The sequence below is a fragment of the Heptranchias perlo genome, chromosome 35 (genome assembly GCF_035084215.1).
Source record: "Heptranchias perlo isolate sHepPer1 chromosome 35, sHepPer1.hap1, whole genome shotgun sequence".
NCBI lineage: Eukaryota > Metazoa > Chordata > Chondrichthyes > Hexanchiformes > Hexanchidae > Heptranchias > Heptranchias perlo.
This window is the reverse complement of record NC_090359.1, coordinates 13578180-13722358: the sequence shown is the minus strand read 5'-3', so window position 1 is coordinate 13722358 and position 144179 is coordinate 13578180. Positions and strand designations below refer to the sequence as shown.

Sequence of the window (144179 nt, the reverse complement as noted above, 5' to 3'; positions counted from 1 at the left end):
CCAGCAGGTATTGCTCATCCCTAATTGCCCTTGAGAAGGTGATGGTGAGCCTCCTTCTTGAACCACTGCATTCTGTGTGGTGAAAGTTCACCCACAGTGCTGGTAGATGGGGAGTTCCAGGATTTTGACCCAGCGACGATGAAGGAACAGCGATGTACTTCCAAGTCAGGATGGTGGATGAATTGAAGGGGAATGTGCAGGTGATGTTGTTCCCATGCACCTGCTGCCCTTTTCCTTCTGGTGGTAGAGGTCGTGGTTTTGGGCGGTCCTTTCGAAGAAGCTTTGGCGAGTTGCTGCAGTGCATCCTGTAGATGGTACACACTGCAGCCACGGTACGCCGGTGGTGAAGAGAGTTAATGTTTAAAGTGGATGAGGTGCCAATCAAGCGGGCTGTTTTGTCCTGGATGGTGTCGAGCTTCTTGAGTGTTGTTGGAGCTACACTCATCCAGGCAAGTGGCGAGTATTCCATCACACTCCTGACATGTGCGTTGTAGATGGTGGAAAGGCTTTGGGGAGTCAGGAGGTGAGTCACTCGCCGCAGAATACCCTACTTCTGACCTGCTCCTATAGCCACAGTATTAATGTGGCTTGACCATTTAAGTGTCTGGTGAATGGTGACACCCAGGATGTTGATGGTGGGCGATTCGGCAACCGTAATGCCATTAAATGTCAAGGGGAGGTGGTTGGACTCTCTCTACTTGGAGATGATCATTGCCTGGCACTTGTCTGGCGCGAATGTTTGTTGGATGTTGTCCAGGTCTTGCTGCATGCGGGCACGGACTACTTCATTATTTGAGGGGTTGTGAATGAAACTGAACACTGTGCAATCAATAGTGAAAATCCCCACTTCTGACCTTATGATGGAGTGAAGGTCATTGATGAAGCAGCTGAAGATGGTTGGGCCTCGGACACTGCCCTGAGGAACTCCTGCAGCGATGTCCCGGGGCTGAGATGATTAGCCTCCAACAACTACTATCATCTTCCTCTGTGCTAGCTATGACGCCAGCCACTGGAGAGTTTTGTCTCTGATTCACATTTACTTCAATTTTATTCGGGCTCCTTGATGCCACACTCGGTCAAATGCTGCCTTGATGTCAAGGGCAATCACTCTCACCTCAACTCTGGCACTCAGATCTTTTGTCCATGTTTGGACCAAGTCTATAATGAAGTCTGGAACCGAGTGGTCCTGGAGGAACCAAAAGTGAGCATCGGTGAGAAGGTTATTGGTGAGTAAATGCCGCTTGATAACAATGTCGACGACACCTTCCATCACTTTGCTGATGATTGAGAGTAGACTGATGTGGCGGTTATTGGATGAATTGGATTTGTCCTGCTTTTTGTGAACAGGACATACCTGGGCAATTTTCCACTTTGTTGGGTAGATCTCACTGTTGTAGCTTGGCTACAGGCGCGGCTAGTTCTGGAACACAAGTCTTCAGCACTACAGCCAGGATTTTTTCGGGGCCCTTTGCCTTTGCTGTATCCAATGCACTCAGCCTTTCCTTGATATCAAGTGGAGTGAATCGAATTGGCTGAAGACTGGCTTCTGTGATGGTGGGGATCTCAGGCGGAGGCCGAGAAGGATCATCCACTTGGCACTTCCAGCTGAAGATGGTTGCAAACACTTCATCCTTGTCTTTTGTACTTACGTGCTGGGCTCTGCCATCATTGAGGATGGTTGTCCATCACCAATCAGGACTGGATGTGGCAGGACTGCAGAGCTTTGATTTGATCCGTTGTTCGTGGGATTGCTTAGCTCTGCTCTATAGCATGCCACTTCCGCTGTTTGGCTTGTATGTAGTCCTGTGTTGTATCTTCATCAGGTTGGCACCTCATTTTAGGTACGCCTGGTGCTGCTCCTGAAACGCTATTCTACACCCCTCATTGAACCAGGGTTGATCCATTGGCTTGTTGGTAATGGTAGAGTGAGGGATATTTCGGGCCATGAGGTTACAGATTGTGGAGGAATACAATTCAACTGCTGCTGATGGCCCACAGCACCTTATGGATGCCCAGTTTGGAGCTGCATAGATCTGTTCTGAATCTATCCCATTGAGCACGGCCACCACACAATATGTTGGACAGTGTGAAAACGGGACTTTGTCTCCACAAGGACTAAGTGGTGGTCACTCCTACCAATGCTGTCATGGACAGATGCATCTGCGACAGGTAGATTGATGTGGACGAAGTCAAATAGGTTTATCCCTCGTGTTGGTTCTCTCACCACCTGCCACAAGCCCAGTATGGTAGTTATGTCCTTCAGGACTGGGCCAGCAGTGGTGCTACCGAGCCACTCTTGGTGATGGACAGTGAAGTTCCCCACCCAGAGTACATTCTGTGCCCTTGCTACCCTCACTGCTTCCTCCAAGTGGTGCTCAACAGGGAGGAGTAACAATTCATCAGCTGAGGGAGGTCGGTAAGTGGGAATCAGCTGGAGGTTTCCTTCCCTTTTTTGACCTGATACCATGAGATTTCATGGGGCCCGGAGTCAATGTTGTGGACTCTCACTGTCACTCCCTCCTGACTGTATACCACTGTGCCGCCACCTCTGGTGGGTCTGTCCTGCAAGTGGGACAGGACATACCCAGGGATAATGATCGAGGAGTCTCGGACTTTGGCTGAAAGGTATGATTCTGTGAGTGTGGCTATGTCAGGCTGTTGCTTGATCAGTCTGTGGGACAGCTCTCCCAATTTTGGCACAAGATCCCCGGTTGTTCGTGAGGTGAACTTCGCAGGGTCGACTGTGCTCATTTTTCCTGACCCTTGTCCAGTGCCGGGTGGCCCGTACTGTTTTGTTCTTATTACGACTTTTACGTAGTGGGATTGTGCAACTGAATGGCTTGTTAGGCCATTTCCGAGAACCGTTAAGAATCAATCACATTGCTATTGGTCTGAGGACGGCATGTTTCCTTCTCTCAGGGGGGCATTAGTGAACCAGAGGGATTTTTATGACAATCCAGTACGTTCACGGTTACCATTTCTGATAGTGGCTTTTTAGTCCCGATTTTATTTAATTAACTAATTTTAAATTCCCCAGCTGCTGTAGCGGAGATTTTAACTCATGACTCCCGATTATTAGTCCAGGCCTACTGGATTACTAGTCCAGTAAAATAATTACTATGCTGCCGTACCCTGTCCCTTGGACTTCAGGGAGAGGAGATGAGAGCTGTACCAGGGTGGTCGAACAGTGTGAGAGAGAGCAATGGTTTTAATGGGGACAACTGCATCAAAACTGGAGGTGAGTGTGTGATTGAGCAGATCGGTAGCTGCAGAAATGTCGTGGTGAATGGAGGGCCAAAGGCTGGACAGTTGGGACTTTGAAATTGTGATTGTAAGTGACTTGGAGGGAGGGTTTTTTTGATGGGTGAACACAGAAGGAAGTGGGTTTTGGAGGGGGAAGGGGGATGTGGGTACAGAGGGATACAAGGAAGTGATCAGGGATGGCCTTATCCGTGAGTATAGTGATGAGTATCTTCGCCTGTCACGTGGAAAGACAGGAATTCAATTCCTCCGACGGGGCGATTAAACTTTCTGCCTTCAAAAGCTTCACTTTCATTTATCTGCAATATTGGATGCAGGAAATACAGAGCAAAACTGACTCGGAGTTTCTCACTTGCCACAATTTAATTTCACTGATATTCCAACGGTTTTAAAATCTGCTCTCTGTCACTCTTCACCTCGATGTCAGAACCACAATGAAATGAAGAAATGAAACGAACAATCTCACCGTGAATAACATCAACAACTTGCATTTATATCGAGCCTTTAAGGTAGTGAAACGTCCCAAGGCGCTTCAAAGGACCGATTTTCAAACAAAATTTGACACCGAGCGGTGTCAGGAGATATTAGGACAGGTGACCAAAAGCTCGGTCAAACAGGCAGGTTCTACGGAGTGTCTTAAAGGAGGATGTGAAAGGTGCTATATGAATGCAAGTTCTTTGTTTCTCACAGGGGGCCGTGTCTTGTTCCTCATCTCATTGAGATCTCAGTTAATTGGTCTGTTCTCTCCACAGATGGGGCCCGACTCGCTGAGTGTTTCTAGAATGTTGTGTGTGACTCGGGTTTGAGAGTAAATGATAAAAGGACTGTCGTCAAACACCAGGCCATGAGCTGCTGCCCAGCTGCTGAGTGACCTGTCGGGACATTGTTGCTTGCTTCCCTTCAGCTTGTGGTTCTGGATTTTTGGTGCACTGTCCCTTTAAGAGCTGTGGTCTGCCTGCAGCGGTCAGACAAGCAGCAAAGGCTCCCAGAACTATGCTTGGCTCTGTCTTTCACCGAGGTGCAGAGATCAGCCAGACTTTAATGTAAATTCCACCAGCTGGCAGAAAAGAGTGAGTAACAACTCGTTTGAACCCAGAGTGTGAGCTGCGGCCAATAATAAAGAAGTGAAAAATTATCTTATAAGAACAGAAGTGGGTCATTCAGCCCCTCGATCCTGTGCCGCCATTCAGTCAGATCATGGCTGATCTGTACCTCAACTCCAATTACCCGCCTTTGATCCATATCCCTTGATATCTTCATCAAACAAAAATCTATCAATCTCAGTCTCAAAAATTATTTTGAGTTAACTAACGTCAGCCAGAAAGAGAGGAAATCAGGTAGAAAATGGAGTTCCAGAGAAAGAGGGAATAAAAGAGGTAGATTAACAGACAGAGAAATTTGGGAGTCAAGTAAAAGGAGTGTGTGTGAGGGAGAGAGGCCTGGGCATTGAGAGAGACAGAAAGAGGGGGAATGAGTGAAACAAGGTGACACGGACTGTGCTAAGTTACATACTAGGGCGACAGGGAATAGCAGGACCGGTCTGGGAATGGGAGTACAGAAGATTCAAGTAAAAATGACACATTGGTGAACTGGGTTTCGATATTTCTTACACTGTGTTCTTGTGGTTTCAATCTTCAAGTAATTTATTAAACTTAGAAATTGTGACTCTGTCATTGTACAATTCATTGTTCCAAAATTTTACTCAGCTGGTCGATGTGTAATGTTCTGTCACCTTAATGAGTGTGATAGTCAAAGGTCAGATGGGACCAAAACTTATTTGTTCAGGAGTCTGTAAGTAATATGTGATGTCAGTCGGGATGCGATTTAATTGTCCCATTCGGGGTTTATTTACACTATAAGTACCTCGCTGTTTTAACTTCGTTAGCTGACTATCGCAGTTCACATACCTCTTTACAGCACCGAAAGAAATCTTCTTCGCAGAGAAATGCGTCTGCCGCTATTTACGGAGATAGAATTCATTTATTATCCTGTTCTGGCAGCAATTGGAGTACCTGGTAAGTCATTATCAGCACGTCCGGTGCAAGTAACAGAATGTTTAACTATATTGCTGTTTGTGCTCTGAGCCTGGTCAATGTCGAATGTTATTCTTCACCGTTTTGTGATACAGTTAAAACTTCCATCCTTGTCCCATTGGTCAATGCACCGAGTAACTCACCCTCGCTCTGTGCTGAACTGTCGAGTCTGGGGTCTAAATGTGTCCTTGGTGCTCCCTGGCCAGGCAGGGGTAAAACAGGCAGGGCGCACAGTCCTGAGTGTAATCCACTGCCTCCTGGTGGAAAGCGCGCCTGTTGTGGAGATCGGGTGAGGAAGGACCGGGTGAGATTGTCGTGTTTCCCGAGGACCGATCGCCTGGGGTTCCGGAGAGCAGATTGCGGCTGTGTATCCCGGCATGAGTCAGTGTCTTCAGGATAGAAGGACAGGGAACAAACGGAATACGCATCAGATAAATAAAACATGTGACAGAAACTGTCCTCCTCACTCGAAGGTACAATCTTGTGTTCCCGTCAAATGTTCCTCTCAGATCATAATTATATTTCAGCAAAATGGCTTCACAGGACTTTTGATGTATTTGATGTTTTAAGTATTGTTTGGACGAGTTGAATGACGATGACTGTATACTTCAGTCCATGTGTGTTATTGTGGAGAGTGGGGAAACCAGTCTTGACACTGGTTCGGGAGGGGGATTAGCTGGAGACCATGAGTGAGAGTTGGCGGTGATTTGTTCTTTTCCCGCGCGGCTCCTGGGATCGATCTCTTATTCCGAGGATCCGACTGTCCTTTGTTTTTCTCACGCCTTGTGCTGAGATATAAAGACTGGACCTGGTTATAACTGGAGCACGTTACAGAATTAAATTCCTTGACATATTGTGTCATGATCCATTCACAATACTCCACTGGAAACCTCATCTAATTAATTACTGAAAGATGACGGGCAGCAACTCAATACCAGGCTCGTGTTTTCAATGTATTTTCTAAAATCAAAGTCTCTGGTATTGTGTGGGTCAAGGCATTAGGTTTTCCCCCCGTATTACGATTTAAACCAAATTTAGAGTCACCTTGTCTGTATTTCCTGATTTAACTCGTCTTGTCGCCTTTCACTTTCATAGTTGGTGACGTCCTGCCCCGCGGACCTCCCAGTGTCGGAATCGACAAAATAAACTTAATCTCAAGGATCACAAGTGAGGACTCAGCTGTCGGGTGAGGGATCCCGGGGCCACCGTCACCCGAAAGGAACCTCCCAGAATGAGCTGCTCCTTCGGAACAGGAGACAGAAGCCAAGGGGAAAAACCAATAAATAAACACAATCATAGCCCATGTCCATCGGTTAAACTGAGAGCTCATTGATCAGCCCGGTTAGTGATTTCACTGTTTCTGTCTCTCTCTTTCTCTCAGTGAACTTGCTGGCGATTGTGATCCTGTCCCGTGGAAAGTGCGGTCTCTCCAAATGTATCACTCGCTACCTGGTGGCCATGGCGACGGCGGATCTCCTGGTGATTGTCTGTAATGTGATCTTATATCGGATTGCTCATCTTTATTGGGGGGACACTTTCCTGCTCTACACTCCTGTTTGCAGATTTATTCTCTTCCTGGCTCCTACTGCCACAGACAGTTCTGTTTGGTTAACGGTCGCTTTTACCTTTGATCGTTTTGTAGCCATTAGTTGTCAGAAGCTGAAAACAAAATATTGCACCGAGAAAACTTCACTTGTGATGATAGTGACTTTGAGCGCGCTGTTCGGTTTAAAGAACATTCCCCGGCCCTTTGTGTATATTCATTACCATACTGTTAACAATATACCGTGGGGTTGCCTTGTATCATCACACTTTTATATTCGACCCACATGGATCGCATTTTCTTGGATTGAACAGCTGTTAACCCCGTTGCTTCCATTCTGTTTGATTTTATTGTTTAATGCTCTCACCGTCAGACGCATTTTAGTGGCCAGTCGGGCCCGAAGGAGCCTCCGGGACCTCAGCAATGGTGAGAATGACAAGGACCCTGAGATGAAGAACCGCAGAAGGTCCATCGTTTTACTTTTTGCCATATCCGGCAGTTTTATCCTGCTCTGGATGACAACGGTCGTATATTTTTTATCTTATCGAATTTCAGGCGCCTTTAACCACAGATCTTTCTATAACCCTTTTGCAACTTTCGAACAAGCGGGAATTCTGCTTCAGCTTCTGAGTTCCTGCACGAACACGGCCATTTACACAGTGACCCAGAGTAAGTTCAGAGAGGAGCTGCTCAATGCGATTAAATATCCGTTTACTCTAATTGGTAAACAGGTCAAATGAGGAAAACGATTGAAGTGAAGCGGGAACTGACTTCCCAACATCACAACTCAATTCCAGATCACAATTATCACCTCAATTTACCAAAGGGACTCAGCATCAGGGCCATCGATATCTCCTTTAAACACATTTCTAATCAAAAGTTAGATCAAAGTTAAATTTAACAGCAGCCGACATAAAATGAACAAAGCTTTTCTCAAAACATGTTCCTGTATTCAGATCATTTTTTAAACACGTCCTCAGGGAGTCTGACCTGAAATGTAATTGTCCGGAGGAAGGGCTGTGAATTAGCGACTGGATATTAGTTTCCACCGGACCGGACTAATAATCGAGCCCCGCCTACAGCATCTGTGGGGTTAATTCCCTTTCATTTCCGTGCCCCCTGAAAGCATTCCTGTAACTCCGATTGTCTGTGATATTTGAACAGCTGTTAATCCTCAATAGTCTGGGAATTACTGGTGTTGATCACACTAAAGGAATGTTTGGCTTTCAAATAAAACTCCGGCGCTGTTTTACAACAGCCGTTAAGTCTTTTTAACAAAATAACCGGGTTAATGAGCAGTCAAAATATCGGATAGAGGAATTTCACAGGATTAGATTGAGTTTCCATCCGCCATTTCTTTAAATGGGAGGAGTGAGGCCGCCAGGTGGAAGGGTTTAACAGTCAGGATTGAAGAATCATAGAATGATACAGCACAGAAAGTGGCCATTCGACCCATCGTGGCTTGTACTGACTCTTTGGAAGAGCTTTCCAATTAGTCCCACTCCCGCGATCTTTCCCCATATCGCTGCATTTTTTCTTTTCAAGTATACATCCGATTCCCTTTTGAAAGTTACTATTGAATGTGTTTCCACCGCCCTTTCAGGCAGTGCATTCCAGATCACAACAACTCACTCTGTAAAAAATGTTTTCCTCATGTCGCCCCTGGTTCTTTTGCCAATTACCTTAAACCTGCGTCCTCTGGTTACCGACCCTTCTGCCACTGGAAACAGTTTCTCCTTCTTTATTCTATCAAAACCCTTCATAATTTAGAACACCTCAATCAAATCTCCCCTTAACCTTCTCTGCGACAAGGAGAACAACCCCAGTTTCTCTAGTCTCTCCGTGTAATTGAAGAGAGTAAGGCTGGGTTAGCTGGAGGCACTGCCCCAGAAGGGAGAACCAATGAATGAGGGAGTGCATAGAACGTCAGTGTTGGAGGATCAAAGGGTGCAGGACATGGAGATGTCGGGTTTGGCAAAGCTCGGAGAGGGCAAACCGTGGAGGGACTGACAGGGAATGTATTGAGGGACAGGAAAACAATGGCGGTCAATGAGAACCGAGAAGTGGAGGAGTGGGAGGGTGGAGGAATGGAGACCGGCAGGGAGATGATTGAAGAGATGGAGGAGTGGGAGGGTGGAGGAATGGAGACCGGCAGGGAGGTGATTGAAGAGATGGAGGAGTGGGAGGGTGGAGGAATGGAGACCGGCAGGGAGGTGATTGAAGAGATGGAGGAGTGGGAGGGTGGAGGAATGGAGACCGGCAGGGAGGTGATTGAAGAGATGGAGGAGTGGGAGGGTGGAGGAATGGAGACAGGCAGGGAGGTGATTGAAGGGGTGGAGGAGTGGGAGGGTGGAGGTATGGAGACCGGCAGTGCGGTGATTGAAGAGATGGAGGAGTGGGAGGGTGGAGGTATGGAGACCGGCAGGGAGGTGATTGAAGAGATGGAGGAGTGGGAGGGTGGAGGTATGGAGACCGGCAGGGAGGTGATTGAAGAGATGGAGGAGTGGGAGGGTGGAGGAATGGAGACCGACAGGGAGGTGATTGAAGAGGTGGAGGAGTGGGAGGGTGGAGGTATGGAGACCGGCAGGGAGGTGATTGAAGAGATGGAGGAGTGGGAGGGTGGAGGAATGGAGACCGACAGGGAGGTGATTGAAGAGGTGGAGGAGTGGGAGGGTGGAGGTATGGAGACCGGCAGGGAGGTGATTGAAGAGGTGGAGGAGTGGGAGGGTGGAGGAATGGAGACCGACAGGGAGGTGATTGAAGAGGTGGAGGAGTGGGAGGGTGGAGGTATGGAGACCGGCAGGGAGGTGATTGAAGAGATGGAGGAGTGGGAGGGTGGAGGAATGGAGACCGGCAGGGAGGTGATTGAAGAGATGGAGGAGTGGGAGGGTGGAGGAATGGAGACCGACAGGGAGGTGATTGAAGAGATGGAGGAGTGGGAGGGTGGAGGAATGGAGACCGGCAGGGAGGTGATTGAAGAGATGGAGGAGTGGGAGGGTGGAGGTATGGAGACCGGCAGGGAGGTGATTGAAGGGGTGGAGGAGTGGGAGGGTGGAGGTATGGAGACCGGCAGGGAGGTGATTGAAGAGGTGGAGGAGTGGGAGGGTGGAGGTATGGAGACCGGCAGGGAGGTGATTGAAGAGATGGAGGAGTGGGAGGGTGGAGGTATGGAGACCGGCAGGGAGGTGATTGAAGAGGTGGAGGAGTGGGAGGGTGGAGGTATGGAGACCGGCAGGGAGGTGATTGAAGAGGTGGAGGAGTGGGAGGGTGGAGGTATGGAGACCGGCAGGGAGGTGATTGAAGAGATGGAGGAGTGGGAGGGTGGAGGAATGGAGACCGACAGGGAGGTGATTGAAGAGGTGGAGGAGTGGGAGGGTGGAGGTATGGAGACCGGCAGGGAGGTGATTGAAGAGATGGAGGAGTGGGAGGGTGGAGGAATGGAGACCGGCAGGGAGGTGATTGAAGAGATGGAGGAGTGGGAGGGTGGAGGAATGGAGACCGACAGGGAGGTGATTGAAGAGATGGAGGAGTGGGAGGGTGGAGGAATGGAGACCGGCAGGGAGGTGATTGAAGAGATGGAGGAGTGGGAGGGTGGAGGTATGGAGACCGGCAGGGAGGTGATTGAAGAGGTGGAGGAGTGGGAGGGTGGAGGTATGGAGACCGGCAGGGAGGTGATTGAAGAGATGGAGGAGTGGGAGGGTGGAGGAATGGAGACCGGCAGGGAGGTGATTGAAGAGATGGAGGAGTGGGAGGGTGGAGGTATGGAGACCGGCAGGGAGGTGATTGAAGAGGTGGAGGAGTGGGAGGGTGGAGGTATGGAGACCGGCAGGGAGGTGATTGAAGAGATGGAGGAGTGGGAGGGTGGAGGAATGGAGACCGGCAGGGAGGTGATTGAAGAGATGGAGGAGTGGGAGGGTGGAGGAATGGAGACCGACAGGGAGGTGATTGAAGAGATGGAGGAGTGGGAGGGTGGAGGAATGGAGACCGGCAGGGAGGTGATTGAAGAGATGGAGGAGTGGGAGGGTGGAGGAATGGAGACCGACAGGGAGGTGATTGAAGAGATGGAGGAGTGGGAGGGTGGAGGAATGGAGACCGGCAGGGAGGTGATTGAAGAGGTGGAGGAGTGGGAGGGTGGAGGAATGGAGACCGGCAGGGAGGTGATTGAAGAGGTGGAGGAGTGGGAGGGTGGAGGTATGGAGACCGGCAGGGAGGTGATTGAAGAGATGGAGGAGTGGGAGGGTGGAGGTATGGAGACCGGCAGGGAGGTGATTGAAGAGATGGAGGAGTGGGAGGGTGGAGGAATGGAGACCGTCAGGGAGGTGATTGAAGAGATGGAGGAGTGGGAGGGTGGAGGTATGGAGACCGGCAGGGAGGTGATTGAAGAGGTGGAGGAGTGGGAGGCTGGAGGTATGGAGACCGGCAGGGAGGTGATTGAAGAGATGGAGGAGTGGGAGGGTGGAGGAATGGAGACCGGCAGGGAGGTGATTGAAGAGGTGGAGGAGTGGGAGGGTGGAGGTATGGAGACCGGCAGGGAGGTGATTGAAGAGATGGAGGAGTGGGAGGGTGGAGGTATGGAGACCGGTCGGGAGGTGATTGAAGGGATGGAGGAGTGGGAGGGTGGAGGTATGGAGACCGGCAGGGAGGTGATTGAAGAGGTGGAGGAGTGGGAGGGTGGAGGTATGGAGACCGGCAGGGAGGTGATTGAAGAGGTGGAGGAGTGGGAGGGTGGAGGTATGGAGACCGGCAGGGAGGTGATTGAAGAGGTGGAGGAGTGGGAGGGTGGAGGTATGGAGACCGGCAGGGAGGTGATTGAAGAGATGGAGGAGTGGGAGGGTGGAGGTATGGAGACCGGCAGGGAGGTGATTGAAGAGGTGGAGGAGTGGGAGGGTGGAGGTATGGAGACCGGCAGGGAGGTGATTGAAGAGGTGGAGGAGTGGGAGGGTGGAGGTATGGAGACCGGCAGGGAGGTGATTGAAGAGGTGGAGGAGTGGGAGGGTGGAGGTACGGAGACCGACAGGGAGGTGATTGAAGAGGTGGAGGAGTGGGAGGGTGGAGGTATGGAGACCGGCAGGGAGGTGATTGAAGAGGTGGAGGAGTGGGAGTGTGGAGGTATGGAGACCGGCAGGGAGGTGATTGAAGAGGTGGAGGAGTGGGAGGGTGGAGGTATGGAGACCGGCAGGGAGGTGATTGAAGAGGTGGAGGAGTGGGAGGGTGGAGGTATGGAGACCGCGGTGCAGGGAGGTGATTGAAGAGGTGGAGTCCAGAGGTAATGAACAAATGGGGAATAAAAACTTTGGAGGGACTGCACCTCAGAGAGTCGGAGACAGGGATTTTTATGGAAGCGGAAGGAACTGGCACTGGTGAAGAATAAAATTGCGGAGAGCAAGCGCAGCTCTCAATCGAATAGGTTGTTCACACCTGGTTCCGTGGGAGCCAGTTTACTAATAACCTGATACTACATCTGACCAACTGGAGCCACTACACTATTTACACAATTCCACATCCGACACATTGTAGCTGATACGCTGTAAATATACTTGTTTTGTGCAGAAATACCACAGACACATTGCACAGAAACCCCAGTGTTTGCCACAGAAACAGACATGGTGCTCCAGGTCCATTTCACTGATAGGCTAGATGGCCAATCTATTAACAATGATAAGGCAATCCGTTCTTTCTGTGGTTCACACATGTTTATTCTCAGGTAGATGTCTGACTCATAAAAATCCATCAAGGTTCTTAAGAATGAGGACAGGATGCGACTGGGAAATCCATATTAGTCCTTCCCGATGGTCTGATTTGTGAGCTCAATCTTTCCTTTCATGAGAACCATCCCACGTTCCGTAAGTCCAGGGGCCTTGTCACCTCACAACGGAACCGCTCACTTTTTAACATGAACTTTCTGAGTCGACTTCACCAATTGTTTCCATGGTTTGGGTGGTTAGCGTTGTTCACAAATAGATTTTTTCAGTGTGAAAGTGGTCTGATTGTTACCCTATTATTTTGTCAACATATCACCTTTCACCTTTGTTCGCTGTCTCTCTTCACCAATTCAATAAAACAAGGCAAAATATTTCTGTATTCGCAACTGCAAGATTGAAAATTCTCACGGAGCTCGGGAAGAACGATCTGTCGGAAAGATTCCATCTGAGCGCTAGAGTTAACCAAGTCCTGTCACTAAAATTTATGTAAAAGGCCTTTGTGATTTTGTTGCAATTAACGGAAAATGAAATATTTCCCCATAGAACTGAGAAACTTGCTCAATTTGGAATTGTTTAAAATTGATTGTCTGTCTGTTTGGTTTCACTTCAAAGACTGAATTATGCTGAAATAAAGTACAAAAGTTGCATTTGGGTGTTCATTTGTATTTCTGTCTGCCAAGGGAGGAAGATTAACTCTGGCCACAATTCTTGGAAACGAAACAGATAATCTGTTTTAGTGATGATGCTTGAGGGATAAATTAGGCCAGGACATCGAGGAGAACTCCCATTCTCTTCTTCCAATAATCTCATGGATCTTTTACGCCCATCAGAGAGGGCAGCACTCCCTCAGTACTGCATTGAAGTGTCAGCCCAGATTATGTGTTCAAGACCCTGGAGTGGGACTTGAACCCACAGCCATCTGACTCAGAGGCGAGAGTGCGACCATGGAGTAAAGGCTGACACTTGAGAAGGTGATGGTGGATCTTCTTCTTGATCCGCTGCAGTCTGTATATTTTGTAGCAGTTTCGTACAACTGAGTGCTTACTAGGCCACTTCTAGGACAGTGAGACAGCCATCCACATTGGTTTGGGACTGGGGTCATACATAAGGACATCAGCTTTGCTTTTCTAAAGGGCATTACTGAACCAGTTGGGTGCTTTCGACAATCCAACAGCTCCATGGTCAGTTTTACTGATACCAATTTTTTATAGAGTCTTACAGCACAGAAGGAGGCCATTCGACCCATTGTGCCTGTGCCAGCTCTTTGAAAGAACTATCCAATTAGTCCCACATCCCCAATCTTTCCCATTTACCTGCAGTTTTTTTCATTTTCAAGTGCATATCCCATTCCCTTTTGAAAGTCACTATTGAATCTGCTTCTCCCTCCCTTTTCAGGCAGTACATTCCAGATCATAACAACTCACTGCGTTAAAAAATTCTTCTCATTTCCCCCCTGGCTTTTTTGCCAATTATCTTAAATCTGTGTCCTCTGGTACCCAACACTCCTGCCAATGGAAACAGTTTCTCCCACCTGCTCTATCAAAAGGCCTCATAATTTTCAACACCTCTATACACTTCTCTACATTAAATTTCATCTGCCACGTGTCTGCACATTTCCCCAGTCTGTCTATGTCCTCCTGAAGTCTTCTCATGTCCTCCACAATGTTTAATACATTTCCAAGCTTTATGTCAGCAGCAAACTTTGAAATTATGCCCCCGATACACAAGTCCAGGTCATTAATATATATCAAAAATAGCAGTGGTCCTAATACTGAGGGTCACCATTGTATATTTACCTCGGTCTGATGAACAACCATTCACCACTACAATATACTTTCTGCCTCTTAGACAATTCCGTGTGCACGCTGCCACCGTCCCTTTAATTCCATGAGCTTCATGTTTTCTAACCAGTCTATTATTGTCACTTGATCAAACACCTTTTCAAATTCCATATACACAATATCAACTGATCTACTTTCACCAACCATCTCCGTCGTTTCATCGAAGAACTCAATCAAGTTTGTCAGACACGACTTGCATTTATAAAATCCCTGTTGCCTGTCATTTATTAACCCATGTTTTTATGGATTATTGTCTGTCGAATTTTCCCCACCACCATCGTTAGGCTGACCGGCCTGTAGTTATTGGGTTTACCCCATCCCATTTGTTGACCTGGCGTGTAACATTTCCAACCCTCCGGTCCTCTGGCTCCACTCCCACATCCAAGGACGATTGAAATATTTTGGCCAGAGCCTCCACTATTTCCATCCTTCCTACGCACATCAACCTGGGATGCATCCCATCTGGACCAGGTGACTTTTCTACTTTGAACGCTGCCAACCTGTTAAGCACCCAATCTTTATTTAATTTTTTACCCTATTCAATTTCTCTGTTCCTTTTTCTTTACTGAGATTAGCAGCATCCTCTCAATGTGGCCGAAACAATGTTTAGCTGAAACCAGAAAGAATAAGAAGTTTCCTGGTGCAGAGGTTGAGAGAGGAAAGGTGAGAGGGTGCAACTGGATAATGTGTTCAAAGGAAGAGAAGGTGACAGAGCAGGAAGGGGTGAGGCCAATGTCTGTTTGGAAGAGATCCACGACAACACCACAGAGGTTGGGGGAGAAGGTGAATTGTACCAACAGGCAGTGAGGATTCAGAAAGCCTCTTGTACCTTGTTTGATCGGCCAAGTTGCAGTCAGAGAGAAAAAGACAGGGAGAGGGGAAAACAGCATATATAGATTCAGACATACAGGGATACAGGGTCAGACACACAGAGATACGGGGACAGACACACAGGGATTCAGGGTCAGACACACAGGGATTCACAGAGTCAGACACACAGGGATTCACAGGGTCAGACACACAGGGATACAGGGTCAGTCACACAGGGATACAGGGTCAGACACACAGGGATACAGGGTCAGTCACACAGGGATACAGAGTCAGACACACAGGGATACAGGGTCAGACACACAGGGATTCAGGGTCAGACACACAGGGATACAGGGTCAGACACACAGGGATACAGGGTCAGACACACAGGGATACAGGGTCAGACAGACAGGGATTCATGGTCAGACAGACAGGGATTCACAGGGTCAGACACACAGGGATTCACAGGGTCAGACACACAGGGATACAGAGTCAGACACACAGGGATACAGAGTCAGACACACAGGGATACAGAGTCAGACACACAGAGATACAGGGTCAGACAGACAGGGATTCATGGTCAGACAGACAGGGATTCACAGGGTCAGACACACAGGGATTCACAGGGTCAGACACACAGGGATACAGAGTCAGACACACAGGGATACAGGGTCAGTCACACAGGGATTCACAGGGTCAGACACACAGGGATACAGAGTCAGACACACAGGGATTCAGTGTCAGACACACAGGGATACAGGGTCAGACACACAGGGATACAGGGTCAGACACACAGGGATACAGGGTCAGACACACAGGGATTCAGGGTCAGACACACAGGGATTCAGGGTCAGTCACATTGGGATAAAGGGTCAGACACACAGGGATACGGGATCAGACACACAGGGATACAGGGTCAGGCACAAAGGGATACAAAGTCAGACACACAGGGATACAGGGTCAGACACACAGGGATACAGGGTCAGTCACACAGGGATACAGAGTCAGACACACAGAGATACAGGGTCAGACACACAGGGATTCATGGTCAGACAGACAGGGATACAGGGTCAGACACACAGGGATTCACAGGGTCAGACACACAGGGATACAGAGTCAGACACACAGAGATACAGGGTCAGACACACAGGGATTCATGGTCAGACAGACAGGGATTCACTGGGTCAGACACACAGGGATTCACAGGGTCAGACACACAGGGATACAGGGTCAGTCACACAGGGATTCACAGGGTCAGACACACAGGGATACAGAGTCAGACACACAGGGATTCAGGGTCAGACACACAGGGATACAGGGTCAGACACACAGGGATACAGGGTCAGACACACAGGGATACAGAGTCAGACACACAGAGATACAGGGTCAGACACACAGGGATACAGAGTCAGACACACAGGGATTCACAGGGTCAGACACACAGGGATACAGGGTCAGTCACACAGGGATACAGGGTCAGACACACAGGGATACAGGGTCAGTCACACAGGGATACAGAGTCAGACACACAGGGATACAGGGTCAGACACACAGGGATTCAGGGTCAGACACACAGGGATACAGGGTCAGACACACAGGGATACAGGGTCAGACACACAGGGATACAGGGTCAGACAGACAGGGATTCATGGTCAGACAGACAGGGATTCACAGGGTCAGACAGACAGGGATTCACAGGGTCAGACACACAGGGATACAGAGTCAGACACACAGGGATACAGAGTCAGACACACAGAGATACAGGGTCAGACAGACAAGGATTCATGGTCAGACAGACAGGGATTCACAGGGTCAGACACACAGGGATTCACAGGGTCAGACACACAGGGATACAGAGTCAGACACACAGGGATACAGGGTCAGTCACACAGGGATTCACAGGGTCAGACACACAGGGATACAGGGTCAGACACACAGGGATAGAGGGTCAGACACACAGGGTTACAGGGTCAGACACACAGGGATTCAGGGTCAGACACACAGGGATTCAGGGTCAGTCACATTGGGATAAACGGTCAGACACACAGGGATACGGGATCAGACACACAGGGATACAGGGTCAGGCACAAAGGGATACAGAGTCAGACACACAGGGATACAGGGTCAGACACACAGGGATACAGGGTCAGTCACACAGGGATACAGAGTCAGACACACAGAGATACAGGGTCAGACACACAGGGATTCATGGTCAGACAGACAGGGATTTACTGGGTCAGACACACAGGGATTCACAGGGTCAGACACACAGGGATACAGGGTCAGTCACACAGGGATTCATGGTCAGACAGACAGGGATTCACTGGGTCAGACACACAGGGATTCACAGGGTCAGACACACAGGGATACAGGGTCAGTCACACAGGGATAAACGGTCAGACACACAGGGATACGGGATCAGACACACAGGGATACAGGGTCAGGCACAAAGGGATACAGAGTCAGACACACAGGGATACAGGGTCAGACACACAGGGATACAGGGTCAGTCACACATGGATACATGGTCAGACACACAGGGATACGGGGTCAGACACACAGGGATACAGAGTCAGACACACAGAGATACAGGGTCAGACACACAGGGATACAGAGTCAGACACACAGAGATACAGGGTCAGACAGACAGGGATACAGGGTCAGACACACAGGGATACAGGGTCAGACACACAGGGATACAGGGTCAGACACACAGGGATTCAGGGTCAGACACACAGGGATTCAGGGTCAGACAGACAGGGATTTACTGGGTCAGACACACAGGGATTCACAGGGTCAGACACACAGGGATACAGGGTCAGTCACACAGGGATACAGGGTCAGACACACAGGGTTTCATGGTCAGACAGACAGGGATTTACTGGGTCAGACACACAAGGATTCACAGGGTCAGACACACAGGGATAAAGGGTCAGACACACAGGGATACGGGATCAGACACACAGGGATACAGGGTCAGGCACAAAGGGATACAAAGTCAGACACACAGGGATACAGGGTCAGACACACAGGGATACAGGGTCAGTCACACAGGGATACAGAGTCAGACACACAGAGATACAGGGTCAGACACACAGGGATTCATGGTCAGACAGACAGGGATACAGGGTCAGACACACAGGGATTCACAGGGTCAGACACACAGGGATACAGAGTCAGACACACAGAGATACAGGGTCAGACACACAGGGATTCATGGTCAGACAGACAGGGATTCACTGGGTCAGACACACAGGGATTCACAGGGTCAGACACACAGGGATACAGGGTCAGTCACACAGGGATTCACAGGGTCAGACACACAGGGATACAGAGTCAGACACACAGGGATTCAGGGTCAGACACACAGGGATACAGGGTCAGACACACAGGGATACAGGGTCAGACACACAGGGATACAGAGTCAGACACACAGAGATACAGGGTCAGACACACAGGGATACAGAGTCAGACACACAGGGATTCACAGGGTCAGACACACAGGGATACAGGGTCAGTCACACAGGGATACAGGGTCAGACACACAGGGATACAGGGTCAGTCACACAGGGATACAGAGTCAGACACACAGGGATACAGGGTCAGACACAGAGGGATTCAGGGTCAGACACACAGGGATACAGGGTCAGACACACAGGGATACAGGGTCAGACACACAGGGATACAGGGTCAGACACACAGAGATACAGGGTCAGACAGACAGGGATTCATGGTCAGACAGACAGGGATTCACAGGGTCAGACACACAGGGATTCACAGGGTCAGACACACAGGGATACAGAGTCAGACACACAGGGATACAGAGTCAGACACACAGAGATACAGGGTCAGACAGACAAGGATTCATGGTCAGACAGACAGGGATTCACAGGGTCAGACACACAGGGATTCACAGGGTCAGACACACAGGGATACAGAGTCAGACACACAGGGATACAGGGTCAGTCACACAGGGATTCACAGGGTCAGACACACAGGGATACAGAGTCAGACACACAGGGATTCAGGGTCAGACACACAGGGATACAGGGTCAGACACACAGGGATAGAGGGTCAGACACACAGGGTTACAGGGTCAGACACACAGGGATTCAGGGTCAGACACACAGGGATTCAGGGTCAGTCACATTGGGATAAAGGGTCAGACACACAGGGATACGGGATCAGACACACAGGGATACAGGGTCAGGCACAAAGGGATACAGAGTCAGACACACAGGGATACAGGGTCAGACACACAGGGATACAGGGTCAGACAGACAAGGATTCATGGTCAGACAGACAGGGATTCACAGGGTCAGACACACAGGGATTCACAGGGTCAGACACACAGGGATACAGAGTCAGACACACAGGGATACAGGGTCAGTCACACAGGGATTCACAGGGTCAGACACACAGGGATACAGAGTCAGACACACAGGGATTCAGGGACCGACACACAGGGATACAGGGTCAGACACACAGGGATAGAGGGTCAGACACACAGGGTTACAGGGTCAGACACATAGGGATTCAGGGTCAGACATACAGGGATTCAGGGTCAGTCACATTGGGATAAACGGTCAGACACACAGGGATACGGGATCAGACACACAGGGATACAGGGTCAGGCACAAAGGGATACAGAGTCAGACACACAGGGATACAGGGTCAGACACACAGGGATACAGGGTCAGTCACACAGGGATACAGAGTCAGACACACAGAGATACAGGGTCAGACACACAGGGATTCATGGTCAGACAGACAGGGATTTACTGGGTCAGACACACAGGGATTCACAGGGTCAGACACACAGGGATACAGGGTCAGTCACACAGGGATTCATGGTCAGACAGACAGGGATTCACTGGGTCAGACACACAGGGATTCACAGGGTCAGACACACAGGGATACAGGGTCAGTCACACAGGGATTCACAGGGTCAGACACACAGGGATACAGAGTCAGACACACAGGGATTCAGGGTCAGACACACAGGGATACAGGGTCAGACACACAGGGATACGGGGTCAGACACACAGGGATACAGAGTCAGACACACAGAGATACAGGGTCAGACACACAGGGATACAGAGTCAGACACACAGAGATACAGGGTCAGACAGACAGGGATACAGGGTCAGACACACAGGGATACAGGGTCAGACACACAGGGATACAGGGTCAGACACACAGGGATTCAGGGTCAGACACACAGGGATTCAGGGTCAGACACACAGGGATTCCGGGTCAGTCACATTGGGATAAAGGGTCAGACACACAGGGATACGGGATCAGACACACAGGGATACAGGGTCAGGCACAAAGGGATACAAAGTCAGACACACAGGGATACAGGGTCAGACACACAGGGATACAGGGTCAGTCACACAGGGATACAGAGTCAGACACACAGAGATACAGGGTCAGACACACAGGGATTCATGGTCAGACAGACAGGGATACAGGGTCAGACACACAGGGATTCACAGGGTCAGACACACAGGGATACAGAGTCAGACACACAGAGATACAGGGTCAGACACACAGGGATTCATGGTCAGACAGACAGGGATTCACTGGGTCAGACACACAGGGATTCACAGGGTCAGACACACAGGGATACAGGGTCAGTCACACAGGGATTCACAGGGTCAGACACACAGGGATACAGAGTCAGACACACAGGGATTCAGGGTCAGACACACAGGGATACAGGGTCAGACACACAGGGATACAGAGTCAGACACACAGAGATACAGGGTCAGACACACAGGGATACAGAGTCAGACACACAGGGATTCACAGGGTCAGACACACAGGGATACAGGGTCAGTCACACAGGGATACAGGGTCAGACACACAGGGATACAGGGTCAGTCACACAGGGATACAGAGTCAGACACACAGGGATACAGGGTCAGACACACAGGGATTCAGGGTCAGACACACAGGGATACTGGGTCAGACACACAGGGATACAGGGTCAGACACACAGGGATACAGGGTCAGTCACACAGGGATACAGAGTCAGACACACAGAGATACAGGGTCAGACACACAGGGATTCATGGTCAGACAGACAGGGATTCACTGGGTCAGACAGACAGGGATTCTCAGGGTCAGACACACAGGGATTCACAGGGTCAGACACACAGGAATACAGAGTCAGACACACAGGGATACAGAGTCAGACACACAGAGATACAGGGTCAGACAGACAAGGATTCATGGTCAGACAGACAGGGATTCACAGGGTCAGACACACAGGGATTCACAGGGTCAGACACACAGGGATACAGAGTCAGACACACAGGGATACAGGGTCAGTCACACAGGGATTCACAGGGTCAGACACACAGGGATACAGAGTCAGACACACAGGGATTCAGGGTCAGACACACAGGGATACGGGATCAGACACACAGGGATACAGAGTCAGACACACAGGGATACAGGGTCAGTCACACAGGGATTCACAGGGTCAGACACACAGGGATACAGAGTCAGACACACAGGGATTCAGGGTCAGACACACAGGGATACAGGGTCAGACACACAGGGATACAGGGTCAGACACACAGGGATACAGAGTCAGACACACAGGGATACGGGATCAGACACACAGGGATACAGGGTCAGGCACAAAGGGATACAGAGTCAGACACACAGGGATACAGGGTCAGACACACAGGGATACAGGGTCAGTCACACAGGGATACAGAGTCAGACACACAGAGATACAGGGTCAGACACACAGGGATTCATGGTCAGACAGACAGGGATTCACTGGGTCAGACACACAGGGATTCACAGGGTCAGACACACAGGGATACAGGGTCAGTCACACAGGGATTCACAGGGTCAGACACACAGGGATACAGAGTCAGACACACAGGGATTCAGGGTCAGACACACAGGGATACAGGGTCAGACACACAGGGATACGGGGTCAGACACACAGGGATACAGAGTCAGACACACAGAGATACAGGGTCAGACACACAGGGATACAGAGTCAGACACACAGAGATACAGGGTCAGACAGACAGGGATACAGGGTCAGACACACAGGGATACAGGGTCAGACACACAGGGATACAGGGTCAGACACACAGGGATTCAGGGTCAGACACACAGGGATTCAGGGTCAGACACACAGGGATTCACAGGGTCAGACACACAGGGGTACAGGGTCAGTCACACTGGGATAAAGGGTCAGACACACAGGGATACGGGATCAGACACACAGGGATACAGGGTCAGGCACAAAGGGATACAGAGTCAGACACACAGGGATACAGGGTCAGACACACAAGGATACAGGGTCAGTCACACAGGGATACAGGGTCAGACACACAGGGATACAGGGTCAGACACACAGGATACAGGGTCAGACACACAGGGATACAGGGTCAGACACACAGGGATACAGGGTCAGATACACAGGGATACAGGGTCAGACACACAGGGATACAGGGTCAGACACACAGGGATTCAGGGTCAGACACACAGGAATACAGGGTCAGGCACAAAGGGATACAGAGTCAGACACACAGGGATACAGGGTCAGACACACAGGGATACAGGGTCAGTCACACAGGGATACAGGGTCAGACACACAGGGATACAGGGTCAGTCACACAGGGATACGGGATCAGTCACACAGGGATACGGGATCAGACACACAGGGATTCACAGGGTCAGACACACAGGGGTACAGGGTCAGTCACACTGGGATAAAGGGTCAGACACACAGGGATACGGGATCAGACACACAGGGATACAGGGTCAGGCACAAAGGGATACAGAGTCAGACACACAGGGATACAGGGTCAGACACACAAGGATACAGGGTCAGTCACACAGGGATACAGGGTCAGACACACAGGGATACAGGGTCAGACACACAGGATACAGGGTCAGACACACAGGGATACAGGGTCAGACACACAGGGATACAGGGTCAGATACACAGGGATACAGGGTCAGACACACAGGGATACAGGGTCAGACACACAGGGATTCAGGGTCAGACACACAGGAATACAGGGTCAGGCACAAAGGGATACAGAGTCAGACACACAGGGATACAGGGTCAGACACACAGGGATACAGGGTCAGTCACACAGGGATACAGGGTCAGACACACATGGATACAGGGTCAGTCACACAGGGATACGGGATCAGTCACACAGGGATACGGGATCAGACACACAGGGAGACAGGGTCAGACACATAACAACAAAAACAACTTGCATTTATATAGGGTGTTCCTAATACACGTTGTGGAGTCAGGGTCACACCTCCGCTCTGTCCGCAAGCGTGACCCTGACCTGCCAGTCGCTTGCCATTTTAATTCCCCCTCCCACTCCTACTCTGACCTCTCTGTCCTCGGCTTCTTGTACTGTTCCAATGAAGCTCAATGTAAGTTTGGGGAACAGCACCTCATCTTTCGATTCGGCACTTTACAACCTTCCGGACTGAACATTGATTTCAGTAACTTCAGATCATAACCACTGCTCCCATTTTTTCGGTCAGCTGGTGCTGGCAACGGTTCTGCCATTTACAGCAACTGATCAATCTTTTGTTTCTTAACCTGTCCCATTACCACCTTCCTTGCCTTGGACCATCATCCCTTTTGTCATTTAATCACTCGTGCCCTCCACCCTTTCAGAGACCTTCCCTTTTGTTCTTTTCTCCTCTCCTCTCCCTCCCTCCCCTCCTTTCCCTGGCTCTGTACTTGCTCAAAAACTTTAAATCTTTTAACATCTTCCAGTTCTGACGAAAGGTCTTTGACCTGAAACGTTACCTCTGTTTCTTTCTCCACAGATGCTGCCTGATTTGCTGCGCTTCTCCAGCATTTTCAGTTTGTATTTCAGATTTCCAGCATCCGCAGTATTTTGCTTTTGATGTTGCCGTAAGGCTTGTTGAGTGAGTGAAGGTCCGTGTGTGCAGTCGAATTGACCGTGAAATGGTGAATTTTTGTGCCTTTGTTGGCGGTACTAATAGAGGGAACAGAGATAAGGATAAGTCCTTCTTTCGTCTTCCTGCTGTTATCACTAACCAAGGGATTAAAACTGAGGAATTGTCTAAAAAGGAGTGAGAATTGTGACTGGCGAGGATTGCTCTGTCCGACTTGACGTTATTTAACCTTCCGCATGTTCGAGTCTGCTCAGACCATATTGTATCAAGTCAGTTCATTGTCAAATATCTTTCTAGGTTGTATTCATACTGAATATCTGTATCAACAAAGACAAAAACATCAGTGTTTTTATATTTGCTGTTACAGAACTGGATGAAACTTACGGGACAGTCGACTTGTTGAACAGTTACGGATGGTAACGAGCACGTGTGATCCATCATAGACCAGACACAACACGAAGTTTTATATATGTGTTCGGTTATTGTTCAATTTTACTTTTCGGACCCATCTGGTATTTGGTGACTGGACTATGGATCCCAGCAATTACAAAGGCTGGACTGGTTCATCTTTGAAAGGTCGGATAAAATCAGAAATACATCTGTGGCTTACTTTATATTTCTGTGTTTTTTTTAACAGTGTTGAAATTCAAACATTGCCTTAATTTCAGTGCCCACGGACCATGTTCGCTGCGGTCAGGTGCAAGGCTTGCAGGCAGCAATTGTTATCACCTTGTAATTTGAAGTGATGGAATGATTTTCCTTTTCTCTGATTTTTTGTCCTGTCTTATTGTTTATTTTTCTGTTAAAGCTTGGCTCTCTTGCCTGAACATTATGAGTCGACTAACCCAGACTGGGCGCCTTCCTTAAAGCTCAGACAGGAGAAGGTGAAGGAAACTTCAATTGCTGTATCTCGCCACGAGAGGCAAGTGAAAAGAAAGAAGCAGCAGCTGGATCCAGAAGCTGCATCAGCACTTTTGACTCTCGGGGAAGACCAGTCAATAATGGAGGATGGACAAGTGGACCAAGCAGGCCCAGGTGATGTGGCATCCCAGACAGAGTTAACTGGAGGCATGATCAGTGGTATGGGATCGAGATCAATCGCCTACTTCAGGATAACTCAAAAGTTGAAAGAAAATATACCGGAGGATTTATTTCAAAGTTATGAAAATATAATAAAGTTTTATACAAATCTTCAGAACTTCATGGTGCTTATAATTGTGTTTAATTTTCTTGAACCCTTCATTAATGAAACTGCTAGAAATTCCCTGACCAAGTTTCAGCAATTGATAATGACAACTTAAGAACATAAGAAATAGGACCAGGAGTTGGCCATACGGCCTCTCGAGCCTGCTCCGCCATTCAATAAGATCATGGCTGATCTTCCACCTCAACTCCACTTTCCCACCCGATCCCCATGTCCCTTGATTCCCTTAGATTCCAAAAATCTATCGCTCTCAGCCTGAAATATATTCAACGACGGAGCATCCACAGCCCTCTGGGGTCGAGAATTCCAAAGATTCACAAACCTCTGAGTGAAGAAATTCCTCCTCATCTCAATTTTAAATGGCCGACCCCTTATCCTGAATCAGTGCCCCCGAGTTATAGACTCTCCAGTGATGAGAAAGTGGTGATACTTAGACTGTAATTAAGTGTGCAAGACTTGGCTTATCGCTTTCGTGTCTCACATCTTTTCAACAGTTATAAATATCATGCATGTAAGGTTACATTTTTTGATAAGATTGCCTACCAGAGAAGAGTTAATTAAAACCATGCCAATGGTCTTCAGAGAGAATTTTGGAAACAAAGTTGCTGTTATAATAGACTGTTTTGAGGTTTTTATTGATGGGCCTTCACATTTAGTAGCCCGTGCAGAAACGTGGTCTAATTACAAGCACCACAACACAATTACATTTTGACGGGGATAATTCCATGAGGTGTAATAAGTTTTGTTTGCAAATATTAAGGTGGTAGAATTAGTGAACATCTTACAGAAAACTGGATTTTTAAATAATATTCTACCTGGAGATCTGATTCTGGCTGACAGAGGCTTTCACCTCACTGATACTGTTGGAATGTTACGTGCACAAATCGAGATCCTGCATTTACAAGAGGAAAGAATCAGTTGTCTTTGAATGACGTTATTGACACAAGGAAAATGGCTAATGTTAGGATTGATGTTGAAAGAGTGACAGGCAATGTAGGGCAAAAATATGCGATTATGAAGGGACCTGTTCCCCTGGACTTCATGAATAACAAGGATACTGATGGTGTTACTTTGATTGGCAAAATTGGATCTCTGTGTGGTTACTTGACAAATTTGTCATCATCAGTTGTTCTGTTTAATTGATAATGTTTAATTGCTAATCATTTACTGAGTGATGAAGTTTTAATGTAATTTATTCAGCCTTTTAAAACTGGTTTACGATAAAAACTCTTAGCGCCACAACTGAACATTGAATCAATTTAGAAACATTTGCAGAACTGAATGAAGTACAGATGCCATAGATTTTGACATTTTGAAACAACACAAATGTTTCTAACCCTTGAATTATTTGCTGATTACACACGTGAATAATATTTTCCCCTGACTTCTAACATCAGGACCCAATAAAAAAAATCTGTAGCTTTTTGTAAAATACTATTAATAAAATCATGATCTGGCAAAATGCGCTCAATATGAACACTTTTGTCTGTCCATATAACAAAGTCACAGAACTCTCTTTGACAAACGACTGGGTCTGAACTTGGTAGTGGTACTGCTGCTAACGGTCCAAACTCTCAGATCCAACATCATTTTTCTGAAGCCATGCATGCTCTTCAGCAGACTTGTCCTTCACACAAATGGCCATTTGATTTCCAGTACACCAGACCCATAACAATCACATGATACAACACCATCTGGGGATGCAGCAAGGTGGGGATACTCAGGGTTGAGTGCTGATCACGAATCCTCCACGTTGAAATGTTCGTCAGACAGGAACATAAAGTCTGTGTAATCTTCTCGAGCAGCTTTCTCGTGGTCACATCCCCAGCAATAGCTTTGGTGGAGAGCTTGACAGTCTCTGGGTAGCATATGGCTTTAATCAAACTGCGTGATGGTTTATCAACACGGTTGAGGCATGCTGTCTTCATTCTGGAGGCCGGTATGCGACCACTTCGATACATAAACCGAAGTCTAGAGTCTGCCTGAGTCCTGGTATTCTGCTCTGCAGTGTTTGCTTCTTGTGTGACAGATCTGAATGATCTGACACTCATTGCGAAGTTCATCACATCCAGTTCTGATATACTTCCAGTCTTCTTTTATTCGTTCATGGGATGTGGGCATCATTGGCAAGGTCAGCATTTATTACCCATCCCTAATTGCCCTCGAGAAGGTGGTGGTGAGCCGCCTTCTTGAACCGCTGCAGTCCGTGTGGTGAAGGTTCTCCCACAGTGCTGTTAGGAAGGGAGTTCCAGGATTTTGACCCAGGACGATGAAGGAACGGTGATATATTTCCAAGTCAGGATGGTGTGTGACTTGGAGGGGAACATGCAGGCGGTGTTGTTCCCATGTGCCTGCTGCCCTTGTTCTTCTAGGTGGTAGAGGTCACAGGTCTGGGAGGTGCTGTCAAAGAAGCCTTGGCGAGTTGCTGCAGTGCATCCTGTAGATGGTACACACTGCAGCCACTGTGCGCCGGCGGTGAAGGGAGTGAATGTTCAGGGTGGTGGGTGGGATGCCAATCAAATGGGCTGCTTTGTCCTGGACGGTGTCGAGCTTCTTGAGTGGAGGCAAGTGGAGAGTATTCCATCACACTCCTGACTTGTGCCTTGTAGATGGTGGAAAGTCTTTGGGGAGTCAGGAGGTGAGTCATTTGCTGCAGAAATCCCAGCCTCTGACCTGCTCTTGTCGCCACAGTATTTATGTGGCTGGTCCAGTTACGTTTCTGGTCAATAGTGACCCCAGGATGTTGATGGGGGGGGATTCGGCGATGGTAATGCCGTTGAATGTCAAGGGGAGGTGGTTAGACTCTCTCTTGTTGGAGATGGTCATTGCCTGGCACTTGTCTGGCGCAAATATTACTTGCCACTTATCAGCCCAAGCCTGGATGTTGTCCAGGTTTTGCTGCATGCGGGCACAGACTGCTTCATTATCTGAGGGGTTGCGAATGGAACTGAACACTATGCAATCATCAGCCGAACATCCCCATTTCTGACCCTATGATTGAGGGAAGGTCATTGATGAAGCAGCTGAAGATTGTTGGGTCCAGGACACTGCCCTGAGGAACTCCTGCAGCAATGTCCTGGGGCTGAGATGATTGGCCTCCAACAACCACTATCATCTTCCTTTGTGCTAGGTATGACTCCAGCCACTGGAGAGGTTTCCCCGATTCCCATTGACTTCAATTTTACTAGGGCCCCTTGGTGCCACACTCGGTCAAATGTTGCCTTGATGTCAAGGGCAGACACTCTCACCTCACCTCTGGAATTCAGCTCTTTTGTCCACGTTTGGACCAGGCTGTAATGCGGTCTGGAGCCAAGTGGTCCTGGTGGAAGCCAAACTGAGCATCGGTGAGCAGGTTATTGGTGAGTAAGTGCTGCTTGATAGCACTGTCAACAACACCTTCCATTAATTTGCTTGAGAGTAGACTGATGGGGTGGTTATTGGCCGGATTGGATTTGTCCTGCTTTTTGTGGACAGGACATTCCTGGGCAATTTTCCACTTTGTCGGGTAGATGCTAGTGTTGTAGCTGTACTGGAACAGCTTGGCTGGAGGCGCGGCTAGTTCTGGAGCATAATTCTTCAGCACTACAGCCGGGATGTTGCCGGGGCCCATATCCTTTGCTGTCCCTGAGTTACTTCAATGGCTTAAGGAAATGAGGCTGCACAGGTTTCGGTATAAAATCTGCATTGCATGGTTCCATTATGCTGAGAATGGCAGTCTTTGTTCCAGTCTGACTAAAATGCTCAAAAAATCTTGGAACATCTGCATCATTTGGTGGTGGGATATTGTGAGTTTGCCGTCGTCTCTGTGCAACTGGGTGTGGTACTGTTGGTAGGGAAAGTTGCATCCGGGCTCTGCACAGCTTTCATTGCAGCATCAAATCTCTTTTTGCCTTTGACAGATGTACAATCAATGTCAGCAATTGGTGAATATGTAACATCTTTCGCAGGAGTTGGAAAATAACCAACATGGCCACCGGAAGTTAAAGAGTGATGTCATTCGAAATACCCTATAGCGCCTTTAATGTAATTATATGTCCCAGAGCACTTCACAGGAGCGATTATCAAACAAAATTTGACACCGAGTCACATAAGGACATATTAGGAGAGGTGACCAAAAGGTTGGCCAAAGAGGTAGGTTTGAAGGAGCGGCTTAAAGGAAGAGAGGTAGAGAGGTTGAGGGAGGGAATTCCAGAGCTAAGGGCCGAGGCAGCTGAAGACACAGCTGCCAATGCTGGAGCGATTAAAATTGGGGATGCGCAAAAGGCCAAAATTGAAGAAGCACAGAGATCCCAAAGGGTTGTGTGGCTGGAGGAGGTCAAAGACAGGAAGGGGTGAGACCATGGAGGGATTTCAAAACAAGGATGAGAATTTCAAAATCGAGGCGTTGCTGGACCGGGAGCCAATGTAGGCCAGCGAGCTCAGGGGTGATGGCTGAACGGGACTTGGTGCGAGTTAGGATACGGGCAGCAGAGTTTTGGATGAGCTCAAGTTAATGGAGGGTGGAAGATGGGAGGCTGGCCAGGAGATTATTGGAATATTCAAGTCGAGAGATAACAAAGGCATGGATGAAAGTTTCAGCAACAGATGAGCTGAGGCAGGGGCGGAGACGGGCGATGTTACTGAGGTGGAAGTAGGTGGTCTTGGAGTTGGAGCGGATATGCTGTTGGAAACTCATCTCAGGCTCAAATAGGACGCCAAGGTTGTGTACGCTCTGGTTCAGCCTCAGACAGTGGCCAGGAAGAAGGATGGAGTCAGTGGCTAGGGAATGGTGTTTGTGGTGGGGACCAAAGACAATGGCTTCAGTCTTCCCCATATTTAGTTGGAGGATATTTCTGCTCACCCAGTACTAAATGTCGGACAAGCAGTATGAAAAATCAGAGATTGTGGAGGGGTCGAAGGAGTTGGTGGTGAGGTAGAGCTGGGTGTCGTCAACGTACATGTGGAACCTGATGTGTTTTCGGATGTTGTTGCCGAGGGGCAGCAGCATGTAGTTGAGGAAAGGGGATTGGCCAAGGATAGGTCCTTGGGGGACTCCAGAGGTAACGGTGCGGGAGCGAGAAGAGAAGCCATTGCAGGTGATTCTCTGGGTACAAGTGGTTAGATAGGAATGGAACCAGGAGAGGGCAGTCCCACCCAGCTGGATGGTGGAGGAGAGGCGATGGAGGAGGATGGTGTGATCAACCCTGTCAAGGGCTGCAAACAGGTGGAGAAGGATGAGGAGGGATGGTTTACCACAGTCACAGTCACACAGGATGTCATTTGTGACTTTGATAAGGGCCATTTCAGTACCGTGGCAGAGGCGGAAACCTGATTGGAGGGTTTCAATGAGTTGCAGGAAAGATGGACACGGATTTGGAAAGTAACAACATGTTCAAGGACTTTGGAGAGGAAAGGGAGGTTGGAGATGGGGTGGTAGTTTTCAAGGACATAGGGGTCAAGGGTGGGTTTTTGAGGAGGGGGTGATGATGACAGGGACACGGGGGTACAGGGCCAGGGACATGGGGATACAGAGCCAGACACACAGATTTTTTAAAAATAAACAAAGCTCTCGTTAGCTCAGATCCTGTAGACAGCAGGTTGCACACACTGGGCGTTATCACTGATATATGAATAACCCGCTTAGTTACGAAATGACGAATTTCAGGAATTTGTTGGATCCCTTTTGTACAATGTGTGACTTTACCAGTAAGGGTTTGATCTGCGTAAGAAATCTCCATGTTCTGTGTTAATAAAATTCTGCTTCTAGTGTCACTGGGGACCTGCTCTCCATTTACTATAATAAATCTCCAGGTGCTGACACACCCCGTACTGGGTTAATGAAACTCTCCATCTCGCTCCAACTGGGGCTCGCTCACTGTTGTTTTCAAAAATGTTTTACAAATGTGTACACAGAACGAAACTACACCCCAGACCCTGTAAACTACATTCCATGTCCTCTAAGCAAAATTGCAGATCCTCCCAACTAAATCCCAGATCCTGTCACCCTATCGATTGAGCCAAGTCGGAGACAGACAGAGATAGACAGACAGGCAGACACGCAGACAGCTGTGCTCATGCTGCAGGTCAGCCATTCTTTAAGATTATCTGGACTCTGGACACTGCACATGATCTGCTACAGAAAATCGATGAACCTAATTTAGCAAATGAGATCACTTGCAATTCAACATAATAAGTGCCCTGTACCTCAATAAAATGAATCATCTGTGAATCAAAATAGCTGAGATAATCTTAAAGAATGGCTGACCTGCAGCATGAGCACAACTGTCTGCGTGTCTGCCTGTCTATCTCTCTGTCTGTCTATGACCTTCCCGTTTGCTTCTCTTTCTCTCTCTGATGCGGCCTATACCTGTCTTCATCCCTCCCTGTCTCTCTCTAGTTCCCATTACCTATCTCACTATTCCTGTTTCCACTGCTTTCTTGCCTCCAACTCCCTGTGTGCTTGTGTCTCTCTCGTTCTCCTTGTCCGTTTCACTCAAACGTCATCCCTCTCGACCTTGCTCCCCATCTCCTACTCTATCCCAACCCAGTTCTCCTCTCTGTGTCCACTTCAATGAGTCCCTATCCCTCCCTCTCTCCATTTCTTTTCGTCCTTCTCGATCATCCCCATCAATCGCTGTCTATCCTTTCTCTTCCCCCTCGCTCCATCCCGATACACTTTCTCTCTGTGCCTGGCCCTGCTCTCTCTAATTTCACGGACATTTTTTTCGATGCAATCCCCTCATTTTGGCCCGTCCATCCCGTTCTGCTTAAGTCACTCCCTTTCTTTTTCCACCCTCCCTCTTTCTGACTTTCCGTTTCTGTCTCTCCACATTCCTCCCTCTCCCTACCTGTCTCTCTCTACATATTCCATTTCTCTGCCTTTAACTGCAGCTGCCACCTATTGGTTCACTCCACTCCATGGTTGGTGTTCAGAGGTTATATTTTCAGGCCGGTGATACATCAACACAAGTTGCTCAGTTTCCATTAAATTCTATGGACAGTAAGTTGCAATTGTAACCGCAGGGCCTGGGTTCATTATTTATCAACTAAACAAAGATTTGCTGTGTATATTAGAAGATTAAGTGAGTGAAGTTTCATTACTGTTGTTACCATACATTCCAATAGCACCAATATTTTCATCAGTCTGACACTCATTCACTTTTAACACCGGCCATACTCCAGCCTGTCTGAGTGAGATCATTAGATAAAAACAATATTTGCTGTGGGCCCATTCCCAGTAAGTAATGGATTGATGCTGCCCAGACTGTTTAATGTGGGATCCTTACAAGCAGCAGGTAGAACAGATCTGCCTCCTGTCAGTGTGGACTGTGTCCAAACACAGGCATTAGAGGCTGAAATTACCAACATCCAGCCCACAGGAACCCACAGACACCTCCACAAGAACAGAAACTCACACAGTAATAGTCTAAAATACAACAAGAGAAATAGATTGTGTGTCACAACACTATGTGACGTGGATACAACATTAACAATCCTTAGTGTTCGATTGGAAGGATTTCCCCATTGTGTAGTGATATGTGGAATAAATCCTCAGTTAAAGCTGTGAAGATTAACTGGATAAATATTGAGGTGGAAATGATATTGAAGATTTCCAAACTGAACCTGAACCCGAAACTGACCATAACTACAAAATGACCCAGAACTCGAAACTCATGGAGACACTTGTACTACAAGGCAAACATATAATGATACAATCCTAAACTGACACTGAAACACAAATTGAACTAAATCCCCAAACTAACCCTTAATCAGACACCCAACCATTTCCCCAAACTGAAGCAGAACTAGAGCAAGTCACAAACCGAAACTTAACCAGAACCCAACAATGACTCTGAACAAAACAAGCAACAACTCTCAATCTGATCCTCAAACCTAAACAACATGGTGCCCAACACTGGAAGACCCTAAACTCACATACAAACCTCAAATAAACCAGGAACTGTAAAATGACCCACAGACAAAAACTCTACCTGAACCCAAACTAAACTGAACTGAACATGAACGCCCAAACCTCTGAACAACCTCAACCTGATCTTAAAGTTAAAAGTGCCCTGGAACCCTGAAGATATGCAGAACTCTCTATGAATAAGAGCCCATCGCTGTTCTTAAAAACCTCTGATCCAAAGCATTTCAGAGACCAAGAACACTAAGCTGAGCTGAACCTTAAATTAGCTGACAATCCCACAGTGACTTAGAAACTTAAACTGACCTGAAACTCGAAACTGATCCAGAATCCAAAAAGGGACCAGATAACCTTAACTGGCCATCAACCGAGCATTGAGTCAGAACCTCAAATTGACCCAGAACCTTACACTGACCATAATTAAGAGTAACCCAGAATTCCAAACTCACATTAAGCCCCAAATGAAAATGTAAATTGAAATGACTGGATACCCAAAACAATCCAAAACACAGTGACCCAGAACCCGAAATCGACATAAAACCCTAAACCTATACAGAAAGCAAAACTGACCCAGACCCTCAAACTGACACTTTGTGGCCTAAATTGTTAAAGCTCCAATGGAACTCGAGTCAATCCAAGAGCTCCGGTCCTCTGGATTCCCCTCTCAGAGTGGAAGAACGTTAAACTGTTCCAGAATCCGAAACCGACCTGGAACCCGGAACCAAAGCAAAACTGCAACCAACTCAGAATCACAAGCTGATCCAAACCCTAAACTGATCCACTATCCTAAACGGACTCAGAATATTAAAACACGGCAAACCCGAAACAGACCCGTAACACCAAGCAGACCTGGAAACCCGACCTGGCCCAGAACCCTCGCTCACTCCACTGGTTCACTTGTTAGTTCTGTCGTTTGTTTAAGGCTCTTCTGCTGTTTTAAGATATGATGTAATGTTAGGGATCATTGAGATCAGTCTGTGAGGATCAGTCTTTGCCGGGGTCCTGTGGAATATTTTGCAGTGCTGGGTGTTTTTGGATGCGTGGAGAATGTTAGTCTTGAGGGTCCTGAGTTAATTGGAGCTCTTGTGGTCAGTTTGTGTGGAGTATGTTACAACCAGATACTGAGCCAGAAACTCAAAACAACACAGAATCTCAAATTGACCAAACTGACCCAGAATATAAAACTAAACTGGGAGCCTGAGCCAATCCCAATTCTAAAGTGACCAACTCATATAAAATGAATTATAAACATAAAGAAAAGCCAAGAACCAAAATTTGTGTTGAAACTCAAAACAAGCCCAGGATCCAAGTCTTACACTGACTCATAAGCCTAAAAATATTCAATGCACGAAACATATCTCGAATCCAGAATGAACCCACATGATGAGGCTGACACCGAAGGCTGAGCGTCAGGGGTTTCTACAATCCCAGTGTTGGCATCAGTCTGGGCGTGTTGAATCATCAGAGATCGTTGTCTATGTTTGTTGTTCTGTGTCAGTTTGTGGGTGTTGTGGTTTGGGGTTTCTCTGCTCAGTATTGGGGTAATGTGCACTGTTTAAGGTCTGTTTACAGATGCTGTGGTTTGCTGTGACAGTGCAGTTATCATTTTACAGGATGCAGAAGCCCAATGTGTGGTGCCATCATTAGCTTTGGGTGTTTGATCAATGTGTGGATGGTGAGGTAAGTGTGTGGGGACTGGGTCAGTTTCTGGGTATTGTGTTTTATAGCGGATGATGTGATTGGTTTGGGGCGTATTGTGGACAGCTTCAGGATGCTGACTCATTTGGGGAGATGGGATAGTCAGTCATTGAACACTGCCTCAGTTATGGTCCCTGAACCCAGTTTGCAGTACCAGAGACAGTTTCAGGGTGCTGTGGTCAGTTTTAGAGATACATGGTATTAGCTTGAGGTGCTGTATCAGTCTGAAGTGCTGGGCCAGTTAGAGGTACTGTACTGCCCGAAGAGCTAGGTTAGGTTAAGGTGCTGGACTAACTTGAGGTGCTCGGTTAGCTTGAGGTGTTGGATTAGTTTGGAGGTTGTATTATTTTGAAGTATTAAGTTATTTTGAGGTTCTGGGCTGGTCTGAGGTACTGCCTTTTTGAGGTACTGTTTTTGCTTGAGATATTATTTTATGTTGAGGTGCTGGATTACTTAGGGCGGCAGCTTTAGTTTGAGGTAATCTATTTACTGCAAGTGCAGTTTCAGATTAAGTTACTGGGTTAGTTGGAGCTGTGGTATTAGATTGAGCTGCTGGGATAGTTTAAGCTTTTGTAAATGTCTGAGGTTCTTGATCAGTATGTTTCCAGCCTAACGAGGAAGAAAACAGTGCTGGATCTAGTTCTGGGGAATGAAGTGGGGCAAGTTTCAATGGGAGAGTGTTTTGGAAACAGTGAACACAATATGATTAGGTTTATAGTAATTATGGAAAAGTACAAGGACAATGAAAGTTGAAGATACTTAACTGGAAGAGGGTTAATTTCAGTGAGTTGAAAAGAGATCTGGCCCTTATGGGATGGGAACAAAGATTATCAGGTAAAACAGTTAAAGAGCAAAGGGAGGCCTTCAAGGAGGAGATAGTTCAGGTACTTCATCTAACCCTATCAGCATATCCTTCTATTCTTTTCTCCCTCATGTATTTATCTAGCTTCCTTTTAAATGCATCTTTGCTATTCGCCTCAACTACAGCATATGATAGCAAGTTCTATATTCTAACCACTCTCTGGGTAAAGAAGTTTCTCCTGAATTCTTTATTGATTTTATTAGTGACTAACTTATATTTATGTCACCTAGTTTTGGACTCTTCAAAAGTGGTCACATCTTCTCTACATCGACCCTATCAAACCCCTTCATAACTTTAAAGATCTCGATTAGATCACCCTCTGCCTTCTCTTTTCTAGACAAAATATAGCGATCCTGTTCAGTCTTTCCCCATAGTTAAAATCTCAGTTCTCATATTATTCTTGGAAATCTTGTTTGCACCTTCCCTAGTTTTTGATAATTTAATTTTGTAATTCCTCTTTGCCTTCTGAATAGGTTTTTTTTTCTTATTTCCTAACCTCTTCATATTCCCTTTTGTCATCCTCTTCTTTATTGTCCAGGTGCTGAGTGTATGCCTTTTTCTTTAGTTTCAATTCTGAACTTATCTCTTTCTTCATCCATGGTATTTCATTATTAGTGTCAGCGTCCGTGGAACAGTACCCCAGTGAGTGTCAGTGTCCGTGGAACTGTATCCCAGTGAGAGACAGTGTCCGTGGAACAGTATCCCAGTGAGTGTCAGTGTCCGTGGAACTGTATCCCAGTGAGAGTCAGTGTCCGTGGAACTGTATCCCAGTGGGTGTCAGTGTCCGTGGGACAGTATCCCAGTGAGTGTCAGTGTCCATGGAACTGTATCCCAGTGAGAGTCAGTGTCCATGGAACTGTATCCCAGTGAGAGTCAGTGTCCGTGGAACTGTATCCCAGTGAGAGACCGTGTCCGTGGAACAGTATCCCAGTGAGTGTCAGTGTCCATGGAACTGTATCCCAGTGAGTGTCAGTGTCCATGGAACTGTATCCCAGTGAGTGTCAGTTTCCGTGGAACTGTATCCCAGTCAGTGTCAGTGTCCGTGGAACTGTATCCCAGTGGGTGTCAGTGTCCGTGGAACAGTATCCCAGTGAGTGTCAGTGTCCATGGAACTGTATCCCAGTGAGAGTCAGTGTCCATGGAACTGTATCCCAGTGAGAGTCAGTGTCCATGGAACTGTATCCCAGTGAGAGACCGTGTCCGTGGAACAGTATCCCAGTGAGTGTCAGTGTCCATGGAACTGTATCTAGTGAGAGTCAGTGTTTGTGGAACTGTATCCCAGTGGGTGTCAGTGTCCATGGAACTGTATCTAGTGAGTGACAGTGTCCGTGGAACTGTACCCCAGTGAGTGACAGTGTCCGTGGAACTGTACCCCAGTGAGTGACAGTGTCCGTGGAACTGTACCCCAGTGAGTGACAGTGTCCGTGGAACTGTACCCCAGTGAGTGACAGTGTCCACGGAACTGTTCGCAGAGTGTGTCAGGATCCATGGAATAGTCTTCGAGTGACAGACAATATCCATGGAACTGTGAGAGTAGGGCCTCATGGAACTGTTCCCCAGTGAGAGTCAGGGTGCATGGAACTGTACCCCAGTGAGAGTCAGGGTGCATGGAACTGTACCCCAGTGAGAGTAGGTGCTCATGGAAATGTACCCAGTGAGAATCATCGCCCATGGAACTGTTCCCCAGTGACTGTCAGGGTCCATCGAACTGTCCCCCTGTGAATGTAGGCGCCCAGAGAACTGAATCAAGTGAGAGTAAGGGCCCATTGAACTGCACTCTCACACCCTCAGGAGTAGATCATTCATTCCCTCGATTCTGTTCTGCCATTCATTTAGATCATGGCTAATCTGTATCTTAACTCTTTTTACCCATCTTGTGTATAATGTATTTGGATTAGATGTCAATTATCTTCAATCTGTTTTTTTCTGGTTATCAACCCTCCTGTCAGTGGAAACAGTTTCTCCTTATTTACTCAAAGGTCGGTTTATTTTTTAAACTTACCTCAGTGTGCCTTGCAGGCTTCTCGACAGGTTCCCCCTGCGGGGTGGCCTCCCTGCTCAGAAGTGGGTTAAATTTCAGGGGTTATGATGTGACCAAGGAGTCCAGCGGGAGACTCATTAAAAGCCAAGATGAGTGGCGTTAAAACGGCCGATCGACGGGAATGGAGCGGGAAATGGAGCTGCTCTATTTTAACTGCTCCCCAATCCTTTCCTGCTCCTGCGATCAGGGAGAGTTAAAATCACCCTGTTTCACATTGCATGATAGTCCACATGTGCCACTGGAGGGAAAGCTATAACTGCAAGTTATTCTTGCAGGTGTTATGAATGAGTTTGGGGTCTATTAGTAACTATTCACCTCATTACTAGTCAATGAAACAATGCATTACTTTGCTTTTAAGTCATACTCCATCTAAAACAAGGGTACGTTTTAATGTCTGTGTCTGTCTCTCCCTCTCTCTCTCTTCCCGTCTGTCTCTCCCGTGTCGCCGTCTGTGTCTCCTGTCACTCACACATATATTGTGGGGAAAGGCCTGTCGCAATTAAGCCTCAGGCCCTCTCCATCCAAAATAGTGCCATGGTATTTGCCACCTTTTCTGAGGGTGCCTCTGTGTATAAATGTGCCAAGGATCACATGCCAGGCACTGTACTTATGTGGCACATCATCCGTTCTCGTTATAATGGACACATTTCAGCTGGCAGAAAGGTACAGGGAGAAATATGTGTTGCTCAATCACCCCTCTGCACCAACAATGTTTCAGTGAGTGATGGGGAGATGGGCTGAGATTTATAAATAGACTTGCAGTACATTCTCTCTCTCTCTCGTGTATAATAGAAATGAGTCACAGTGACAGGAGCAGAAGACTGCTTGGATCGAGGATCTGACACAGCACATTAAAGCTGGTGATGACTGGTGTGGCAGGATTGTAAATTTAAAGGGACATTACCATTTGGCTGGAGAGTTTTTAAAGAGAAATTCGACTCCTCGAAGAGCCCACTTCTACCCGCCTGATACGTTGGCTGCGGTGGACAATTTTCTCTGTGTGGACAATATATTTGCTGAATTGTAAACTATTCGACAGTGATTAAAACTGAGCCTCGGTCATTTCTATATCTGAGGCCATTTCTCCCCTTCTCTGGGTCTTCGACCTCCACCATTTCTGGTCTGAATCCAGCCACTGGAAGAGGATGTAAGAGCAACCTGGGCAATTCTCCCTTGATCTCCCCCCACCACCTGTGGAGAGTCCCTGCCTCCCTGGCCCAGCCTTTGCTTGGTATCTTCCCCGGTGGTAAGGTCGGGTTTAGAAACATTGCAGGTGGGTGAAAACCCGTATCTTACTGCTGGACCGGTCTTTTAAATTCAATTATAATTTTTATCCCTCAACCAACATCACTAAAACAGATGATCTGGTCATTATCACATTGCTGTTTGTGGGACCTTGCTGTGTGCAATGTACTGCCGTGTTTCCTACAGTAAAGCAGCAACTACACTTCAAAAGTACTTAATTGGTAGAGGAACCACCGAGGGAACAGGTTATTTTAGATCTCGTATTGTGTAATGAGACAGGGTTAATTAGTAAACTTATAGTAAAGGATCCTCTGGAGGAGAGTGAACATAATATGATAGAATTTCATATTCAGTTTGGGAGTGATGTGGTTAAGTCCGAAACTAGGGTCTTAAATATAAATAAAGTCAATTATGTAGGTTTGAGGGGCGAGTTGGCTGAGGTCGATTGGGAAATTAGATTAAAAGATATAACGGCAGACAAACAATGGCAAATATTTAAAGAAATAATTCATAATTCTCAACTAATATACATTCCCTTGAGGAATAAAACTCCACGGGAAAAGTGGTACAATTGTGGCTAATTAGAGAATTTAGGATAATATTAGATTAAAAGAAGAGGCTTACAATGTAGTCAAAAAGCGTAGTTAGCCTGAGGATTGGGAGAGTTTTAGAAATCAGCAAAGGATGACCAAAAATTCATAAAGAGGGAGAAAATTGAATCTGACAGTAAACCAACAGGAAATATAAAAACAGATTGTAAGAGCTTCCACAAGTATGTTGAAAAGGAAGAGATGAGTGAAAATAATCGTGGGTCCCTTAGAGGCAGAGACAGAAAAAATTATAATGGGGAGTAAGGAAATGGCAGAGATGTTAAACAAATATTTGATATCTGTCTTCACAGTAGAAGACACAAAAAACATACCGGAAACAGTGGGGAACCAAGGGCCTAATGAGAGTGAGGAACTTAAAGTAATTAATATTAGTAAAGAAAAAATACTGGAGAAATTAATGGGACTAAAAGCCGAGAAACCCCCTGGACCTGATGGCCGACATCCTCGGGTTTTAAAAGAGGTGACTGCAGAGATAGTGGATGCATTGGTTGTGATCTTACAGAATTCCCCAGAGTCTGGAATGGTCCCCGTGGATTGCAAGGTAGCAAATGTAACCCCGCCATTTAAGAAAGAAGTGAGAGAGAAAAGAGGGAACTGCAGGCTAGTTAGCTTGACATCAATAGTAGGGAAAATGCTAGAATCTATTATTAAGGACGTAGTAACAGGGCACCTCGAAAATCATAATATGATTAGGCAGAGTCATACGGTTTACTCTTCGAATCATAGAAAGATTACAGCACGGAAGGAGGCCATTCAGCACATCTAGTCCACGCCGGCTCCGTGCAAGAGCAATCCAGCTAGTCCCATTCCCCCGCCCTATCCCCACAGCCCTGAAAATTTTTTACTTTCAACTACTTATCCAGTTCCCTTTTAAAGGCCATGATTGAATCTGCCTCCACCACCCCCTCAGGCAGCGCATTCCAGATCATAACCACGCGCTGTGTAAAAAAGTTTCACATCATATCACCTTCGGTTCTTTTGCCAATCACCTTAAATCTATGCCCTCTGGTTCTTGACCCTTCAGCCAATGGGAACAGTTTCTCTCTATCCACTCTGTCTGGACCCTTTATGATCCTCTCAACCTTCTCTGTTCCAAAGAGAACAACCCGAGCTTCTCCAGTCTATCCACGTAACTAAAGTCTCTCATCCCTGGAATCATTCTAGTAAATCTCTTCTGCACCCTCTCGAAGGCCTTCACATCTTTACTAAAGTGCAGTGCCCAGAACTGGACACAATGGGCCTGATTTTAGCAGGCCTGCGGGTTTCCGGCGGGTTGGGTTTCGGGTGCGTGGCCTCCGCGCCCGGTGAAATTAGTGGGCTGCCCGCGCGATCGTAGCAGGCAATGCACTAATTGGAATCACTTACCTGCTCCTCCGGACTCCGCGCTGCTGGTCTGCGCGTCGGGCGGGCTGCGCATGCGCAGTACGATCTGTCAGCTGGCGGCTGTCTAGTTAAAGGGGCAGTCCTCCACTGACAGATGCTGCAACCAATGGAACAAATTGGAGCATGGAGCAGCCCAGGGGGAAGGCTGCTCCCAGTTTAATGATGCCTCACCCCAGGTATCATCAGATGGGGTGAGGAGGAGGGGGAGGACAGAGATCTTCCACCCGGCGGGCGGGAGGAAGCGGCCTGCCTCTGCCACCAAGAAGGCCTGGCTCGAGGTGGCAGAGGGGGTCACCTGCACCATCAACATATCGCCCACCTGCATACAGTGCAGGAGGCGCTCCAATGACCTCAGTAGGTCAGCCACAGTGAGAGCACATAGTCTTTCCCCTACACTCCGTCTGCCACAACACTGCCCCCACCCCACATCTCCTTCGGCACCGCCAACACTACTCTGTCACATCACCCCTCATACCCACTCAAACCCCATCCTCATCTTACCTGCACCTACTCACCTCGCCAGTACTCACCCGCCACTAACACGCAACCCAATCCTCATACAATCTCATGGCTCTATCCCATACTCACCCTCTCGTGCATCTCTCTCACGGCCAGCCTCACTCAACCTGCCACCATCTGTGCTGCAGCCACAGGGCATGCATCGCATATGTGCAGTCGGCAGCGTACGGCAAACGTGTCGTGAGCATGAAGGGGATGCACAAGGGTGTCTGAGGGTTTGCCATGGGTGTTACCTATATTGAATTTCAGAGCAACAAACATCACACATTATATTGGCACCACCACTGCCATGTCTCCGCGAATCCTGTCTGTTGTGTCCAATAATGCCCGCTCCTGGGTATCACTATGAAGACCCACCACTGATGCCACCCATTGTGTTACTGCAGAGTAGGTGCAGGTGTATTTGCAGGGCTCTTCCGCGCAGACGACTGAGAGACATCGGCGGTGTACCCGGCTGCACCCTGGAAGGATGCGGAGGAGAAGTTGTGGAGGGCAGTTGTGACTTTGGCAGCGACAGGTAAGCAGATGGTGCTGGGGCCAGCCAGGAGCAGCTCGGCATGAAAGAGCCTGCAGATCTCCACGACTACATGTCGAGTGAATCTGCGCCTCCGTGTGCACTGCTGCTCGGAGAGGTCCGGGGAGCTGCGCCTCGGTCTGTGGACCCTGTGGCAAGGGTAGTGCCCTCTGCGACGCGTCTCTCTCTGCGGTAGCCCTCCCTCCTGCTGTACAGGTGGATATGTCACAGCACTCTGTTGTGGAGCTCCACGTGTCAGAGGTGGACGGCGTGGATGGCGAGGCTGGTGATGCTGTTCGCCCTCCGAGGGGGTCATGACTGCAGCTACAGCGGCCCCCATCCGGAATATGTACATCTGAGGGGGTCCGCAAGGTCGGCACATGTCTCCGGACCCCGGGGTGAGTGTGCAGGTTGGTGACTTTGACCGTCCGGAGGTGGGTGGTGGAGGCCACACTTTGTCCCAAATGACAGAGCGGCCTCCTGCAATGGGTGAGGGTCTCCCCCCCGCCCCCCCACCTGTCAAATGGACCTTTGCAGCTGCCACAGGCTGACAGCTGCAACACGTCCAGTTCAACTAGGACTGTTTCCCCCAGTGTGTGAAACAGTCCCATGTTCCCCAAAATCACACACAGTCCCTCAATCAGGTCAGTTAATGACCTGAACAAGCGAAATAAATAACCTCAAGTGGCATCCCGCTGGCTTTAATTGCCTGCGGGATTCCCACCAGCGGGGGCCACGCACGCACCCCCGCACGTCATCGGGGAACCCGGAAGTGGGCGGGATCGTGGCGGGTTCCCGTCACGTGACTGGATATCGGGATTTTCGGAGCCCCCCCGGTGGAAACCCACAGGAAACCCGACGGTAAAATCGAGCCCAATATTCCAGTTGTGGTCGAACCAGTATTTTATAAAGGTTCATCATGACTTCCTTACTTTTGTACTCTATGCCTCTATTTATAAAGCCCAGGGCTCATCTGCTTTTTTAACCACTTTCTCAACCTGCCCTGCCACCTTCAACGATTTGTGCACATATACCCCCAGATCTCTCTGTTCCTGTACCCCTTTTAGAATTTTGCCCTCTAGTTTATATTGCCTCTCCTCGTTGCTACCGAAATGTATCACCTCACATATATCTGGGTTAAATTTCATCTGCCACGTTTCCGCCCATGCCACCAGCCTGTCTATATCCTCTTGAAGTCTATCACTATCCTCTGCACTGTACACTACCCTTCCAAGTCTCGTGTCATCTGCAAATTTGAAAATGTGCCCTGTACATCCAAGTCCAAGTCCTTAATATATATCAAGAAAAGCAGTGATCCCAGAACCAACTCCTGGGGAACACCACTATGCACCTCCCTCCAGCCTGAAAAACAACCGGTCACCACTACTCTCTGTTTCCTGTCACTTAGCCAATTCTGTCTCCATGTTGTTATTGCCCCCTTTATTCCATGGGCCACAACCTCGATGACAAGCCTACCATGTGGCACTTTATCAAACGCCTTTTGAAAGTCCATATACACAAAATCAACTGCATTTCCCTCATCTACCCTCTCTGTTACCTTATCAAAAAACTCCATTAGGTTAGTTAAACACGATTTGCCTTTAACAAATCGTCGAAGTGACTGTTAATTCTGTCCAGTATTATTGTTTCCAGAAGTTTCCCCACCACCGAGATTAAACTGACTGGCCTGTTATTGCTGGGTTTATCCTTACACTCTTTTTTGAACAAGGGTGTAACATTTGCAATTTTCCAATCCTCTGGCACCACCCTCGTATCCAAGGTTGTTTGGAAGATTATGGCCAGTACCTCAGCAATTACCCCCCTTACTTCCCTCAGCATCCTCGGGTGCATCCCATCCAGACCAGTTGACTTATCTACTTTAAGTACAGCCAGCCTTTCTAGTACCTCTTCTTTATCAATTTTTAGCCCATCCAGTATTTTAACAATATCTTCCTTTACCGAGACTCTGGCAGCATCTTCTTCCTTGGTAAAGACAGATGCAAAGTATTCATTTAATACCTCAGCCATGCCCACTGCCTCCATGAGTAGATCTCCGTTATGGTCCATAATCAGCCCCACCCCTCCTCTTATTACCTGTTTACTGTTAACATATCTGTAGAAGACTTTTGGATTCCCTTTTATGTTGGTCGCTAGTCTATTCTCATACTCTCTCTTTGCTCCTCTTATTTCCTTTTCACTTCCCCTCTGAACTTTCGATATTCTGCCTGGTTCTCACTTGTTTTATCAACCTGATACCTGCCATACACCACTTTTTTCCGCTTCATCTTATTCTCTATTTCCTTTGTCATCCAGGGAGCTCTGGCTTTAGTTGCCCTACCTTTCTCCCTCGTTGGAATGTACTTTGTCTGTACCCGAATTATCTCCTCTTTAAAGGCCGCCCACTGTTCAATTACAGTTTTGCCTGCCAATCTATGATTCCAATTTACCCGGGCCAGATCTGTTCTCATCCCACTGAAATTGGCCCTCCTCCAGAAAGGGATGGACTGCAGACAGAGAGATCTAGGGACGGGGCAAAACACGGGGATTGGGTAGAAAATGTGTCCGAGAAATTAAAAGGAGAGCAGGGTCAGGCACAGAGAGAAAGTGGATGGGGACGGAGCGGGAGGGAAGAGAGAGGGTAAAGAGCGATTGATGGGGATGACAGAGAGGGATGAGAAGGAATGGAGAGAGGGAGGGGTAAGGAAACAGAGTAAGGTGGACGCAGAGATGAGAACTCGGTTGGGAGAGAATAGGAGATGGGGAGCAAGGGAGAGGGATGTGGAGCAAGTGAAATGGGACAGGGAGGAAGTGAGAGAAACCAGCATGCAGAGACTGGGCGGTACAAAAGCAGGGGAAACAGGAATAGCGAGAGAGGTCAAGGAACGGACCGACCGTGGGTGAGCGAGTGAAGCAAACAGGCAGGTTGGAGACAGAAAGGGAGACAGACAGGTAGATAGACAGACAGGCCCACAGACAGCTGTGTTCATGCTGCAGGTCAGCCATTCTTTAAGATTATCTCAGCTATTTTGATTCACAGATTATTCATTTTATTGAGATTCAGGGCATTTATTATGTTGAATTGTAGGTGATCTCATTTGCTAAATCAGTTGATCCATTTTCTGTCGCAGATCACGTGCAGCGTCCACAGTAACACTTGGCTCAATTGGTCCCCACCAAAAACACCGTTCCCTCGTCACCGACTCCATCCCTCTCCCCGGTCACTGTCTGAGGCTGAACCAGACCATTCATAACCTTGGTGTCCTATTTGACCCCGAGATGAGTTTCTGACCATATATCCGCTCCATCACGAAGTCCGCCCACTTCCTCCTCCATAACATCGCCCGTCTCCACACCTGCCTCAGCTCATCTGCTGCTGAAACCCTTATCCATGCCTTTGTTATCTCGAGACTTGACTGTTCCAATACTCTCCTGGCTGGCCTCCCATCTTCCATCCTCCATAAACTTCAGCTCGTCCAAAACTCCCGTATTTTATCTCGCACCAAGTCCCGTTCACCCCATCACCCCTGTGCTCGCTGACCTACATTAGTTCCCAGTCCGGCAACACCTTGATTTTAAAATTCTCATCCTTCTTTTCAAATCTCTCCATGGCCTCGCCCCTGCCTATCTCTGTGACCTCCTCCAGCCCTACAACCCTCCAAGATCTCCACGCTCCTCTAATTCTGGCCTCACGTGCATCGACGATTTTAATCGTTCCACCATTGGCGGCCGTGTCTTCAGCTGCATTGATCCTAAGCTCTGGAATTCCTTCTCTTTCTCTCCTCCTCTAAGACGTCCCTTAAGCCTATCTCTTTGGTCAAGCTTTTGGTCACCTGTCCTAATACCTCCTTATGTGGCTCGGTGTTAAATTCTGATTGATAATCACGCCTGTGAATCACCTGAGGGTGTTTTACTACATTAAAGGCGATATTGGCCAAGGTGCTTACCCTGAGGAAGGGAGGAACCATCACAGGCCGAGTCTCACTGGGCAGCTGTCCGACATCTCCTCGTGGCTGATTAGATTCCAGAATCTGTCACTGGAATACAACAGGACTATTTTTGAGACGATGATTATATTTAATTTGAATATATTTGTCATTAATGGCATTTGATTGATTTACTTTAACATTAAATTGTTCTTTTCTTTCCGCTCTTTACATGGATTAAATTCAGTCACAATATCAGCTGCCAACTCCAGTTTGTGAGGGATATCAAGGACAACACGAAAGGTTTTTACAAGTATATTAAGAGAAAGAAGGTGACTCAGAGTAATGTGGTCCCTTAAAGACAGACGCAGGGGATTATAGTAATTGAAAGGGAGAGAGGGTGAAGAATTTGAAAAATTTGTACAGGAGAACTTTCTTAATTAGTATATTTCTACACGTTACCCCACCAGCGAACAAATGTTATCTGTTTTTAATATAACGGGTCAGTTGCTGTCTTTTCTATGTTTCAACCTCTCTATCTCTGTTTTTTTTTTGGTGATTTGTATATTCTGTGAGACCTGGCAGGTAACACCTGTCTGTCTGCACACTGATTGCCTTGGCAACGGGCAGTTGAAAAAACTGTCTGTACTCACCAAGCATTGTTCTGTGAATTATAAATGCGATTTCATTTCGAGGATTTCATTTCACATCGTTTTCCTGACGAAGGGGGAAGCCTCCGAAAGCTTGTGAATTTAAAATAAAATTGCTGGACTATAACTTGGTGTTGTAAAATTGTTTACAAGTATATTTCTAGCCCAACGAGGAAGGAAGCAGTGCTGGATCGAGTTTTAGTGAATGATGTAAGGCAAGTGGAGTGTATTTCAGTGAGAGAACATCTGGGTAATAGTGATCATAATATAATTAGGTTTAAAGTAATTACAGAAAGGGACAAAGAAAAATCAAAGGTGAAAATATCCAACTGAAAGAGAGCCAATTTCAGTGATTTGAGAAGGGATCGAGCACAGGTGGACTGGAAACAAAGATTGGCCAAAAAACAGTAAATGAGCAATGGCAGGTCTTCAAGGTGGAGATAGTTCGGGTATAAACCAAGGATTTTCCCATAAGGAGCAAAGATATGGCATCCAAAGCTCGAGCTCCCTGGATGACAAAGGAAATAGAGCTTAAAATAAAACAGAAAAAGGTTTATGACCACTGTCAGGTACAGAATACAGTACACAACCAGGAGAGTGTGCAGGGGGAAATTGAAAAGGATATAAGAAGGGCAAAGAGAGAATATGAGAAAAGATTAGCAAGTAACATAAATGGGAACCCAAAAACTTTTATAAAAATATAAAAAGTAAAAGGATAAAAGGAATGGTGGGGCCGGTTAGGGATAAAATAGGAAATCTGCTTGTGGAGGCAGAGGGCATGACTGAGGTACTGAATGAGGACTTTGCATCTGTCTTCACAAAAGAAGAGGATGAAGTTAATGTCGCAGTAGAGGAGGAGGGAGTAGAGATATTGGATAGGATCAAAATAGATAGAAAGGAGGTGCTAAATAGGTTGGCATCACTCAAAGTTAACAAGTCCCCCGGTCCAGGTGGGATGCATCCCAGGCTGCTGAGGGAAGCAAGGGTGGTGATAGCAGAAGCTCTGACCACAATCTTTCAATCCTCCTTGGATATGGGAGTGGTGCCAGAGGACTGGAGGATTGCAAATGTTACACCCCTGTTCAAAAAAGGAGAGAGGGATAAAACTGGTAACTACGGGCCAGTCAGTCTAATATCAGTGGTGGGAAAACTACTAGAGACCATTGTCAAGGACAAAATTAATTCTCACTTGGAGAGGCATGGGTTAAGAAGGAACAGCCAGCACGGATTTCTTAAAGGCAAACCATATCTGACTAACCTGATTGAATTCTTCGATGAAGTAACAGAGAGGGTCGATGGAGGTAGTGCAGTCGCTGTTGTATATATGGACTTGCAAAAAGCATTTGATAAAGAATCACATAACAGACTTATTTGGAAAACAGAAGCCCATGGGATTAAAGGAAAAAATTGGTGGAAACTTGGGTACGTAATTGGCTAGGGGAAAGGAAGCAGAGAGTCGTGGTGAACGGATGCTTTTCTGACTGGACAGAAGTATGCAGTGGGGTCCCCCAGGGGTCAGTATTAGGACCATTACTTTTCTTGTTATATCAAAATGACCTGGATTTGGGTTTCGGGAGCACAGTTTCAAAGTTTGCGACTGATACAGGACTTAGCAACGTAGTAAATAGTGAGGAGGATAGTAGCAGATTTCAGGAGGACATAGACAGACTGGTAAAATGGGCAGACACAGGGCAGATGCAATTTAAGACGGACAAGTGTGAAGTGATGCACTTTGGGAGGAACAAAGCGGACAGGCAGTATAATCTAAATGGGACTATTTTGAGGGGAGTGCAAGAACAGAGGGACCTGGGGTACATAGTCACAAATCTTTGAAGGTGGCAGGGCAAATTGATAAGATGGTTAAGAAAGGGTATGGGAAACTTGGCTTTGTAAATAGGGGCATTGAATACAAAAACGAGGAAGTCATGCTGAACCTTTACAAATCACTGGTTAGGCCTCAGCTGGAGTATTGTGGACAACTCTGGGCACCGCACTTTCGGAAGGATGTCAAGGTCATGGAGAGGGTACAGAGGAGGTTTACCAGGATGGTACCAGGGATGAGGGACATCAGTTATGTGGAGAGGTTGGAGAAGCTGGGATTGTTCTCCTTAGAGCCGGGGATAAGGGGAGATTTAATCGAGGTGTTCAAAATCAAGAGGGGTTTTGATAGTTTCTCCCTACTTGCTCGGTTTCCTCTGGCAAGCGGGTCGGTAACCAGAGGTCGTAGATTTAAAATAATTGGCAAAAGAACTAGAGAGGAAATGAGGAGAAGTTTTTCTTCATACAGAGAGTTGCTAAGATCTGAAACGCACTCCCTGAAAGGGTGGTGGAATCAGATTCCATGGGAATTTTGAAAGGGCAATTAGACATATACTTGAAGAGGACTAATATGCAGGGTTATGGGAAAAGAGTTGGAGTGTGGGACTAAATTGGACAGCTCTTTCAAAGGCACGATGAATGGCCTCCTTCTGTTCTGTAAGTTTCTCTGAAAAGTGGGTAAAATAGTGTGAGAGAGGGAATGAGTCTCGGAGAATCTGTGTGAGAGAGGGAGTGAGTCACAGAGAGTCTGTGTGAGAGAGGGAATGAGTCTCGGAGAGTCTGTGTGAGAGAGGGAATGAGTCTCGGAGAGTCTGAGAGTGTGTCTCGGAGAGTCTGCATCTGGATGAAGGAGAGTCTGAGAGGTAGGGTGGGAGGGAGATGGAGAGGGAGAAAGGGTTTGTGAGAACGGGCAAGAGAGAATATTGGAGACAGGAAAGAGAAACAGTCTGTGTGTAAGAGAGAGAGGAAAGGGGAAGAGAGCCTGTTTGTGCATGAGAACTAAGGGATAGAAATGTGAGAAGTTGGAGAGAAATGAGAGATTGCATGGATAAAAGGACAGAAAACTGAGAGTTGTGATTAACAGATGTTTCTTGCACTGGAAGGATTTAAATAGTGGTGATCCCCGGGGTCAGTGTTGGCACCATTGCTTTTCTCAATATCTGTGGATAGAAATTATCTGGACCTGGGTGTAGGGGGCACAATATCAAAATTTGCAGCTGCCACAAAGATAAGGAGTGAGATTAACCATGAAGAGGATTATCGACAACTTCAGGAGGAGGCAGACAGGTGAGCAGATTGGGCAGGTAGATGTGAGATGGAATTTAATGGGGAGAGATGTGAGGTGAGAAGAATAAGGAGAGGAAATAGACACTATACTGTAAAACTGTAAAAGGAGTAGAGGAGCAGAGAGATTTAGGGATTCAGATACACAAATCTTTAAAAAAGTGGGAGGACAAGTTGATAAAGCTGTTTTGCAAAAACCCCCATGGGATCCTAGGATTTATAAATAGGGGCATAGAGTATAAAAGGAAAGAGTTAATGCTACCCCTGGACAAATCATGGGTCAGGCCACAGTCAGAATATTGTGTCCAGTTTTTGGTGCATTACTTTAGTAAGAATGTCGCGGCCATGGAGAGGGGCAGAAGAGATTCACTAAGATGATCCCAAGGATGAGAGTCTTGACATAACTTTTCATGAGAGCAGAGAAGTTTAAATAAGATCAGAGAGTGGGGATCAAAATTATGAGGGGGTTTTGATAAAGTAAATGAGGGAAAACTATTTCCACTAGTACGGGTACGGGAGCACAGTGGTTATGTTACTGGACTAGTAATCCTAGAGGCTCGGACTAATATTCCGGAGTCATGAGATCAAATCCACGGCAGCTGGGGAATTTAAATTCAATTAATTAAATAAAATCTGGAATTTTAAAAAAACTAGTATCAGTAATGGTGGCCATGAAACTACCGGATTGTCGTAAAGACCCATCTGGTTCACTGATGTCCTTTAGGGAAGGAAACCTGCCGTCCTTACCCGGTCTGGCCTATATGTGACTCCAGACCCACAGCAATGTGGCTGATTCTTAATTGCCCTCTGAAATGGCCTAGCAAGTCACTCAATTGTTCAAGACAGGTGGCACACCACCACCTTCTCAAGGGCAACTGGGAAGGGCAATAAACTCTGGCCTTGCCAGTGACGCCCACATCCCAGTTCGTGAGTCAGTAACTGGAGGGCATCAAATTAAGAGAGGTTGGTTTTCTTTTTGATGCAGAGGGTTGTTAGGACGATGGAATGTCCGACCAGAAAAAATGAGGGAAGCAGAATTTAAAAGGGAAGTGAATCAATATGTGAAGAAGAAAATCTTGAAAGACCTTCGATAAGGTACCGCATAGTAGATTCATGACCAAGGTCAGAGCTTGTGGAGTCAGGGGACAGGTAGCAGAATGGATAGCAAGCTGATAACAAAACAGAAAACAGAGAGCAGGGGTTAATGAGAGTCACTCAGACTGACAAAAGGTGGGAAGTGGTGTTCCACAGGGATCGGTGCTGGGAACACTGTCGTTCACCATTTGCATCAACGGTTTGGACTTGGGAATCGGAAGAACAATTTCAAAATTTGCGGACAACACCAAATTGAGGGATATCGTTAATAGTGAAGAGGACTGCGATAAAATACAGGAAGACATTAATAATCTTGCAGAATGGGCGTGGAATTGGCAAATGAATTTCAATATAGACAAGTGTGAGGTGGTACAAATTTAGTAGGAAGAATAAGGAGGCCACATACTTCCTGGATAATAAGAGTCTAAATGGGATAGAGGAGCAAATTGGGGTCTAGGGGTACAGATATACAAATCATTAAATGTAGTGACTCAGGTTCATAAGGCCATAAAAAAGCAAACAAAGCACTGGGGTTCATTTCCAGAGGAATAGAATTGAAAAGCAGGGAAGTTATGTTAAACTTGTCCAGCACCTTGGTTAGACCACACTGAGCACTGTGCACAGTTCTGGTCTCCATGTTACAAAAAGGATGTAGAGCCACTGGAGAAGGTGCAAAAAAGATTGACAAGGATGATACCAGAACTGAGAGATTATAACTATCAGGATAAACTCAACAGGCTGGGGCTCTTTTCTCTAGAAAAGAGAAGGCTGAGGGGTGACCTGATAGAGATCTTTAAAATTATGAGGGAGTTTCATAGGGTCGACATAGATGTGTTTCCACTTGTGGGGGAGTCCAAAACTATGGGCCATGAATAGAAGATAGTCACTAATAAATCCAGTAAGGAATTCAGGAGGAACTTATTTACCCAGAAAGTGGTTAGAATGTGGAACTTGCTAACACATGGAGTAATTGAGGCAAATAGCAGAGATGCTTTTAAGGGGAAGCTAGATAAGTACATGAGAGAGAAAGGAACAGAAGGATATACAGATAGGGACAGATGAAGAGAGGTGTGAGAGGGGCTCGTGTGGAGCATAAACACCGGCACAGACCAGTTGAGCCGAATGGCCTGTTTCTGTGCTGTAAATTCTATGTAATTCTAAACGGTCCATAAATACGGAGAATAAAAGTGGGCCCAGCACTGACCCCTGGGGTAACCACTTCCAACCCTTCTCCAATCACTTCCACACCGCCTGAGGAAGGGGAAAGCCCCCGAAAGCTTGTGGGATTAAAAATAAAATCGTTGGACTATAACTTGGTGTTGTAAAATTGTTTACAATTCTCCAATCTCAGCAACTCTCTAGAGGGATATGGGCCAAGTGCAGGCAATTGGGACTAGCTTAGTGGTATAAACTGGGCGACATGGACATGTTGGGCCGAAGGGCCTGTTTCCATGTTGTAACTTCTATGATTCTATAACTCCCATTAACCCGGACCCTGTTTCCGGTCCCCAGACAACTTTCTCCCCACACTGTTCCATTTCCTTTTAAACAGCCCACCTGAACAGACTGGACATTACCCCGGGGATCCCCCAGTTACCTTCACACCGTTGCTCACCATGTCCTTGATTTCACTTGACATCCTTCACAGTCTCATCGAATTGTCTTGGTGCCTCCCGGCCGTGTGAACATCCAAAGAGGTTTCCAGTCGGCCTCAAGTATTTTCCAACAGATTGATTCAAATCCGGTGCGGTTTTCCTCAAAACTCCTGGAAGTTCAGGCACGAATTCTCCTGTGGAAGAAAGTCACATCGTGTTACGGGACGGAAGAATTAACGACCCTTCTGAAGTACTCGGTGTCGGCCTTGGCTCATTTGTATCACTCCCTCACCCCTAGAATCATAAAGGTTGTGGGTTAAAGCTCCTCTCCAGAGACCTGAGCACAAAATCTCGGCTCACACTCCAGTGCAGTACTGAGGGAGTGCTGCACTGTCGGAGGTGCCGTCTTTTGCACGAGCCGTTAAACCAGTCCGGCCCCTCAGGTGGATGTAAAAGATCCCGCGACACCATTCGAAGAAGAGCAGGGGAGTTCTCCCCGGTGTCCTGGCCAATATTTAATCCTCAACCAACACCTATAAACAGATTATCTGGTCATTTATCACATTGCTGTTTGTGGGATCTTGCTGTGCACAAAATGGCTGCCCACATTACAACAGTGACCTCATTTCCAAAACCCCTCATTGGCTGCGAGGCTTTGGGTCGTCCTGAGGATGTGACAGGCGCTGGAGAAATGCAAGTTCCCCCTCCCCGGGGCCGCCCTCCGCTCTAATCCCATTGCCCGTCTCTCGGTCCTGACCCCGGGCTCGGGGACTCTCGGCCGGTCCAGGGCCCTTTAAGAGGGACGCGCCACACTGCGCATGTGCGCCGTTTATTTAAATCAAACCGCGCGATTCAAAGGAAAAGTGACGTCAGTTTCCGTCACAATAAAAACCGCTCGTTCTCAACCGAAAAAACGGAAAGTTTGTCTCGCGACACAACAGGAAGCGGTCACTGATCCGGCGGGTGATGTGCGCATGTGCGAACATTCTCCCAGAGTGCAGCGCGGCCTGTCTCACAGATGGGGCCTTTTCTCTGCCGCTCTGCATTGTGGGAGATTCGGCCGCCATGACGGGCCCGGGTCACCGAGTTCATCCAATCACAGGTGAAGCTTCCCGGATTGGTGGAACCGACAGAGTGCAGGTGGTCTGTGGAGCGAGAGAATCTCTGAGAAGAGGGGCAGCCAATTGGGGAAATCACAGGAGGTGGTGACCGGTCATAAACCCAATCGGTGAATGACGGATTGAACCAAGGAAAGGAATGAAGAAACTCGACTGGGACCTGTGGGAACAGGCGGACTAATAAATTTAACCCGTGTCCAGTTCAGGTCACCACATTACAGGAAAGATGGGATTGGACCAGAGAGGGTCCAGAGGAGATTTACAAGGATGTTCCAGGACTGGAGAATTTTAGCTGTGAGGAAGGATTGGATCGGCTGGAGTTGTTTTCATTGAAACAGAGGAGGCTGAGGGGGGGATTTAATTGAGGTGTTTAAATTATTGAGGGACAGACGAACTGCATCACTTCCAAGACAGCAGCTCACCACCACCTTCTCAAGGGCAATTTCGGATGCGCAATAAATCCTGGCCTTGCCAGCAAAGCCCACATCCCATGAACAAATAAAAAAAGGATATTAAGGTCCTATTTCCCTTAGCAGAGAGGCCAATAACCAGGGGGCATATATTTCAAGTAATTGGTAGAAGGATTAGAAGGGATCTGTGGATAATTTTTTTCACCCAGAGGGTGGTGTGGGTATGGACCTTACTGGCTGAAAGGGTGGCAGAGGCAGAAACCCACATCGCGTTTTAAAAATACTTGGATGTGCACTTGAAGTGCCGTCACCTACAAGGCTGCGGACCAAGACCAACAGTGCGATTCGGCTGGAGAGCTCTTTTTCAGCTGGCACTGACACAATGGGCCGAATAGCCTCCTTCTGTGCTGTAAATTTCTATCATTCTATAACCCCTTGGGTCAAATGTGACATGGCAAAAGATACATGTTTATGGTTCAAAAAAAATCTTTAAGGAGAGGGAAGGGACAATGTAGAGTTCTGCCCGACAGTGTTATTGACAGAGACTCGATGAATTATTTTAAACGGGAGTATAGAAACATAGAAAATAGGAGCAAGAGTAGGCTATTCAGCCCTTCGGGCCTGCTCCACCATTCAAAATGATCATGGCTGATCTTCTAACTCAGTATCCTGTTCCCGCTTTTCCCCCTTACCCCTTTACCATTAATAAATATATCTACCTCCTTCTTGAATACATCTAATGACTTGGCCTCCACTGCGTTCTGTGGTAGAGAATTCCACAGGTTCACCACCCTCTGAGCGAAGAAATTTCTCCTCATCTCTGTTCTAAATGGCATACCCCGTATCCTGAGACTGTGACCCCTGGTTCTGGACTCCCCAGCCATCGGGAACATCCTCCCTGCATCTAGTCCTGCTGGAATTTTATATGTTTTGATGAGATCACCTCTCATTCTTCTAAACTCTACTGAATATAGACCTAGTCGACCCAATCTCTCCTCATACGTCAGTCCTGCCATCCCAGGAATCAGTCCGGTTAACCTTCATTGCACTCCTTCATGGCAAGGACATCCTTCCTCAGATAAGGAGTCCAAAGCTGCACACAATACTCCAGATGTTGTCTCACCAAGACCCGTATAACTGCAGTAAGACATCCCTGTTCCTATACTCAAATCCTCTTGCAATGAAGGCCAACATACCATTCGCCTTCCTAACTGTTTGCTGCACCTGAATGCTCGCTTTCAGCGACTGGCGGACAAGGACACCCAGGTCTCGTTGCACCTCCCCTTTTCCAAATCTATCTCCATTCAGATAATAATCTGCCTTTCTGTTTTTACAACCAAAGTGGATAACCTCACATTTATTCACGTTATATTGCATCTGCCAAGTTCTTGCCCACTCACACAACTTGTCTAAATCACATTGGAACCTCTTTCCATCCTCCTCACAGCTCACATTCCACCCCAGCTTTGTCTCGTGTCCAGGGACCTTGGAACAGAGGAACATTAAATTGGATGAGGAGCAAGAGGAAAGTCACCTGTTTCTGTACTGCAAGATCCTAAGCTTCATTGAGAATGAATTCTTTAAGCATTCCTACATCGTATTTTTTTGCAACATTGTAAACAAAATCCCAAAGTAGTTCTCCTGGTGTCCGGGCCAGTATATCTAGTTTGTAAAGTCTCCCTGAAATGTTTACATGTAAATCAGACAACAGTCAGAAGAGGGTAGGATGGACCGACACTACACTTGAATGTATTGTCATCTATTGGGTTTAAAGTTTCCGAACACTATTTATCAATAGTGTGAGGAAGCTCAGAGTGAAAGTGAGGAGGGGGCCGTCTGACTGCAGTTTCCACTGGAAGAAAAATCACCTTCAGTGTGCACAGTGAGCAGAAATGAATTGCTCTTGTTAAAAGTTCCCACTAACTCATTGTTATTCTACTTCAACAGAACAAGCCTGGATCTCCTGCTATGTTTAAACACTAAACTTCAGTGATTGGAGCTCAAGTAAAATATTACTATGATTTGATTTAAATGGAGAAGTGGTTTCCACCTGCCAAAGAATGTTGTCTGAAGCGAGGGTGTTTACTGCTAACAGCTCCCATCCTGTTTAATAGGCCCCCTGAATGTCTGATTTACCAAAAAGAAAAACCCAGCTCAGTGAAGTTAAACATTCTCTTATTAATCTGAAGAACATTTTATGAACAAATTTCAATATTTCAAAGTAAAGGGTGTCCCAGACATGGATTTGGCCCAATTCACTGTAAAGTTATAAAAACAGCCAGTTTAGCGACCAGGGGACATAACCTAAAAATTAGAATCAGGACTTTCAGGAGTGAAGTTAAGAGACACTTCTACACGCAAAGAGTGGGAGAAGTTAGGAACACTCTTCCACAAAGAGCAGTTGATGCTCGCTCAATTGTTAAATCTATTATCTCAGAATAAAATTTTGTTAACCAAAAGGTAAGTGATATGACTAAGGCAGGTATATGGAGTTATAGAGTTATACAGCACGGATAGAGGCCCTTCGGCCCATCATGTCCGCGCCGGCCATCAAGCCCAGTCTAATCTAATCCCATATTCCAGCATTTGGTCCGTAGCCTTGTATGCTATGGCATTTCAAGTGCTCATCCAAATGCTTCTTGAATGTTGTGAGGGTTCCTGCCTCCACAACCCTCTCAGGCAGTGAGTTCCAGACTCCAACCACCCTCTGGGTGAAAAAGTTCTTTCTCAAATCCCCTCGAAACCTCCCGCCTTTTACCTTGAATCTATGCCCCCTTGTTATAAAACCCTCAACGAAGGGAAAAATCTCCTTAGTATCCATCCTATCTATGCCCCTCATAATTTTGTACACCTCAATCATGTCCCCCCTCAGCCTCCTCTGCTCCAAGGAAAACAAACCCAATCTTCCCAGTCTCTCTTCATAGCTGTAGCGCTCCAGCCCTGGTAACATCCTGGTGAATCTCCTCTGCACCCTCTCCAAATCGATCACATCCTTCCTGTAGTGCGGCGACCAGAACTGCACATAGTACTCCAGCTGTGGCCTGACCAGTGTTTTATACAGCTCCATCATAACCTCCTTGCTCTTATATTCTATGTCTCGGCTAATAAAGGCAAGTATCCCATATGCCTTCTTTACCACCTTATCTACCTGTTCTGCCGCCTTCAGGGATCTGTGAACTTGCACACCAAGATCCCTCTGACCCTCTGTCTTGCCTAGGGTCTTCCCATTCATTGTGTATTTCCTTGCCTTGTTAGTCCCTCCAAAGTGCATCACCTCGCACTTTTCCGGGTTAAATTCCATTTGCCACTGTTCCGCCCATCTGACCAACCCATTGATATAGTCCTAAGACTGAGGCTATCCTCCTCGCTATTTACCACCCTACCAATTTTTGTATCATCAGCGAACTTACTGATCATACCTTTTACATTCATATCCATGTCGTTAATGTAGACCACAAACAGCAAGGGCCCCAGCACAGATCCCTGTGGTACCCCACTGGCCACAGGCTTCCAGTCACAAAAACAACCTTCGACCATCACCCTCTGCCTTCTGCCACTAAGCCAGTTTTGTATCCAAAGTGCCAAGGCACCCTGGATTCCATGGGCTCGTACCTTCTTGACCAGTCTCCTGTGCGGGACTTTATCGAAGGCCTTACTGAAATCCATGTATACCACATCCACTGCGTTACCCTCATCCACACGCCTAGTCACCCCCTCAAAAAATTCAATCAAATTAGTCAGACATGATCTTCCCTTGACAAAGCTATGTTGACTATCCCTGATTAATCCTTGCTTCTCCAAGTGGAGACTAATTTTGTCCTTCAGAATTTTTTCCAATAATTTTCCTACCACTGATGTTAGGCTCACTGGCCTGTAGTTCCCCGGTTTTTCCCTACTCCCCTTCTTGAATAATGGTACTACATTAGCGGTTCTCCAGTCCTCTGGCACATCCCCTGTGGCCAGAGAGGTTCTGAATATATGTGTTACAGCCCCCCCAATCTCCTCCTTTGCCTCACACAGTAGCCTGGGATACATTTCGTCCGGGCCTGGGGATTTATTCATTTTTAGGCCTGCTAAAACCGCCAATACCTCCTCCCGCTCGATGTTATGTCACAGATCAACCATGATCTCATTGAATGGTGGACCAGGCTCAAGGGGCGAAATGGCCTAATCCTGTTCCTGTGACCACCCCTCAAATACAGTGAACGATAAATAATGTAATCTGAAAATAGGACTAACTACATACAATAAAATCCTGAGGGCCTGTCGTGAGGGGAAGCTGAAGATATCGAAACTTCAGCCTGTGCTCACAAGAAGACAGGTGAAATTCACATCCAACAGAGTTAAAACACAACCGCTGGGCTCCCCATCCCTCACACTCTCACTGTGCCTGTACCCAATGGGCACAACATTGCCTCCCGTGTACATATTTACACTGAGCATTTGAAATCTACCCGGAGTCCCAGCCCCACTAAACAAGAATCTTTACACCAGGGGCAGAGATCTTCAATCTTGGAAGAGAGTTCCAAGGCCACTGACTTTCAATTGTATTGGTGTTTGGACAATTAGATCCGAACGGGAAAGTTTAACTGGAGTTTGGAGCCCGTGTGGGGATTCGAGTGATCAATGACTGCAGAGCACCAAGGGAATGATTGGGCAGTCAACCAGCCGGCACCAGTACCTCAGGCCAGTCCCACTGTCCCTTTAAAGTTCATTGACCTGCACAATGAGGGCCTGGCAAGCCTTCACCCATTGCTGCAGCCATCCCTGGACTGGGTCTGGATACACTATTACCAACCATTCTGCAACTACTTACATGGACCCATTAAAACCTATTTCACTAACAGGAGGAACTGTGGAGGAGTGCAGAGTGTTACGAACAGTATTGAGCACTCATTGCATGCTGATTGGAGCCAGATAATGAAAAATGAGCAACCAGCCATTAGAAGATACAAGTAGTCACTGATTTATTGGTCATTTGATAACTGGTTGAACTGGGTTTGCTTGTGTTTCCTGTACAGAAACAAGGCGATCAAAGAAGCAGAGATCAGAGATACAGCGGTCACAGTCAGGGCCAGGATCAGGACCACCTCAGACGCCACACCTAAAAAGGAACAAGAAACCAATGGTCAGTGAGGGAAGGAAATACTGAGGGGAAAATGGAAACTAGCAGTCGGCCAACTCACCACCCGGAGACCTCTCCTGCATCCTTTGCTCAACCTCATTAAGGGGCTCAGTTGCCACGTCTGTCACATAAGGATCCAGAATGACCAGGGGTCCAAGTGAGGCCTCACCCTCCCACTTCAATTCAGCATCACTCTCTGCAATATCAAACATTCCAGTTAGATAGGGTAAAGGGTGACCTCCAACAATCAAGAGGATCAATGTCCTACCAGGTCCAGATACAAGATCCCTCCTTCCTCTGGAATCAAGTCGGAATTCCCTCGTGGCACTGCAGTTACCCAGATGACAACAGGCACACACGTCATTGTTGGATTCTTCCAATGGGGTCCAGCTAAACCAGAGAATCTGTTTATCAACCAGGTTGTCCATCACCCTTTAATCAACACATCCCTGAGCGAGAGAGGGAACTTACATATTCTGGAAAGTACAAGCTTTGTTCATGGAATCTCTCCGATACACTGCAGCAACTTTCAGGTGACAGGTGATGAAAATCTGAGGGACACATTCAATACAAGTTGTTATTTGGTGACCTCCTCCCAACATGGGGAACCCAATGTTTGGCTTCCTCTTACCAAGGAACGGTCATCTCCAAAGAAGCGGAACGCATCCAGGTCAAACTGGAGTTTGTCCAGCTCACGTTCACCTCTTGGCAACACAAAGGTTGAAAAGGAGTCCTCAATTTTGCTGTCCAGGAGGCAACTGAAGAAAGATTAATAAAGGGACAAAGTGAATTTAGTGAACCCATTGAGACATAACCAGCTGGAGAAAGCAGAGAGCTCCTTACCCATGGGAGTCAATGATATTGTATCTTGGGGTGGAATCCTTGTCTGGGCTCAATGTAGCTGCACAGCTGTCAATGTAGAGCTTCAAGGGCATGTGGTTGGTCATTGAAACAGAGGCCTCAATGTGAATGAGGTCACCCAGGTAGTAGACAGTCGAGGTGCGCTCTGTAAGCCAGTCATCTGAAGTACAAGAGGACAAGGGTTGGAGACAGTGGGTGAAACTCCTAGTGGGAGACCACAGAAAAGCACTCCCCATCCACCCATCACATACCGTTCATAAGACGCAGTGAGAATGACAGAAGCCCTTCTCCAGACTTGGTCGAGCTGAATGGGATCCAGGTGGGCTTGATAGGGTCACTGCTCACATTGCCCTTCCTGGAAGGACAGGAGTGTAATTTCAGGACAACTTCAGAGAACTGCACCTGCTGTAGACCTTATTTGCCACAGAGTAAAGATTCTTACCTAAAATAATGGCACTCAATTGGAATGATGGCTCCATTCGTTCTCACAATGACAGATCCATGAGCATTTGGGGTGTGGTTCAGGTGGGTGGTGTAGACCAGGAAATCTCCAGCCATCTGAAAGACATCAGGTTAAGGAATGAAGAGCTGGTCTCATTGGACAAAAGCTATTTCTGGTCATTTTCCTGCCCTGTTAAGCAGCAGTTTGAGGGGTTTCAGCTGTTCCTCAATGACACATGATTGAAGCAGCTCCACCATTGGTTGAAGTTCCCTCGAGCAGCCTCTGTTACTCTGCTCAGTCCACTTTCTATTACAGGGGACTTCAGGCCTGCAGTCAGAAACCCTGAAATGATTGGCACTGCCAGATTTGATGAGCATTCTTTCCCATATAGAATAGAGCTTTTCACCTTAAGGGGCTTCAAGTTAACCCTGATATGGAGCACAAAACAACATCACTTTTAAATCTCATCTGTGTCCGTGGAATCAAGGGGATTGGCAGGAGTAATAACCAAAAGTGGAGTTCCCCTTTAATACATTGTATCCCAATTATTATTCCACTTGTTTCATTTTTCAAGAGAAGTCTCAACAGGAACTTGCACATTGAACATTCATTGACCACAAGTTGAGGCAACAGGCCTGAATATCCACGAGAAGGCACGGAAAAGATAAATCAATTGAGGCACAAAAGAACAGACTGGTTTGGAGGAATGTCGTTAAAGGTTCAAGGTCAACAGAACTGAATCTCAGAGTTAGAGAGTAGTAATGACCCATTTAAGAAAGATGCAGTCCCTCAGTGACAAGTTGAAGTTCTTTTTAAATATAAAGCTAAGATTAACAGGTCAATATAAAGTAGTAGTTTCACACAGGGTGATACTTCACAGTGGGCAAGAATTTATGCACAGATTTCATTCAGGGATCTCCTCAGTGGCTGGAGTTTCACCCGATGTTAATGAGTTCAGAGTGGGCAGTAATCTACACAGTGAAATTGGAGCAAGAGTTGAGGAATCACATTACCTGCAATCTGCTGCCACATTCATGGAGCCCATAGTCAAAGAGGACAGTGTGGTTCTGAGAGTGGATCCCAGTTGGCCGACAACCTGCTGTCCCCAGGGTCAGGTCAGCAGCTTTAATCAGGTGCCTGGTTCCAAATAAATCCATGTCTACCCTCACCAGCAGGTTCTGCTCTCCACACTGCACCATCACAGTCTGCAGTGGAGACAGACTTCTCCCCTCAGACACACTGAAATGGGAACCAAAGGGAGGCACAGGGAGAGAGACTCTCTGGGGCACAGGGGTGGGTTTTACTCTTCTCCATGGAAATCTCTGGCCTCTAAACTGTTCCCAAATATCAGAGCAACAAACCACTCCAACGAACACCAGCACCGAGAACAAACCTCTCACTACAAAATCCCCCATGATACCAAACAACTCAACTATTCCTTTACCCACCAACCAACACCTTTTATACACTGCAGTCACCTGACTCCAATTCAATGAGTCGCTGTTGTGATACGATTGGATGTCTTTCAGAAAAAAACTCAATATCTTTCTGATCCTGCTTTCATTCAATCACTTCCATTGTCCTATTTCATAAGTTTCTTTCGAAAAAAAAGAAAAAAAGAAAAGAAAAAAGACGGAGGGAGAGAGCGGTGCAACTGAGTGCAGAGATACAGAGAGACACCAGCAGAGGGAGGTAGAGAGCGGTGTAACTGAGTACAGAGATACAGAGAGACACCAGCAGAGGGAGGTAGGGAGCGGTGTAACTGTGTACAGAGAGGCACCAGCAGAGGGAGGTAGAGAGCGGTGTAACTGAGTACAGCGATACAGAGAGACACCAGCAGAGGGAGGTAGAGAGCGGTGTAACTGGGTACAGAGATGCAGAGAGACACCAGCAGAGGGAGGTCGGGAGCGGTGTAACTGGGTACAGAGATGCAGAGAGACACCAGCAGAGTGTCCAGGAAACCAACCTTTTATCTGAAGTCTGAGGCGAGATCTGAACTGCACAGTGTAGAGGAAGCATTACTGTGTATCTAACGCATGTTGTACCTGCCGTGTGAGTGTTTGATTTGACAGTGTAGAGGGAGCGACATCTGCATATAACCCGTGCTGTACCTTCCCTGGGAGTGTTTGATGTCACAGTGTGGAGGGAGCTTTGCTCCCCATCTGACCTGTAACTGCCCTTCTGCAACTGGAAATTTTCTCCTTCTTTACTCTTTGAAAACCCTTCACAATTTTGAACACCTCTATCAAATCTCCACTTTATGTTCTCTGTTCTAAGGAGAACAGCCCCAGTTTCTCCAGTCTCTCCACAGAACTGAAGTCCCTCATTCCTGGCACCATTCTAGTAAATCTCCTCTGCATCCTCTCTAAGGCCTTGACATCCTTCCTAATGTTTGGTGCCCAGAATTGAACACAATACTCCAGCTGAGGCCTAACCAGTGTTTTATCAAGATTTTGTATCAATTCCTTCCTTTCTATTCTGTGCCTCAATTAATAAAGCCAAGGGCCCCACTTGATTTTTTTAACAGCCTTCTCAATTTGTCCTGCCACCTTCAAAGATTTGTGTAACTACACCCCCAGGTCTCTCTATTCGTCCACTCCATTTAAAATTGTTCCATTTAGTTTACATTACATCTCCTCATTCTTCCTACCAAAATGTATCGCTTCACAATTCTCTGTATTAAATTTCATCTGCCATGTTTCTACCCATTTCACCAGTCTGTCCATGTCCTCCTGAAGTCTGTTACTATCCTCAACATTGTTTATTACATTTCTGAGTTTCCTGTCATCTGCAAACTTTGAAATTATACCCTGTACACCCAAGTCCCGGTCATTAATATATATCAAAAAGAGCAGTGGTCCTAATACCGAGCCCTGGGGGACACCACTGTATACTTGCCTCCAGTCTGAAAAACAACCGTTCACCACTACTCTCTGTTTACTGCTCCTTAGCCAATTTTGTATCCACGCTGCCATTGTCCCTTTAATCCCATGGGCTTCAATTTTGCTGACAAGTCTATTATGTGATACTTTATCCTCCCTTAATCTCTCCCTGCATAGAAACTCCCCGACCCATATTCATGGCCACCCCCTCGACCTTGCCATCTCACGTGGCCTCTCTACTCCCATCGTCTCAATCATGGATAAGGCCATCTCCGATCACTTCCTTGTAACCCTCTCCACCCATATGGAATCATAGAATCATAGCAAGGTTACAGCACGGAAGGAGGCCATTCGGCCCATCGAGTGATTACCGGCTCTATGGAAGATCAATCCATGCAGTCCCACTCCGCCAATGCACATCACAGAATGAACTCAGGAATCCCACCCCACTTTCTATGGGTCGGGGAGTTTCTATGCAGGGAGAGATTACGGGAGGATAAAGTATCACATAATAGACTTGTTAGCAAAACAGGCTGCGGTTATGGTGCAGACTGGGATCCAGGGCTGAGGCTGTGGTCATCAGTTAGTCTGGGAGTGGCACAATCTGGTTCATGACTCGCCGGGTGTGAGAGTAACACCAGGGAGTCAGGCTGGCGTTTAGAAGGGTGTGGGTTCCAGCTCCCAGTGTTTCCAGAATGTTCTGTGTGTGTTTCACTGAGACTCGGGCTTTACAGTAAATATTAAAAGGATTGTAGACAAATACTTGGCCATGAGCTGCTGAGTGACCTGTCGGGAGATTGTTGCTTGCTTCCCTTCAGCTTGTGGGACTGTGTTTTTGGTGCACTGTCCCTTTAAGAGCTGTGGTCTGCCTCATTTCTCAGTGTGATTGTGGGACTGACACAGAAGCGAGGGAGGAAGCAGCAGCCATAGCTCGGACTGCAGGCAAATTGGGAGGCTGGGATTAAAAGGCTGTTATTCCTACACCGGGAGTTGAACCCACGCCACCTGCAGGAAAACCAGGAATCCTAACCACCAGACCACATGGGAATGGAAGGAGGAATCAACAGGAAGGGCACTGAGACAACACCCAGAAGGTTAAGGGGCGATTTAATGTAGGTGTTCACAATTATGAAAGGTTTTGACAGACGAAATAAGGAGAAACTGTTTCCAGTGATGGGAGGGTTAATAACCAGAGGACACAGATTAAAAATAAATGGGAAAAAAAGCCACGGGCGGGAGGAATGAGGAGAGATTTTTTTACGCAGCGAGTTTTTATGATCGGGAATGCACTGCCTGAAAGGGAGGTGGAAGCAGGTTCAATGGTAACTTTCGAAAGGGAATTGGATAAATACTTGACCGGAAAAAATTCACAGGGCTGTGGGGAAAGAGCCGGGGAGTGGGACTAACCCACTTCCTTCTGTGTTCATCCCTGGGAAAAAACTCTCCCCTAAAGTCACTTACAACGGCACTTTCAAATTCCCAACTGTCCATTCTTTGGCCATTCATCGCCAGATCTGGCTGGACCACATAAAGCACTATCGGGTCCTGTCTCCTCTGACAAAACTGCTCACTATTCCAGGATCATCCTGGAATGTAAAGATAACCCCCGGATTCTCTTCACTACAAACCATCTTCTTAAACCCCTCTCCCATCCCCTCTCCACCCTCACCTCCAACAACAAGTGCGAGGAGCTCATGGACTTCTTTGTCACTAAGATTGAGACCATCCATTCAACTGCCTCTGCCGTTCCCTTCCCTTCCCCTAGCCCACCAAGTTTCTCTCCTATCTCCCCTCATGCCCTCTCTGAGCTCAACTTGACCATGAGACCCACCTCCTGCTCCCTCGACCCTATTCCCTCCAAACTTCTGAATACACAACCTCCTTTCCTGGCCCCATGTTTGCTGACATTGTTAACGGTCCCCTCTCCTCAGGTACTGCCCCCTCCTCATCAAATCTGCCGTCATCACCCTCCTTCTCAAAAGACCCACCCTTGACCCTCTGTCCTTTTAAAAGACCGCCCCATCTCCCACCTCCCTTTCCTCTCCAAAGTCCTTCAATGCCTCCTAAATCCGTGTCCATCTTTCCCACAACACCATGTTTGAATCCCTCCAATCAGGCTTCCACTCCTGCCACAGTACTGAAACGACCCTTGTCAAATTCACAAATTACATCCTCTGTGACTGTGTCGAGGGAGATTTCATCTTGATCGAACCCTTGATCGAACCAGATTCACTGAAATGTGAAGCATCTGTGGTGAATGTACGTTAAAAACCTGCGCCACTTCCTCGTTAGTATAGTGGTGAGTATCCCCGCCTGTCACGCGGGAGACCGGTGTTCAATTCCCCGACGAGGAGGTTATTGCTGCTTTCGAAGCTTCACTTTCATTTATCTGCAATTTTGAATGTTGAAAATACAATGAAAAACTGACTCGGCCTTTCCCACTTCTGCAATTTGATTTCACAGCGATTTTAAATATCTGCTCTCTGCCTCACGCTTCAGCTCGATGTGAGAACCACAATGATGGGCAAGAAATAACACGCAGAATCGCGCTGTCACCAGCCCGAAACAGATCATCCTGGAATGCAAAGATATCCCCGGTATCTCTTCTCGAGACAAAACGACTTATTGGACCCCCCCCCCTGCCTCCTCCACCCTCACCACAAAAATTGCGAGGAGCTCATGGACTATTCTGTCACTAAGATTGAGACCATCTGTTCAGCTTCCGCTCCAGTGGAAAACTCTCCAGTTTCTGGAGTCATACCGAGCACAAAAGTACCCGCGACATCGACCACCGAGAAGGAAAAGGGCAGCAGGTGCACGGGAACAACACCACCTGCACATCCCTTTCAATTCACACACCATCCTGACTTGGAAGTACATCGCCGCTGCGTCAAAATCCTGGAACTCCCCATCTAACAGCACTGTGGGTGAACCTTCACCACACAGACTGCAGCGGTTGAAGAAGGAGGCTCACCACCACCTTCTCAAGGGCAATTAGGGATGAGCAATACCTGCTGGCCTTGCCAGCAATGCCCACATCCCATGAAAGAATTTTAAAAATCGTCCAAATTACCTATGGTCTGTCTCTCCGTATGTCTAAGTTACTGTATGTTCATATGTATGTGTGTGTTTCTTTGTGTAGGTGTGTCTTTCTGTGTGTGTATGTATCTGTCTGTCGATGCATGCGTGTGTCTGTGTGTCTCACATTTTCCATGTTTTCCTGAATGCATCTGTTTCTCCTTCTTTCTCTCCCACTATCTCCCGCGCTCCCCACATAATTTTACTCTGGACATAATCGAACAAAGAGAAGATCTTCCGAGTCTGCTTTCTCATCTGCGCCTGTTCCGAGACCTGTCCCTCTCTGCATCTCCGTCTTTCAACAGTGGCCCATGGAAAATTAAACAAACTGTCAACAAATAGTAGTTCAAAAAGAGTCAGTAAAACATGAAGCATCTGTGGTGAATGTACGATCACAACCAGCATCAATTCCTCGTTAGTATAGTGGTGAGTATCCCCGCCTGTCACGCGGGCGACCGGGGTTCAATTCCCCAACGAGGAGGTTATTGCTGCTTTCGAAGCTTCACTTTAATTTATGTTGGATGTTGAAAATACAAAGAAAAACTAACTCGGCCTTTCCCACTTCCACAATTTGATTCCACAGTGATTTTAAAATCTGCTCTCTGCCTCACGCTTCAGCTCGATGTCAGAACCACAATGATCGACAAAAAATAAAATGCAGAATCGCACTGTGGACAGACCGGGTCTGAGTCACCAGCCCGAGACAGGGAGAGACCAATCGACAGAGAGAGAGAGAGACATTCAGAAAGAAAAAAGACGGAGATACAGAGAGAGACAGGTCTCGGAACAGGCGCAGATGAGAAAACCGACTCGGAAGATCTCACATACAGCAATGAAAAGGATGCATGTTTCAGTGAATCTATTTTAACGACTTCTTTGATGACAGTTTGTTTAACGTTCCACGCACCACTGTTGAAAGAAGACTTATTTTCTATCTCTTTGTTAGTCAAGGTCCAGAGAAAAATTATGTGGGGAACAGGGAAAAAGTGACAGAAAGAAAGAAAGAGAGAGACACTCAGAAACGGGTAGAAAAAGTGAGACACACGCAGACATATTCACACATACACAAACACACACATCCATAGCTACATACACACTCACACACAGACACACCGCATGTACACACAAACATACACCCTCCAATAACCTGAAAGTAACACAGGACGACTTGCCAAACAGCAGAAGCAGCATGCTGCAGACAGAGCTAAGCGATCCCACAACCAACGGATCTTCTGCAGTCCTGCCACACCCAGTTGTGAATGGTGGTGGTCAATTAAACAACGAACGGGAGGAGGCTCTGTGAACATCCCCATCCTCAATGATGGTAAAGCCCAGCACGTGAGTGCAAAAGACAAGGCTGAACTGTGAGCAACCATCTTCAGCCAGAAGTGCCGAGTGGATGATCCATCTCGGCCTCCTCCCGATATCCCCACCGTCACAGAAGCCAGTCTTAGATCGAGGTGAAGAGTGACGCGGAGAGCAGATTTTAAAACCGCTGGAACATCAGTTCATTTAAATTGAGGAAAGTGGGAATCTCCGAGTCAGTTTCACACTGCATTTTCCACATCCAATGTTGCAGATAAAAACTTTGACAGGCGGCGAAAATTTAACGTCCTCGTCGGGGAATTGGACCCCGGTCTCCGGCGTGACAGGGGAGGATACTCACCACTATACTAACGAGGAATTACTGCATTGATTCTACACTCACCCCAGATGGTGTTAAAAATGCTTCATGTGTCAGTGAATTTCTTCAACGATTTATTTGATGACAGTTTGTTTAATTTTCCACGGGCCACTGTTGAAAGAACCTTTTACATTTCCTTCTCTTTGTTAGACAACGAACAACTGACTCTGTCTTTCTTTCGTTCTTTCTCTCTATTATCGTGGTGAGCATTTATAAGACGCCAACTTTTAATTTTATGTCTTCGCCGAGCTTCTTCCTAAAAAAAACTACAGAGAAAAATAAACAGCTGATTGTCGCTTTCAGAATATTATTGAACAGAGACTGTTTGGAGACTGGATGCAGAGCGATTGTGATTTTAACTGACTCGTGGTTAAGGTGACAGATTAAAATTTCATTCATTTCCCTCGCACAGGTTCGAATCTGAGAGACTTCAGATCCCGTCATTTATCAACGTGTTCATCTCTGCGTTTCAAAATTCAACAGGTTTCTTGTGGAATTAATAATTCTGAAGTGAATTAAAATTCCACAGCATTGAACACCTCGAGTTTTATGCTCATTGATCTGTGAGATTTCACGAAATCTACGACAGAAATAGAACAAAAATCAGCCAAATTATCCATGTTCTGTCTCTCCATATTTCTGAGTCACTCCATGTGTATGCGTGTCTGTGTCCATCTGTCTGTGTATGTGCCTCATATTTTCTATGTTTTCTTGAGTCGGTCTTTCTCTGTCTCACTCTCTCCCGCACTCCCCACATCATGATCCAACATGAGACGGAAAGTGGTCGGTAATTCTTCTTTCAACAGTGGTCCGTGGAAAGTTAAACAAACTGTCATCAAAAGAATAGTTCAAACAGATTTACTGAAACGTGAAGCATCTGTGGTGAACGGACATCCCCTTCCGGCACCAGTTCCTCGTTAGTATCATGGTGAGTATCAGTGTCTATCACCCTGGAGACTGGGGTCAATTCCCCGACGGGAAGGTCTGCCTTTAGAAGCTTCACTTTCATTTATCAGCAATATTGGATGAAGAAAATACGGTGAAAAACGGACTCGGACTTTTTCACTTTCTCCGATTTAATTTCACTGATCTCCGAGCAGATTTTAAAATCCTCACCTCGATGACAGAACCACAATAATGAGGAAGAAATAAAACGCAGAATCGCGCTGTGAACAGACCCGGGCGAATTCACCAGCCCGAAACAGAGAGAGACAGAAAACTGCTCATTATTCCAGGATTATCCAGGAATCCAAAGATATCCCCGGTGTCTCTTCTCGACCACAAACCGACTTCTTGCACCACCTGCCTCCTCCACCCTCACCACTAAAATTGCGAGGAGCTCCTGGACTATTTTGTCACAAAGATTGAGACCATCCGTTCAGCTGCCGCTCCAGTGGAAAACTCTCCAGTGGCTGGAGTCAGACGGAGCACAAAAGAAGATGGTAGTGGTTGTTGGAGGCCAATCATCTCAGCCCCAGGACATTGCTGCAGGAGTTCCTCAGGGCAGTGTCTTTGGCCCAACCATCTTCAGCTGTTTCATCAATGACCTTTCCCCCATCATAAGGTCAGAAATGGGGATGTTTGCTGATGATTGCGCAGTGTTCAGTTCCATTCGCAAACCCACAGATAAGAAGCAGTCCGTGCCCACATGCAGCAAGACCTGGACAATATCCAGGCTTGGGCTCAGAAGTAGCAAGTAACATTCATGCCAGACAATTGCCAGGCAATGACAATCTCCAACAAGAGAGAGTCTGACCACCTCCCCTTGACATTCAACGGCACTACCATCGCCGAATCCCCCACCATCAACATCCTGGGTGTCGCCATTGACCAGAAACTTAACTGGACCAGCCATATAAATACTGTGGCTACACGATTAGGCCAGAAGCTGGGTATTCTGTGGTGAGTGACCCACCTCCGGACTCCCCAAAGCCTTTCCACCATCGACAAGGCACAAGTCAGGAGTGTGATGAAATACTCTCCACTTGCCTGGATGAGTGCAGCTCCAACAACACTCAAGAAGCTCGACACCATCCAGGACAAAGTCGCCCACTTGATTGGCACCCCATCCACCAACCTAAACATTCACTCCCTTCACCACCGGCGCACTGTGGCTGCAGTGTGTACCATCCACAGGATGCACTGCAGCAACTCGCCAAGGCTTCTTCGACAGCACCTCCCAAACCCACGACCTCTAACATATAGAAGGACAAGGGCAGCAGGCACATGGAATAACACCACCTGCACGTTCCCCTCCAAGTCACACACCATCCCAACTTGGAAATATATCACCGTTCCTTCATCGTCGCTGGGTCAAAATCCTGGAACTCCCTACCTAACAGCACTGTGGGAGAACCTTCACCACATGGACTGCAACGGTTCAAGAAGGCGGCTCACCACCACCTTCTCAAGGGCAATTCGGGATGGGCAATAAATGGTGGCCTCGCCAGCGACGCCCACATCCCATGAACGATTAAAAAAAGGCAATAATGGCGCGGCTGGGATACAAAGCCATGCTGGCAAAGCTCAATGGATTAGCAGTCCATCACCTCAACCACTCAGCCACCTGGTCGCAAGAACAGTGCAAAGAAAGCCCTTTTATTTGATTCTTTCAAGGCAAAAATCTTGGACTCAAAGGTCAGAGTCGGAAAGCCGCTTTTCAATCACCAGTTCCGAGATTCTGGACAACACCCTTGTGAAATGGTAGCGTGGCCGAGCGGTCTAAGGCGCTGGATTTAGGCTCCAGTCTCTGCGGGGGCGTGGGTTCGAATCCCACCGCTGCCATAATCTGAGCTGTTAATTATTTTAGCCTCATCACCAAAATCTTTCTTTTCTCAGCAGTGTCATGCGTGCCATTAATGTTGTTGGGGCACAACTGCCACACCTGATGTACATCGTCGTGATCGTTTTGAGGTTGACACTCTGCGTTGTGGTCGCAGTAACATCGGAGCGAATCCGAGTCTCCACAGAGTTTCATTTACCGATTTTTTCCTTTCCCACATGTGCTGAGAGGATGCAGCAAGAAATCAATCTTCAGAACATGAAAGGAAAATGTTTTGGTGAAACCTTTCAATTCCGTCAAATCCCACCTCTCTCACATGCCTGTACTTGATGTTCCACAGTTCAAACCCGCCTCTTCTCCCAGCTTTTTCTTCCTTCCACAGTCAAGAGGCCGCCTTTCCTTTCCTCCTTCCATTTCATGGACACTTTCCTGCTCCATTGCCGACTCTAACATTCACTTTCACGATCTCACTCCTTTAAGTTTGTTCTGCTCCGACCGCTGTTTCTATTGGGCACATGTCCCATTCACACCAATGTTCATTTGTGCCTTGAAATCAGTCGATACATTTCGATCTGCGTGACCGCTCGACATACAAACACGACGAAAGCAGGGTTGGTCTCTGGAAAGCCAGCCGCCCGATTGTTCACGAAATTTACTTGGGGAATCTTGTGATCCAGGGGATGGTAACTGAAGAACTGGTTTTTGTTTTGATGCTTGTTGGCTCTTTTCTCTCAGCAGTTGAGTTGCGTGAGTGACGGGCAGCGCTACAGAGCTGCGAATGGCGGTTGAAAGGTTCACATTTGGCAAGTTGGGGCGGTGCATTAAGATCGGAAGTGTTCCGCCTTGATCTTAATAGTTCTGTTGAAACATGCGATTGAATCGAGTAGAGGATAAATGTAAAGATCGCCTGTGGGGAAAAAGGAGCGATTACAGGCCATGAGCGGAAGGTCTTTCAAATTCTCGTGGTGCAGGACGCTGTGTGCGGAAACGGCAGATTTTAAAGCGCGTGTGTTGGAAAGTAAAGTGCGATCTTGTGTGTGAGAAGGGCACAAGAAAGTTGTGCTTGAAGCTGCGCCCTTGAGGCAAGTTGCAGGTTGTCAGGAAAACTGCTCCAGTGAAAGCTCAAAAATAAACCCAGAAACTGCTGGCAACACTCAGCAGGTCAGGTAGTATCTGTGGGGAGATACTCAAGTATTTATCCAATTCTCCTTTTAAAGTTACGATTGAATCGAGCTCCACCATCCTTTAAGGCAGTGCGTTCCAGATCATAAAAATTCGCTGTGTAAAAAAAAATCTCCTTATTTCCCTTCTGGTTCTTTTGCCAATTATCTTAAATCTGCGTCCGTTGGTTGCCGACCCTCCCGCCAGTGGGTGAAGTTTCTCCTTATTTGCTCGATCAAAACCCCTCTTAATTTTGAACACGTGGATTACTTCTACCCTTAACCTTCATTGCTCGAAGCAGAACAATCCCAGGTTCTCGAGTCTCTCCACACAACTAAACCCCATCCCTGGTATAATTCTGGGAAATCTCCTCTCCATCCTCTCCAAGACCTTGACCTCCTTAATAAATTATAGTGCCCAGAATTGGACACAATACTTCAGATGAGGCCTGAACAATGAGTTATAAACGTTTAACATAACTTCCTTGCTCTTGTGCTCTATTTCTCTATTATTAAGCCAAGGAACCGGATGCTGTTTTAACGGCTTCACCAACTTGTGCTGCCACAGTCAAAGATGTTGATGAAAACTGTCGAAACTTAACACTATACAAATGCATTAACACCCAAACAAGTAGTACAAGGAGAAACTTTATTGAACCCCAACTTGTAAACAAGTGGAAGTGCACCTCAAACAATGGTTGAGGGTGCAACTTCGCGGAGTCAATGAAACAGCTCATGTTTATACAATTCATTAGGCAACGCCCACCTGTTACAGAATATGGGCGTACACGTACATTCTTTATTGGCTCAGGTAGTTGGTCAATCAAGTGGTGAGCCAGCCCCCGAACATTCACAGCCATCACGTCGGCCTGAGCAGATGTCAGCTATTTTCTTTCTCTCTGCATTCCTGTTCCTTGTTATCAGTAAGGCTGGAGCCAGTCTCAAGGCATCATGGCCATTCATCAACTCTATTATTATTCTATTCTGTCCTTATCTTAAGGAAGGCCAGGCTGTGCTAGGCTTAATTATCAACATACCATGGCTCAAACGCAATCACACAATTGTGCTTACTTTGTGTTTGTGGCTAATCCTATCATGTGAGTTAATAAAGAGTTAATATGGTCAAGTATCCCGTCATGCACTTCCACAAAATCACCAGTAACACATTGGGTGAGAAAGAATAACACAGCACAGGCCGGGATAGCGGAGAGAGACAGAGACACGTGTTGTGATCTGTAACTTTTTATAAACACTTCAGTTTATTTCACTCCGTGTGCAACACCGTGCGATCTCCCCTGGTGTGTCAGGTTTCAGTGTTTATACAGAGTGTAATGTATTGAATTGTCTCTTGGATCACACGGGGTGGTAGACGGGGGTCTGTGTGCGGAGGGTTCGGGGGGTGAGCTCTGATTCCCGCCCTCTTCTGGATTGAAAGGAGAAAAGAATGAATGAGAGAGAGAAGCGATGTGGGAGAAGGGATGATGGAAGAATTTGACTGTGAATTAATTAAAGTGGCCAAAAATAAGATAATATTAAGATATCATCAGCAGAACATTAATACAAGCTGTAAAACAAAAGCAAAATACTGCAGATGCTGGAAATCTGAAATAAAAACAGAAAATGCTGGAAATACTCAGCAGGTCAGGCAGCATCTGTGGAGAGAGTTCTGATGAAATGTCATCGGCCTGAAAGGTTGTTTCTCTCTCCACTGATGCTGCCTGACCTGCTGAGTGTTTCCCGCATTTTCTGTTTTTATTATTAATATAACCTGAGCTCTCTCGAGCGTTTGTTGGTCGATTCACTGATAAAGCTGGGAATTGAGGGGAAGCTGGTTCATGGCGAACCCCAGCTCTGAATCCACCCGGCAGAGAGTTCAAGGAATGTTTAATATAAATGAGATTCACCGACAGTCTCAGAAAATCTCTCCTTGATGGTCGGTCTCATTCTCCCGAAGTGAGGAATGAGCGGGAGGGGCAATTCCACCCGGGGTTATATTTTATTCCAAGAGAATGACCCAAAGTGCAGTTTACAGTGGGGCTGAAACAACTCAATTGGGCGAGCGTTCAACAGATTGTAAAGGGCCCTGGTTCGATCCCGGGTTTCAGCAGTTTTGGGTTATTTTGTTTCTTCTTCTTTGGGCCGATTCTCGAACATTTATTTGCACTGACATTTTTACCCGACACTGAACGGTTGGGGATGGAATAGAGAGACATCAAGGATGTCTGTATTTAGCTTTTTTTTCTCAATTTCCTTCTGCCTTTCTCTCTGATTTTTGTCTCTCTCGGTGCCCGATGAACATTTGATTTGATGCATTTGTCCTAAACTGATGCCTTTTCCACATCTCAGGGCGGTCAGACATGCTCTGTCTGTCTGTTACTGCTTGTGACCATTAACGGGAACAGGCCGCGAGTTAAACATTTATCAGCAAACCGCCAGAGAGATAACACAGCGGGAATAAAACACATTGCCTCACATTGTTAGACACCGAGTGACACAGATTGTAATGTGTGTCAGAAAACAGACCCGGAAAACAGAATCCGAGAAAGGAAAGAAATAGAGAGATAGAAAAGAGTCATAAAAAGAAAGAAAACCCTTTCTCCACCCCAACAACAACAACAACTTGCATTTATATCGCGCCTTTAACGGAGTAAAACGTCCCAAGGCGCTTCACAGGAGCGATTATCAAACAAAATGTGACACGGAGCCACATAAGGAGATATTGGGACAGGTGAGGTCGGTTTTAAGTGTCTTAAGGGAGGAGAGAGAGGTAGAGAGGCGGGGAGGTTCAGGGAGGGAAATCCAGAGCTTTGGGCCCAGTCGGTTGAAGTCACGGCCGCCAATGGTGGAGCGATGAAAATCGTGGATGCGCAAGAGGCCTATTTTTTCATGCCCTCTCTTTGCTTTCCTATTTTCCTTTTTAATTTCACCAACGTTTCATGATTTCTCACCATTTAAAACATATTCTGATCTTTTATTCTTCCCATCAAAGTGAATAACCTCACATTTCCACACATTATACTCCATCTGCCACCTTCTTGCCCACTCACTTAACCTGTCTATATCCATTTGCAGACACTTTGTGTCCTCCTCACAGCTTACTTTCCTATCTATCTTTGTATCGTCAGCAAACTTGGACACATTGCACTCGGTCCCTTCATCTAAGTCGTTAATACAGATTGAAAATAGCTGACGCCCAAAAACGGCCGGCATTGCTCTCTGTTCAGTCAAGAGGAACTTCCCTGCCTGGAAATTGGTCCCAGCCTTGTTGAGGTGCAACACGTCCATTTTGTGCAGGTGTTTAATATTAATCAATGCACAATGAGGCCCTGGGAAAGCGAGTATCTCTCCACAGATACTACCTGACCTGCTGAGTGTTGCCAGCAGTTTCAGGGTTTATTTTTGTGCTTTCACTATCGCAGTTTTCCTGACAACCTGCAACTTGCCTCAAGGTCGCAGCTTCAAGAACAACTTTCTTGTGCTCTTCTCACACACAAGATCGCACTTTACTTTCCGACACACGCGCTTTAAAATCTGCCGTTTCCACAAACAGCGTCCTGCGCCACGAGAATTTGAAAGACCTTTCGCTCATGGCCTGTAATCGCTCCTTTTTCCCCACAGGCGCTCTTTACATTTATCCTCGACTCGCTTCAATCTCACGCTTCAACAGAACTATTAAGATCAAGGCGGAACACTTCCGATCTGACTGCACCGCCCCAACTTGCCAAATGTGCACCTTTCAACCGCCATTCGCAGCTCTGCAGCGCTTCCCGTCGCTCACGCAACTCAACTGTTTCGAGAAAAGAGCCAACAAGCATCAAAACAAAAACCAGTTCTTCAGTTACCATCCCCTGGATCATAAGATCACCCAAGTGAATTTCGTGAACATTCGGGCGGCTGTCTTTCCAGAGACCAGCCCTGCTTTCGTCGTGTTTGTCTGTCGAGCGGTCACGCAGATCGAAATGTATCGACTGGTTTCAAGGCAGAAATGAACATTGGTGCGAATGGGACAGCGGTCGGAGCAGAACAAACTTAAAGGCGTGAGATCGTGAAAGTGAATGTTAGAGTCGGCAATGTTCATGAAATGGAAGGAGGAAAGTAAAGACGGCCTATTGACTGTGGAAGGAAGAAAAAGCTGGGAGAACAGGCGGGTTTGAACTGCGGCACATGAAGGACAGGCATGTGAGAGTGCTGGGATTTGATGGAATATTTGGTTTTATTTCATGTATCAAAGATTGAAATATTACTGCATTCGATGAGCAAGAGAGGCAGAAGACAAAAACTATGCCGTGACTTGGATTCGAACCGAGGTTGCTGCGGCCACAACGCAGAGTACTAACCACTATACGATCACGGCACCACACCACAGCTGGAACTGCTCTGCCTGTAGTATTTATAAAGCTCCATGAAGGTAGCAAAAGATCCCAAGGGGCTTCACAGTCACGTTTTCAAACAAAATTTGACACAACCACAGAAGGAGATATTAGAAGCAAAATACTGCCGATGCTGGAAATTTGAAAAAAAAAACAGAAAATGTTGTAAATAATCAGCAAGTCAGGCAGCATCTGTGGAGAGAGAAACAGAGTTAACGTTTCAGGTCGATGATCCGTCGTCAGAACTGGAAAAGGTTGAAGATTAAACAGAAATTGTGCACTTTGATTGATACTTCACGTTATTCACATCTTACACTCGCAACACCTCCGGGCACCAATCAGGACTTTGCTGATTTGAGCAGAGTTCAGCGAGCAATGCAAAATTCATCCACCGTGGCTTCGGATTGGACTGAAACCCAGGACTTCTGGATGAATATAATGAAGGAACCAACACATCAAACGGTAAATGCAATAATGGCGCGGATGGGATAAAAACCATGCGTGGAGAGAGAGGTCGAGAGTGAGCATGTGGCGGTGCGTGGCGTTGAGCGTGGATCTCAGGAAGAGGCGGGAGCAGTGGTTGGAGGAACGCTGAATATCATGGAGATATCTGGAATCATGGGTGGATCCGAAACATGAAGGGTGGAATTTAAGTTGGAATCCACGTGGAATAAGTCGGAGCCGGACACAGTTGCTGAGGAAGGAGATGTGTCTGTGAAAGTGAGTTTTAGTAGAAACCTGATCAAACACTCTCTCTTCAGCAGCACCGACTCTCTCTACTTCAGAGCTGTCCTGGTCCGCAGTTCCATTTCATCCTTCGCCTCATCCGGCGCTTCAACAAAAAACTTTTTTCTTCCTTTCAGGTGTCAAGGACCGCAAGTTTCAACAACTCTTAGATACCAACACCCCTCCCGATCCTTCTTCCCCTTCACTTTCCTCTGACCCCATCCCTCCCTCCAATCTCTTTGTCGTGTTTTCACCATTCCCTCTGGCCTTCCCCTCTCTGACCCCGAACGTCAGTCCTCAGTAAAAGCCTCAGCTTCATCCCCTTACGCCCCCACCTCAATGAGTTTTGAGCTGGACACGATGCTGAGCTCTTCTTCCGTCGCCTTAACCTCCGCGCCCATTTCATTGACCAGGAGTCTTCCCCCCGCACAGCGGACCCTGTCTCCCATCTTCAGAATTCTCGGTCCACCTGGACCCCTCCCTCTATCCTCTTACCCTCTCTTGATCTTTTCATTGGGAACTGCCGGCGAGACATCGGTCGTCTCAATTTCTTTACTCCCCTCACTCACTCTGACCTCCCTCCCTCTGAACTCGCAGCACTCCGTTCTCTCAGGTCCGACCCTGACATTGTCATTAAACCTGCTGACAAGGGCGGCACTGTTGGTGTTGTGAGGTGAACAGACCTCTACCTAGCGGAGGCTGAACGTCAACTCTCCAATACCTCCTCCTACCTTCCCCTGGACCATGACCCCACCACCGAACATCAAGCCATAGTTTCCCAGACCGTTACTGACCTCATCTCCTCTGGAGATCTTCCCCCATGGCCTCCAACCCCACACAGCCCACTTCAACCTCCTTCCCAAGATCTACAAACAGAACTGCCCTGGTAGATCCATCGTCTCAGCCTGTTCTCGTCCCACGGAACCAATTTCTTCCTATCTCGACTCTATTTTCTCTCCCCTCCTCCAGTCTATTCCGACCTACACCCATGACTCTTCCGACATCCTCCGCCACTTAAACAGTTTCCAGTTGCCCAGCCCTAACTGTCTCCTTTTTTTCTGTGGACGTCCAGTCCGTCGACACCTCCATCTCCCTCCAGGGCGTCCTGCGGGCTCTCTGCCTCTTCCTTGAACGAAGACGCAACCAGTCTCCATCCACCACCCTCCTCTGCCTGGCTGAACTTGTTCTTACATTGAACAACTTCTCCTTTGACTCCATTCACTACCTCCAAATAAAAGGTGTTGCTATGGGAACCCTTATGGGTCCTATCTATGCCTCCCTTTTTTGTGGGATACGTGGAACATTCTTTGTTCCAGTCCTACTCAGCTCCCCTCCCTCACCTCTTTTTCTGGTACATTGATGACTGTATCGATGCCGTTTCCTGCTCCCGCCCTGAACTGGGAAATGTCATCAAGGTTGCTTCCAATTTCCACCCTTCCCTCGCCTTCACACGGTCCATCTCCGAATCTTCCCTTCCCTTCCTCGACCTCTCTATCTCCATTTCCGCGGATAGGCTGTCAACCAATATCTATTATAAGCCCACCGACCCTCACAGCTACCTTGATTACACTTCCTCCCACTCCGCTTCCTGTAAGGACTCTATTCCCTTCTCCCAGTTTCTCTGTCTCCATCACATCTGTTCTGACGATGCCACCTTCCACACCAGTGCTTCCGATAAGTCTTCCTTTCTCCTCAACCGATGATTCCCCTCCACTGTAGTTAACAGGGCCCTTTACCGTGTCCGTCCCATTTCCTCCACTTCTGCCCTCACACCCTCCCTCCCAGAACCATGACAGGGTTCCTCTTGTCCTTCCTTTCCACCCCACCAGCCTCTACATTCAACGTACCATCTTCCCCCATTTCAACCACCTCCAGCGGAATGCCACCAACAAACACAACACCCCCTCCACTCCCCTTTCAACATCCTGAAGCGACTGCTCCCTCCTCGACACCCTGGTCCACTCTTCCATCACCCCCAACACCCGCTCTCCTCCCACCGCACCTTCCCATGCAACTGCTGCCTTTTCACCTGCTCCCTTCCCACCTCCCAGGGCCCCAAACATTCCTTCCAGGTGCAACAGTGATTTACTTGTACTTCTTTCAATTTACTATACTGTACTCGCTGCTCGCAATGCGGCCTCCTCTACATTGGGGCGACCAAACGCAGATTGGGTGATCGCTTTGCTGAACACTTCTGCTCAGTCCACAAGCTTGACCCTGACCTGCCGGTCACTTGTCATTTTAATTCCCCGTCCCACTCCCACTCTGACCTCTCTGTCCTCGGCCTCTTACACTGTTCCAATGAAGCTCAACGGAAGCTCGAGAAACAGCACCTCATCTTTCGATTAGTCTCTTTACAACCTTCTGACATCAACATTGATTTCAACAACTCGAGAACATAAACACTTCTCACATTTTTTCGGAGACCAAGTGCTGATTATGGTTCTAATGTTGCCATTTACAGCTCCTCTAGACCCATCTTTTGTTTCTTTACTTGTCCCATTCCCACCCTCCTTGCCTTGCACCATCATCCCTTTTGTTATTTAATCACTCCTGCCCTCCACCCTATCAGAGACCTTGCCTTTTGTTCTTTCCTCCCCTCCCCTTCCTCCCCCATCCATTTTCCTGACTCTGTACTTGCTGAAAAACTGTTTAATCTTCAACTTTTTCCATTTCTGACGAAGGGTCATCGACCTGAAACATTAACTCTGTTTCTCTCTCCACAGACGCTGCCTGACTTGTTGAGTATTTGCAGCATTTTCTGTTTGTATTTCAAATTTCCAGCATCCGCAGTATTTTGCTTCTAATATCTCCTTCTGTGGCTCGGTGTCAAATTTTGTTTAAAAAAGCTCCTGTGAAGCCCCTTGGGACGTTTTGCTACGTTAAATGTGCGATATAAATGGACGTTGTATTTGTAGTTGTTGTTGTTGAAACTGATTAAAGTTTCTCTGTCACCCAGTGTCCATGTCAGTGTTTCTGTCAGTCTGCAGCAGAAAGTTATCGGTTGATCAATGGCGATTACAACAATTATTCATCTTTCACAGAGTTTCATTAATTTTCTGTAATTAATGTAATCAGGTTCTTGTAGCTGTAACCTCAAACTTTAGCTCGGTGAATTAATGGTTTAGTTTGTAACAAGTCGTGTTACCTGCGCAAAGCAGCCGCACAGGAGTTCCAAATCCACCCTCTCACCACCATAAGATCATAAGACCATAAGAGATAGGAGCAGGAGTCGGCCATTTGGCCCTTCGAGCCTGCTCCACCATTTAATGAGATCATGGCTGATCTGATTTTTACCTCAACTCCACTTTTCCGCCTTTTCCCCATATCCTTTGACTCCCTCCCCACTCGTCAATCACATTAACTGAACTTTACTCTGGCCCAGTGTCACCGCGCTGAAATCACGTCTTTCTCCGGCAGATGATTTTAACATCAGGGTTGCTGGTTTACGAGTGAAAAGTGATCCCGCTTCACTCTAGGGGCATTGGACAAATTTGTAGATGCCATGTAGTCGGTGCTGGGACCACTGCTTTTCTTGATATATATTAATGACTTGGACTTGGGTGTTCAGGGCATAATTTCAAAATTTGCAGATGACACAAAACCTGGAAGGGTAGTAACCAGTGAGGAGGATAGTGATAGACTTCAAGAGGATATAGACAGGCTGGTGGCATGGGCGGACACGTGGCAGATGAAATTTAACGCAGAAAAATGTGAAGTGATCCATTTCGGTTGGAAGAACGAGGAGAGGCAAAATAAATTAGAGGGCACAACTCTAAAAGAGGTACAGGAACAGAAAGATCTGGGGGTACATGTGCACAAATCGTTAAAGGTGACAAGGCAGGTTAAGAAAGCCGATTAAAAAGCATACGGGATCCTGGAATTTATAAATAGGGGCATAGAGTAAAAAATTATGGAAGTCATGATGAAACTTCGGAAAACACTGGTTTGGCCACAACTGGAGTATTGTGTCCAGTTCTGGGCACCGCACTTTAGGAAAGATCTGATGGCCTTAGAGAGGGTGCAGAGGAGATTTAAAAGAATGATTCCAGGGATGAGGGACTTTCGTTACGTGGACAGACTGGAGATGCTGGGGTTGTTCTCCTTGGAACAGAGACGGTTGTGAGGAGATTTGATCGAGGTGTTCAAAATCATGAATGGTCCAGACAGAGTCGATAGAGAGAAACTGTTCCCATTGGTGGAAATGTCAAGCACCAGAGGACACAGATTTGACGTGATTGGCAAAAGAACCAAAGGTGAAATGAGGAAAAACTTTTTTACACAGCGAGTGATTAGGATCTGGAATGCACTGCCCGAGGGGGTGGTGGAGGCAGATTCAATCATGGCCTTCAAAAGGAAATGGATAAGTACTTGACAGGAAAAGAATTGCAGGGCAACCGGAATAGGGCGGGTGAGTGGGACCAGCTGGATTGCTGTTGCATGGAGCCGGCGGGGACTCGATGGGCCGAATGGCCTCCTTCCGTGCTGTTGCCTTTCTATGATTCTAGGATTCGAGTGGGCCAAGTAAAGGATCAGGACAGATAATACCGAGAACAATTCAAAAAGAAGCACAAGTTGATGAAACCAGCACTGGTGAAATTGCTGGGTGGATATTAAAAGGATGGGCCGTGGGAGGGGCTGGACCGCTATTCTGCAACAATTTGAGGCGCTGCTTATTGCTGTGGTTCGGGTCTTGTAACAACAGCTGAGGTGTGGCGCCGTGATCGTATAGTGGTTAGTACTCTGCGTTGTGGTCGCAGCAACCTCGGTTCGAATCCGAGTCACGGCATAACTTTCTCACCTCTTTTATCCTCTGCCACACATACTGATAGAATGCAGCAATATATCAATCTTTAATATATATAAGAAATATTTTTTGTTGGTGGCGAAAACCTATCCATTCCTTCAAATCCCAGCACTCTCACATGCCTGTACTTGATGTTCCACAGTTCAAACCCGCCTCTTCTCCCCGCTTTTTCTTTCTTCCATCGTCAATCGGCCGCCTTCACTTTCCTCCTTCCATTTCATGGACACTTTCCTGCTCCATTGCCGACTCTAACATTCACTTTCACGATCTCACGCCTTGTAAGTTTGTTCTGCTCCGACCGCTGTTTCTATTGGACACATGTCCCATTCGCACCAATGTTCATTTGTGCCTTGAAACCAGTCGATACATTTCGATCTGTGTGACCGCTCGACAGACAAACACGACGAAAGCAGGGCTGGTCTCTGGAAAGACAGCCGCCCGAATGTTCACGAAATTTACTTGGGGAATCTTGTGATCCAGGGGATGGTAACTGAAGAACTGGTTTTTGTTTTGTTGCTTGTTGGCTCTTTTCTCTCAACAGTTGAGTTGCGTGAGTGACGGGCAGCGCAACAGAGCTGCGAATGGCGGTTGAAAGGTGCACATTTGACAAGTTGGGGCGGTGCAGTAAGATCGGAAATGTTCCGCCTTGATCTTAATAGTTCTGTTGAAATTTGTGATTGAATCGAGTAGAGGATAAATGTAAAGAGCGCCTGTGGGGAAAAAGGAGCGATTACAGGCCATGAGCGAAAGGTCTTTCAAATTCTCGTGGCGCAGGACGCTGTGTGCGGAAACGGCAGATTTTAAAGCGCGTGTGTCGGAAAGTAAAGTGTGATCTTGTGTGTGAGAAGAGCACAAGAAAGTTGTGCTTGAAGCTGCGCCCTTGAGGCAAGTTGCAGGTTGTCAGGAAAACTGCGATAGTGAAAGCACAAAAATAAACCCAGAAACTGCTGGCAACACTCAGCAGGTCAGGTAGTATCTGTGGGGAGATACTCAAGTATTTATCCAATTCTCCTTTTAAAGTTACGATTGAATCGAGCTCCACCATCCTTTTAGGCAGTGCGTTCCAGATCATAACAATTCGCTGTGTAAAAAAAATCTCCTTATTTCCCTTCGAGTTCTTTCGCCAATTATCTTAAATCTGCGTCCGTTGGTTGCCGACCCTCCCGCCAGTGGGTGAAGTTTCTCCTTATTTACTCGATCAAAACCCCTCTTAATTTTGAACACGTGGATTACTTCCACCCTTAACCTTCATTGCTCGAAGCAGAACAATCCCAGGTTCTCGAGTCTCTCCACACAACTAAACCCCATCCCTGGTATAATTGTGGGAAATCTCCTCTCCATCCTCTCCAAGACCTTGACCTCCTTAATAAATTATAGTGCCCAGAATTGGACACAATACTTCAGATGAGGCCTGAACAATGATTTATAAACGTTTAATATAACTTCCTTGCTTTTGTACTCTATTTCTCTATTATTAAGCCAAGGAACTGGATGCTGTTTTAACGGCTTGAACAAATCGTGCTGCCACATTCAAAGATGTTGATGAAAATTACCAGGAACACATTGAGTCAGCTCACTCGGCACAGGCCCTGGACTGAGCCTCGGCTTCTCTTGCTCCGTGGCTCAGTCGCACACCTCGTGAGATCAGCTCACTCAGTACAGGCTGGAGATTGAACATGTGCCCATCCTGCTCTGTGTGGGACTCAGTACCACATCAGTTGAGATCAGCTCACTCCGCACAGGCCGGGATGGCGGAGAGAGACAGAGACACGTGTTGTGATCTGTAACTTTTTATAAACACTTCAGTTTATTTCACTCCGTGTCCAACACCGTGCGATCTCCCCTGGTGTGTCAGCTTTCAGTGTTTATACAGAGTGTAATGTATTGAATTGTCTCTTGGATCACACGGAGTGGTAGACGGGGCTCTGTGTGCGGAGGGTTCGGGGGGTGAGCTCTGATTCCCGCCCTCTTCTGGATTGAAAGGAGAAAAGAATGAATGAGAGAGAAGCGATGTGGGAGAAGGGATGATGGTAGAATTTGTCCATGAACCTGATTAAAATGGCCCAAAAACAAGATAATATTAAGATATCATCAGCAGAACATTAATACAAGCTGTAAAACAAAAGCAAAATGCTGCAGATGCTGGAAATCTGAAGTAAAAACAGAAAATACTGGAAATACTCAGCAGGTCAGGCAGCATCTGTGGAGAGAGTTCTGATGAAAGGTCATCGACCTGAAAGGATGTTTCTCTCTCCACAGATGCTGCCTGACCTGCTGAGTGTTTCCCGCATTTTCTGTTTTTATTATTAATATAACCTGAGCTCTCTCGAGCGTTCATTGGTCGATTCACTGATAAAGCTGGGAATTGAGGGGAAGCTGGTTCATGGCGAACCCCAGCTCTGAATCCCCCCGGCAGAGAGTTCAAGGAATGTTTAATATAAATGAGATTCAACGACAGTCTCAGAAAATCTCTCCTTGATGGTCGGTCTCATTCTCCCGAAGTGAGGAATGAGCGGGAGGGGCAATTCCACCGGGGTTATATTTTATTCCAAGAGGAAGTCTCAAAGTGCAGTTCACAGTGGGGCTGAAACAGCTCAATTGGGCGAGCGTTCAACAGAAAATGTAAAGGTTCCTGGTTCGATCCCGGGTTTCAGCAGTTTTCTGTTATTTTGTTTCTTCTTCAATGGGCCGATTCTCAAACATTTATTTGCACTGACATTTTTACCCGACACTGAACGTTTGGGGATGGAATAGAGTGACATCAAGGATGTCTGTATTTAGCTTTTTTTTCTCAATTTCCTTCTGCCTTTCTCTCTGGTTTTTGTTTCTCTCGGTGCTCGATGAACATTTGATTTGATGCATTTGTCCTAAACTGATGCCTTTTCCACATCTCAGGGCGGTCAGACACGCTCTGTCTGTCTGTTACTGCTTGTGACCATTAACGGGAACAGGCCGCGAGTTAAACATTTATCAGCAAACCGCCAGAGAGATAACACAGCGGGAATAAAACACATTGCCTCACATTGTTAGACACCGAGTGACACAGATTGTAATGTGTGTCAGTAAACAGACCCGGAAAACAGAGTCCGAGAAAGGAAAGAAATAGAGAGATAGAAAAGAGTCATAAAAAGAAAGAAAACCCTTTCTCCACCCCAACAACAACAACAACTTGCATTTATATCTCGCCTTTAACGGAGTAAAACGTCCCAAGGCGCTTCACAGGAGCGATTATCAAACAAAATGTGACACGGAGCCACATAAGGAGATATTGGGACAGGTGAGGTAGGTTTTAAGTGTCTTAAGGGAGGAGAGAGAGGTCGAGAGGCGGGGAGGTTTAGGGAGGGAAATCCAGAGCTTTGGGCCCAGTCGGTTGAAGGCACGGCCGCCAATGGTGGAGCGATGAAAATCGTGGATGCGCAAGAGGCCTATTTTTTCATGCCCTCTCTTTGCTTTCCTATTTTCCTTTTTAATTTCACCAACGTTTAATGATTTCTCACCATTTAAAACATATTCTGTTCTTCTATTCTTCCCATCAAAGTGAATAACCTCACATTTCCACACATTATACTCCATCTGCCACCTTCTTGCCCACTCACTTAACCTGTCTATATCCCTTTGCAGACACTTTGTGTCCTCCTCACAGCTTACTTTCCTTTCTATCTTTGTATCGTCAGCAAACTTGGACACATTGCACTCGGTCCCTTCATCTAAGTCGTTAATACAGATTGAAAATAGCTGACGCCCAAAAACGGCCGGCATTGCTCTCTGTTCAGTCAAGAGGAACTTCCCTGCCTGGAAATTGGTCCCAGCCTTGTTGAGGTGCAACACGTCCATCTTGTGCAGGTCTTTAATATTAATCAATGCACAATGAGGCCCTGGGAAAGTGAGTATCTCTCCACAGATACTGTCTGACCTGCTGAGTGTTGAGAGCAGTTTCAGGGTTTATTTTTGAGCTTTCACTATCGCAGTTTTCCTGACAACCTGCAATTTGCCTCAAGGACGCAGCTTCAAGAACAACTTTCTTGTGCTCTTTTCACACACAAGATCGCACTTTACTTTCCGACACACGCGCTTTAAAATCTGCCGTTTCCACACACAGCGTCCTGCACCACGAGAATTTGAAAGACCTTCTGCTCATGGCCTGCAATCGCCCCTTTTTCCCCACAGGCGCTCTTTACATTTATCCTCGACTCACTTCAATCTCACGCTTCAACAGTACTATTAAGATCAAGGCGGAACACTTCCGATCTTACTGCACCGCCCCAACTTGCCAAATGTGCACCTTTCAACCGCCATTCACAGCTCTGTCGCGCTGCCCGTCGCTCACGCACCTCAACTGCTGAGAGAAAAGAGCCAACAAGCATCAAAACAAAAACAAGTTCTTCAGTTACCATCCCCTGGATCACAAGATTCCCCAAGTAAATTTCGTGAACAATCGGGCGGCTGTCTTTCCAGAGACCAGCCCTGCTTTCGTCGTGTTTGTCTGTCGAGCGGTCACGCAGATCGAAATGTATCGACTGGTTTCAAGGCAGAAATGAACATTGGTGTGAAAGGGACATGTGCCCAATAGAAACAGCGGTCGGAGCAGAACAAACTTAAAGGCATAAGATCGTGAAAGTGAATGTTAGAGTCGGCAATGTTCATGAAATGGAAGGAGGAAAGTAAAGGCGGCCCATTGACTGTGGAAGGAAGAAAAAGCTGGGAGAAGAGGCGGGTTTGAACTGCGGCACATGAAGGACAGGCATGTGAGAGTGCTGGGATTTGATGGAATATTTGGTTTTATTTCATGTATGAAAGATTGAAATATTACTGCATTCGATGAGCAAGAGAGGCAGAAGACAAAAACTATGCCGTGACTCGGATTCGAACCGAGGTTGCTGCGGCCACAACGCAGAGTACTAACCACTATACGATCACGGCACCACACCACAACTGGAACTGCTCTACCTGTAGTATTTATAAAGCTCCTTTAAGGTAGCAAAAGATCCCAAGGGGCTTCACAGTCACGTTTTCAAAGAAAATTTGACACTGAACCACAGAATGAGATATTAGAAGAAAATACTGCCGATGCTGGAAATTTGAAAAAAAAAACAGAAAATGTTGTAAATAATCAGCAAGTCAGGCAGCATCTGTGGAGAGAGAAACAGAGTTAACGTTTCAGGTCGATGATCCGTCGTCAGAACTGGAAAAGGTTGAAGATTAAACAGAAATTGTGCACTTTGATTGATACTTCACGTTATTCACATCTTACACTCGCAACACCTCCGGCCGCCAATCAGGACTTTGCTGATTTGAGCAGAGTTCAGCGAGCAATGCAAAATTCATCCACCGTGGCTTCGGATTGGACCGAAACCCAGGACTTCTGGATGAATATAATGAAGGAACCAACACATCAAACGGTAAATGCAATAATGGCGCGGATGGGATAAAAACCATGCGTGGAGAGAGAGGTCGAGAGTGAGCATGTGGCGGTGCGTGGCGTTGAGCGTGGATCTCAGGAAGCGGCGGGAGCAGTGGTTGGAGGAACGCTGAATATCATGGAGATATCTGGAATCATGGGCGGATCCGAAACATGAAGGGTGGAATTTAAGTTGGAATCCACGTGGAATAAGTCGGAGCCGGACACAGTTGCTGAGGAAGGAGATGTGTCTGTGAAAGTGAGTTTCAGTAGAAACCTGATCAAACACTCTCTCTTCAGCAGCACCGACTCTCTCTACTTCAGAGCTGTCCTGGTCCGCAGTTCCATTTCATCCTTCGCCTCATCCGGCGCTTCAACAAAAAACTTTTTTCTTCCTTTCAGGTGTCAAGGACCGCAAGTTTCAACAACTCTTAGATACCAACACCCCTCCCGATCCTTCTTCCCCTTCACTTTCCTCTGACCCCATCCCTCCCTCCAATCTCTTTGTCGTGTTTTCACCATTCCCTCTGGCCTTCCCCTCTCTGACCCCGAACGTCAGTCCTCAGTAAAAGCCTCAGCTTCATCCCCTTACGCCCCCACCTCAATGAGTTTTGAGCTGGACACGATGCTGAGCTCTTCTTCCGTCGCCTTAACCTCCGCGCCCATTTCATTGACCAGGAGTCTTCCCCCCGCACAGCGGACCCTGTCTCCCATCTTCAGAATTCTCGGTCCACCTGGACCCCTCCCTCTATCCTCTTACCCTCTCTTGATCTTTTCATTGGGAACTGCCGGCGAGACATCGGTCGTCTCAATTTCTTTACTCCCCTCACTCACTCTGACCTCCCTCCCTCTGAACTCGCAGCACTCCGTTCTCTCGAGTCCGATCCTGACATTGTCATTAAACCTGCTGACAAGGGCGGCTCTGTTGTTGTTGTGAGGTGAGTAGACCTCTACCTAGTGGAGGCTGAACGCCAACTCTCCGATACCTCCTCCTACCTTCCCCTGGACCATGACCCCACCACCGAACATCAAGCCATAGTTTCCCAGACCGTTACTGACCTCATCTCCTCTGGAGATCTTCCCCCATGGCCTCCAACCTCACAGTCCCCCAACCCCGCACAGCCCACTTCTACCTCCTTCCCAAGATCTACAAACAGGACTGCCCTGGTAGATCCATCGTCTCAGCCTGTTCTCGTCCCACGGAACCAATTTCTTCCTATCTCGACTCTATTTTCTCTCCCCTCCTCCAGTCTATTCCGACCTACATCCATGACTCTTCCGACATCCTCCGCCACTTAAACAGTTTCCAGTTGCCCAGCCCAAACTGTCTCCATTTTTTCTGTGGACGTCCAGTCCGTCGACACCTCCATCTCCCTCCAGGGCGTCCTGCGGGCTCTCTGCCTCTTCCTTGAACGAAGACGCAACCAGTCTCCATCCACCACCCTCCTCTGCCTGGCTGAACTTGTTCTTACATTGAACAACTTCTCCTTTGACTCCACTCACTTCCTCCAAATAAAAGGTGTTGCTATGGGAACCCTTATGGGTCCTAGCTATGCCTCCCTTTTTTGTGGGATACGTGGAACATTCTTTGTTCCAGTCCTACTCAGCTCCCCTCCCTCTCCTCTTTTTCTGGTACATTGATGACTGTATCGATGCCGTTTCCTGCTCCCGCCCTGAACTGGGAAATGTCATCAAGGTTGCTTCCAATTTCCACCCTTCCCTCGCCTTCACACGGTCCATCTCCGAATCTTCCCTTCCCTTCCTCGACCTCTCTATCTCCATTTCCGCGGATAGGCTGTCAACCAATATCTATTATAAGCCCACCGACCCTCACAGCTACCTTGATTACACTTCCTCCCACTCCGATTCCTGTAAGGACTCTATTCCCTTCTCCCAGTTTCTCTGTCTCCATCACATCTGTTCTGACGATGCCGCCTTCCACTCCAGTGCTTCCGATAAGTCTTCCTTTCTCCTCAACCGATGATTCCCCTCCACTGTAGTTAACAGGGCCCTTGACCGTGTCCGTCCCATTTCCTCCACTTCTGCCCTCACACCCTCCCTCCCAGAACCATGACAGGGTTCCTCTTGTCCTTCCTTTCCACCCCACCAGCCTCCACATTCAACGTACCATCCTCCCCCATTTCAACCACCTCCAGCGGAATGCCACCACCAAACACAACACCCCCTCCACTCCCCTTTCAACATCCTGACGCGACTGCTCCCTCCTCGACAACCTGGTCCACTCTTCCATCACCCCCAACACCCGCTCTCCTCCCACCGCACCTTCCCATGCAACTCCTGCCCTTTCACCTCCTCCCTTCCCACCTCCCAGGGCCGTTATGGTTCTAATGTTGCCATTAACAGCTCCTCTAGACCCATCTTTTGTTTCTTTACTTGTCCCATTACCACCCTCCTTGACTTGCACCATCATCCCTTTTGTTATTTAATCACTCCTGCCCTCCACCCTATCAGAGACCTCCCCTTTTGTTCTTTCCTCCCCTCCCCTTCCTCCCCCATCCCTTTTCCTGACTTTGTACTTGCTGAAAAACTGTTTAATCTTCAACTTTTTCCATTTCTGACGAAGGGTCATCGACCTGAAACATTAACTCTGTTTCTCTCTCCACAGACGCTGCCTGACTTGCTGATTATTTGCAGCATTTTCTGTTTTTATTTCAGATTTCCAGCATCCGCAGTATTTTGCTTCTAATATCTCCTTCTGTGGCTCAGTGTCAAATTTTGTTTAAAAAAGTTCCTGTGAAGCCCCTTGGGACGTTTTGCTACGTTAAATGTGTGATATAAATGGATGTTGTATTTGTAGTTGTTGTTGTTGAAACTGATTAATGTTTCTCTCACACCCAGTGTCCATGTCAGTGTTTCTGTCAGTCTGCAGCAGAAAGTTATCGGTTGATCAATGGCGATTACAACAATTATTCATCTTTCACAGAGTTTCATTAATTTCCTGTAATTAATGTAATCAGGTTCTTGTCGCTGCAACCTCAAACTTTAGCTCGGTGAATTAATGGTTTAGTTTGTAACAAGTCGTGTTACCTGCGCAAAGCAGCCGCACAGGAGTTCCAAATCCACCCTCTCACCACCATAAGATCATAAGACCATAAGAGAGAGGAGCAGGAGTCGGCCATTTGGCCCTTCGAGCCGACTCCGCCATTTAATGAGATCATGGCTGATCTTATTTTTACCTCAACTCCACTTTTCCGCCTTTTCCCCATATCATTTGACTCCCTCGCCACTCGGCAATCACATTAACTGAACTTTGCTCTGGCCCAGTGTCACCGCGCTGAAATCACGTCTTTCTCCGGCAGATGATTTTAACATCAGGGTTGCTGGTTTACGAGTGAAAAGTGATCCCGCTTCACTCTAGGGGCATTGGACAAATGTGTCGATGCCGTGTAGTCGGTGCTGGGACCACTGCTTTTCTTGATATATATTAATGACTTGGACTTGGGTGTACAGGGCACAATTTCAAAATTTGCAGATGACACAAAACCTGGAAGGGAGTGGCCAGTGAGGAGGATAGTGATAGACTTCAAGAGGATATCGACATGCTGGTGGCATGGGCGGACACGTGGCAGATGAAATTTAACACAGAAAAATGTGAAGTGATACATTTCGGTAGGAAGAACGAGGGGAGGCAAAATAAACCAGAGGGCACAACTCTAAAAGGGGGACAGGAACAGAGAGATCTGGGGGTATATGTGCACAAATCGTTAAAGGTGACAAGGCAGGTTAAGAAAGCGGTTAAAAAGCATACGGGATCCTGGGCTTTATAAATAGAGGCATAGAGAAAAAATTATGGAAGTCATGATGAAACTTTGTAAAACACTGGTTTGGCCACAACTGGAGCATTGTGTCCAGTTCTGGGCACCGCACTTTAGGAAAGATCTGATGGCCTTAGAGAGGGTGCAGAAGAGATTTACAAGAATGATTCCAGGGATGAGGGACTTTCGTTACGTGGATAGACTGGAGAAGCTGGTGCTGTTCTCCTTGGAACAGAGACGGTTGCGAGGAGATTTGATGGAGGTATTCAAAATCATGAATTGTCGAGACAGAGCATGGAGAGGAACTGTTCCCATTGGTGGAAGGGTCAAGCATCCGAGGGCATAGATTTAAGGTGATTGGCTAAAGAACCAAAGGTGAAATGAGGAAAAACTTTTTTACACAGCGAGTGGTTAGGATCTGGAATGCACTGCCCGAGGGAGCGGTGGAGGCAGATTCAATCATGGCCTTCAAAAGGGAACTGGATAAGTACTTGAAAGGAAAGGAATTGCAGGGCTACCGGAATAGGGCGGGTGAGTGCGACCAGCTGGATTGCTCTTGCATGGAGCCGCCTGCGACTCGATGGGCCGAATGGCCTCCTTCCGTGCTGTAGCCTTTCTATGATTCTAGGATTCTAGTGGGCCAAGTAAAGGATCAGGACAGATAATACCGAGAACAATTCAAAAAGAAGCACAAGTTGATGAAACCAGCGCTGGTGAAATTGCTGGGTGGATATTTAAAGGATGGGCCGTGGGAGGGGCTGTGCCGCTATTTTGATAACAATTTGAGGCGCTGCTTATTGCTGTGGTTCGCGTGCTGTAATTATAACTGAGGTGTGGTGCCGTGATCGTTTTGTGGTTTGTACTCTGCGTTGTGGTCGCAGCAACCTCGGTTCAAATCTGAGTCACAGCATAACTTTTTATCCTCTGCCACACACACTAATAAAATGCAGCAATATATCAATCTTAAGTATACACAAGAAATATTTTTTGTTGGTGGCGAAAACCGATCCATTCCATCAAATCCCAGCAATCTCACATGCCTGTACTTGATGTTCCACAGTTCAAACCCGCCTCTTCTCCCAGCATTTTCTTCCTTCCACAGTCAGACAGACAAACACGACGAAAGCAGGACTGGTCTCTGGAAAGACAGCCGCCCGATTGCTCACGAAATTTACTTGGGGAATCTTGTGATCCAGGGGATGGTAACTGAAGAACTGGTTTTTGTTTTGATGCTTGTTGGCTCTTTTCTCTCAGCAGTTGAGTTGCGTGAGCGACGGGCAGCGAATGGCGGTTGAAAGAAAAAAAAAGGAGCGATTACAGGCCATGAGCGGAAGGTCTTTCAAATTCTCATGGCGCAGGACGCTGTGTGCGGAAACGGCAGATTTTAAAGCGCGTGTGTCGGAAAGTAAAGTGCGATCTTGTGTGTGAGAAGAGCACAAGAAAGTTGTTCTTGAAGCTGCGCCCTTGAGGCAAGTTGCAGGTTGTCCGGAAAACTGCTATAGTGAAAGCTCAAAAATAAACCGAGAAACTGCTGGCAACACTCAGCAGGTCAGGTAGTATCTGTGGAGAGATACTCAAGTATTTATCCGATTCTCCTTTTAAAGTTACGATTGAATCGAGCTCCACCATCCTTTAAGGCAGTGCGTTCCAGATCATAACAATTTGCTGTGTAAAAAAAATCTCCTTATTTCCCTTCTGGTTCTTTTGCTAATCATCTTAAATCTGCGTCCGTTGGTTGCCGACCCTCCCGCCAGTGGGTGAAGTTTCTCCTTATTTACTCGATCAAAACCCCTCTTAATTTTGAACACGTGGATTACTTCTACCCTTAACCTTCATTGCTCGAAGCAGAACAATCCCAGGTTCTCAAGTCTCTCCACACAACTAAACCCCATCCCTGGTATAATTCTGGGAAATCTCCTCTCCATCCTCTCCAAGACCTTGACCTCCATAATAAATTATAGTGCCCAGAATTGGACACAATACTTCAGATGAGGCCTGAACAATGATTTATAAACGTTTAACATAACTTCCTTGCTTTTGTGCTCTATTTCTCTATTATTAAGCCAAGGAACCGGATGCTGTTTTAAAGGTTTCACCAACTTGTGCTGCCACATTCATAGATGTTGATGAAAATTACCAGGAACACATTGAGTCAGCTCACTCGGCACAGGCCCAGGACTGAGCCTCGGCTTTTCTTGCTCTATGGCTCAGTCGCAAACCTCGTGAGATCAGCTCACTCAGTGCAGGCTGGAGATTGAACATGTGCCCATCCTGCTCTGTGTGGGCATCAGGACCACACCAGTTGAGATCAGCTCACTCCACACAGGCCGGGATGGCGGAGAGAGACAGAGACACGTGTTGTGATCTGTAACTTTTTATAAACACTTCAGTTTATTTCACTCCGTGTCCAACACCGTGCGATCTCCCCTGGTGTGTCAGCTTTCTGTGTTTATACAGAGTGTAATGTATTGAATTGTCTCTTGGATCACACGGAGTGGTAGACGGGGGTCTGTGTGCGGAGGGTTCGGGGGGTGAGCTCTGATTCCCGTCCTGGATTGAAAGGAGAAAAGAATGAATGAGAGAGAGGAGCGATGTGGGAGAAGGGATGATGGAAGAATTTGCCCATGAACCTGATAAAATGGCCCAAAAACAAGATAATATTAAGATATCATCAGGAGAACATTAATACAAGCTGTAAAACAAAAGCAAAATACTGCAGATGCTGGAAATCTGAAGTAAAAACAGAAAATGCTGGAAATACTCAGCAGGTCAGGCAGCATCTGTGGAGAGAGTTCTGATGAAAGGTCATCGACCTGAAAGGATGTTACTCTCTCCACAGATGCTGCCTGACCTGCTGAGTATTTCCAGCATTTTCTGTTTTTATTATTAATATAACCTGAGCTCTGTCGAGCGTTTGTTGGTCGATTCACTGATAAAGCTGGGAATTGAGGGGAAGCTGGTTCATGGCGAACCCCAGCTCTGAATCCCCCCGGCAGAGAGTTCAAGGAATGTTTAATATAAATGAGATTCAACGACAGGATCAGAAAATCTCTCCTTGATGGTCGGTCTCATTCTCCCGAAGTGAGGAATGAGCGGGAGGGGCAATTCCACCCGGGGTTATATTTTATTCCAAGAGGCTGACACAAAGGTGTGTTTAATGTGGGGCCGAAATAGCTCAGTTGGGAGAGCGTTAGACTGAAGATCTAAAGGTCCCTGGTTCGATCCCGGGTTTCGGCAATTTTTGGATTATTTTGTTTCTTCTTCTTTGGGCCGATTCTCGAACATTTATTTGCACTGACATTTTTACCCGACACTGAACGGTTGGGGATGGAATAGAGAGACATCAAGGATGTCTGTATTTAGCTTTTATTTCTCTATTTCCTTTTGCCTCTCTCTCTGGTTTTTGTCTCTCTCGGTGCTCGATGAACATTTGATTTGATGCATTTGTCCTAAACTGATGCCTTTTCCACATCTCAGGGCGGTCAGACACGCTCTGTCTGTCTGTTACTGCTTGTGACCATTAACGGGAACAGGCCGCGAGTTAAACATTTATCAGCAAACCGCCAGAGAGATAACACAGCGGGAATAAAACACATTGCCTCACATTGTTAGACACCGAGTGACACAGATTGTAATGTGTGTCAGTAAACAGACCCGGAAAACAGAGTCCGAGAAAGGAAAGAAATAGAGAGATAGAAAAGAGTCATAAAAAGAAAGAAAACCCTTTCTCCACCCCAACAAAAACAACAACTTGCATTTATATCGCGCCTTTAACGGAGTAAAACGTCCCAAGGCGCTTCACAGGAGCGATTATCAAACAAAATGTGACACGGAGCCAAATAAGGAGATATTGGGACAGGTGAGGTAGGTTTTAAGTGTCTTAAGGGAGGAGAGAGAGGGAGAGAGGCGGGGAGGTTTCGGGAGGGAAATCCAGAGCTTTGGGCCCAGTCGGTTGAAGGCACGGCCGCCAATGGTGGAGCGATGAAAATCGTGGATGCGCAAGAGGCCTGAATTGGAGGAGCTCAGAGATCTCGGAGGGTTGTAGGGGTGGAGGAGGTGACATAGATAGGGAGGGGCGAGGTCATGGAGGGATTTGAAGACGAGGATGAGAATTTAAAATTTGAGATGTTGGTGGACTGGGAGCCAATGTTGGTCAGCGAGCAGAGGGGTTCTCCTCCTGAACGGTGGTTTGAATATTTGGGGGCGGGGCTGTGATAAATATCTCGATTTAATATAATGATCCCACTTTTCAACTACCCCGAATTATTACAATGCTGACCTGGAACAATCTAGAACATACCGCAAAACAGGACATTAAGATCAATGGTCACTTTAGCAAGGAGTTTAAAAGATTCTTCTTGGAAGGAGAAGGCTCAATAAACGGACTGTGAAAATTTCATGACGGCCGATTTATTTGTGTCCAGGGAGAGGGATGAGACACATGAAATGTTTCACACATTTCAAATCTCCGCGGTCAGACTGGCGATTGTTTATTGATCAGGAAGATGGCTGGTAATAATCTGAGACCCAGTGAAGAGGTGAGAACAGAGCAGCAGGGAATGATCCCAGAACAATAGGAGCCAGCAGCTCACCGTCTGGTCCCTGTGTCAGGGACAATACACAACACCTCAGCTCCAGACCAGGAACAGAGAGCTGCTGTTAACGTGGCCCAGCCCTCGCAAACTGCTGCAACTGTGGGATGGAAATCAGACTTTGGGTCTCGGAGGCTGCTTTAGGGGCTCAGTGGCTCATCGAAAGAATGATTTCTATTAAAGAGCAGGGCTCTTCTCCATCACAGACTGATACTGTACAGTACATGACAGAGTAAAGCTCCCTCCACAATGTGCCATCAAACACTCCGGGGACAGGTGCATCAAGGGTTAGATCAAGATTAAATCTCCCTCTACACAGTCACAGAGGATGTCATTTGTGACTTTGACAAGGGCCGTTTCAGTACCGTGGCAGGAGTGGAAACCTGATTGGAGGGATTCAAACATGGTGTTGTGGGAAAGATGGACACGGATTTGGGAGGCGACAACACTTTGGAGAGGAAAGGGAGGTGGGAGATGGGGTGGTAGTTTGCAAGGACACAGGGGTCAAGGGTGGGTCTTTTATGAAGGAGAGTGATGATGGAAGATTTGATGGGGAGGGGGACAGTACCTGAGGAGAGGAGACCATTAACAATGTCAGCTGACATGGGGCCAGGAAGGGAGGTTGTGTGGTCAGCAGTTTGGTGGGAATAGGGTTGAGGGAGCAGGAGGTGGGTCTCATGTTCAAGAGAGCTCAGAGAGGGCATGAGGGGAGATAGGAGAGAAACTTGGTGGGCTTGGGGAATGGAGGGGAGCGGCAGAGGCAGCTGAATGAATGGTCTCAATCTTAGTCACATCCCCCCATGACTGTCTTTCAATTTATCTTAAATCTTTCTCTTCTGGTTATTAACCCTTCCATCACTGGAAACAATTTCTCCTTACATACTCTGTCAATAACTTTCATAATTGTGAATACCTCATTTGAATCGTCTGTTAACTTTTCCGGTTGTAGTCTCAGTGCCCTTCCTGCTAGTCTGTTTTTCAGTTCCCATATGGTCTAGCGGTGAGGATTCCTGGTTTTCACCCAGGCGGCCCTGGTTCGACTCCCGGTGTGGGAATAGTAAACTTTTAGTCCCAGCCTCCCAATTTGCCTGCAGTCCGGACTGTGGCTGCTCCTTCTGAATTCGCACCACAATCACACTGAGAAATGAGGCAAACCACATCACTTGAAGCGACAGTGCACCAAAAACCCAGTCCCACAAGCTGAAGGGAAGCAAGCAACAATGTCCCGACAGGTCACGCAGCAGCTCGTGGCCAAGTGTTTGACGACAATCGTCTTATCATTTACTGTAAAACCCGAGTCAGAGTGAAACACGCACAGAACATTCTGGAAACACTCAGCGGGTCGGGCCCCATCTGCGGAGAGAACGGGCCAATTAACTGAGAGTCTCAATGAGACGAGGAAAGAGACACGGCCCACTGTGAGAAACAAGGAACTTGCATTTGTATGGCACCTTGCACATCCTCAGGACATCCCAACGCACTTCACTAGAAGTTCAGTCATTATCGTTTCATAAGAGAACGTAGCAGCCAAGTTGTGCACAGCAAGATCCCACAAACAGTGATGATATATTGAGCAGACCTCCTGTTTGTTGGGTGCTGATGGTTGTGGAAAGAATATTGGCCAGGGCACCAGGAGAACTCCCTGCTCTTCACAAATTACCACGGGACATTTAAAACCTCGGAGCAGAAAGAAGGGACCCCCATTAAACACTTCATTCAAAGGACAGCACCTCTCACGATGCAGCTCCCTCTCAGAACGACACAGTCAGTCTGGATCATGTGTCCCAGTCCTGGAACGGGAGCTGGAACCCACACCCTTCTAAACACCTGCCTGACTCCCTGGGGTTACTCTCACCCTTGGCTAGTCATGAAACAGACTGTGCCACTCCCAGAGTAACTGATGACCACAGCCTCAGCCCTGGGTCCCGGTCTGCACCATAACCGCAGCCTGTTACCGCTCATAGAAAGTGGCGTGGGATTCCTGAGTTCATTCTGTGATCTGCATTGGGGGAGTGGGACTACATGGATTGATCTTGCATAGAGCCGGTAAGGACTCGATGGGCCAAATGGCCTCTTTCCGTGCTGTAACCTTTCTATGATTCTTTGATTCGATGTGGATGGAGAGGGATACAAGGATGTGATCAGAGATGGCCTTATCCATGATTGACACAATCGGGAATTGAGAGGCCACGTGAGATGGCAAGGTCGAGGGACTGGCCATGAATATGGGTCGGGGAGTTTCTATGCAGGGAGAGATTAAGGGAGGATAAAGTATCACATAAGAGACTTGTTAGCAAAATTGAAGCCCATGGGATTAAACGGACAATGGCAGCGTGGATCCAAATTTGGCTAAGGGGCAGAAAACAGAAAGTAGTGGTGAACGGTTGTTTTTCAGACTGGAGGCAAGTATACAGTGGTGTCCCCCAGGGCTCGGTATTATGACCACTGCTCTTTTTGATATATATTAATGACTGGGACTTGGGAGTACAGGGTTAATTTCATAGTTTGCAGATGACACGAAACTCGAAAATGTAATAAACAATGTGGAGGATAGTAACAGACTTCAGGAGGACATAGACAGACTGGTGAAATGGGCAGAAACATGGCAGATGAAATTTAATACAGAGAATTGTGAAGTGATACATTATGGTAGGAAGAATGAGGAGAGACAATATAAACTAAATGGTGCAATTTAAAAGGGAGTGCAGGAATAGAGAGACATGGGGGTGTAGTTACACAAATCTTTGAAGGTGGCAGGATAAGTTGAGAAGGCTGTTAAAAAAAGCAAATGGGGTCCTTGCCTTTATTAATTGAGGCACAGAATACAAAAGCAAGGAATTGATACTAAACTTTTATAAAACACTGGTTGGGCCTCAGCTGGAGTATTGTGTTCAATTCTGGACACCAAACATTGGGAAGGATGTCATGGCCTTAGAGAGGGTGCAGAGGAGATTTACTAGAATGGTGCCAGGGATGAGGGACTTCAGTTATGTGGAGAGACTGATTAAAGTTCTCTCTGAACTGCCACAACAAACACTCGCAGCACAGGTACAGCACGGGTTATATGCAGAATGAAGCTCCCTCTACACTGTCAAATCAAACATTCCCAGGGCAGGTACAACACGGGTTAGATACACAGTAATGCTTCCTTTACTCTGTGCAGTTTAGATCTTGCCTCAGATTTCAGATGAAAGGTTGCTTTGCTGCACAGTCTGCTGGTGTCTCTCTCTTTCTCTGTACTCAGTTACACCGCTCTCTACCTCCCTCTGCTGGTGACTCTCTGTATCTCTGTACTCAGTTACACCGCTCTCTACCTCCCTCTGCTGGTGACTCTCTGTATCTCTGTACTCAGTTACACCGCTCTCTACCTCCCTCTGCTGGTGTCTCTCTGTATCTCTGGACTCAGTTACACCGCTCTCTACCTCCCTCTGCTGGTGTCTCTCTGTATCTCTGTACTCAGTCACACCGCTCTCTTACCTCCCTCTGCTGGTGTCTCTCTGTATCTCTGTACTCAGTTACACCGCTCTCTACCTCCCTCTGCTGGTGTCTCTCTGTATCTCTGGACTCAGTTACACCGCTCTCTACCTCCCTCTGCTGGTGTCTCTCTGTATCTCTGGACTCAGTTGCACCGCTCAGTCTGTCCCCACAGCTCCTTCGGGAGATTCATGATTTTGGAATGAAGTCTTTTTCCTGTGTGACTTGTGAAGTTTTGATCAGTGAAATGTTTGTGAAAGAGAAGGATTGAGAGCTTTTAGTGTGGGACAGAAGTGATGTTGTTTCATGGAGAAGCCACACGATGCGTTATATTGAGCAGCGGTTTCCACATTTACCACACACGCAAAAGGTCCCCGGTTCGATCCCGGGCGGGAACATTATTTGGGAATTTACTCCAGGTGAATCTCCAGTGTGAGTTTCTTCTCCTGTGAAAAGGGGGCGATAATTCCTTTTCCTGTTAAATTTGGCAACGGCTGCACCACATTCCTTCCAGGGAGAAGGGATGATGGAAGAAAGTGCCCATGAACCTGATGAAATGAGGCCAAACACAAGATAATATTCAGATGTCATCAGCTGAACATTAACATAACCTGAGCTCCGGGATCTGACCGGGTCCCATTCCCCCAGAGTGAGGAATGAGCGGGAGGGGAAATTCCACCCGGTTTATATTTTTGTCCAAGGTGATGTCACAAAGTCCAATTTCCAGTGGAGCCGAAATAGTTGAGTTTGGAGAGCGTGAGATTGAAGATCTGAAGGTCTCTGGGTTTGATTCTGTGTTCGGTGATTTTTGTTGCTTGGTTCTCGTTCTTTGAGTCGATTCTCGCATTTATTTACACTGAAATTTTAACCGGCACAGAAAGGTTGGGGAAGAAATAGACAGGCATCAAGAATGGGAAATATTGATAGTGTCTTTATTGAGCTTTTATTTCTCTTTTCTCTTCTGCCTTTTTCTCTGGAATTTGTCTCTCTCGGTGCCGGGAGACCATTTGATTTGAGGCATTTGTCCTAAACTGATGTCTTTTCCACATCTCGGGGCGGTCAGACCCGCTCTGTCTGTTACTACTTGTGACCATTGACGGGAACAGGCCGCGAGTTAAACGTTTATCAACAAACCGACAGAGAGAAAACACAACGGGAATCAAACTCATTGGGCATGATTTTATCGGGGAGGGGGGTCACGGGGTCATGGGTGGGTCAGTCATCGGGGGCATTGACGGGTCAGTCATCGGAGCGAGGACTCAGTCATCGGGGGTCGGTGGTCATCGCGGGGGTCGGAGATCATGGGGTTCGTAGCTCGTGCAGGGGTGTCGGAGATTTGGAGGGGGTCCGCCGATCGTCTGTTTGGGATCACGGCAGGTTGGCTTGTTGGGCCTGGGGGAAGCACTCCTGCTCCTCCGGGCCCACAAGCTGTGCTGTAAAGGCATTTACCTGCTGTTTCGGGCCTTCTCGCCTCCTCTCATGTGGTGTGAAGGAAAAGGCCCAGGAATCCCGGCCCCCAGGAGTTAAAAATAAAAAAGCTGTGAAAATGGAGGCCCACAGTCTCCTTCAAAGCTTTCACTGACCGACCCGCCTCCGTTAAAACCAGGAGTGGGCGGGTTGGGGTCGGGTTTTAGTTATTTTTACTATTTTTACCTTCCCAACCCACCCATTCGTGGGGTTAAAATTTCGGCCCTTTACTCTGTTTCTTTCTCCACAGATGCTGCCTGATTTGCTGAAGGATATACTTGCCATGGAGGGAGTGTAACGAAGGTTCACCAGACTGATTCCTGGGATGGCGGGATTGTCCTATGAGGAGAGATTGAGTGGACTGGACCTGTATTCTCTAGAGTTTAGAAGAATGAGTGGTGATCTCATTGAAACATACAAAATTCTTACAGGGCTCGACAGGGTAGATGCAGGGAGGATGTTTCCCCTGGCTGGCGAGTCTAGAACCAGGGGACACAGTCTCAGAATAAGGGGGAGGCCATTTAGACTGAGATGAGGAGAAATTTCTTCACTCAGAGGGTGGTGAATCTTTGGAATTCTCTCCCCCAGAGGGCTGTGGAGGCTCAGTCATTGAGTACATTCAAAACAGAGATCGATAGATTTCTAGATATTAACGACATCAAGGGATATGGGGATAGTGCAGGAAAATGGTGTTGAGGTAGAAGATCAGCCATGATCTTGTTGAATGGCGGAGCAGGTTCGAGGGGCCGGATGGCCCACTCCTGCTCCTATTTCTTATGGTTCTTGCTGAGTATTTCCAGCATTTCTGGCTTTCTGGGGCGAAGGTATATCAAACATTGTAATGGTTGTTATTGAAAAAAATATTCCCCTTGACTTTCTGTGTGGATTTGTTTGTTTGTAAAGTCTGAGTGTTATTAGCTCCATGCTCTAACCAACTGAGCTAACCGGCCATGTCGCAGATTTATGCTCATGGGTTAGAGCCCTGCGTTGGGCGGTCTGTGTTTTATTTCTCACACTGAGTGACAGAGTTATTGAACAAACCACATCCCGGAAACATTGTTACTTGTTTCTGTATAAAACTGGTGAGGATGTAAATCGAAAGTAACAGATAAAGAGCAAGTTAAGATATCAAATGTAATTATTTGATGAACCCACAACACGCCATAAATTAGGTCGCGGTTTCCGTGGTGTAGCGGTTATCACTGTTCGCTTTATGCGCGAAAGATTCCCGGGCGGGAACTTTATTTGGAAATCTCCAGGGTGAGTTTCTTCTCCTGTGAAAAGAATTGGCGTTTCCTGTTAAATTTGACAACGGCTGCACCACATTCCTGGTGTCAAGAACATTTTAAGCAGTCTCTGGAAATACAAATGAGAACGGATGAAAGTTCATCACATGCAAAACACAATAACTTCCCCACGTGTCACTGGGTAACCAGGTTAGTATTTCCGTCAGTCAGTCTGCAGAAAGTTATCGCTTCATTAATGACGATTACAACAATTATTCATCTTTAACAGAGTTTCATGTATTTATTTAATAAAGTTCATAATTGTTTTGGACAAATTATTTCCCTCACGGGGAATCGAACCCACACCGCGGCGGTGAGAGCCCCGAATCCAAACCACCAGATGCCGCGCAGTGGGTCGAGTGGTGGATCGGCAGAGTTGGTATATAAAAAAATTAAAAAGTAGAAACAGAAAATGTTGCGAACTCTCAGCAGGTCAGACAGCATCTGTGGAGAGAGAAACAGAGGGAATGTTTCAGGTCGGTGACCTTTCATCAGAACTCGCTCCACAGATGCTGCCTGACCGGCTGAGTGTATCCGGCATTTTCTGTTTATATTTCAGATTTCCAGCATCCGCAGCACTTTGCTTTTGAAATTAAAAAGTAGCTCAAGTTGATGAAAGTTGCACCAGTGAAAATCCTGGGTGGAGATTTGGAGGATGCGACAGTGGGAAGGGCTGGACTGCGATTCGAACAGTCCTCCAAGCAAATTTCGGGGAAGTCATCGAAATTTAAAAGAGGACTGGGAACGGGAATAGAACGACAGGCTCACGTGACAGGGCATTGGTATTCGGAATGTCCAAAATGCAGTCCCCACTGCTCTGATGACCTGAATCAGACAAATAGTAATTCACAACACAGGACAAATCCATTTGATTTGAGTTTTGGAAACCCATTCACGACAGCAGCTGTCTCCCATCAGTTTACTTTTCCAAACTAAAGGGTATGAAGCTTGCACGAGTGATGATCTGTGCTGTATTATTTCTGAGCAGCAGACTCACTTTGACCCATCAATGCCTATTTGTTGGAAGGCGCAGTCCCCATTGGTCGAGGGGATCGGTTTCTCGAGCTGTGATTCACCATCCTCTATTTCAGGAATATTCCGGTTTGCTGAAAATGAGATGAGATGAAACGAGCAGGTCCAACGAGCCGGTCTGCAACACTGCACGGCATCTACAAAGTTGTCTCTTGCACTTACAGTGAAGCGGAGGGCAGTTTTCACCCTTAAACCAACAAGTTAGGTGGCGCAGTAAATAATGTAGATGGGAGCAGGAAGTAGTGAAGGGACATTGATGATTAAATGAGAGGGTAAAACTGTGGCAGATGGAGTTCAATGTGGGGAAGTGAGATATAATCCACTTAGAACATTAAAAAGATAAATCAGAGTATTTTCTAAATGACGAGAAACTAGGAACTATGGAGGAGCAGAGAGGTTCAGGGGTCCATCTCCAGAAATCACTAAAAACTAGTGGACAGGTACAAAAAATAATTAATGGAATGTGAGCCTTCATCTGAAGGGGCTGGAATACAAAGGGTGGAAGTTATGATACAGATGCATGAAGCTCTGGTTAGACCACTTCTGGAGAACTGCGTTCAGTTCTGGACACCGTACCCCAGGAGGGACATATTGGCCTTGACTGGGTGTAGAACAGATTCACCAGAATGATATCGGGGCTAAAAGGGTTAAACTATGAGGACAGGTCTTGCAGACGAGACTTTTATTTCCTTGAGTATAGGAGGTTGAGGGGTGATCTAATTGAGATGTTTAAGAAGATAGGGGGGAGGGGAGTGTAAGAAGATGGTTTGTAGTGGAGAAGAGAAGCCGGGGGTTATCTTTACATTCCAGGATGATCCTGGAATAGTGAGCAGTTTTGTCAGAGGAGAGCAGAACCCGATAGTGCTTCATGTGGTCCAGCCAGATCTGGTGATGAATGGTTAACCAGTTGTCCACCATAAATGTTCAAGTCTGCGCGCCCTTGGGCTCACAGGAGTGAAAATGAGGGCAGTACAAGGAGGATCGACCAGGGTGAGAGAAGAGTAATGGTTTTAATGGGGAGAAGGGCATCAAAGATGGAGGTGAGGGTCTGATCGAGCAGATGGGTGGCTGCAGAAATGTCGTGGTGAATGGAGGGCCAAAGTCCAGACAGTTCGGAATTTGAAAGTGCTGTTGTAAGTGACCTGGGGGAGAGTTTTTTCCAGGGATGAACACAGAAGGAAGTGGGTTAGTCCCACTCCCCTGCTCTTTCCCAATATCTCTCCAAATTTTTTCATGTCAACGAGTTACTCAATTCCCTTTTGAAAGTTACGATTGAACCCACTTCCACCGCCCTTTCAGGCAGTGCGTTCCCGATCATAAAAACTCGCTGCGTAAAAAAATCTCCTCATTCCCCCGCCCGTGGCTTTTTTGCCCATTGATCTTAAATCTGTGTCCTCTGGTTATTAACCCTTCCATCACTGGAAACAGTTTCTCCTTATTTACTGTATCAAAACCTGTCATAATCGTCAACCTCCATTAAACCTTCTGGGTGTAGTCTCAGTGCCCTTCCTGCTGACCATCCCTTTAGTTCTCATGTGGTCCAGCGGTTAAGATTCCTGGTTTTCACCCAGGTGGTCCGGGTTCGACTCCCGGTGTGGGCATAACAGCATTTTAGTCCCAGCCTCGCAATTTGCCTGCAGTTCGGGCTGTGGCTGCTGCTTCCTCCCTCGCTTCTGTGTCAGACCCACAATCACACTGAGAAATGAGGCAGACCACAGCTCTTGAAGGGACAGTGCACTAAAAGCAACAATGTCCAGACAGATCACTCAGCAGCTCATGGCCAAGTGTTTGACTACAATCCTTTTATCATTCACTGTAAAACCCGAGGCTCAGTGAAACACTCAGAATATTCTGGAAAAACTCAGCGAGTCAGGCCGAATCTGTGGAGAGAACAAACCAATTAACTGAGAGTCTCAGTGAGACAAGGAACGAGACACGGCTCTTCACAAATTGTCACGGGATCTTTTACACCTCGCAGCAGAAAGAAGGGACCCCCATTAAACACCTCATTCAAAGGACAGCACCTCTCACGATGCAGCTGCCTCTCAGAACGACACAGTCAGCCTGGATCATGTGTCCCAGTCCTGGAATGGGAGCTGGAACCCACACCCTTCTAAACACCAGCCTGACTCCCTGGTGTTACTCTCACCCCCGGCTGGTCATGAACCAGACTGTGCCACTCCCAGAGTAACTGATGACCACAGCCTCAGCCCTGGGTCCCGGTCTGCACCATAACCGCAGCCTGTTACCGCTCATAGAAAGTTGGATTCCTGTGTTCATTCTGTGATGTGCATTGGGGGAGTGGGACTTCATGGATTGCTCTTGCATAGAGCTGGTATGGACTCAATGAGCCGAATGGCCTCCTTCCGTGCTGTAACCTTTCTATGATTCTATGATTCCATGTGGGTGGAGAGGGATACAAGGAAGTGATCAGAGATTGCCTTATCCATGATTGACACGATCGGGAGTAGAGAGGCCACGTGATTGCAAGGTCGAGGGGGTGGCCATGAATATGGGTCGGGGAGTTTCTATGCAGGGAGAGATTAAGGGAGGATAAAGTATCACATAATAGACTTGTTGGCAAAATTGAAGCCCATGGGATTAAACGGACAATGGCAGCTTGGATACAAAACTGGCTAAGGGGCAGAAAACAGAAAGTAGTGGTGAACGGTTGTTTTTCAGACTGGAGGCAAGTATACAGTGGTGTCCCCCAGGGCTCAGTATTAGGACCACTGCTCGTTTTGATATATACTAATGACCGGGACTTGGGTGTACAGGGTATAATTTCAAAGTTTGCAGATGACACGAAACTCAGAAATGTAATAAACAATGTTGAGGATAGTAACAGACTTCAGGAGGACAGAGACAGACTGGTGAAATGGGCAGAAAGATGGCAGATGAAATTTAATACAGTGAATTGTGAAGTGATACATTTTGGTAGCAAGAATGAGGAGAGGTAATATAAACTAAATGGAACAATATTAAATGGAGTGGAGGAATAGAGAGACCTGGGGGTGTAATTACACAAATCTTTGAAGGTGGCAGGACAAGTTGAGAAGGCTGTTAAGAATGCAAATGGGGCCCTTGGCTTCATTAATTGAGGCATTGAATACAAAAGCAAGGAGTTGATACTGAACCTTGATAAAACACTGGTTCGACCTCAGCTCGAGTATTGTGTTCAATTCTGGACACCAAACTTTAGGAAGGATGTCAAGGCCTTAGAGAGGGTGCAGAAGAGATTTACTAGAATGGTGCCAGGAATGAGGGACTTCAGTTATGTGGAGAGACTGGAGAAACTGGGGCTGTTCTCCTGAGAGCACAGAACGTAAAGGGGAGATTTGATAGAGGTGTTCAAAATTGTGAAGGGTTTTCATAGAGTAAAGAAGGAGAAACTTTCCAGTTGCAGAAGGGCAGTTACAACATGGGTTAGATAGAGAGCAAAGCTCCCTCGACACTGTCAAATCAAACACTCCCAGGGAAGGCACAACACGGGTTAGATACACAGTAATGCTTCCTCCACTGTGCAGTTTAGATCCCGCCTCAGATTTCAGATAAAAGGTTGGTTTCCTGGACACTCTGCTGGTGTCTCTCTGCATCTCTGCACCTCGTTACACCGCTCTCTACCTCCCTCTGCTGGTGTCTCTCTGTATCTCTGTACTCAGTTACACCGCTCTCTACCTCCCTCTGCTGGTGTCTCTCTGTATCTCTGTACTCAGTTACACCGCTCTCTACCTCCCTCTGCTGGTGTCTCTCTGTATCTCTGAACTCAGTTACACCGCTCACTATCTCCATCTTTTTTTCTTTCCTTTTTTTCATTTTTTTCGAATGAAACTTATGAAATAGGACAGTGGAAGTGATTGAATGAAAGGAGGATTCTAAAGACATTGAGTTTTTTTCTGAAAGACATCCAATCGTATCACAACAGCGACTCATTGAATTGGAGTCAGGTGACTGCAGGTTTTGTATAAAAGGTGCTGGTTGGTGGGTAAAGTGATAGTTGAGTTGTTTGGTATCATGGGGGATTTTGTAGTGAGAGGTTTGTTCCCGGTGCTGGTGTTAGTTGGAGCCGTTTGTTGCTCTGATATTTGGCAACAGTTTCGAGGGCAGAGATTTCCATGGAGAAGAGTAAAACCCACCCCTGTACCCCAGAGAGTCCCTCTCCCTGTGCCTCCCTTTGGTTCCCATTTCAGTGTGTCTGAGGGGAGAAGTCTGTCTCCACTGCAGACTGTGATGGTGCAGTGTGGAGAGCAGAACCTGCTGGTGAGGGTAGACATGGATTTATTTAGAACCAGGCACCTGATTAAAGCTGCTGACCTGACCCTGGGGACAGCAGGTTGTCGGCCAACTGGGATCTACTCGCAGAACCACACTGTCCTCTTTAACTATGGGCTCCATGAATGTGGCAGCAGATTGCAGGTAATATGATTCCTCAACTCTTGCTCCAATTTCACTGTGTCGATTACTGCCCACTCAGAACTCATTAACATTGGGTGAAACTCCAGCCACTGAGGAGATCCCTGAATGAAATCTGTGTATAAATTCTTGCCCACTGTTAAATATCACCCTGTGTGAAACTACTTTCTTTATTTTGACATGTTAATCTTAGCTTTATATTTAAAAAGAACTTCAACTTGTCACTGAGGGACTGCATCTTTCTTAAATGGATCATTACTACTCTCTAACTCTGAGATTCAATTCTATTGACCTTGGACCTTCACCTACATTTCTCCAAACCACTCTATTCTTTTGTGCCTCAATTGATTTATCTTTTCCGTGCCTTCCTGTGGATATTCTGGCCTGTTGCCTCAACTTGTGGTCAATGAATGTTCAGTGTGGAAGTTCCTGTTGAGACTTTTCTTGAAAGATGAAACAAGTGGAATAATAATTGGGATACAGTGTATTAAAGGGGAACTCCACTTTTGGTTGTTACACCTGCCAATCCCCTTGATTCTGCAGACACAGATGAGGTTTAAAAGTGATGTTGTGTTTTGTGCTCCATATCAGGGGTAACTTGAAGCCCCTTAAGGTGAAAAGCTCTATTCTATATGGGACAGAATGCTCATCAAATCTGGCAGTGCCAATCATTTCAGGGTTTCTGACTGCAGGCCTGAAGTCCCCTGTAATAGAAGGTGGACTGAGCAGAGTAACAGAGGCTGCTCCAGGCAACTTCAACCAATGGTGGAGCTGCTTCAAACATGCGTCATTGAGGAACAACTGAAACCCCTCAAACTGCTGCTTAACAGGGCAGGAAAATGACCAGAAATAGCTTTTGTCCAATGAGACCAGCTCTTCATTCCTTAACCTGATGTCTTTCAGATGGCTGGAGATTTCCTGGTCTACACTACCCACCTGAACCACACCCCAAATGCTCGTGGATCTGTCATTGTGAGAACTAATGGAGCAATCATTCCCATTGAGTGCCACTATTTTCGGTAAGAATCTTTCCTCTGTGGCAAATAAGGTCTACAGCAGGTGCAGTTGTATGAAGTTGTCCTGAAATTACACTCCTGTCCTTCCAGGAAGGACAGATGTGAGCAGTGACCCGATCAAGCCCACCTGGATCCCATTCAGCTCGACCAAGTCTGGAGAAGGGTTTCTGTCATTCTCACTGCGTCTTATGAACGGTATGTGATGGGTGGATGGGGAGTGCTTTTCTGTCGTCTCCCACTGGGAGTTACACCCACTGTCTCCAACCCTTGTCCTCTTGTACTTCAGATGACTGGCTTACAGAGCGCACCTCGACTGTGTACTACCTGGGTGACCTCATTCACATTGAGGCCTCTGTTTCAATGACCAACCACATGCCCTTGAAGCTCTACATTGACAGCTGTGCAGCTACATTGAGCCCAGACAAGGATTCCACCCCAAGATACAACATCATTGACTACCATAGGTAAGGAGCTCTCTGCTTTCTCCAGCTCGTTGTCTCAATAGGTTCACTTAATTCACTTTGTCCTTTTTTAAAAATCTTTCTTCAGTTGCCTCCTGGACAGCAAAGCTGAGGACTCCTTTTCAACCTTTGTGTTGCCAAGAGGTGAACGTGAGCTGGACAAAGTCCAGTTTGACCTGGATGCGTTCCGCTTCTTTGGAGATGACCGTTCCTTGGTAAGAGGAAGCCAAACATTGGGTTCCCCATGTTGGGAGGAGGTCACTAAATAACAACTTGTATTGAATGTGTCCCTCAAATTTTCATCACCTGTCACCTGAAAGTTGCTGCAGTGGATCGGAGAGATTCCATGAACAAAGCTTGTACTTTCCAGAATATGTAAGTTCCCTCTCACTCAGGGATGTGTTGTATTAAAGGGTGATGGACAACATGGTTGATAAACAGATTCTCTGGTTTAGCTGGACCCCATTGGAAGAATCGACCAATGATGTGTGTGCCTGTTGTCATCTGGGCAGCTGCAGTGCCACGAGGGATTTCCGACCTGATTCCAGAGGAAGGAGGGATCTTGTATCTGGACCTGGTAGGACATTGATCCTCTCTGTGTTGGAGGTCACCCTTTACCCTCTCCAACTGGAATGTTTGATATTGCAGAGAGTGATGCTGAATTGAAGTGGGAGGGTGAGGCCTCACTTGGACCCCTGGTCATTCTGGATCCTCATGTGACAGACCTGGCAACTGAGCCCCTTAATGATGTTGAGCAAAGGATGCAGGAGAGGTCTCCAGGTGGTGAGTTGGCCGACTGCTAGTTTCCATTTTCCCCTCAGTATTTCCTTCACTGACCATTGGTTTCTTGTTCCTTTTTCGGTGTGGAGTCTGAGGTGGTCCTGATCCTGGCCCTGACTGTGACCGCTATCTCTCTGATCTCTGCTTCTTTGATCGCCTTGTTCCTGTACAGGAAACACAAGCAAACCCAGTTCAACTAGTTATCAAATGACCAATAAAGCAGTGACTACTTGTATCTTCTAATGGCTGGTTGCTCATTTTTCATTATCTGGTTCCAATCAGCATGCAACAAGTGCTCAATTCTGTTAGTAACACTCCGCACTCCTCCACAGTTCCTCCTGTTAGTGAAATGGGTTTTAATGGGTCCATGTAACTTGTGGCAGAATGGCTGGTAATAGTGTATCCAGTCCCTGTCCAGGGATGGCTGCAGCAATGGGTGAAGGCTTGCCAGGCCCTCATTGTGCAGGTCAATGAACTCTGAAGGGACAGTGGGACTGGCCTGGGGTACTGGTGCTGGCTGGTTGACGGCCCAATCATTCCCTTGGTGTCCCGTGGCCATTGATCACTCGAATCCCACACGGGCACCAAACTCCAGTTAAACTTTCCCTTTTGGAGCTCATTGTCCAAACACCAATAGTATTGAAAGTTGGTGGACTTGGAACTCTCCTCCAAGATTGAAGATCTCTGCCCCTGGTGTAAAGATTCTTGTTTTGTGGGGGTGGGGCTCCAGGTAGATTTCAAATGTTCAGTGTAATGGTTAATGTACACAGGGGGCAATGATGTGCCCACTGGGTACAGGCACAGTGAGAATGTGAGGGACGGGGAGCCCAGCGGTTGTGATTTAACTCAGTTGGATTTGAATTTCACCTGTCATCTTGTGAGCACAGATTGAAGTTTCTTTATCCTCAGCTTCCCCTCACGACAGGCCCTCAGGATTGTCTTGTAAGTAGTTCGTCCTATTTTCAAATTACATTGTTTATCATTCACTGTATTTGAAGGGTGGTCATCGGAACAGGAGTAGTCCATTTCGCCCCTCGAGCCTCGTCCACCATTCAATGAGATCATGGTTGATCTGTGACATAACTCCATATACCTGCCTTAGTCATACCCCTTACCTTTTTTTTGCTTGACAAAATTTTAAGCTGAGATAATAGATTTAACAATTGAGCGAGCATCAACTGCCCTTTGTGGAAGAGTGTTCCTAACTTCTCCCACTCTTTTTACGTGCAGAAGTGTCTCTTCACTTCACTCCTGAAAGTCCTGATTCTAATTTTTAGGTGATGTCCCCTGGTCGCTAAACTGGCTGTTTTTATAACTTTACAGTGAATTGGGTCCAATCCATGTCTGGGACACCCTTGCCTTGTGAAATACTGAAATTTGTTCATAAAATATTCAGATTAATAAGAGAATGTTTAACTTTACTGAGCTGGGTTTTTCTTTTTGGTTAATCAGACATTCAGGGGGTCTATTAAACAGGATGGGAGCTGTTAGCAGTAAACACCCTCGCTTCAGACAACATTCTTTGGCAGGTGGAAACCATTCCTCCATTTAAATCAAATCATGGTAATATTTTACTTAAGCTATAATCACTGAAGTTTAGTGTTTAAACATAGCAGGAGATCCAGGCTCGTTCTGTTAAAGTAGAGTAACAATAAGTTAGTGGGAACTTTTAACAATAGCAATTCATTTCTGCTCACTGTACACACTGAAGGTGATTTTTCTTCCAGTGGAAACTGCAGTCAGACGGCCCCTCCTCACTTTCACTCTCAGCTTCCTCACACTATTGATAAATAGTGTTCGGAAACTTTAAACCCAATAGATGACATTACATTCAAGTGCAGTGTAGGTCCATCCTACCCTCTTCTGACTGTTGTCTGATTTACATGTAAACATTTCAGGGAGACTTTACAAAGTGGCCAGGTCACCAGGAGAACTACTGTGGGATATTTTTACAATGTTGCAAAAAATACCATGTAGAAATGCTTCAAGAATTCATTCTCAATGAAGCTTAGGATCTTGCAGTACAGAAACAGGTGACTTTCCTCTCCCCTCATCCAATTTAATGTTCCTCTGTTCCAAGGTCCCTATACCACTCCCATTTAAAATAATTCATGGAGTCTGTCTGAACAACACTTTCGGGCAGAACTCTACATTGTCTCTTTCCTCTCTGTAAAGATTTTTTTTTTAATCATGAACAAGTATCTTTTGCCATGTCACATTTGACACTAGGAGTTATAGAATCATAGAAATTTACAGCACAGAAGGAGGCTATTCGGCCCATTGTGTCTATGCCAGCTGAAAAAGAGCTCTCCAGCCTGATCGTGGTCTTGGTCCGCAGCCTTGTCGGTGACGGCACTTCAAGTGCACATCGAAGTACTTTTTAAAAAGCGATGTGGGTTTCTGCCTCTACCACCCTTTCAGCCAGTAAGGTCCAGGTCCATACCCATACCACCCTCTGGGTGAAAAAATTTATCCACAGATCCCCTCCAATCCTTCTACCAATTACTTGAAATATATGCCCCCTGGTTATTGGCCTCTCTGCTGAGGGAAATAGGACCTTAATATCGTTTTTTTATTTGTTCATGGGATGTGGGTGTCGCTGGCAATGGCAGAATTTATTAACCATCTCTAATTGTCCTTGGGAAGGTGGTGGTGAGCTGCCTTCTTGAAGTGATGCAGTCTGTGTGGCCCCCAATAACTTTATACACCTCAATTAAATTCCCCCCTCAGCCTCCTCTGTTCCAATGAAAACAACTCCAGCCGATCCAATCCTTCCTCACAGCTAAAATTCTCCAGTCCTGGAACATCCTTGTAAATCTCCTCTGGACCCTCTCTGGTGCAATCCCATCTTTCCTGTAATGTGGTGACCTGAACTGGACACGGGTTAAATTTATTAGTCCGCCTGTTCCCACAGGTCCCAGTCGAGTTTCTTCATTCCTTTCCTTGGTTCAATCCGTCATTCACCGATTGGGTTTATGACCGGTCACCACCTCCTGTGATTTCCCCAATTGGCTGCCCCTCTTCTCAGAGATTCTCTCGCTCCACAGACCACCTGCACTCTGTCGGTTCCACCAATCCGGGAAGCTTCACCTGTGATTGGATGAACTCGGTGACCCGGGCCCGTCATGGCGGCCAAATCTCCCACAATGCAGAGCGGCAGAGAAAAGGCCCCATCTGTGAGACAGGCCGCGCTGCACTCTGGGAGAATGTTCGCACATGCGCACATCACCCGCCGGATCAGCGGCCGCTTCCTGTTGTGTCGCGAGACAAACTTTCCGTTTTTTCGGTTGAGAACGAGCGGTTTTTATTGTGACGGAAACTGACGTCACTTTTCCTTTGAATCGCGCGGTTTGATTTAAATAAACGGCGCACATGCGCAGTGTGGCGCTTCCCTCTTAAAGGGCCCTGGACCGGCCGAGAGTCCCCGAGCCCGGGGACAGGACCGAGAGACGGGCAATGGGATTAGAGCGGAGGGCGGCCCCGGGGAGGGGGAACTTGCATTTCTCCAGCGCCTGTCACATCCTCAGGACGCCCCAAAGCCTCGCAGCCAATGGGGGGCTTTGGAAATGAGGTCACTGTTGTCATGTGGGCAGCCATTTTGTGCACAGCAAGATCCCACAAACAGCAATGTGATAAATGACCAGATAATCTGTTTATAGGTGTTGGTGGAGGATTAAATATTGGCCAGGACACCGGGGAGAACTTCCCTGCTCTTCTTCGAATAGTGTCGTGGGATCTTTTACATCCACCTGAGGGGCCGGACTGGTTTAACGGCTCGTGCAAAAGACGGCCCCTCCGACAGTGCAGCACTCCCTCAGTACTGCACTGGAGTGTGAGCCGAGATTTTGTGCTCAGGTCTCTGGAGGGGAGCTTTAACCCACAACCTTTATGATTCTAGGGGTGAGAGAGTGCTACAAATGAGCCAAGGCCGACACCGAGTACTTCAGAAGGGTCGTTAATTCTTCCGTCCCGTAACACGATGTGACTTTCTTCCACAGGAGAATTCATGCCTGAACTTCCAGGAGTTTTGAGGAAAACCGCACCGGATTTGAATCAATCTGTTGGAAAATACTTGAGGCCGACTGGAAACCTCTTTGGATGTTCACACGGCCGGGAGGCACCAAGACAATTCGATGAGACTGTGAAGGATGTCAAGTGAATCAGGGACATGGCGAGCAACGGTGTGAAGGTAACTGGGGGATCCCCGGGGTAATGTCCAGTCTGTTCAGGTGGGCCGTTTAAAAGGAAATGGAACAGTGTGGGGAGAAAGTTGTTTGGGGACCGGAAACAGAGGGTCCGGGTTAATGGGAGTTGCTGAGATTGGAGAATTGTAAACAATTTTACAACACCAAGTTATAGTCCAACGATTTTATTTTTAATCCCACAAGATTTCGGGGGCTTTCCCCTTCCTCAGGCGGTGTGGAAGTGATTGGAGAAGGGTTGGAAGTGGTTTCCCCAGGGGTCAGTGCTGGGCCCACTTTTATTCTCCGTATTTATGGACCGTTTAGAATTACATAGAATTTACAGCACAGAAACAGGCCATTCGGCTCAACTGGTCTGTGCTGGTGTTTATGCTCCACACGAGCCTCCTCACACCTCTCTTCATCTATCCCTATCTGTATATCCTTCTATTCCTTTCTCCCTCATGTACTTATCTAGCTTCCCCTTAAAAGCATCTATGCTATTTGCCTCAATTACTCCATGTGTTAGCAAGTACCACATTCTAACCACTTTCTGGGTAAATAAGTTCCTCCTGAATTCCTGACTGGATTTATTAGTGACTATCTTCTATTCATGGCCCATAGTTTTGGACTCCCCCCACAAGTGGAAACACATCTATGTCGACCCTATGAAACTCCCTCATAATTTTAAAGATCTCTATCAGGTCACCCCTCAGCCTTCTCTTTTCTAGAGAAAAGAGCCCCAGCCTGTTGAGTTTATCCTGATAGTTATAACCTCTCAGTTCTTGTATCATCCTTGTCAATCTTTTTTGCACCTTCTCCAGTGGCTCTACATCCTTTTTGTTACATGGAGACCAGAACTGTGCACAGTGCTCAGTGTGGCCTAACCAAGGTGCTGGACAAGTTTAACATAACTTCCCTGCTTTTCAATTCTATTCCTCTGGAAATGAACCCCAGTGCTTTGTTTACTTTTTTATGGCCTTATGAACCTGAGTCACTACATTTAATGATTTGTGTATCTGTACCCCTAGACCCCAATTTGCTCCTCTATCCCATTTGGACTCTTATTATCCAGGAAGTATGTGGCCTCCTTATTCTTCCCACTAAATTTGTACCACCTCACACTTGTCTATATTGAAATTCATTTGCCAATTACACGCCCATTCTGCAAGGTTATTAATGTCTTCCTGTATTTTATCGCAGTCCTCTTCACTATTAACGATATCCCTCAATTTGGTGTTGTCCGCAAATTTTGAAATTGTTCTTCCGATTCCCAAGTCCAAACCGTTGATGCAAATGGTGAACGACAGTGTTCCCAGCACCGATCCCTGTGGAACACCACTTCCCACCTTTTGTCAGTCTGAGTGACTCTCATTAACCCCTGCTCTCTGTTTTCTGTTTTGTTATCAGCTTGCTATCCATTCTGCTACCTGTCCCCTGACTCCACAAGCTCTGACCTTGGTCATGAATCTACAATGCGGTACCTCATCGAAGGCCTTTCAAGATCTTTCAAGATTTTCTTCTTCAGATATTGATTCACTTCCCTTTTAAATTCTGCTTCCCTCAGTGTTTCTGGTCGGACATTCCATTGTCCTAACAACTCTCTGCATCAAAAAGAAAACCAACCTCTCTTAATTTGATGCCCTCCAGTTACCGACTCACGAACTGGGATGTGGGCGTCACTGGCAAGGCCAGCATTTATTGCCCTTCCCAGTTGCCCTTGAGAAGGTGGTGGTGTGCCACCTATCTTGAACAATTGAGTGGCTTGCTGGGCCATTTCAGAGGGTGATTAAGAATCAGCCACATTGCTGTGGGTCTGGAGTCACATATAGGCCAGACCGGGTAAGGACGGCAGGTTTCCTTCCCTAAAGGACATCAGTGAACCAGATGGGTTTTTACGACAATCCGGTAGTTTCATGGCCACCATTACTGATACTAGTTTTTTTTAAATTCCAGATTTTATTTAATTAATTGAATTTAAATTTCCCAGCTGCCGTAGATTTGATCTCATGACTCCGGAATATTAGTCCGAGCCTCTAGGATTACTAGTCCAGTAACATAACCACTGTGCTCCCGTACCCGTACGAGTGGAAATAGTTTTCCCTCATTTACTTTATCAAAACCCCCTCATAATTTTGATCCCCTCTCTCTGATCTTATTTGAACTTCTCTGCTCTCATGAAAAGTTATGTCAAGACTCTCATCCTTGGGATCATCTTAGTGAATCTCTTCTGCCCCTCTCCATGGCCGCGACATTCTTCCTGAAGTAATGCACCAAAAACTGGACACAATATTCTGACTGTGGCCTGACCCATGATTTGTCCAGGTGTAGCATTAACTCTTTCCTTTTATACTCTATGCCCCTATTTATAAATCCTAGGATCCCATGGGGGTTTTTGCAAAACAGCTTTATCAACTTGTCCTCCCACTTTTTTAAAGATTTGTGTATCTGAATCCCTAAATCTCTCTGCTCCTCTTCTCCTTTTACAGTTTTACAGTATAGTGTCTATTTCCTCTCCTTATTCTTCTCACCTCACATCTCTCCCCATTAAATTCCATCTCACATCTACCTGCCCAATCTGCTCACCTGTCTGCCTCCTCCTGAAGTTGTTGACAATCCTCTTCATGGTTAATCTCACTCCTTATTTTTGTGGCAGCTGCAAATTTTGATATTGTGCCCCCTACACCCAGGTCCAGATCATTTCTATCCACAGATATTGAGAAAAGCAATGGTGCCAACACTGACCCCGGGGATCGCCACTGTTTAAATCCTTCCAGTGCAAGAAACATCTGTTAATCACAACTCTCAGTTTTCTGTCCTTTTATCCATGCAATCTCTCATTTCTCTCCAACTTCTCACATTTCTATCCCTTAGTTCTCATGCACAAACAGGCTCTCTTCCCCTTTCCTCTCTCTCTCTTACACACAGACTGTTTCTCTTTCCTGTCTCCAATATTCTCTCTTGCCCGTTCTCACAAACCCTTTCTCCCTCTCTATCTCCCTCCCACCCTACCTCTCAGACTCTCCTTCATCCAGATGCAGACTCTCCGAGACACACTCTCAGACTCTCCGAGACTCATTCCCTCTCTCACACAGACTCTCTGTGACTCACTCCCTCTCTCACACAGACTCTCTGTGACTCACTCCCTCTCTCACACAGACTCTCTGTGACTCACTCCCTCTCTCACACAGACTCTCTGTGACTCACTCCCTCTCTCACACAGACTCTCTGTGACTCACTCCCTCTCTCACACAGACTCTCTGTGACTCACTCCCTCTCTCACACAGACTCTCTGTGACTCACTCCCTCTCTCACACAGACTCTCTGTGACTCACTCCCTCTCTCACACAGACTCTCCGAGACTCATTCCCTCTCTCACACTATTTTACCCACTTTTCAGAGAAACTTACAGAACAGAAGGAGGCCATTCATCGTGCCTTTGAAAGAGCTGTCCAATTTAGTCCCACACTCCAACTCTTTCCCCATAACCCTGCATATTAGTCCTCTTCAAGTATATGTCTAAATGCCCTTTCAAAATTCCCATGGAATCTGATTCCACCACCCTTTCAGGGAGTGCGTTTCAGATCTTAACAACTCTCTGTATGAAGAAAAACTTCTCCTCATTTCCTCTCTAGTTCTTTTGCCAATTATTTTAAATCTACGACCTCTGGTTACCGACCCGCTTGCCAGAGGAAACAGAGCAAGTAGGGAGAAACGATCAAAACCCCACTTGATTTTGAACACCTCTATTAAATCTCCCCTTATCCCCGGCTCTAAGGAGAACAATCCCAGCTTCTCCAACCTCTCCACATAACTGATGTCCCTCATCCCTGGTACCATACTGGTAAACCTCCTCTGTACCCTCTCCATGACCTTGACATCCTCCCTAAAGTGTGGTGCCCAGAATTGTCCACAATACTCCAGCTGAGGCCTAACCAGTGATTTGTAAAGGTTCAGCATGACTTCCTCGTTTTTGTATTCAATGCCCCTATTTACAAAGCCAAGTTTCCCATATCCTTTCTTAACCACCTTATCAACTTGCCCTGCCACCTTCAAAGATTTGTGACTATGTACCCCAGGTCCCTCTGTTCTTGCACTCCCCTCAAAATAGTCCCATTTAGATTATACTGCCTGTCCGCTTTGTTCCTCCCAAAGTGCATCACTTCACACTTGTCCGTCTTAAATTGCATCTGCCCTGTGTCTGCCCATTTTACCAGTCTGTCTATGTCCTCCTGAAATCTGCTACTATCCTCCTCACTGTTTACTACATTGCTAAGTCCTGTATCAGTCGCAAACTTTGAAACTGTGCTCCCGAAACCCAAATCCAGGTCATTTTTATATAACAAGAAAAGTAATGGTCCTAATACTGACCCCTGGGGGACCCCACTGCATACTTCTGTCCAGTCCGAAAAACATCCGTTCACCACGACTCTCTGCTTCCTTTCCCCTGGCCAATTACGTACCCAAGTTACCACCAATTTTTTCCTTTGATCCCATGGGCCTCTGTTTTCCAAATAAGTCTGTTATGTGATTCTTTATCAAATCCCTTTTGAAAGTCCATATATACAACAGCTACTGCACTACCTCCATCGACCCTCTCTGTTACTTCATCGAAGAATTCAATCAGGTTGGTCAGACATGGTTTGCCTTTAAGAAATCTGTGCTGGCTGTTCCTTCTTAACCCATGCCTCTCCAAGTGAGAATTAATTTTGTCCTTGACAATGGTCTCTCGTAGTTTTCCCACTACTGATATTAGACTGACTGGCCCGTAGTGACCAGTTTTATCCCTCTCTCCTTTTTTGAACAGGGGTGTAACATTTGCAATCCTCCAGTCCTCTGGCACCACTCCCATATCCAAGGAGGATTGAAAGATTGTGGTCAGAGCTTCTGCTATCACCACCCTTGCTTCCCTCAGCAGCCTGGGATGCACCCCACCTGGACCGGGGGACTTGTTCACTTTGAGTGATGTCAACCTATTTAGCACCTCCTTTCTATCTATTTTGATCCTATCCAATATCTCTACTCCCTCCTCCTCTACTGCGACATTAACTTCATCCTCTTCTTTTGTGAAGACAGATGCAAAGTCCTCATTCAGTACCTCAGTCATGCCCTCTGCCTCCACAAGCAGATTTCCTATTTTATCCCTAACCGGCCCCACCATTCCTTTTATCCTTTTCCTTTTCATATTTTTATAAAAGTTTTTGGGTTCCCATTTATGTTACTTGCTAATCGTTTCTCATATTCTCTCTTTGCCCTTCTTATATCCTTTTCAATTTCCCCCTGCACACTCTCCTGGTTGTGTACTGTATTCTGTACCTGACAGTGGTCATAAACCTTTTTCTGTTTTATTTTAAGCTCTATTTCCTTTGTCATCCAGGGAGCTCGAGCTTTGGATGCCGTATCTTTCCTCCTTATGGGAAAATCCTTGGTTTATACCCAAACTATCTCCACCTTGAAGACCTGCCATTGCTCATTTACTGTTTTTTGGCCAATCTTTGTTTCCAGTCCACCTGTGCTCGATCCCTTCTCAAATCACTGAAATTGGCTCTCTTTCAGTTGGATATTTTCACCTTTGATTTTTCTTTGTCCCTTTCTGTAATTACTTTAAACCTAATTATATTATGATCACTATTACCCAGATGTTCTCTCACTGAAATACACTCCACTTGCCTTACATCATTCCCTAAAACTAGATCCAGCACTGCTTCCTTCCTCGTTGGGCTAGAAATATACTAATTAAGAAAGTTCTCCTGTACAAATTTTTCAAATTCTTCACCCTCTCTCCCTTTCAATTACTATAATCCCCTGCGTCTGTCTTTAAGGGACCACATTACTCTGAGTCACCTTCTTTCTCTTAATATACTTGTAAAAACCTTTAGTGTTGTCCTTGATATCCCTCACAAACTGGAGTTGGCAGCTGATATTGTGAGTGAATTTAATCCATGTAAAGAGCGGAAAGAAAAGAACAATTTAATGTTAAAGTAAATCAATCAAATGCCATTAATGACAAATATATTCAAATTAAATATAATCATCGTCTCAAAAATAGTCCTGTTGTATTCCAGTGACAGATTCTGGAATCTAATCAGCCGCGAGGAGATGTCGGACAGCTGCCCAGTGAGACTCGGCCTGTGATGGTTCCTCCCTTCCTCGGGGTAAGCACCTTGGCCAATATCGCCTTTAATGTCGTAAAACACCCTCAGGTGATTCACAGGCGTGATTATCAATCAAAATTTAACACCGAGCCATATAAGGAGGTATTAGGACAGGTGACCAAAAGCTTGACCAAAGAGATAGGCTTAAGGGACGTCTTAGAGGAGGAGAGAAAGAGAAGGAATTCCAGAGCTTAGGATCAATGCAGCTGAAGACACGGCCGCCAATGGTGGAACGATTAAAATCGTCGATGCGCGTGAGGCCAGAATTAGAGGAGCGTGGAGATCTTGGAGGGTTGTAGGGCTGGAGGAGGTCACAGAGATAGGCAGGGGCGAGGCCATGGAGAGATTTGAAAAGAAGGATGAGAATTTTAAAATCAAGGTGTTGCCGGACTGGGAACTAATGTAGGTCAGCGAGCACAGGGGTGATGGGGTGAACGGGACTTGGTGCGAGATAAAATATGGGAGTTTTGGACGAGCTGAAGTTTATGGAGGATGGAAGATGGGAGGCCAGCCAGGAGAGTATTGGAATAGTCAAGTCTAGAGATAACAAAGGCATGGATAAGGGTTTCAGCAGCAGATGAGCTGAGGCAGGTGTGGAGACGGGCGATGTTATGGAGGAGGAAGTGGGCGGACTTCGTGATGGAGCGGCTATATGGTCAGAAACTCATCTCGGGGTCAAATAGGACACCAAGGTTATGAATGGTCTGGTTCAGCCTCAGACAGTGAGAGGGATGGAGTCGGTGACCAGGGAACGGTGTTTTTGGTGGGGACCAATTGAGCCAAGTGTTACTGTGGACGCTGCACGTGATCTGCTACAGAAAATGGATCAACTGATTTAGCAAATGAGATCACCTACAATTCAACGTAATAAATGCCCTGAATCTCAATAAAATGAATAATCTGTAAATCAAAATAGCTGAGATAATCTTAAAGAATGGCTGACCTGCAGCATGAACACAGCTGTGTGTGGGCCTGTCTGTCTATCTACCTGTCTGTCTCCCTTTCTGTCTCCAACCTGCCTGTTTGCTTCACTCGCTCACCCACGGTCGGTCCGTCCCTTGACCTCTCTCACTATTCCTGTTTCCCCTGCTTTTGTACCGCCCAGTCTCTGCATGCTGGTTTCTCTCACTTCCTCCTTGTCCCATTTCACTTGCTCCACATCCCTCTCCCTTGCTCCCCATCTCCTATTCTCTCCCAACCGAGTTCTCATCTCTGCGTCCACCTTACTCTGTTTCCTTACCCCTCTCTCTCTCCATTCCTTCTCATCCCTCTCTGTCATCCCCCATCAATCGCTCTTTACCCTCTTCCCTCCCGCTCCGTCCCCATCCACTTTCTCTCTGTGCCTGACCCTGCTCTCCTTTTAATTTCTCGGACACATTTTCTACCCAATCCCCGTGTTTTGCCCCGTCCCTAGATCTCTCTGTCTGCAGTCCATCCCTTTCTGGAGGAGGGCCAATTTCAGTGGGATGAGAACAGATCCGGCCCGGGTAAATTGGAATCATAGATTGGCAGGGAAAACTGTAATTGAACAGTGGGCGGCCTTTAAAGAGGAGATAATTCGGGTACAGACAAAGTACATTCCAACGAGGGAGAAAGGTAGGGCAACTAAAGCCAGAGCTCCCTGGATGACAAAGGAGATGGAGAATAAGATGAAGCGGAAAAAAGCGGTGTATGGCAGGTATCAGGTTGATAAAACAAGTGAGAACCAGGCAGAATATAGAAAGTTCAGAGGGGAAGTGAAAAGGAAATAAGAGGAGCAAAGAGAGAGTATGAGAATAGACTGGTGACCAACATAAAAGGGAATCCAAAAGTCTTCTACAGATATGTTAACAGTAAACAGGTAGTAAGAGGAGGGGTGGGGCTGATTATGGACCATAAAGGAGATCTACTCATGGAGGCAGTGGGCATGGCTGAGGGATTAAATGAATACTTTGCATCTGTCTTTACCAAGGAAGAAGATGCTGCCAGAGTCTCGGTAAAGGAAGATATTGTTAAAATACTGGATGGGCTAAAAATTGATAAAGAAGAGGTACTAGAAAGGCTGGCTGTACTTAAAATAGATAAGTCAACTGGTCTGGATGGGATGCACCCGAGGATGCTGAGGGAAGTAAGGGGGGAAATTGCTGAGGTACTGGCCATAATCTTCCAAACAACCTTGGATACGGGAGTGGTGCCAGAGGATTGGAAAATTGCAAATGTTACACCCTTGTTCAAAAAAGAGTGTAAGGATAAACCCAGCAATAACAGGCCAGTCAGTTTAATCTCGGTGGTGGGGAAACTTCTGGAAACAATAATACTGGACAGAATTAACAGTCACTTCGACGAGTGTGGATTGATCAGAGAAAGCCAACACGGATTTGTTCAAGGCAAATCGTGTTTAACTAACCTAATGGAGTTTTTTGATCATGTAACAGAGAGGGTAGATGAGGGAAATGCGGTTGATTTTGTGTATATGGACTTTCAAAAGGCGTTTGATAAAGTGCCACATGGTAGGCTTGTCATCGAGGTTGTGGCCCATGGAATAAAGGGGGCAATAACAACATGGACACAGAATTGGCTAAGTGACAGGAAACAGAGAGTAGTGGTGACCGGTTGTTTTTCGGGCTGGAGGGAGGTGCATAGTGGTGTTCCCCAGGAGTTGGTTCTGGGACTACTGCTTTTCTTGATATATATTAAGGACTTGGACTTGGATGTACAGGGCACATTTTCAAATTTGCAGATGACACGAGACTTGGAAGGGTAGTGTACAGTGCAGAGGATCGTGATAGACTTCAAGAGGATATGGACAGGCTAGTGGCATGGGCGGAAACGTGGCAGATGAAATTTAACCCAGATAAATGTGAGGTGATACATTTCGGTAGCAACGAGGAGAGGCAATATAAACGAGAGGGCAAAATTCTAAAAGGGGTACAGGAAAAGAGAGATCTGGGGGTATTTGCGCACAAATCGTTGAAGGTGGCAGGGCAGGTTGAGAAAGCGGTTAAAAAAGCAGATGAGCCCTGGGCTTTATAAATAGAGGCATAGAATACAAAAGTAAGGAAGTCATGATGAACCTTGATAAAATACTGGTTCGACCACAACTGGAATATTGTGTCCAGTTCTGGGCACTGCACTTTAGTAAAGATGTGAAGGCCTTAGAGAGGGTGCAGAAGAGATATACTAGAATGATTCCAGGGATGAAAGACTTTAATTATGTGGATAGACTGGAGAAGCTGGGGTTGTTCTCTTTGGAACAGAGAAGGTTGAGAGGAGAGTTGATAGAGGTATTCAAAATCATAAAGGGTCTAGAGAGAAACTGTTCCCATTGGCTGAAGGGTCAAGAACCAGAGGGCATAGATTTAAGGTGATTGGCAAAAGAACCGAAGGTGATATGATGTAAAACTTTTTTACACAGCGAGTGGTTATGATCTGGAATGCGCTGCCTGAGGGGGTGGTGGAGGCAGATTCAATCATGGCCTTTAAAAGGGAACTGGATAAGTAGTTGAAAGTAAAAAATTTTCAGGGCTACGGGGATAGGGCGGGGGAATGGGACTAGCTGGATTGCTCTTGCACAGAGCTGACATGGACTGGATGGGCTGAATGGCCTCCTTCCATGCTGTAATCTTTCTATGACTCGAAGAGTAAACCGTATGACTCTGCCTGATCATATTTTGATTTTCTAGGTGCCCTGTTACTACGTCCTTAATAATAGATTCCAGCATTTTCCCTACTATTGATGTCAAGCTAACTAGCCTATAGTTCCCTCTTTTCTCTCTCACTCCTTTCTTAAATGGCGGGGTTACATTTGCTGCCTTGCAATCCACAGGGACCATTCTAGAATCTGGGGAATTCTGTAAGATCACAACCAATGCATCCACTATCTCTGCAGTCACCTCTTTTAAAACCCGAGGATGTCGGCCATCAGGTCCAGGGGGTTTCTCGGCTTTTAGTCCCATTAATTTCTCCAGTACTTTTTCTTTACTAATATTAATTACTTTAAGTTCCTCACTCTCATTAGGCCCTTGGTTCCCCACTGTTTCCGGTATGTTTTTTGTGTCATCTGCTGTGAAGACAGATACAAAATATTTGTTTCACATCTCTGCCATTTCCTTACTCCCCATTATAATTTCTTCTGTCTCTGCCTCTAAGGGACCCACGATTACTTTCACTCATCTCTTCCTTTTCACATACTTGTGGAAGCTCTTACAATCTGTTTTTATATTTCTTGTTGGTTTACTGTCAGATTCAATTTTCTCCCTCTTTATGAATTTTTGGTCATCCTTTGCTGATTTCTAAAACCCTCCCAATCCTCAGGCTAACTACGCTTTTTGACTACATTGTAAGCCTCTGCTTTTAATCTAATATTATCCTTAAATTCTCTAATTAGCCACAATTGTACCACTTTTCCCGTGGAGTTTTATTCCTCAAGGGAATGTATATTAGTTGAGAATTATGAATCATTTCTTTAATTATTTGCCATTGTTTGTCTCCCGTTATATCTTTTAATCTAATTTCCCAATCTACCTCAGCCAACTCGCCCCTCAAACCTCCATAATTGGCTTTGTTTATATTTAAGACCCGAGTTTCGGACTTAACCACATCACTCTCAAACTGAATATGAAATTCTATCATATTATGTTCATTCTCCCCCAGAGGATCCTTTACTATAAGTTTATTAATTAACCCTGTCTCATTACACAATACGAGATCTAAAATAGCCTGTTCCCTTGGTGGTTCCTCTACCAATTAAGTACTTTTGAAGTCTAGTTGCTGCTTTACTGTAGGAAACACGGCAGTACATTGAACACAGTAAGGTCCCACAAACAGCAATGTGATAATGACCAGATCATCTGTTTTAGTGATGTTGGTTGAGGGATAAAAATTATAATTGAATTTAAAAGACCGGTCCAGCAGTAAGATACAGGTTTTCACCCACCTGCAATGTTTCTAAACCCGACCTTACCACTGGGGAAGATACCAAACAAAGGCTGGGCCAGGGAGGCAGGGACTCTCCACAGGTGGTGGGGGGGAGATCAAGGGAGAATTGCCCAGGTTGCTCTTACACCCTCTTCTCGTGGCTGGATTCAGACCAGCAATGGTGGAGGTCTAAGACCCAGAGAAGGGGAGAAACGGCCTCAGATATAGAAATGACCGAGGCTCAGTGTTCATCACTGTGGAGTAGTTTACAATTCAGCAAATATATTGTCCACACGGAGAAAATTGTCCACCGCAGCCAACTTATCAGGCGGGGAGAAGTGAACTCTTCGAGGAGTCGCGTTTCCCTTAAAAACTCTCCAGCCAAATGGTAATGTCCCTTTAAATTTACAATCCTGCCACACCAGTCATCGCCAGCTTTAATGTGTTGTGTCAGATCCTCTATCCAAGCAGTTTTCTGCTCCTGTCACTGTGACTCATTTCTATTATACACCAGAGAGAGAGAGAGAATGTACTGCAAGTCTATTTATAAATCTCAGCCCATCTCCCCATCACTCACTGAAACATTGTTGGTGCAGAGGGGTGATTTAGCAACACATATTTCTCCCTGTACCTTTCTGCCAGCTGAAATGTGTCCATTATAATGAGAACAGGTGATGTGCCACATAAGTACAGTGCCTGGCATGTGATCCTTGGCACATTTATACACAGAGGCACCCTCAGAAAAGGTGGCAAATACCATGGCACTATTTTGGATGGAGAGGGCCTGAGGCTTAATTGCGACAGGCCTTTCCCCACAATATATGTGTGAGTGACAGGAGACACAGACGGAGACACGGGAGAGACAGACGGGGAGAGAGAGACAGACAGACAGACATGGGAGAGACAGACGCAGATATTAAAACGTACCCTTGTTTTAGATGGAGTATGACTTAAAAGCAAAGTAATGCATTGTTTCATTGACTAGTAATGTGGTGAATAGTTACGAATAGACCCGAACTCATTCATAACACCTGCAAGAATAACTTGCAGTTATAGCTTTCCCTCCAGTGGCACATGTGGACTATCATGCAATGTGAAACAGGGTGATTTTAACTCTCCCTGATCGCAGGAGCAGTTAAAATGGAGCAGCTCCATTTCCTGCTCCATTCCCGTCAATCGGCCGTTTTAACGCCACTCATCTTGGCTTTTAACGAGTCTCCCGCTGGACTCCTCGGTCACATCGTAACCCCTGAAATTTAACCCACTTCTGAGCAGGAAGGCCACCCCGCAGGGGGAACCTGTCGAGAAGCCTGCAAGACACACTGAGGTAAGTTTAAAAAATAAACTGACCTTTGAGTAAATAAGGAGAAATTGTTTCCACTGACAGGAGGGTTGATAACCAGAAAAAAACAGATTGAAGATAATTGACATCTAATCCGAATTCATTGGGCCCGGTGTTACCAGGGCTGCGGGTTCTCGGCGGGGGGGCTATCGGGCACGTGGGTAACGCGCCCGGTGAAATCAGTCAGCTCCCCGCGCGATCGTAGCATAATTGGATCCACTTACCTGGTCTTCCGGGTTCCCCACTGCTGATCTGCGCGTCGGGCGGACTGCGCGTGCACAGTCAGATCCGTCAGCTGGAGGAGCTCTATTTAAAGGGGCAGTCCTCCACTGACAGATGCTGCAACAAATAGAAAAAATTACAGCATGGAGCAGCCCAGGGGGAAGGCTGCTCCCAGTTTAATGTTGCCTCACTCCAGGTATCAATACATGGGGTGAGGTGGAGGGGGAGGACAGAGATCTTCCCCCCCACCCCCGGCGGGCGGGAGGAAGCGGCCTGCCTCTGCCACCAGGAAGGCCTGGCTCGAGGTGGCAGAGGAGGTCACCAGCACCACCAACATATCGCCCACCTGCATACAGTGCAGGAGGCGCTCCAATGACCTCAGTAGGTCAGCCAAAGTGAGTACACTTACTCATTCCCCTACACTCCATCTGCCACATTACCGCCCACACCTCCTTCTGCACTGCCAACACGACTCTGTCACATCACCCCTCATACCCACTCAAACCTCATCCTCATCTTACCTGCACCTACTCACCTCGCCAGTACTCATCCCGCCACTACCACTCAACCCAATCCTCATACAATATCATGGCTCTATCTCATCCTCACCCTCTCATGCATCTCTTTCACGGTCAGCCTCACTCAACCTGCCACTACCTGTGCTGCAGCCACAGGGCATGCATCACATATGTGCAGCAGGAAGCATAAGGCAAACGTGTCGTGAGCATGAAGGGGATGCACAAGGGTGTTTGAGGGTTTGTCATGGTGTTTACCTGTATTTAATTTCTGAGCAACTCACATCACATATTATATTGGCACCACTGCTGCCATGTCTTCGCGAATCTTGTCTGGTTTGTGCAATAATGCCCTTTCCTGAGGATCACTAAGACCCACAACTGATGCCACCCATTGTGTCACTGCAGAGTGGGTGTAGGTGCATTTGCAGGGCTCTTTTGTGCAGACGGCTGAGAGACGTCGGCGATGTCCCCGGTTGCACCCTGGAAGGATGCGGAGGAGAAGTTGTTGAGGGCAGTGGTGACTTTGACAGCAACAGGTAAGAAGATGGTGCTCGGGCCAGCCAGGAGCAGCTTGGCATGAAGGAGGCTGCAGATGTCCACGACTACATGTCGAGTGGCTCTGAGCCTCCGTGTGCACTGCTGCTCAGAGAGGTCCAGGAAGCTGAGCCTCGGTCTGTGGACCCTGTGGCGAGGGTAGTGCCCTCTGCGACGCATCTCTCTCTGCGGTAGCCCTCCCTCCTGTTGTACAGGTGGATGTGTCACAGCGCACTGTTGTGGAGCTCCACGTGTCAGAGGTGGACGGTGAGGCTGGTGATGCTGTTCGCCCTCCAAGGAGGTCATGACTGCAGCTACGGCGGCCCCCATCCGGAAGATGTACATCTGAGGGGGTCCGCAAGGTAGGTACATATCTCTGGACCCCGGGGTAAGTGTGCAAGTTGGTGACTTTGGTTGTCAGGAGGAGGGTGGTGGAGGCCAAACTTTGTCCCAAGTGACTGAGTGGCCTCCTGCAATGGGTGAGGGTCTCCCCCACCCCCAACCTGTCAAATGGACCTTTGCAGCTGCCACAGGCTGACAGCTGCAACAGGTCCATTTGAACTGGGAGTGTTTCCCCCAGTTTGGGAAACAGTCCCAGTTTCCTTTAAAATCCCACCCCTCCTCACATAATCCCTGAATCAGGTCAGTTAATGACCTGAACAAGCAAAATAAATACGTTCAAGTGGCATCCCGCTGGCTATAATTGCCTGCGGGATTCCCACCAGCGGGGGCTGCGCGCGCACGCTGGCGCATCAGTGGGGAGCCCAGAAGTGCGTGGTCCCACTCCGGGATTTCCCAATTTTCGGGGGCCCCCCCGCCAGGAATGCACCCGATAGCGGGTGCTAAAATGCTGCCCATTATATACAAGATGGGTAAAAAGAGTTAAGATACAGATTAGCCATGATCTAAATGAATGGCAGAACAGAATCGCGGGAATGAATGATCCACTCCTGAGGGTGAGAGTGCAGTTCAATGGGCCCTTACTCTCACTTGATTCAGTTCTATGGTGCCTACATTCACAGGGGTACATTCCATGGACCCTGACAGTCACTGGGGTACATTCCATGGACCCTGACAGTCACTGGGGTACATTCCATGGACCCTGACAGTCACTGGGGTACAGTTCCATGGACCCTGACAGTCACTGGGGTACAGTTCCATGGACCCTGACAGTCATAGAGTCATAGAGTTATACAGCACGGATAGAGGCCCTTCGGCCCATCGTGTCCGCGCCGGCCATCAGCCCTGTCTACTCTAATCCCATATTCCAGCATTTGGTCCGTAGCCTTGTATACAATGGCATTTCAAGTGCTCATCCAAATGCTTCTTGAATGTTGTGAGGGTTCCTGCCTCCACAACCCTTTCAGGCAGTGAGTTCCAGACTCCAACCACCCTCTGGGTGAAAAAGTTCTTTCTCAAATCCCCTCTAAACCTCCCGCCTTTTACCTTCAATCTATGTCCCCTTGTTATAGAACCCTCAACGAAGGGAAAAAGCTCCTTAGTATCCATCCTATCTGTGCCCCTCATAATTTTGTACACCTCAATCATGTCCCCCCTCAGCCTCCTCTGCTCCAAGGAAAACAAACCCAATCTTCCCAGTCTCTCTTCATAGCTGAAGCGCTCCAGCCCTGGTAACATCCTGGTGAATCTCCTCTGCACCCTCTCCAAATCGATCACATCCTTCCTGTAGTGTGGCGACCAGAACTGCACACAGTACTCCAGCTGTGGCCTTACCAATGTTTTATACAGCTCCATCATAACCTCCTTGCTCTTATATTCTATGCCTCGGCTAATAAAGGCAAGTATCCCATATGCCTTCTTTACCACCTTATCTACCTGTTCCGCCGCCTTCAGGGATCTGTGAACTTGCACATCAAGATCCCTCTGACCCTCTGTCTTGCCTAGGGTCCTCCCATTCATTGTGTATTCCCTTGCCTTGTTAGTCCCTCCAAAGTGCATCACCTCGCACTTTTCCGGGTTAAATTCCATTTGCCACTGTTCCGCCCATCTGACCAACCCATCTTCCATGGACCCTGACAGTCACTGGGGTACAGTTCCATGGACCCTGACAGTCACTGGGGTACAGTTCCATGGACCCTGACAGTCACTGGGGTACAGTTCCATGGACCCTGACAGTCACTGGGGTACAGTTCCATGGACCCTGACAGTCACTGGGGTACAGTTCCATGGACCCTGACAGTCACTGGGGTACAGTTCCATGGACCCTGACAGTCACTGGGGTACAGTTCCATGGACCCTGACAGTCACTGGGGTACAGTTCCATGGACCCTGACAGTCACTGGGGTACAGTTCCATGGACCCTGACAGTCACTGGGGTACAGTTCCATGGACCCTGACAGTCACTGGGGTACAGTTCCATGGACCCTGACAGTCACTGGGGTACAGTTCCATGGACCCTGACAGTCACTGGGGTACAGTTCCATGGACCCTGACAGTCACTGGGGTACAGTTCCATGGACCCTGACAGTCACTGGGGTACAGTTCCATGGACCCTGACAGTCACTGGGGTACAGTTCCATGGACCCTGACAGTCACTGGGGTACAGTTCCATGGACCCTGACAGTCACTGGGGTACAGTTCCATGGACCCTGACAGTCACTGGGGTACAGTTCCATGGACCCTGACAGTCACTGGGGTACAGTTCCATGGACCCTGACAGTCACTGGGGTACAGTTCCATGGACCCTGACAGTCACTGGGGTACAGTTCCATGGACCCTGACAGTCACTGGGGTACAGTTCCATGGACCCTGACAGTCACTGGGGTACAGTTCCATGGACCCTGACAGTCACTGGGGTACAGTTCCATGGACCCTGACAGTCACTGGGGTACAGTTCCATGGACCCTGACAGTCACTGGGGTACAGTTCCATGGACCCTGACAGTCACTGGGGTACAGTTCCATGGACCCTGACAGTCACTGGGGTACAGTTCCATGGACCCTGACAGTCACTGGGGTACAGTTCCATGGACCCTGACAGTCACTGGGGTACAGTTCCATGGACCCTGACAGTCACTGGGGTACAGTTCCATGGACCCTGACAGTCACTGGGGTACAGTTCCATGGACCCTGACAGTCACTGGGGTACAGTTCCATGGACCCTGACAGTCACTGGGGTACAGTTCCATGGACCCTGACAGTCACTGGGGTACAGTTCCATGGACCCTGACAGTCACTGGGGTACAGTTCCATGGGCGATGATTCTCACTGGGGTACAGTTCTGTACACTCTGACTGGGGTACAGTTCTGTGCACTCTGGCTCTCACTGGGGAACAGTTCGATGCACCCTGACTTTCACTGGGGAACAGTTCGATGCACCCTGACTTTCACTGGGGAACAGTTCGATGCACCCTGACTTTCACTGGGGAACAGTTCCATGCACCCTGACTCTCACTGGGGAACAGTTCCATGAGGACCTACTCTCTCAGTTCCATGGACATTGTCTGTCACTCGAATACTATTCCATGGATCCTGACACACTCTGCGAACAGTTCCGTGGACACTGACACTGGGATACAGTTTCACGGACACTGACACTCACTGGGATACAGTTCCACGGACACTGACACTCACTGGGATACTGTTCCACGGACACGGTCTCTCACTGGGATACTGTTCCACGGACGCTGACACTAATAATGAAATACCATGGATGAATAAAGAGATAAGATCAGAATTGAAACTAAAGAAAAAGGCATATACTCAGCACCTGGACAATAAAGAAGAGGATGACAAAAGGGAATACGAAGAGGTTAGGAAATAAGTTTTAAAAAAACCTATTCGGAAGGCAAAGAGGAATTACAAAATTAAATTATCAAAAAATACTTTTTAAAAAGTAAAGTATTCTACAGACACATAAATAACAAAAGGAAAATCATGATCGGGGTAGGGCCACTATGGGATGCACAAGGTAAACTCACAGGTAACGGCAGAAATGTGGAATCATTACTTTGCCTCAATATTGACACTAACAAGATGGATAAGACATTAGAAGCAGAAATCAAAAAAGTTGTAAAGACATTTATGATAGAAAAGGGGAGATAATTGATAAACTGGTCAAACATAGAAAAGAATAGAAGGATATGCTGATAGGGTTAGATGAAGTACCTGAACTATCTCCTCCTTGAAGGCCTCCATTTGCTCTTTAACTGTTTTACCTGATAATCTTTGTTCCCATTCCATAAGGGCCAGATCCCTTTTCAACTCACTGAAATTAACCCTCTTCCGGTTAAGTATCTTCAACTTTCATTGTCCTTGTACTTTTCCATAATTACTCTAAACCTAATCATATTGTGATCACCGTTTCCAAAACACTCTCCCATTGAAACTTGCCCCACTTCATTCCCCAGAACGAGATCCAGCACTGCTTCCTTCCTCGTTAGGCTGGAAACATGCTGATCAAGAACCTCAGACATTTACAAAAGCTTAAACTATCCCAGCAGCTCAATCTAATACAGCACCTCCAACTAACCCAGTAACTTAAGCTAAAACTGCACTTGCAGCAAATAGATTACCTCAAACTAAAGCTGCTGCCCTAAGTAATCCAGCACCTCAACATAATCTAATACCTCAAGCAAAAACAGCACCTCAGACCAGCCCAGAACCTCAAAATAACCTAATACTTCAAAATAATACAGCCTCCAAACTAATCCAACACTTCAAGCTAACCTAGCACCTCAAGTTAGTCCAGCACCTTAACCTAACCTAGCTCTTCAAGTAGTACAGTACCTCTAACTGGCCCAGCACCTCAAGCTAATACCATGTATCTCTGAAACTGACCACAGCATCCTGAAACTGACTCTGGTACTGCAAACTGGGTTCAGGGACCATAACTGAGGCAGTGTTCAATGACTGACTATCCCATCTCCCCAAATGAGTCAGCATCCTAAAGCTGTCCACAATACGCCCCAAACCGATCACATCATCCACAAAAAAAAACACAATACCCAGAAACTGACCCAGTCCCCACACACTTACCTCACCATCCACACATTGATCAAACACCCAAAGCTAACGATGGCATCACACGTTGGGCTTCTGCCTCCTGTAAAATGATAACTGCACTGTCACAGCAAACCACAGCATCTGTAAACGGACCTTAAACAGTGCACATTACCCCAATACTGAGCAGAGAAACCCCAAACCACAACACCCACAAACAGACACAGAACAACAAACATAGACAATGATCTCTGATGACTCAACACGCCCAGACTGATGCCAACACTGAGGGATTGTAGAAACCCCTGACGCTCAGCCTTCGGTGTCAGCCTCGTCATGTGGGTTCATTCTGGGTTCGAGATATGTTTCATGCATTGAGTATTTTTAGGCTGATGAATCAGTGTAAGACTTTGGTTGTCTTGGATTCTGGGCTTATTTTGAGTTTCAACACAAATTTGAGTTCTTGGCTTTTCTTTATGTTTATAATTCATTTTACATGAGTTGGTCACTTCAGAATTAGGATTGGTTAGTGGTCCCAGTTCAGTTTTATATTCTGGATCAGTTTGGTCAATTTGAGATTCTGTGTTGTTTTGAGTTTCTGGTTCAGTATCTGGTTGTAACATACTCCACACAAACTGACCACAAGAGCTCCAATTAACTCAGGACCCTCAAGACTAACATTCTCCACGCATCCAAAAACGCCCAGCCCCACAAAATATTCCACAGGACCCCGGCAAAGACTGATCCTCACAGACTGATCTCAATGACCCCTAACATTACATCATATCTAAAAACAGCAGAAGAGCCTGAAACAAACTACAGAACTAACAAGTGAACCAGTGGAGTCAGCGAGGGTTCTGGGCCAGGTCGGGTTTCCAGGTCTGCTTGGTGTTTCGGGTCTGTTTAGGATTTGCCGTATTTTAATATTCTGAGTCCGTTTAGGATAATGGATCAGTTTAGGGTTTAGATCAGCCTGTGATTCTGAGTTGGTTGCAGTTTTGCTTTGATTCCGGGTTCCAGGTCGGTTTAGGATTCTGGAACAGTTTAACGTTCTTCCACTGTGAGAGGGGCAACCAGAGGACCGGAGCTCTTGGATTGACTAGGGTTTCATTGGAGCTTTAACAATTTAGGCCACGGAAAGTGTCAGTTTGAGGGTCTGGTTCAGTTTTGGTTTCTGTACAGGTTTAGGGTTTTATGTCGATTTAGGGTTTTGTGTCACTGGGTTTCGGGTTGTTTTGGGTATCCAGTCATTTCAATTTACATATTAATTTGGGGCTTAATGTGAGTTTGTGATTCTGGGTTACTTTGTAGTTATGGTCAGTGTAAGATTCTGGGTCATGTTGAGGTTCTGACTCAGTACTCGGTTGATGGCCAGTTCAGGGAACCTGGTCCCTTTTGGGATTCTGGATCAGTTTAGAGTTCCAGGTCAGTTTAAGTTTCTAAGTCACTGTGGGATTGTCAGCTAATTTAGGGTTCAGCTCAGCTTAGTGTTCTTGGTCTCTGAAATGCTTTGGATCAGAGGCTCTTAAGAACAGCGAAGGGCTCTTATTCATAGAGAGTTCTGCATATCTTCAGGGTTCCAGGGCACTTTTAACTTTAAGATCAGGTTGAGGTTGTTCAGAGGTTTGGGCGTTCATGTTCAGTTCAGTTTAGTTTGGGTTCAGGTAGAGTTTTTGTCTCTGGGTCATTTTACAGTTTCTGGTTTATTTGAGGTTTGTATATGAGTTTAGGGTCTTCCAGTGTTGGGCTTCGTGTTGTTTAGATTTGAGGATCTGATTGAGAGTTGTTGCTTGTTTTGTTCAGAGTCTTTGTTGGGTTCTGGTTAAGTTTAGGTTTGTGACTTGCTCTGGTTCTGCTTCAGTTTGGGGGAATGATTGAGCATCTGATTAAGGGTTAGTTTGGGAATTTAGGTCAATTTATGTTTCAGTGTCAGTTTAGGATTGTATCATTATATGTTTGCCTTGTCGTGCAAGTGTCTTACATGAGTTTTGGGTTCTGGGTCATTTTGTAGTTATGGTCAGTTTATGGTTCAGGTTCAGTTTGGAAATCTTCAATATCATTTCCACCTCAATATTTATCCAGTGAATCGTCACAGCTTTAACTGAGGATTTATTTCACATATCACTACACAATGGGGAAATCCTTCCAATCGAACACTAAGGATTGTTAATGTTGTATCCACGTCACATAGTGTTGTGACACACAATCTATTTCTCTTGTTGTATTTTAGACTATTACTGTGTGAGTTTCTGTTCTTGTGCAGGTGTCTGTGGGTTCCTGTGGGCTGGATGTTGGTAATTTCAGCCTCGAATGCCTGTGTTTGGACACAGCCCACATTGACGAGGCAAATCTGTTCTACCTGCTGCTTGTTAGAATCCTGCATTGAATCAGTCTGGGCAGCGTCAATCCATTACTTACTGGGAATGGGCCCACAGCAAATATTGCTTTTAACTAATGATCTCACTCAGACAGGCTGGAGTATGGCCGGTGTCAAAAGTGAATGAGTGTCAGACTGGTGAAAATGTTGGTGCTATTGGGGTGTATGGTTACAACAGTAATGAAACTTCACTCACTTAATCTTCCAATATACACAGCAAATCTTTGTTTAGTTTATAAATAATGAACCCAGGCCCTGTGATTACAATTGCAACTTACTGTCCCTAAAATTTAATGGAAACTGAGCAACTTGTGTTGATGTATCACCGGCCTGAAAATATAACCTCTGAACACCAACCATGGAGTGAGTGAAGCAATAGGTGGCAGCTGCAGTTAAAGGCAGAGAAATGGAATATGTAGAGAGAGACAGGTAGGGAGAGGGAGGAATGTGGAGAGACAGAAACGGAAAGTCAGAAAGAGGGAGGGTGGAAAAAGAAAGGGAGTGACTTAAGCAGAACGGGATGGACGGGCCAAAATGAGGGGATTGCATAGAAAAAAATGTCTGTGAAATTAGAGAGAGCAGGGCCAGGCACAGAGAGAAAGTGTATCGGGATGGAGCGAGGGGGAAGAGAAAGGATAGACAGCGATTGATGGGGATGATCGAGAAGGACGAAAAGAAATGGAGAGAGGGAGGGATAGGGACTCATTGAGGTGGACACAAAGAGGAGAACTGGGTTGGGATAGAATAGGAGATGGGGAGCAAGGTCGAGAGGGATGACGTTTGAGTGAAACGGACAGGGAGAACGAGAGAGACACAAGCACACAGGGAGTTGGAGGCAAGAAAGCAGTGGAAACAGGAATAGTGAGATAGGCAATGGGAACTAGAGAGAGACAGGGAGGGATGAAGGCAAGTATAGGCTGCATCAGAGAGAGAAAGAGAAGCAAACGGGAAGGTCATAGACAGACAGGGAGATAGACAGACAGGCACACAGACAGCTGTGCTCATGCTGCAGGTCAGCCATTCTTTAAGATTATCTCAGCTATTTTGATTCACAGATTATTCATTTTATTGAGATTCAGGGCATTTACTATGTTGAATTGCAGGGGATCTCATTTGCTAAATCAGTCCATCGATTTTCTGTAGCAGATCATGTGCAGTGTCCAGAATAACACTTGGCTCAATCGGTAGGGTGACAGGATCTGGGATTTAGTTGGGAGGATCTACAATTTTGCTTATAGGACATGGAATGTAGTTTACAGGGTCTGGGGTGGAGTTTCGTTCTGTGTACACATTTGTAAAACATTTGGAGCGAGATGGAGAGTTTCATTAACCCAATACAGGGTGTGTCAGCATCTGAAGATTTATTACAGTGAAGAGAGAGCAGGTCCCCAGTGACAGCAGGACCAGAGTTTTATTAACACAGCACAGGGAGATTTCTTACACAGTCCAACCCCTTACTGGTAAAGTCACACATTGTACAAAAGGGATCCAACAAACTCCTGAAATTCGTCATTCAGTAACTAACAGGGTTATTCATGTATCAGTGATAACGCCCAGTGTGCAACCTGCTCTCTACAGGAACTGAGATAACTAGAACCTTGTTTATTTTTTTAAAATATGTGTCTGACCCTGTATCCCTGTGTGTCTGACCCTGTATCCCCATGTGTCGGACATTGTATCCCTGTGTCCCTGACCCTTTGTCCCTGTCTACAGGAACTGAGCTAACTGGAGCCTTGTTTATTTTTTAAAAATCTGTGTGTCTGGCCCTTTATCCCTGTGTCCCTGGCCCTGTATCCCTGTGTGTCTGACCGTCTGACCCTGTGTGTCTGGCCCTGTATCCCTGTGTGTCTGACTCTGCCATCATCACTTCCTCCTCAAAAAACCCACCCTTGACCCCTCTGTCCTTGAAAACTACCACCCCACCTCCAACCTCCCTTTCCTTTCCAAAGTCCTCGAACATGTTGTCACTTTTCAAATCCGTGTCCATCTTTCCTGCAACTCCATGTTTGAATCCCTCCAATCAGGTTTCCGCCCTTGCCCCAGTACTGAAATGGCCCTTATCAAAGTCACAAATGACATCCTGTGTGTCTGTGACTGTGGTAAACCATCTCTCCTCATCCTTCTCCACCTGTTTGCAGCCCTTGACAGGGTTGATCACACCATCCTCCTCCATCACCTCTCCTTCACCATCCAGCTGGGTGGGACTGCCCTCACCTGGTTCCATTCCTATCTAACCAGTCGCACCCAGAGAATCACCTGCAATGGCTTCTCTTCTCACTCCCGCATCGTTACCTCTGGAGTCCCCCAAGGACCTATCCTTGGCCAATCCCCTTTCCTCAACTAAATGCTGCCCCTCAGCGACAACATCCGAAAACACAACAACGCTGATAACAGCCAGCTCTATCTCACCACTTCCTCCCTCGACCCCTCCACTATCTCTGATTTGCCACACTGCTTGTCCGACATCTATTGTTGGGTGAGCGGAAATGTCCTCAAACTAAATATGGGGAAGACTGAAGCCATTGTCTTTGGTCCCCACCACAAACATCATTCCCCAGCCACCGACTCCATCCTTCTCCCTGGCCACTGTCTGAGGCTGAACCAGAGCGTACACAACCTTGGTGTCCTATTTGATCCTGAGATGAGTATCGGACAGCATATCCGCTCCAACACCAAGACCGCCTACTTCCACCTCCGTAACATCGCCCGTCTCCACCCCTGCCTCAGCTCATCTGTTGCTGAAACTTTCATCCATGCCTTTGTTATCTCTAGACTTGAATTTTCCAATCATCTCCTGGCCAGCCTCCCATCTTCCACCTTCCATTAACTAGAGCTCACCCAAAACTCCGCTGCCCATATATTAACTTGCACCAAGTCCCGTTCATCCATCACCCCTGTGCTCGCTGATCTATATTGGCTCCCAGTCCAGCAAAGCCTCGATTTTGACATCCCTCCATGGTCTCGCCCCCTCCCGATCTCTTTGACCTCCTCCAGCTACACAACCCTTTGAGATCTCTGTGCTCCTCCAATTCTGGCCTCTTGCGCATCCCCAATTTTAATCACTCCAGCATTGGCGGCCATGTCTTCAACTGTCTAGGCCCTTAGCTCTGGAATTGCCTCCCTAAACCTCTCTACCTCTCACTCCTCCTTTAAACCGCTCCTTAAAACCCACCTCTTCGGCCAACCTTTTGGTCACCTGTCCTAATATACCTTTGTGACTCGGTGTCAAATTTTGTTTGATAATCGCTCCTGTGAAGCGCCCTGGGACGTATAATTACGTGAAAGGCGCTATAGGGTGTTTCTAATGACGTCACTCTTTTAACTTCAGGTGGCCATGTTGGTTTTATGGCTTGATGAAGGGGAAGTCATGTCTGACAAATTTGCTTGAGTTCTTTGAGGACATAACGTACAGGGTGGATAAAGGGGAACCAGTGGACGTAGTGTATCTAGACTTCCAGAAGGCATTCGACAAGGTGCCACATAAAAGATTATTGCTCAAGATAAAGAATCACTGGATTGGGGGTAATATTCTGGCATGGGTGGAGGATTGGTTATCTCACAGGAAGCAGAGAGTTGGGATAAATGGTTCATTCTCGGACTGGCAACCAGTAGCCAGTGGTGTTCCGCAGGGGTCGGTGCTGGGTCCCCAACTCTTTACAATCTATATTAACGATTTGGAGGAGGGGACCGAGTGTAACATATCAAAGTTTGCAGATGATACAAAGATGGGAGGGAAAGTAGAGAGTAAGGAGGACATAAAAAACCGACAAGGGGATATAGACAGGCTGGGTGAGTGGGCGGAGATTTGGCAGATGCAATACAATATTGGAAAATGTGAGGTTATGCACTTTGGCAGGAAAAATCAGAGAGCAAGTTATTATCTTAATGGCGAGAAACTGGAAAGTACTGCAGTACAAAGGGATCTGGGAGTCCTAGTGCAAGAAAATCAAAAAGTTAGTATGCAGGTGCAGCAGGTGATCAAGAAGGCCAACGGAATGTTGGCTTTTATTGCTAGGGGGATAGAATATAAAAACAGGGAGGTATTGCTGCAGTTATATAAGGTATTGGTGAGACCGCACCTGGAATACTGCATACAGTTTTGTTGTCCATACTTAAGAAAAGACATACTTGCTCTCGAGGCAGTACAAAGAAGGTTCACTCGGTTAATCCCGGGGATGAGGGGGCGGACATATGAGGAGAGGTTGAGTAGATTGGGACTCTACTCATTGGAGTTCAGAAGAATGAGAGGCGATCTTATTGAAACATATAAGATTGTGAAGGGGCTTGATTGGGTGGATGCGGTAAGGATGTTCCCAAGGATGGGTGAAACTAGAACTAGGGGGCATAATCTTAGAATAAGGGGCTGCTCTTTCAAAACTGAGATGAGGAGAAACTTCTTCACTCAGAGGGTAGTAGGTCTGTGGAATTTGCTGCCCCAGGAAGCTGTGGAAGCTACATCATTAAATAAATTTAAAACAGAAATAGACAGTTTCCCAGAAGTAAAGGGAATTAGGGGTTACGGGGAGCGGGCAGGAAATTGGACATAAAGCTGAGTTCGGATCGGTCAAGCCCCTGTGGGTGGCAGAGCGGGCCCAGCGGCTGAGCGGCCGGGTCCTGCTCCTACTTCTTGTGTTCTTCAGATTTGAGGTTAGGATCAGATCATCCATGATCTTATTGAATGGCGGAGCAGGCTCAAGGGGCCGATTGGCTAACTCCTGCTCCTTTTTCTTATGTTCTTATGTTATTTGCCAACTCCTGCGAAAGGCGTTACATATTCACCAGTTGCTGACATTGATCGCACATCTGCCAAAGGTAAAAAGAAGTTTGATGCTGCAGTGAAAGCTACACAGAGCCGGGATGCAACTTTACCAACCAATAGTACCACACCAGTTGCACAGAGATGACGGAAAACTCACAATATCCCATTTTTGTCAGACTGGGACAAAGGTCAGAAATGGGGATGTTCGCTGATGATTCCACAGTTTTCAGTTCGCAACCCCTCAAATAATGAAGAAGTCCGAGCCTGCATGCAGCAAGACCTGGACAACATCCAGGCTTGGGCTGATAAGTGGCAAGTAACATTCGTGCCAGACAAGTGCCAGGCAATGACCATCTCCAACAAGAGAGAGTCCAACCACCTCCCCTTGACATTCAGTGGCATTACCATCGCCGAATCCCCCACCATTAACATCCTGGGGGTCACCATTGACCAGAAACTTAACTGAGCCAGCCATATAAATACTGTGGCTGCAAGAGCAGGTCAGAGGCTGGGTATTCTGAGGCGAGTGACTCACCTCCTGACTCCCCAAAGCTTTTCCACCATCTACAAGGCACAAGTCAGGAGTGTGATGGAATGCTCTCCACTTGCCTCGACGAGTGAAGCTCCAACAACACTCAAGAAGCTCGACACCATCCAGGACAAAGCAGCCCACTTGATTGGCACCCCATGCACCACTCTAAACATTCACTCCCTTCACCACCGGCGCACAGTGGCTGCAGTTTGTACCATTCACAGGATGCACTTCAGCAACTCGCCAAGGCTTCTTCGACAGCACCTCCCAAACCCGTGACCTCTACCACCTAGAAGGACAAGGATAGCAGGCACATGGGAACACCACCACCTGCATGTTCCCCTCCAAGTCACACACCATCCCGACTTGGAAATATATCGTCGTTCCTTCATCGTCGCTGGGTCAAAATCCTGGAACTCCCTTCCTAACGGCACTGTGGGAGAACCTTCACTACACGGACTGCAGCGGTTCAAGAAGGCGGCTCACCACCACCTTCTCAAGTGCAATTAGGGATGGGCAATAAATGCCGGCCTCGCCAGCGACGCCCACATCCCATGAACGAATAAAAAATAAATAAAATTTTCTCTTCACTGGAGAGTCGAGAACTGGGGGGCACTGTCTTTTTTTCTCTCTGACTGCAACTTGGCTGATGAGTGGTGACACTGTCATACAAGAGGCTTTCTGAATCCTCACTGCCTGTCTGCACAATTCACCTTCACTCCCTAACCTCTGTGGTGTGGCCATGGATCTCTTCCAAACACACATCGGCCTCACCCCTTCCTGCTCTGTCACCTTCTCTTCCTTTGAACACATAATCCAGTTGCACCCTCTCACCTTTCCTCTCTCAACCTCTGCACCGGGAAACTTCTTATTCTTTCTGGTTTCAGCTAAACATTGTTTCGGTCACATTGAGAGGATGCTGCTAATCTCACAGTGAAGAGAAAGGAACAGAGAAATTGAATAGGGTAAAAAATTAAATAAAGATTGGGTGCTTAAAAGGTTGGCAGCGTTCAAAGTAGAAAAGTCACCCGGTCCAGATGGGATGCATCCCAGGTTGATGTGCGCAGGAAGGATGGAAATAGTGGAGGCTCTGGCCAAAATATTTCAATCGTCCTTGGATGTGGGAGTGGAGCCAGAGGACCGGAGGGTTGGAAATGTTACACGCCAGGTCAAAAAATGGGATGGGGTAAACCCAATAACTACAGGCTGGTCAGCCTAACGATGGTGGTGGAGAAACTTCGACAGACAATAATCCGTAAAAACATGGGTTAATAAATGACAGGCAACAGGGATTTTATAAATGCAAGTCGTGTCTGACAAACTTGATTGAGCTCTTCGATGTAACGACGGAGATGGTTGGTGAAAGTAGATCAGTTGATATTGTGTATATGGAATTTGAAAAGGTGTTTGATCAAGTGACAATAATAGACTGGTTAGAAAACATGAAGCTCATGGAATTAAAGGGACGGTGGCAGCGTGCACACGGAATTGTCTAAGAGGCAGAAAGTATAGTGTAGTGGTGAATGGTTGTTTATCAGACCGAGGTAAATATACAATGGTGACCCTCAGTATCAGGACCAATGCGATTTTTGACATATATTAATGACCTGGACTTGTGTATCGGGGGCATAATTTCAAAGTTTGCTGATGACATAAAGCTTGGAAATGTATTAAACAGTGTGGAGGACATAGACAGACTGGGGAAATGTGCAGACACGTGGCAGATGAAATTTAATGTAGAGAAGTGTATAGAGGTGTTGAAAATTATGAGGCCTTTTGATAGAGTATTTGGGAGAAACTGTTTCTATTGGCAGCAGTGTTGGGTACCAGAGGACACAGATTTAAGATAATTGGCAAAAAAGCCAGGGGGGAAATGAGAAGAATTTTTTAACGCAGTGAGTTGTTATGATCTGGAATGCACTGCCTGAAAAGGGAGGGAGAAGCAGATTCAATAGTGACTTTCAAAAGGGAATGGGATATGCACTTGAAAATGAAAAAAACTGCAGGTAAATGGGAAAGATTGGGGATGTGGGACTAATTGGATAGTTCTTTCAAAGAGCCGGCACAGGCACGATGGGTCGAATGGCCTCCTTCTGTGCTGTAAGACTCTATAAAAAATTGGTATCAGTAAAACTGACCATGGAGCTGTTGTGTTGACGCAAACACCCAAATGGTTCAGTAATGTCCTTTAGAAAAGCAAAGCTGATGTCCTTATGTATGACCCCAGTCCCAAACCAATGTGGATGGCTGTCTCACTGTCCTAGAAGTGGCCTAGTAAGCACTCAGTTGTACGAAACTGCTACAAAATATACAGACTGCAGTGGATCAAGAAGAAGATCCACCATCACCTTCTCAAGTTCTCAAGTGTCAGCCTTTACTCCATGGTCGCACTCTCACCTCTGAGTCAGATGGCTGTGGGTTCAAGTCCCACTCCAGGGTCTTGAACACATAATCTAGGCTGACATTTCAATGCAGTACTGAGGGAGTGCTGCCCTGTCTGAGGCCTTTTGAATGAGACCTGAAACCAAGGCCCCTTCTGCCCTCTCTGATGGGCGTAAAAGATTCATGAGACTATTGGAAGAGAGAATGGGAGTTCTCCTCGATGTCCTGGCCTAATTTATCCCTCAAGCATCATCACTAAAACAGATTATCTGTTTCGTTTCCAAGAATTGTGGCCAGAGTTAATCTTCCTCCCTTGGCAGACAGAAATACAAATGAACACCCAAAAGCAACTTTTGTACTTTATTTCAGCATAATTCAGTCTTAGAAGTGAAACCAAACAGACAGACAATCAATTTTAAACAATTCCAAATTGAGCAAGTTTCTCAGTTCTATGGGGAAATATTTCATTTTCCGTTAATTGCAACAAAATCACAAAGGCCTTTTACATAAATTTTAGTGACAGGACTTGGTTAACTCTAGCGCTCAGATGGAATCTTTCCGACAGATCGTTCTTCCCGAGCTCCGTGAGAATTTTCAATCTTGCAGTTGCGAATACAGAAATATTTAACCTTGTTTTATTGAATTGGTGAAGAGAGACAGCGAACAAAGGTGAAAGGTGATATGTTGACAAAATAATAGGGTAACAATCAGACCACTTTCACACTGAAAAAATCTATTTGTGAACAACGCTAACCACCCAATCCATGAAAACAAGTGAAGTCCACTCAGAAAGTTCATGTTAAAAAGTGAGCGGTTCCGTTGTGAGGTGACAAGGCCCCTGGACATACGGAACGTGGGATGGTTCTCATGAAAGGAAAGATTGAGCTCACAAATCAGACCATCGGGGGGGACTAATATGGATTTCCCAGTCGCATCCTGTCCTCATTCTTAAGGACCATGATGGATTTTTATGAATCAGACATCAACCTGAGAAGAAACATGTGTGAACCACAGAAAGAACGGATTGCCTTATCATTGTTAATAGATTGGCCATCGAGCAGAGCGCCAAGTCTATCAGTGAAATGGACCTGGAGCACCATGTCTGTTGCTGTGGCAAACACTGGGGTTTCTGTGCAATGTGTCTGTGGTATTTCTGCACAAAACAAGTATATTTACAGCGTATCAACTACAATGTGTCGGATGTGGAATTGTGCAAATAGTGCAGTGGCTCCAGTTGGTCAGATGTAGTATCAGGTTATTAGTAAACTGGCTCCCATGGAACCAGGAGTGAATAACCTATTCGATTGAGAGCTGCACTTGCTCTCTGCAATTTTATTCTTCACCAGTGTTAGTTCCTTGCGCTTCCATAAAAATCCCTGTCTCCGACTCTCTGAGGTGCAGTCCCTCCAAAGTTTTTATTCCCCATTTGTTCATTACCTCTGGACTCCACCTCTTCAATCACCTCCCTGCCGGTCTCCATTCCTCCACCCTCCCACTCCTCCACCTCTTCAATCACCTCCCTGCCGGTCTCCATACCTCCACCCTCCCACTCCTCCACCTCTTCAATCACCTCCCTGCCAGTCTCCATTCCTCCACCCTCCCACTCCTCCATATCCTCAATCACCTCCCTGTCGGTCTCCATACCTCCACCCTCCCACTCCTCCACCTCTTCAATCACCTCCCTGCCGGTCTCCATTCCTCCACCCTCCCACTC

General features: G+C 46.8%; 1 protein-coding gene, 2 long non-coding RNA genes, 5 other non-coding genes and 1 pseudogene across 8 annotated transcripts; 6 read left to right on the top strand and 3 right to left on the bottom strand.

The window, feature by feature from the left end:
• Positions 1 to 25955: 25955 nt before the first annotated feature.
• LOC137302354 (uncharacterized) lies at positions 25956 to 52654 on the bottom strand. The gene is made up of 3 exons (XR_010958441.1): positions 52487 to 52654; positions 46046 to 46135; positions 25956 to 29215 (listed from the first exon to the last, which is right to left on the bottom strand). It is a non-coding gene; the product is annotated as an uncharacterized lncRNA (long non-coding RNA).
• Positions 52655 to 58301: 5647 nt separating this feature from the next.
• Positions 58302 to 71043, bottom strand: LOC137302249 (zona pellucida sperm-binding protein 3-like). The gene is made up of 9 exons (XM_067971900.1): positions 70951 to 71043; positions 60423 to 60538; positions 60232 to 60335; positions 59963 to 60140; positions 59751 to 59877; positions 59591 to 59670; positions 59388 to 59509; positions 59181 to 59315; positions 58302 to 59098 (listed from the first exon to the last, which is right to left on the bottom strand). The coding sequence occupies exons 1-9, from the start codon at positions 71041 to 71043 to the stop codon at positions 58962 to 58964; spliced, it is 1092 nt and encodes a 363-aa protein (XP_067828001.1). The 3' UTR covers positions 58302 to 58961.
• Positions 70769 to 70850, top strand: trnal-uag (transfer RNA leucine (anticodon UAG)). The gene has a single exon. It is a non-coding gene; the product is annotated as a tRNA-Leu (tRNA).
• A 10778-nt stretch (positions 71044 to 81821) lies between the features above and the next one.
• On the top strand, positions 81822 to 81893 carry trnah-gug (transfer RNA histidin (anticodon GUG)). Its single transcript has one exon. It is a non-coding gene; the product is annotated as a tRNA-His (tRNA).
• Positions 81894 to 86759: 4866 nt separating this feature from the next.
• Positions 86760 to 86831, bottom strand: trnah-gug (transfer RNA histidin (anticodon GUG)). Its single transcript has one exon. It is a non-coding gene; the product is annotated as a tRNA-His (tRNA).
• Positions 86832 to 94249: 7418 nt separating this feature from the next.
• Positions 94250 to 94322, top strand: trnaf-gaa (transfer RNA phenylalanine (anticodon GAA)). Its single transcript has one exon. It is a non-coding gene; the product is annotated as a tRNA-Phe (tRNA).
• A 2338-nt stretch (positions 94323 to 96660) lies between these two features.
• trnae-uuc (transfer RNA glutamic acid (anticodon UUC)) lies at positions 96661 to 96732 on the top strand. The gene has a single exon. It is a non-coding gene; the product is annotated as a tRNA-Glu (tRNA).
• Positions 96733 to 107119: 10387 nt separating this feature from the next.
• LOC137302248 (zona pellucida sperm-binding protein 3-like) lies at positions 107120 to 111583 on the top strand (annotated as a pseudogene).
• A 1263-nt stretch (positions 111584 to 112846) lies between these two features.
• On the top strand, positions 112847 to 140673 carry LOC137302355 (uncharacterized). Its single transcript, XR_010958442.1, has 3 exons — positions 112847 to 113795; positions 119853 to 119942; positions 139557 to 140673. It is a non-coding gene; the product is annotated as an uncharacterized lncRNA (long non-coding RNA).
• Positions 140674 to 144179: the final 3506 nt, after the last annotated feature.

Excerpts from the sequence above, each read along its gene's own strand:
- LOC137302249 (XM_067971900.1), bottom strand. The coding sequence starts at position 71,043 with ATGAAACTCTGTGGAGACTCGGATTCGCTCCGATGTTACTGCGACCAC. Across the intron at positions 59,878-59,962 it reads AATATCATTGACTCCCATGG|TTGCCTCCTGGACAGCAAAA; the intron begins GTAAGGAGCTCT and ends ATCTTTCTTCAG. Across the intron at positions 59,316-59,387 it reads GGATCTTGTATCTGGACCTG|AGAGTGATGCTGAATTGAAG; the intron begins GTAGGACATTGA and ends TTGATATTGCAG.